This window comes from Ochotona curzoniae, unplaced genomic scaffold, assembly GCF_017591425.1.
Source record: "Ochotona curzoniae isolate NIBS_2020 unplaced genomic scaffold, NIBS_Ocur_1.0 scaffold_4505, whole genome shotgun sequence".
NCBI lineage: Eukaryota > Metazoa > Chordata > Mammalia > Lagomorpha > Ochotonidae > Ochotona > Ochotona curzoniae.
This window is the reverse complement of record NW_024467118.1, coordinates 7,310,393-7,418,962: the sequence shown is the minus strand read 5'-3', so window position 1 is coordinate 7,418,962 and position 108,570 is coordinate 7,310,393. Positions and strand designations below refer to the sequence as shown.

The window sequence follows — 108,570 nt, the reverse complement described above, 5'->3', positions numbered from 1 at the left end:
AGAAGAACTACCATACTCATCAGCACATGTATTTATTGCTTTTTTTGAAAGGGAGAAGCAGAGACACAAATACCATCCCTGGTTGACTCCCCACAATAGCTGCAACAGCCAAGTTTGGACATACTGGTTGTGGGTTCCAGGAATTTCATCCTGGTGTCCCACAAGAATGACGGGCCAAGCTAATCAGACCATCATTGACTGCATTATCAGAATCGTCTGTAAGGAAGCCAAATTGGAGGGAGAGTAGTTAAGACTCAAGCTGGCACTTTAGTGTAGGATGCTGGCATCAAAAAACAAAGTTGACCCCATTTAATTTATTTTAAAAGTTTATTTACTTGAAAAATTGATGGCCACAACCTCGGAAAGAGCCAGGCTGAAGCCAGGACCTAAGAGTTTGATCTAAGTCTCTCATGTGGGTAGCCAGGCTCAAAACATGTGGACCATCTTCTGCCAATTTTCCCAGATCATTCAGCAGGGAGCTGGATCAGAAATGGGGGAACCCAGACACAAACTAGTGTTGGTGTTGGAGGTGGTGGCTTTAATCATTAGCTACAATGCAGGTCCCTTTTAGTATCTAAGCAGGACAGTGCATGAATTTGTATTGGTTGCAGCTAGTGTAATAAAATACAATAGATTGTATGACTTAGCAAACATCTGTTCTGCTGGGAAGCTCAGGATCTGGAAGCCAGTAGGTCCCATGTCTTGTGGGGACATTGCTTCGACGTGCAGGTGGTTTTCCTCTCATTTACCCTCATAGCAAAGAGGAGGAAAAGGGGAGTGGATAAGCCCCCTTCTGTCTCTATTTTTAAGAGCATTTTTTAAATAAGGGCTTTATTCACATGATTTTCTTAACCTTCCAGGGGCCCGTCTCCAAGTACCACACTGGGGATTAGGATTTCCACCTGGGAATTTCTTCAGAGTTGTTGATGCATGGTAGCAGCAGCAGCTTTTTTCCCCTTAACTATTTTGCTTTGGATAAATGTTTATGTTCCCATTTTTAGAAAAATACTGCATTGTTACAATGTATATGCTTGCTCCATATTTCTGTAGGGTAATGACATAGTATTAAAAAATGATTCTGCAAAACCATTCCTTCTTTGCCTAGAAAGGTTGTGAGGTGCTATTTTACTGAGTCATTTGACTGACACTGCTGGATTGGTGAGGAGAGAGCAGGGAGTCCAGGCCAGTGCAAGCAGGTGGAAAGCCTGACCTGAGCGATGCATGTGTTGTGCCCTGCTGCAAGCAGTCTCAACAGAACCCAGGGTCACAGTACAGAGAGCAGCACTAATAAAATGTAATGATTTTATTTCATTATTTGCAGATAATTTATTCTCAATGTAATTATAAAAGATTCTTAGACCACAATTACAGTTTTTACATGATATAAAAAGTGTAGTGAAAAATTGGTTACCTACTGCGTATAAGAGAGGCGACATAGATCCAAACAGACAAAACGTTCTTGGGGTACGGGTGGATGTATACAGCTAAAGCAAACTCAACATTGGGAACATCAATGCTGTGTACCCCAGTGCTGTACACGGCGTCAACCAAGGGCTTCATTTCAGAGTAGGCCATGTGAAGGGGAAATCCTGAGAACTGAAGGGCAAAATGACAGTCGTCAGTGAAGTCTGCAGATTTAAGGTGTGTGTGTGTGTTTTTCCACTATGTAAATATATACAAATCTTAATATAGTATTCAATTTATGTTTTTCTGTTCACTTATAATCAATAGAGAAAGTGTAGGGGGGTTTAATTTCTTTTGCTTCCTAGTATATCCATGTGTAAAACGTGTAAGTTAATCACAGTCCTCGTTCCCTTCCTTGTACTGACAGCCGTTATTTACCCAGGTGACCGAGCATTTAGGTGAAGCTGCTCAGACCACTCCATCCACCTGGTCACACTGACCTACAGGGATGGGCATGCGAACAGAGTCTCAATGACAATCTCAGGACATTTGTTAGGGATAATAACTGGCAGATACTCTCTCCTGCTTTGGACAATATACAGATGTGAGTCACGGCCTTCTCTAGGTTTTCGCTGCCCCCCCAAGGCTGATGTCAAACATGGAGGACAGGCTTGCATGGAAAGATTTGGCTGGAAAGTGGCATGACTCTGCTGGCAACCAATAAATTACCTTGTTTAAAGTTATTTGAGTTTTGTTACAATGCCACTAGAACTGAAAACATCCTGGCTGAGAACTTGGTGAATTTTGCTCAGGGGGTAAGAGGTTTTGACCCTTGTATTGATCTTTTGAGTTATGGAACTGTTCTGGTGCGGTTTTATTGTGTACCTACGGGATGTGAACAGCGATATCAACAGACAATAGGATATGTTGTCTGCTAGTGAAGATGTTCTTATTCTAAAGCCATCTGAAACCGAATTTTAAAAACAATCTACCATGTTGGCTTTTGCTTTAATGCACAGTTGAATGTAACATGAATTAACAAGATGTTTATGTTATGATTTGTGGTGTCTTAAAATTATTTTTCATAGCACCCTTTTATTGAAAAATGGTATTTTCATTTTATAGAGACACTTAGGTTATTTGGTGAGATAGTTAATTATTGAGGTTTAATCACATTTTTAGTCAATGCCATTTCATATTTTTACTTTAGGAAACAATCTAGGCATTTTGATCCCAAAACCTCATACTGGCCAATTCCCATCTGAAACAGGAGTCCCCCAGGGTCAGTCTGGGATCCTTGTGTACTCACCCTGTAGTCTCCCAGCTGTCTCACCAGTTCTGCTCTGTGGTCGTCTTCCATGTCTTCTCCTTGGCTTCTCTCGAGCAGAGGCAGGAAGTGGCGCAGAGTGGACGTACAGTACCTGTTCCACCGGGTCAGGTGGCGTGGCCTCCAGTCCATGATTTTTTCCTTAAGTATCTTTTCAATCCTGTTTGTAAAGCAATTTCCATTTTACCTTAGTGGCTTGGTTTTATTCTATGTTAAATGTTTGTATACAGTAGGGATTCAGGTGCTTGAATGGCTACATTTTGTTTTGGTGTCATTCATCAGGCATTGGTAGCATTTACTATGCACTAATCCTGAGAGCTAAAGAATCAACACACATGACGCTTGTACTGAGGGACTGTGCATGGACTGGACTGTGAAATAGACCAGTTTTTTATATCCTAAGTGGCCTAACATGCCTAAAATATAACAGGAGAGGGAAGGGAGCCTTGGCTGGTGGCCTTAGTAAATTCTGTACATTTAATATGAGATTTCATTAGCATAAAATATTTGATCACTTTTCTCATAGGCGTAGATTAGACCCAGGCATATGCTGAAAGCCTCAATTATTTGTTGGGCTGTCAGTGCCTTACATTAATTTTTTTCCAGTGATTTTTATTCATAATAGTTTCTCCCCCCCTCAAAATGCTTGAAAATACTAAACATCACTGCAACTTCTGTTGTGTATAGACTAAGGCTCTGTGTATAGGGCTTAAACATGGTATAAGGGGAACATATCTAGGTTATCAAGCCATTATTTAGCAGAGTCTGTCCTGAATGCTTTTTATACATTTTTACTTAATCTCCCTTAACCTTAGGAGAGTAGGGAATATTGTCCTGATTTCACAGTTGACGGGGAAGTGTCAGGTAGGTGAAGTGATTGCGCAGGAAAGCAAGCAGCAACTGGAATTGCAACCTGCTGATGGTAAAAGGTTGCTGTCTGTGTGACCCCAGCACCGATGGAGAGACCCAGCCAACTCCCCATTGCGCAGCAGCCTCTGCACCCACTTCTTCCTGGGCACCTATGTGCTTTTGGTTTGAGTTTCAAGGTGGTTGGTGTACATGCATTGCCAAGCACTTCAGTAGTGAAACATGCAAGCTGAGTCTAAGCAGTAACATGTAAAAGTTACTAGAAGGAAAAAAGTGTTGTTCATGGGGAGCTCAAGGCTATATGGAAAACAGTCAAGTGGTACTATCCTAATATTATTTTTTTTTGGGAGGGGGTTACTTTGCAAATGATGATTACTGCGGTCATTACAGCTTGCTTCGAGCCTGGTCCCAAGCTGCAACCCAACTGGACAGCAGAATTCTGGCGGCTATCCTAATATTCTTAAAGGAGTCACAACGTAAGGTTAACTTAAAGGTGTGTCATGCACCTTGATACAAGTAGAATTGGCACACAGGCTTTGAAACTTGGCTGAGCTCAGGACCCGTCTTTAACACTCAACAGGTGGATAGGCCACACTGTGTTTCAGTTTCCACATTTGTGGAATTGGAGTAAGTTACAAGGACTCCTGTACTCTGTGGATAGGCGCATAAACCGGCTCATTTAGTTATGATATGATGCTAAATTTCTATCCTGAAGAAGAGTGAGGAAATACATGATGCCAAGTCCTCCCTTTGAGCTATAAAATTTTGAAATCTCACGCCTGCTTGGTATCTAAGCATTCTTGGCTGGGAGGGGGCTTGAAGCTTGGCATTCCATTGCTAGTAAGAGATTATATGGAGGTTTCTGGTTACATTACCTGTCTTGCAGTTCGGCGGCTGCTGCTTTGTCTGTGCGTTGGTAAATTAGCTCTTCAGGCTATAAAAGATAAACTAGGTCAGAAGTCCCAGAAATCACCTATGCTTAGTTTGAATAGGTACATTTGCTTTTAAAAACTAAAGTAAAATCCCAGGCGTTCAGTAAGATACAGAGAATAGCAAATGCCCGTGTACTTAGGAATCCCTCTAAGTCTCAAGTTACAGGTTGGGGTGACTTTCTGCGTGATTTCCCTTCTGTAGTCATAGAAGTGCCATGATGTGAGCTAGCACTTGTTCATTGAATGAATGCTGAGTCCCTTCTTTGTGCAAGGTACTTTTTAAATTATTTTTGGAGATTTATTTCTTGGAAAGTCAGACCTATAGAAAGAAGGAGGCAGACAGAAAAATCCTCCATCTACTGGTTCACACCTCAAGTGACTGCAAGGGCTATAACAGCACATCTGAAGCCAGGAGCCTGGGGCTTCTTCCAGGTCTCCCACAGGAGTGCAGGGTCTCAAAGGTTTGGGCTGTCCTTGACCGCTTTCCAAGCCCACAAACGGGGAGCTGAAAGGGAAGTGGAGCAGCCAGGACATGAACTGGCACCTGAGGACTTAAACCTTTAGGCTTCCGTGCCGGGCCCTGTGCAAGGTACGTTTCACAGGAAATGAGGCTAGTGAGCATGATCATGAATAAGAATCCCTGTCCCGATGGTGCTTCAGTTAGGTAAGTGAAAACAGACACATTAATACATGGGTTTCATTTTGTGACACTGTATGTTTTCCTTACATAATATTTTCCTGAACATGCAGCTTATTTCTCCCTTTACATTCTACTAAGAGGTAATAGCAACATTCTAAATGCTGATTCATTAACATTGATTGAGTTAATGCCTATAGAATCTCATCGCATAACTTTTGTTTTTCAGTTCTTTACATTCCCATGAAAAATTATGTATATGTCATCTTGTCATAAGGGAAAGTTTCTCTAGGGCAGTGTTTTCAATAGTGTCTTTTTTTTCCTTTTTTGATAGGTTTGATATTGCAGTTAAAAAAAACCCAGTGCATATATGTCTCTACTAGCTATAAAGTGAAGCAAAAGTTTACAGTGCTCCCCACTTACAATCTTCCACTGGCAAGGACTTTCGAAGTTAGTTCTGTTAAGTCTCTAGTGGCATGGACCTGAGATCTGCTCTTGTGTTTGATTAGCAATCATGAAATCAAATTAGCAAATTACAATCAGCATTTTAAAAATTAGTGATGGTTTTTATGTCAAGATTTTTTTATATCAAAACTTGAATGTGTAAAATGTGTATACTTATCCTTTAACTATTAGTTAAAGCAAAGGAGGAGCCCAGGTAGGTCTCGAAAATTGATGATGTGGACTTCACTGGCAGTGGGACTAAGAGGAAGAACAATCTGGATGCACAGTGTAATGATTTCCTATCCTTTATTTTCTTTGTCTACATTCAATAATTAGTAAAAGAATTGTACCTGAACACTGGAAAGGCCAGGATATGGAAAGTTTCTTGAAAAAAAAGGTTTCCATAGTTTGGGCTTGGTGACATCAAAATTTATCCTTAGTGGAGAATCATATTGCTGAATATTAAACCAAACCTAAAAAAGACAAGACCAAATTAGCATATATGTTAGCCAAAATACATGCATGTCAGTGCTGTGCATGTTCTGATGTACAGACTGCACACTTCAACTTGTTGATCTGTAACATTGTTTTGTGCGCTTTCTACAATCTTGTAGTTGCCTTTTCCCCACATTTTTTGTTGGAGTTACTCTTTCTGTTTTATAGGCTTGATAAAATAAGATTGTTTCTGATGATAAGACACAATAATTTTACTAGAAACCAGACAAGGCCACTTCTTCCCCAGGCTCACCTCCCCCGAAATGTTCGTCTAGTCTCCCAGATGCAGTGCCCACCTCTGCTTCGACAGCTGTCTCTAGTCTGAGGTGGCACCTGTCTTGGTGAGGCAGTGTGGATATGGGTTCAGACCACCTGGATTTGAATTTTGGTCCTAACGTTTAGTAATTGGATGATTTGTATAACTTCTTTGTTCCTCAATTTTTTCCTCTGTAATAGTGAAATAATAAAAGTAACCATTTTCTAAGGTTAAGATGATTTAATTTTTCTGTACCTCTTAGAATAATGCACAGGCCTGTTAGTAAGTGCACGATACTTATTAGCTGCTTTATCTCCATTGTTGATAACCACCTGCCTGTGTTCATCTGCATCCTGACTTAGTTAAATGTTTGCCTTGAATATAATCACCACAGGCCTGGCTTGCCAGCCAGTCTTTACCATTAGCTTAGCTAATATTGAATGCTATGGTTAGCATACTTACTGTGCATTCTTTAAAAAAAAAAAACATTTATTTATTTACTTTTATTGGAAAGTCAGATATACATAGAGGAGAGACAGAGGAAGATCTTTTGGCTGCTAGTTCACTCCCAAAATAGCTGCAACGATTAGAGCTGAGCTAATCCAAAGCTGTGAGCCAGGAGCTTCTTCCTGGCTTCCCACATGGATCCAGGGGCCCAAAACCTTGAGCTATCCTCTGCTTTTTCAGATCACAAGCAGGGAACTAGACTGGAAGTAGAATAGCTGGGACACAAATTGGTGCCATATAGGATGCTGGCATGTGCAGGCAGGTTAGTGTGCTATACCACTGTGCTTGCCCCAGTCTGTGCTTTCATCTAATGTATGCTCAGGCCCAGTTCTGCTCACTGGGTTATGCAGTGAATGAAACAGTTCTGCCCTCATGAAGTATTTAGTGCGATGATATAGTAGGGGCTGGCATTGTGGCATGGCAGGTAAAGTTGCCACCTGTAAAGGCACTATCCCATATGGGTGCCAGTTAGGGTCTAAACTGCTCTACTTCTATTCCAGCTCCCTGCTAATCCATCTGGGAAAGCAGCAGAACCCCCATTGTAGGGCCCTGGCATCCATGTGGGAGATTGTGAAGAAGCTCCTGGCTTCAGTCTGGCTCAACTTTGGCTGTTGTAACTATTGGGGAATGAACTAGCAAATGGAAGAGCGAGCTCTCTGTCTTCCTATCTATAATTATGCCTTTCAAATAAATGTCACTTTGCAGTTACTTCCCTAAACTGCACTGACATTTAGAGAATCACTTTACAGTCATATATCACTGATGATACTGATGACTTTATTTAAAAAGCATGATTAGGGGCCCAGTGGTGTGGCCTAGCATCTGAAATCCTCGCCTTGAACACGCCAGGATCCCATATGGGTGCTGGTTCTAATCCCAGCAGCTCCGCTTCCCATCCAGCTCCCTGCTTGTGGCCTGGAAAGGCAGTCGAGGACGGCCCAAGGCCTTGGGACCCTGCACCCACATGGGAGACCCAGAAGAGGCTCCTGGTTCCCAGCTTCGGATAGGCTCAGATATGGCCGTTGTGGTCACTTGGGGAGTGAATCATCAGATGGAAGATCTTCCTCTGTCTTCCTCTCTGTATATCTGACTTTGTAATAAAAAAAATAAATCTTTATTAAAAAATAAATAAAAAGCATGATTGATAGGACAGTGGTGCTCCACAATGCTGATAAATACATTTGCAATTAATACTAAGTGTTTGTACTACATCCAGGAAGACAGATACTTTCATATGTGTTGGATATATTTTTCTAATTTGAGCAGTAACTCTAAAAAATAGATCAGGGAGTGGTCTTCAAGATAGGGTACAACCTTTAATGATATGGGAAGAAAATGCCAGATTTTCTAATTTTGTCTTTTATGGTGATTTTTGGATAACACAAGTACAAACAATATATTGATCCATTTTCAAATGGATCATTATAAGCTGATTTTAATCATGATGGCCAAAATCTTTGTAAATAAAAACACACATACTGGAATGCACAAATAATTTATACTCATAAATGCATAAGGTGCAGAGTCCAATAAGGTGGCGGTGTTGAGCAAACCTTATTGCTGAATTGCTAACCATGTGTGAGGTACTTCCCACTGATCAGAGGATTCTATCAAGTAGTAACTTTTGTAAAGTAAGGACTTGATATCTGCCTCCATTTTCCCAGTGAAGTAACAGGCAGAGTTGAAGAACATCCCCAAGGTCACAGAACTAGTGCACGAAGGCGTTGGGGTTTAAACTTGCAAATTCTGACCAGACAGTTCATGTATCTAACTACTGCTTAAATAGAACCTTTTTCAGTGAACTGATATAGGCTTCCTAACTGGAACATCCAGCATCCTTAGAGAATATCTTTTCAAAACAGAAAGAAATCTCAGGTGATAAATGTGCCTCATTTAGTTTTTAGAGAAAGCTACGGATGTAGTCTAGGCACAAACTCGGTGCCTCTGAATCTAAACCCTGTATTTTTCTTTAGCTTTCTTCTTTTCTGCAGGTCAGGTGACTAATTCAACCAAAAGCTTTCATTAGGACAGTTCTGCCAATGTACTGGATACTATGTTTCTTTAACTGATGTATATACTTGCATGGGCATATGCATCTACAGTTATTTATATGTATATAGTACATAAAGTATTAAGTAAATAGGCCAACTTAAAAAAGCAAGTTAACATGTATATGAGGAAATGGTATTACTTACATTATCAGGACCTATTAAACAGCCCACACTTTTCAAGGGACAGAATGTATCAAATTGTCCATAAAAATGTCCACTGCAGGGATTCCATATTAAGTAGTGATTTTGCTCCCATGTTAGCACATAGGCAGTAGGACCCTGAAAAAAAATCAAAATCAGTTATGCAACTAAGATAGATAGTATTTTGCACAGATGATTCACTATCTTAGTTGGACCTTTAGTTTCTCAAAAATCAATTACTGGTGAAAATTACTTTCAAATTATCTGTTCTAGATTTTAAAATTAAAGCCAAATGTTTGTGTTTACAAAATTCCTGCATCTGCCATTTGCATAGGATAGTGACTAAATGGGGGCAGAAATCACCCGACCCAAATAATGTATCTTAGGATTTGCTTACTTCCAGTGGGTTTTCTAGCAATCATTGACTTTTTTTTCCTTTGGAATCAAGAAGATTACCTTTAAGTATCCGGAGGCATGATTATTATTGCTATTGTTATTACTTCCATTTAAGTATATGGAAGCATGGATACTATTTGCATTCCTGACACAGTAGCATATATGATATACATTTGTCACATGGAAGATTTGCAAATCTGTATACAAACTTAAGAATGACTATGGCTAGGGAAGGGAGTGGGATTTGGGCTGTAGCCCCAGGAGGGACATTTATGCTTTATTCAGAATGATCATGTACTGTTCAATTATTTTTTTAACCAATAAGTGTTTATCCATTGATTGCTCATGAATGATTCCAGGTGGTGCTCATAGAAGTCTTTGCAGAGTTAAGTGCATAGCTTAGGATCGCACAGCTGGTAAGTGGTGGACATAGGAACTTGAACTCATGCCTTCTGACTCTAGCCCCATGGTCTTCTCCAGGCTATCGAAAGGCAGTGATGAATGCACTTGAATACAGATAGGATCCTGCCTTATTACCTGGCTGGAAGCAACTTCTGTGATTTACAGCTCTTCCTGAAGCATCCTTTGGATAAACTACTTAAACCTTTGTCATCCAAAGCCCTTTCTATCCAAAATGGTCCATCAAAGCTAATATTTAGGGATATTTGCAGTATATCAGAGGAAAAAATCCTAATAGTTATACTTTCAGTCTAATACTAGTAATAAAATATAGCTGCCAACAATCTCTTCCACAGTGGTTATCTGGTCAATTCCATGTTGCCAGGTTATCACAGCTGCCTGTAGAAACAAAGGCGTGACAAAAGAACTCTAACTTTCCTGCATCTTTGGACTCCTTTCACTCCTTAGAATAAAGAGTCGATCAATAAGTGGATCAGAATTTTTCAGATTATAAATGGGAGAAGCTCATACTGAAAGCAGAAAACTAGCGGGGAGTAGGGTTGTAAAGCACTCGGGGTTGTCCCATGGAGGCCATGAGTGCCACTTTGTAAACCACCCCGTCTCTTACACTGCTAGTTCTCTCTGCCTGTCAGTGGTGTCTAGGCCACTGTCCTAGCAACTCAAAGGACTGATAGGAAAGTTGCTGTGATTTAGAACGTACCAGGAGCTAAGGCAACCACCCCCTGTCCCAGCCAGACTGTATGCTCTTACCTCAGGAATAGCACTGCCCATCACCAGCCAGGCCTTCTTACCCAGGGACAGGAAATAATTACACAGCAACACTGCATGTTCTTCCTCATCTCCTGCCAGGAGATCAAGAAATTGCTGACAGAAAGGAAAAACAATTAGATTGCCTCGACTGGTGGCTTCATTCTAACCTGGCCGTGCAGGATTTTAGTAAGTCATAATTGGGATTAATACTTGAAAGTATAACTCGGATCCTGTGCTGACTCCATCTTTAAGAAACACTTTCAGTGGACTCGGATTATTTTCTCTGACATTTATGATATGGGTTTCTAAAATCAACAAATGTGATTGGGCTGGGATGGAGGGGACAGATTTTGAAGTGTTACTTTTTGCATGATAGCACACTTTTAAAGGCATCTTAGGGGGAGATTCTCTTACTTTCCCATTCTGTGGCTGAGGAAGTCCAAGCCCAGACCAGTAAGGCAACACCTACAGAGCATTACGGCCGGTCTGGCCGCAGAGCACATGAGCTGTTCTTTTTAAATGTCTTTTAGATGCCTCAGAGTTGTAGGGATTTTACTTCCAAAATCGTCAACATTTATGCTGACATAATACATTGGGGAACAAAAAAATCAGAGTGCCCTAAAATTTTGTCAACTTAAGGTTATCTTTCAAAGGAAATTATGTAACAGTATAATGTATACCAGTATGATGAAAATAGTATACCATGAAGTGCAGAAGCAGACTTAATAGTGGTAATAACATGTTTGTTCCATGATGTTTACGATCCTTTTGAAAGTTTACATAGCATGCTTAGATTGTAAATTCCATGAGAACAAAGACCATCTTTATTTTGCTCATACTCAGTATTTAGTAGAATCTGGTACAGAGTAGGCGACCAAGGAATGCTGACTAATAAATGGTTTATAATGCCTTGAGAAGGCCACTGACTAAGGGTTATGGAATTTTCAATTATAGGATACAGTTCTGATTTTCTTATGAATAAAACTAAGCTATTGTTAAGGGAATATTAGGAGAGTAACATAATTAAGGCATCTGAAATGTTACCTTTTATTTTTTGTGTAATCTTTTTAAACTTCTGAACTCTGGGAGAATTGAACAAATAAGAAAAAAATACTTGAGGACTTAGCTCATCCAGCTAAACAAATGGCCAAGTAGAGTTTTTTTGTGTGTGTGTAGTGACTAATAAATGTTGCAGTTGAAAGTGACACAGCCATTTAGCTACTACTCGATCAGGTGAGCTGAGGTTGAGTGAGCCTGAGGAAGAGACACTTACATCAGATGTGGTCCACAGGTCACAGACACCCGCAAAGGAAACGGCGTCTGGCCGGAAAGGAATCAGGGACACGTAGCGAGCCACCAGTTCCTACACACAGACAAAACCAGCTTAGAACTGTGGCCCTTACCTCATTTCTTTGTAAGCTGTATTTACCACAGACATTCATGTATACGAAATGGAATGAATACTCGTTAACAGCTGAGCTAGGACTATGCTAAGATGATCTCACCCTCCCAGCATGTTCCATGGAAAGTTACTGCTCTCCACCTCTGAGAGGTCAGGAGACAAGAAACCGGCCCGTCTGAGAGGGCCTGCTCAGGTTTTGTCTGGCTTGGTTTTGAACTTCCTTAGTCTCTGATATAAGCAGACTGACTTTCCCGGCTTGTCTTGCATCCATTTCTGAAAGCAGCCATTTCTTCCCGCACACTGCTGGCTGCTATTTACTGTCAGCTTTCCACATTTTCTTTTCCTTAGATGTCATGTGGCAGCTAGGACTTTGCCGAAAGCCTTCCTTCCCTTGAAGTCGAGTACCTCTTTCAGAAATTCCTTCAGTGAGGACTCTGAGCTCGCGCTCCCATGTTCGTGTGACAGCGATTCTGTGCGGCACTTGGCCCGTCCTGCTCTTCCCACTGCGGCTGTGAGGTGCGCTGGCCTGGTGGGTTCCTCTGTAGATAATCGGTGCTTTCTCGCTAGCTGCTCTTCACATGGCTTTCCTCCTTGTGATTGTGTGTGACAAGCCTGGTTTTGGTTTCTTTTTGTTTATCTGGCTTAGGAGTCACTGGGCTTCCCGACCCAAGAGGGTGGGTGTCTTTCATGAGTCATCGTGTCTTGGAATTTGCCTCTTTTCATTTATCTACAATTTGTATCTCCTTCTTTCCTACAGCTGTATTTCAAATAATTCACCTTGCAAGTGTTCTTCCAGTTCACTAATTCTGTATTTAACTCTGCTTAATGTTTTCTTAATTACTTTATTTCTAGTTTTATCTATTACCTCTTTTGATGCTACAAATTTTAAAGCCTCAGCCTGCAGCACCAGCATCCCATATGGATGCCAGTTTGAATTTGAGTGGCTCCACTTCCCATCAGGCTCCCTCTTAGTGGCTTGGCAAGGCAGTGGAGGAGGGCCCGTGACCTTGGGCCGCTGCACCCCTGTGGGAGACACATACTACCTTGGGGCACATTATCTAGGGGCATCAACATCAGGAAACACTTTAGCTGCATTTTCACTGAAATTTTTTTGGAGTCACATGAGTGAATTCTAACACCAGCTTTCAATAAGTACAGGTTGGGGATTAGGGATTATAAGCTTGGGTGGTTTTTTGTTTTGTTTTGTTTTTCTGGTCTTTCTGTCAAAATCAAGGGTAAGGCAGCCAAGGTCCCTTACCCAGGGTACGGAGTCTTCCAGCTTAGCACTGATGTTATTACCCGCTCCTGGAGTCAGCTCTGAGCCCTAGCCTTGAATTCAGCCTTCGAGGCCGCCCAAGCCCTGTGCATCATCTCCTGTCCCATATCCCACTGACAGCAATGCCAGATCTTTCTGGAATCTTGCTTTCTTACTGTTTGTTGTCTCTGATTTCCAACTTTACAGTTCTACTTCTTTTCCATCCATGATTTAGAAATTATTTTAAATACTTTTTTTCCCTATCACTCTTCAGTATTCTGTGCTGAAATTTTCTGCACGTCTACCATGAGGGGCTGAATAGAAATCTCTATTGTAGATTTCTATAAAGATTGGTTAACTTTTAAAAGTAAGTGGGATGTAGGACACAAAAGTTGTTTCTGTGTCTGCAAATAGATGAGAAGTTTTAAAAAGTCAATGGAAAATGAATTACATGAAAAATTGCATATGAATTTCTATTTTTATGCCATAGTAAAGTCAACTTTTTTAAAAGACTTATTTGTTTTTATTGGAAAGGCAGATCAGATTTATGGAGAGAAGGAGAGACAGAGAGAAAGATCTTCCACGCACTGGTTAACTCTCCAAATGGCTGCTATGGCTAGAGCTGAGCTGACCCCAAACCAGGAGCCAGGTGCTTCTTCTAGGTCTCCACATGGTACAGGATCCCAAGGCTTTGGGTCATCATCTACTGCTTTCCCCAACTATAAGCAGGGACCTGGATGAGAAGTGGAGCACCCGGGACGTGAACTGGTGTCCATAAGGGGTCCTGGTGCTTTTAAGGCGAGGATTTAGCCATTGAGCCACTGTGCCAGACCCTAAACTCAAGTTTGATTCCATTTTCCAGACTTTTTGAAGCACTTTCATCCATCCCCAAATAAAATTTCCTGCTAATGGCTATTTTCAGTAATTACTCTCTGTAGCATCTTCCCTCCAAAGACAGTAGTTATGATGTTCATCTGAATAGTCTGCTTGACACATGGCTTCCGGCTCACACAGGTGTGTGAGGGCAGAGGCTTCGAAGCCAGAGGATGGTACATGTGTAACGGTCCTCTGTGAACGTGACTGCCTACATCTGATTAAGTGTTTGCTTAGTTTGAATTCAATGATATTTACAGCATTAAGTATAACACTGAAGAGTTAACTTTGTAAAGGAGAAAGTACCTGAATTCTCAAACTGAAGGCCGTGCTACAATCCTTAATATAGTTACTGAGAATACATGAGAACATTTTTATGAGACATTTTTAAAATATCTTCCACATGTTAATTTTCCCACGTTTCCTATAGTGCTAAGGACATAGTAGCACTCAATAATTGTTGGAAGAATAAGCGAAGGGTTATTATCTCCCTTGTTAACAAAAGCAGCTTCGTGGTAACAGAAAAGTGTTCTTAGGTTCATTGCCAGTGATCTTGATGCAGCCGCATCTTCATTCCTCCACGTTATGGTACTTAGAGCGGCAAGTGTTGGCAATCTGACAGCGTATCTCACAGCAGCCCGGACTGGCTGGAGCTACTCACCGCAGTCGCCTGTGGGTTGTTGGGATAGGCAGTCAGGAGCTCCTCAGGAGGGTTTAATGGCCTGAGATAGCGCGTGATGAAAACGGTTTTTCCACTTATGTCAGTCACTGTTGTAAGGCACTGGCGGTTTCCAAACTTCAAGGCACATTCAGCCTGAAACTTCTCTGTTGCTTGAAGCAATTTTTCATCTTCCTGAGAATCAAACTTCAAACAGAGATTCCACAGGGTTCACATGTGATTAAGGAGACAAACTCAAACCTGTTCAGGTTCCACTAAAACTAAACTATAAACATAAACCACTATAAACTAAACATGTGCTTTGGGAGGGATGATTAAGTCAAACTTTTATAAAGCCATCTCTGAAATTTCTACAGCTTTGATTACACTTATAATTTAAAAATTAGACTGATTCATTAAATACTTAAGGTCATTCATCAGGATTGAAAAAGGTAGTTAATAGGCAAGCAGGCTCGTGGAAACTACTGGCTTAATAAAACCTGTGAAAACTAGACTATGACATATGAATTCTGATTGATGAGACACTAAACAAAAGTTATATGTATCTGATGTTGATTTTAAGGATGGGGACTCAGAAATTTAACATCTCAAGTGAGACTCTTAAATGATTCCCATTAAATGGATTGCCAGGTTACAGGCATAAATAGGCAGGGTAGAAGTTTCAAACTCATAATCATTAAAATAAATAACAGCCATGGATCTGCAGAAAGAAGGAAGCAGAACTAGAAATGTCAAGTGCATAATGAGTATTTCAAGTGATTCTTTGCTCTACCATGAGCAGCTGAGAGATAATACATTTCAAATGCCTTTGGTCATGTGGCATCCTTTCCCCTAGTCAGTTGCAGAACGTACAGCATGAGAAATAAAGCAGGTAGTTATGTGTTTTTATAAGATTTTCTGTAGTTGCTTTACTTTAACAGGTTTCAAGACTAATTCAAACTTTCATTAAGAAATTTAATTTTAAATTCTAATTTAAAAGTAGAATTTAGGGCTCAGCGTGGTAGCCTAGCTGCCAAAGTCCTTGCCTTGTAAGTGCCAGGGTTCTATATGGGCGCTGATTCTAATCCCAGTGGGCCTGCTTCCCATCCAGCTCCCTGCTTGTGGCCTGGGAAAGCAGTCAAGGATGGCCCAAAGCCACCCGCGTGGGAGACCCAGAAGAGGCTCCAGGCTCCTGGCTTCAGATCAGCGCAGCTCCGGCTGTTGTGGTCACTTGGGGAGTGACTCAACAGATGGAAAATCTTCCTGTCTGTCTCTCCTTATCTCTGTATATCTGACTCTCCAATAAAAATATATAAATATTTAAAGAGTAGAATTTAGAAAAAGTCTTGCCTAGTTTTGTTTCTTTGAAAGAAGGAAATGTATCAAGCTACTCCCCTGTACTGTTTCATTTTTCTTTTAATACCTAAAGGCTCTGATTATGAATAGATCTGTCAATTTTGTCTCTACTATAGGGAATAGTAGGATTCCTGGGTCAGATTTTATGTTGACCTTATATTTTATCTCCAGTACTGAGTTGACACATAGGAAGTATTTAGCAAATAATGAATGGAAAATAGTCCATTGTTTATGACCTCAAATGGAATCTAGGTTATCCTAATTATTCTTGATTACCTTTCATAATAGGGCTGGACTGTGGTTTCCATTTCTAACCTGACTGCTAGATGCTAAGAGGCTGGGGTAGTGGTTATAGGGGCTGTTTAGGACAGTGGCATCTCTAAAGCTTCCTGTTCTCATGGGATGTCCTCCAACGTCCGCATTCTAACGTCATCCTAATCATTGTAAGCACCTGTCCCTTCGTGCATTGCCAAGAGGGCAGCTGCTCAATAGGCGTTACAATGAATAAGGAACTAAATGAACACTGTAAGCTCATAAGGGTTGTGGTGAGTATGCCAGGGAATCCTAGAATTGTCAGGCCCTAAAAATTGTAATTTTATGAAGCTGGAAAACTGAGAAACAAGGGTGCTGTGATCGCAGCCACGAGGCAGGATGGGGCGTTTGCTGTCCAGAAAAAACTGCTCACATCTCCAGTCAGTACTGGCTGTCGGCCATCACAGTTGAAAATAGCAATGTGTTCAAACCTTTCTACCATGTGGACCTGAGTGTCCTGCTGTTATCATGACTGGAACACGCACTTCCTGAGGGCAGAGCCTGGGTGTGAGTAAATGTGTTTTCCTCCTAGCACACACGTGATGTGTAAGGGGTGGACCAATAGCCATTTAACGCTGGGTTGGGCCACCTGGATGCCATTTCTTGGGGTGAGAGAGGAATCCAGGGAGTGGGAGGCTATATGGGAATCCAAAAAGTGCCAAGCAAAAACTAACACAAGATTAAATTAGCGTTGTTAATTATGAAACAAAATTAAGATGGAGCTGAAATTCACAATTTGGTTCACTTGAAATTTGGAAGATTCTTAGATGGCTTAATTCTTTGCCCTCTAGATTATAAACATTTGCAGAAAAAATAGTGGGTTTATAACACACTCCAAGCCTATATATATATAAAAAAATAAAGCCATGTTGTCTCTGTAAACCACTTGGGATCCTATGCACTTGGAAACGGAGGTAGCAGCAGGCGTTCGTGGAACATTCGACCAATGCCATCTTACATTCAAAGCAAGCAACACCTTTCTTGCAAAACGAACTGAGCCACACTCCCAAGCGGGACATTCTTCATGAACCGCCTGTACCTGCAGTTCATGGGCAGGAATCATACACACTCCAAGGGCAATAGACAGAAGCAGCTAATGAAAGCCAGCTAGCTACTGACTGATGAAGAAATGCCTGATACCTTCTTAATCATGCCATTCATCTATCAGGGGCAACAAAGACACGAGAGGAAGACATTATTAACAGAAATAATCTACTTAAAATTTGTATTTAACTAGGACTATGTAGGGAATATTATCACAAGGAAAGTTTTTGAAAGCTTTTCTATTGGATATTTTTAATAAATCATAAGAAATTGGGTCCAACATAGTAGCCTAGTGGCCAAAGTCCTTGCTTTGCACGCACCGGGATCCCATATGGGCACCAGTTCGTGTCCCAGCTACCCTACTTCCCACCCATCTCCCTGCTTGTGGCCTTGGGAAAGCAGTTGAGGACGGGCCAAAGCCTTGGGACTCTGCACCTGAGTGGGAGACCTGGAAGACGCTCCTGACTCCTGGGTTCAGATAGGCTCAGACCCAGCCACTGTGGCCACCTGGGGAGCAAATCATCGAATGGAAGATCTTTCCTCTCTGTCTCGCCTCCTCTCTGTATATCTGACTTTCAAATTAGAATGAATAAATCTTAAAAAAAAAAAAAGACAAGAAAAAGGAAATAACAGGAAATTGTCAAAGCTGCTACTCCTGCAAGTTGCTCTAAGTGGGGAAAAGTGTCCAGCTTGAAGCACCTGATATTTTAGAATGAAGCCTGCTCTTTTCTGGACAGTAAACAGATCAGTCAGGAAGTAATATTTTCTGGTTCTGCACTTTGAGGACATTTGGGTCCCGTCGCAGTGGTCAATGTGACTTCCTTATCAAAACAGCTGCCAAGTGCAGGCTTTCAAGGACTGATTGCAATTCCGCAGACAACCACTGCGGGGCACTGAAATGCCACCATCGGCAGGGCTCTGGGCCTGCTTCACCGCTGGGAGATAGGCAGGACTTGGGACCAAGCCTCAGAGCCCTGCCACCTGCATCCTGCAGGCAGAGGTCAGGCCCAGCAAGGCTGCCAAGGGCGGAGGGGTCTCAGCAGATATTTGTCCTATGTGGGCAAAGGCCACATTCACAAGCCTGAGAGCTCACCTCCAAACGGGGCACTATGTAACCACTTTTTGTTCAGTTGACAATTCACAGAAATAACACAATTGTCTTGTCTGGGAGGATTTTCTGGGTAAGCCAGCTTGTGAGCTTTCTCCTCAGTTTATACTCAATGATAAGCATCCAGAAAAATGTGTATTTCTCTCTCTGAAAATATCTTAGGATGTGTATATCCCACAGATGAAGTATTTGACATGGAGTTTCATTGGATTTGCTCTCCCAGCAACCCTGCATGACTCTGTAGATGTCTTGCTGGCTGGGGACAGTGAGAGCATTTTCCCCTGTGATCCAAGCTGTAATACTGGAAACAGAATACTCGTACTGTTCACCTCTGCACTATAATAAATAATGGATAAATGAGAACTAGCAGAATAACCTGTGCTGTATGGTTTAGTATTAAACAATTGGCCTTAGTTGTGGTCATAGCTTGACAAGTTTTTTTTTTTTTTCTTTTTCACCTGCTTTTCCAGGTTGCTGGACCTCACACTCAGTAGCCATGTCATGGATTTCTGTACACAGACCCCTAAGACCCACTTGTGTGCCCCTGGGTACACAGGGCCTCAGCTTCCTCTGCTGCAAACAGTGAAAGCAGCAGGACAGAGCTACGGGTTGTGAAGGAGAGTGCACGTGATGTCTAACAGTGATGAGGGCAGAGGAGGGATCCAAAACATGTTAGGGGTAGTAGCTGTTGAAATGATTGTATTAGCTTAAATATAAATAAGAAGTCAATAGAGCAGTAGGCATAAATGTTGCACAGATTACACGAGGAAGTTATTTTTCCAACAATGAAAATTCTAGAAACAATTGCTACCAAATAGAAGCTCTGGAAATCTACTTTTACTTTTTGTTTTTGAGATTTACAGAGAGGAGAAACACAGAGAAAGATCTTCCATCTGCTGGCTCACTGCTCAAGTGGCTGCAATAGCCAGAGATCCGAAGCCAGAGGCCAATGACTTCGTCCGGGTCTCTCATGCAGATGCAGGGTTCCAAGGGTTTTGGACCATTCTCTACTGCTTTCCCCCAGTCATAAGCTGGGAGCTGGATGGGAAATGGAGCAGCTGGGACATGAACCAGCACCCAAAGGGTTGCTGGCAGTTGCAGGCAGAGGATTATCATCCAGTTGAGCCATCGCTCTGGCTTTTTCAAAGCCTACTTTTAAGAGCTGTTTAATGGAATGCTTGGTTACAAACTTATTTGTCTGATAGAATGAATGGCAGTGACCCATTCAGATCATTTAGCTTTCAGATCCTATGAACCAGTCCAACACAGCACAGCCAGCACTGTGAGTCAGACACTGAGATATATTTCAGCATCCTTGCCAATAAAGGTCAAATAAAAGAAAAGTCTGATTTTTTTTTTTAGTATGTCATGTCTCATTTTCTTCATGTTGTGAAAATTCTTCTAAATGCAGACCAGTTTATACTTGTCTTGCTTTGCCTACAAGTTTGAGCTGCTGATGGACCTGGTAACTGGCTCCGTGAAAACACAAAAATACATGTCTGTCACCATCATTGCGTCCAAACTGAAAGAGCAATAAATGGACATTAGAAGAAAGAAGTGGAACCTCTGTGTCGTGCAAGGTTTATGAAAGCATAGCTTGGCAGAAATTGCTCGTGTCCCATCAACACCCAGACATGGGGTTCCCAGACCATGAGCAGAATTACCTTTTCTCGAATCGACTCTCCAGGCACCAGCTGTGGCTCGATGGTAATAAACAGCGTGATGTAGGAGCCCTCACTTAAACTTCGGACAGAATCAAAACCTCGCTCAATCATCATGCTTCTCTCTTTACTGTAGCCCAGGAGAACTGGGGGAATATCGATTTTAAATGTTCCATCGATCTGTGAAGAAAATGCAACACTGTTAACGGCCAGAGATTTTCCAACCAAAGTTCAAAGTCTGATGGATTACTATAAATAGGTCAGACCTTCAGCCTGTCTCCCTCAGCTCTCCCCAGAAAAGGCTCTGGATTTCCAAATCCCCCCGAGTCCAAATCCTGGCCTAACCCCCAAGCACCTCGGCCTTCGCATTTGTACAAAAGAGATGAGGACCCTCACACCCTGCGGGGGCGTGAGTACGGATGACTCAGTAGGTGTCAAAAACCATGGCAAATGCCTGGCACCTGGTGAAGTCTCTGCCAACATTCCCCTCTTCTGGAATGTTCAGCTGCTCTTCCCCACTTTTCAGAATTTTCATCGTGTTCCAAGGCTTAGGTCAAATGTTATCTTCGTCATGAATTACTGTATTGTTGCCTCCCCCAGCAGCTCCTTATAAAGTTGGTTTCTTTCACTTGCTGCATGAATACATTCTGCCTGACTCACATTCTGGGGAGTATCTCTTAGAACAGTCTGTGTTTAACTCCCCCATAATATTTTCATTTCAAAGAATGAAGACTTGTGGAAATATTAATAGGATGCACTTGATTAAATGGGCCATCAGCTGTCCTGTTTTCTTCACGTTGCTCTCTGGCACCTATCCATTCGGCTGTTGACACTTTGACACGTTCCCGCTCTGCCTCGCTACTACTCCATTGCCATGGAAGTGTTTAAAATGTTCTCAAATCTGACTTTGCATGCATTAACTACTCACTGCAAGGGACGCAGATGCTTCATGAGTCAGGCAGATGTGCAGAGGGTCTCTGGCTTTCTACCGTGGCTTTTCTTCTCAGAACTTTGGCCAGACACGTATTCACTAGATGCTGAAGGTAGCTCCCACAAAGAACATTTTAACAGGAAAAATGATGACTTTTGATGCTTACCTTTGCTTGGAAATATATCGTGCTAAAGGGAATTTTCACGCATCCCAGCCAGTGTCTCTCAGTACGAGTGTGGGTTCCACTTCCTCGTTCACGGTCATCCTAAAGGAAGGGCGGGAGGTGATAGATGCTGAGCTCCTGACACTAGCGGACAGCGGTAGAATTAGAGTTGGAACATGCACACTTAGGTCAGAAAGGCCAGCTGGAGTTCTGATTTAGATTTTAGCTTTTTCACTCTGAGTCATTTAACCTCTCTGAACCTCAGTAAAGTGGAGCCTCAACAATCTATAGAATGATTTTAGCATTAAATAAGACCACGGATGTAAATTACCTAGTAAACTCCTGAAGTAGAGCAGATACTCGGTTGAAAACAAAAAGCTAATCTTTTTCCTCTTCTGTCTCCTCGTTTATAATCGGCGAGTTTTGAAGATTTCAAACACAAACAACTTGGAAAATGTGTTTGTAATTAAACCAGTAGCAGGCAGCGGAAATGAAAACAAGTACAGATGTCTTCCTGGAAACTGAGAACATACCTCTAACACGTCATGCAGCACTTCGTCAAAAACGTTAATGAACACATCATCCCTCACAGCCTGCAAACTGGCCGTGCTGTAGTCCCCGTGAGGAGCCCTGTAAAGTCACATGACCAGGAATGTGAGCACAGGAAGTGTCAACACTTGAAAAAACCCAAACGGGAGCACAAGTGTGAGGACATACTTATTTAACACAGTGCTTCCACTGGAAAGCAAGCGAGCACCCCCTGCAGGCTTGGTCCCCCACCATGGCAAACTCTGCTAGGAGCTCACTGTCCCGGACTGAGGTCACTCCGCAGGCGGCTTCAAGGTCTCCAGCTGACCGTGGAGCTGCGTGTGGACTTCAGAAGCTTTGGACTCTAGCAGTGGCTTCAGCAAAACAGTCTGTTTCCATTGTACACCTCTTGCTCTGTGGCTGGCTGAATGGGCACCGCTTCCCACTCATTTCCCATGGATAAGCAAAGCAATTCAGGGTGAGGCATGGTGGCTGGAACAACTCTTGAGTCCAGCCAGCTCTGGCCCAGCATTCCTCTCCGTGGTGTGGTGGAGTCTAGGGTGCCATGTGTACCCCGCTCCTTGGGTAATTGTGGCTCTTTCTTTTGTTTTCGCATTACTATGTGGGCTCAGGTAAGTCACCCTACCTGTTTAGGTTTTAGTCTCTTCTCCATGAGACTAGAGGGTTGGACTAGATTAATCTCTAAGGTCCCTTCAAGCCCTAAAATTAATGTATTTTAAATATCCTAAATCTTTTGACCCGTGTTTGGAGTAGCTACTGTATTTCTCATGAACAAGAAAATATAATTGATGGGAACTAGAACGTTCTAAGTTTACTTAAGGAGAAAAGGTAAGAAAGAAAAGCAGTACAGGGACATTGTGGGAAGTAAGAGAAACTGGGCCACAGGAAGCCAGAGCCTGGAATGGAACAGGGCACCTCCAAAATGAGCCCAGATTTCAAAAGTTGGATATTTCCCCATTTTTATTAGTAGATGAAGCAGGTGTTGGAGAGGATGGAAAACCCAGGATGTGGGGTATCGGGACACCTCGATACTATCCTCACGCGTTTCAAACCTTAACTTAAGTCCTTTCTTGATGAGCCTCTGTGATCGTCACATTTCCCTGAAGTGCCCCATGTTCTTTGAAGAGAGTAACATGCTTACCTAAACGGAAGCTCAAGTTCTTCATTCCAGCTGGGGTTTGGCCCTTCCGCCGTAGTTGTGTGACAAATTGTCCGCTGAAAAGAGACCTCTACAAAAGGACGTACCAACACCTGAAAATCAACAATTGATGACTCTATATTAGTAAAATCATAAATTATTACTCTTAGCAGAGAAAGAATATACTTCCTAATAATATGTTTACAAAGAAAACAAAGCAGAAAGCAAGACATGTGAGGTTTTTAGGCAGGACTTTTCAGATTAAGGGACGGGAGCAGGCATTTGGTTTAGCAGTTAATGCCGGTTGAGATGCCTGCTTCCTATATTGGAGCACCTGGGTTTGACACCCAGCTCCACTTCCTGATTTCAGCTTCCTGCTAATGCAGACCTTGGGAAGCGGCAGTGGGGTCCTGGCCACCACCTGTGAGTCCTGAACTGAGTTCCTGCCTCTTGGCTCCAGTCCCAACCTAGCTCTGGCTTTTGCAGGCATTTGGAGACTAAGCCGGAGGATTTGAAGCTTCTATCTGCCTCTCAAATACATTAATAAAATAAAACATAAAAAAAAAAACCCAAACAACAATAAGAAAAACCATCAGGGGCAAGATTCCAAACTGAAATCCAGCACTGGGGTCTCTCACCTGGCCCAGCGGGTAGTCAGCACTGTGGGAGGGGCTGTGTGTGTTTGGGGAGGCAGCCTGTTTGTCCATGAAAGAGCGTGAAGACCTTGAAGGCTGCTGGAATTTGCTAGGAGAGAAAAATGTGTGAAAGAAATAAATGACAGGGCGAGTCTAGAGGAGATGGGTTCTCCAAAGATGAATGGTGTTGCTGGCTTTTGACATTCCATGCTCCCTAAGCTGTTGATATTTTAGAAGGGTATTAGTAGGGTCTGGCCTTCCCAGCCCCCTCATGATGACTGGTTTTCTGTCTCTGGCCTCTGTGTCTGGCTGAGAACCCCCTCCGTGGGAGGCCTGCTTTTCTTCCGTTAATGAGACAGTTACAGTTTCTGTAAGGAGTTATTCGAATATCCCACCCTGGACCTGGCGCCATTCCTTCTTCCTCACAGCTCAGTCCAGCCATTCACCAATCAGATGTAACCTGGCATTCCACCTGAGAATCCCGCCCCCAACCTTCCAGCCCCTTCCCCAACCCCGCCCACTCACCAGTCATCCCTAGGCATTCACCTGCAGTTGCCAATCTCCTGGGGCCTGCCCTCATCCCAACTTCCACCCCCACACCTGGCAGACAAAAAGGCCCCCAGGTGCGGCTCTCTTTTCTTTGCTCTCTCTCTCTTTCTCCTTCCCCTTTTCCTTCCCTGCTGGAATGAACCTCCTCAGATCCCTCGTTGTGTCTGGTGTTTTCAGCTCACGGTAAAGAACCAGGCTGTGGGAATTAGCTGCGCCTAATATTATCGTAATATCCTAAGAACTGGAACTTCAACTGTTTTAAATAACTAACAGTCTCAAACAGCAAGATGCCAGAGCTTCCCCTGTCTTCATCCACTTTCATTCTCTTCCAGTGTAATTTATTCCTATTTCTTTTAATAAAGTCCCAAAGTCAAAGTATCTTTTTAAAATAATTGACCTAGACGGCAGAGAGAGAGAGAAACAAAGGAGATTTTCTCATTCACTGGTCTACTCCCCACAACACCTAACATTGGGGGCCTTGAACTTTATCTGTGTCTCCCAGGTGAGTGGCAAAGACCCACCTACTTGAGCCATCACTCACTGCCTCCCAGTGTGTGCACTGACAGCTAGAATGGAGAGAGGAAACCCAGGAGGCATGCCAGGCATAACCACTGTGCCAAAGGCCCTCTCGGCCTGCGCTCTCTAATGATAACGAGCTGAACAGCCCAGGCCAGGTGTCTCTCTCTGCCGAGATTCACTCCAAGCGGAGGCTCAACGACCCATACCTTGAGCCAGGATCAGTGGGTTGACCCTTTGTTTCTTTTTAAGTTGCTATTCTTAAGTGAACAAGTGGAATTAATCCCCACAGAATTTCTATTAGGTCCTGTACTCTTTTCCAATAACCTATGTTCATATTTGTATTGAATTTTACAGTTTGCCAGGGTTTTGCATTCGTCATTGGGCAAAATACATATTGTCTGAATCTGCTGGAACCTTTCACAGTTCAGGTTGTGGGCAAATTAGAACATGGAACAGCTACCAGGAAAAAAAAAACAACCTTTTCTCTTTATAAGGCTGTCAATTAGATGATTAAAGGAGCACTTAATTTGAATGAATAATGTCAATGAAATGCAGAGGAGTCTGGTGCAATAGCTTAGTGGCTAAAGTCCTCGCCTTGCATGTGCCAAGATCCCATATGGGTGCAGGTTCATGTCCTGGCTGCCTTACTCTCCATCAGCTCCCTGCTTGTGGCCTAGGAAGGCAGTGGAGGATGGCACTTGGGACCCTGCACCCACATGGGACACCTGGAAGAAGCTCCTGGCTTTGAATCAGCTCAGCTCAGGCATTGCAGCCATTTGGGGAGTGAACCAGTAGATGGAAGATCTTCCTCTCTGTCTCTCCTCCTCTCTGTAAATATGACTTTCCAATAAAAACAAAGAAGTCTTTGAAAAAATAATTGCACAGAGGTAAGAATATATAAGACACAATTGTATGTTCTTTTACTAAAACAGCTTCCCATTCCAGAATTGAGCCATAAGGCAAACATGGTGAAAGGGTTGTCTAAGGACTAAGGCAGGCAATGCCCTGGCCTGGATTCTGGGACTTCAATGGGCACGTACAGGTGGCAATGCATTGGAAGTGACTGATGCTGATGGCTGCAGGAGGACAAGTGATTGGATCTATAGGCCTAGTTTACAAAGAGGTCCTTCTAGGCACGGGAGTGGGAACATTTGATGGGATACGGGGATATGTAGGCATAATCTCAAGTCAACTCCCTCGTGTTGATACGTACATTCTTCAAAGCTTCCTCCCTTAGCCTATGTGACCCTCAATGTAGAAATAAACTTTGTTTATAAACTGGCGATTGAGCATTAGTCAGTAGTCCACACGTATGATTATCAGCTGCATGCACCAAGTCCGTTGCTGCTGGACAGCGAACAGATGCCTTGCTCTGTGAAAGGTCAAATAATCATTACAGAATCCTGTGAGGGAGGGACACAGTTTATAGAAGGAAGTATCATGCTCTTAAAACTTATACAGGAAGTACATGGAATTTGTCCCCTTGTTATAAACAAACAAAAAATTAAAAGAAAGAGAAATGTAAGAAAACTAGGGGAAAATATTAGTGTGAGAGGCAGGGACGCATAAAGGGGAAGATTGTGGGGAAAAAGATGGCCCAGGGAGCACAGAACTGACTGCTCTAGGACCAGGACAAGCCCCTTGCTTCCTCTTCACTTCCTGTTCCCTGTGTAAAAGGAACGCAGCAATAGCAGTAAGACTTAAACAGTCAGTGAATGCGCCTAGCATGATGCTCAAAGCAAGCTGAATGCACGGTCAGTGCTACTTCTTCCCATTATGCGGGTAAGGACGCCAGCAAAGAGAAATCTCAATTCATGGTCCTCCTGTCTCTGCTCCCCAAGGGAATAGCAATCTCCTATGATTGAGAACTCCCTGTGTAGTCTCTTCCTTGAGCAGATAAAAGAGCACTTACATCCGTTTGCTCACAGCCCATATGTTTCAGAACCATGGACAGACACACCTCACCCCCCCTTTTTCTCTGAGTACCGTCCCACCCTCATGGCTTGTCCTTCTGATCTTGCCTTTCTGGTCTCCCTAATCCTAGGTGATTGATCATGGATCAACATCTGACCCAAGTTAGTACCTTCAGATTGTATTCTGAGACAATGCCTGCTTGTTGATACCTGGCTCCAAAGTCCACTTCCGCTACTTATGGAAAATGATGTAAACTCAGAAGAACTCAAGGGAACAGGAGCACGGGGCCTCAAGAGAACCTTCCTAATCCCTGAAGTCCATTACGTGGCTCAACACTGTCTCCTGTCCTTGCATTTCATGAGATGTTCCTGATATCTCCCCCAACCCTGTCCCTTCAGCCGGAATTGACCAAATCGCAACCTGTGGTAAACAAGAAGGCCTTGCTTTGGGCAAGAACTCACAGGCCCTGCTGGATAATAACTATTTAAGCACGAGAATAACACGCTATAAAGAATGATGCGCTTGGCTGGGACCCAGCACATTCCACCCAGGGGTGCTCCCAGGGCTCTCACCTTGGGGCTGGCTTCCTCACCGGGATGTCATAAGCCCTGATGATGTTCACAAGCAGCTTGATGTCTCCATCCGAGAGGTTTTGTGCTGTCACCTTTTTCCGTCCTTTTCTTCGTGGCCTCAGTGGTCGCTTCTGTTCTGCCAGCTTGAAAAGGCTTAGGCCCAAAATGCTGCTAGTCACAGAACAGAATTAGCACTCAAAGGAAAACTATGACATGACTTCTCAAACACTGTCTTAAAGCTTTCCCCTTGGCCCTCTTTGTCCTTTTAAGGAGAGTGAGAAATAGTCTGAAAACCTCTCACACTACAGGAAAATCTTACTGCGTGGATTCCTTAAAAGTTACGCTAGCTGCTACTTACAGAAGCAAGAAAAGCCACACTCTGGCCTTTCCTGCATTTCCTCCCTTAAACACCAACCCCTCACACCTGCCCTGTTGTCACCCTTGCCAGTGCCAGTCCCCACACAAAGAATGCATCCCTCCTTTTCTGTCTGCCAGATCCACAGCAGGTTTAGCTGTCTCTTGAGGACCAGGGTCTTCCCCCTTCTGCGAATACCAGCCATACAGTGTGAGGGGGACTCCCTCTTCTGAGCCCTTGAGCATCTTGCAGCACGCTCCATTCACATAACTGCGTTGTAAACTTCCCTCAGAGACAGATCCTGAGACCACCTGCTCTCTGAAGTGACACAGAGCTGAGAGTGAATCCTAGCTCCTTTCTATGCCATTGAGCAAATCATTTCACTTCTGCAGGGCTCCATTTCGCCATCTGAAAATGGGGATCGTAATACCGACTCCCTGTGCTTGTTGAGATGAAGTGAGGAGGTGTGTGCAGAGCATGCTGGTAGTTCTCTAGCATCTTCAAATGGTGTGAACTTAAAGCCTATAGAGGCCAGGCACTGTCAGTGCTGTGAAGACATCTGGCAGCTGCTTCCCAGGCAACCAACCTCAATCCTGACCAGGGAAACATCAGCCATGGGCAAAGGAGCTTTGCCTACCTTAAGGAGTGAATTTTCCTTCTTAGAGCCATTGTAGGACGGGTGATTAATGATGCTTGCTTGCAAGTGTCATCCCAGGTGGGAAGGGAATGCACTTGCTTAATCAATAACCAAGTCAGCTAGCTGGTACAAGGTGCTCTTCAGGTTTCAGCGAGGTATTCTTTCATTTTCAATGTGATTGATAAGCACACAGATCTGCACTGTTTCAACCTGTCTCAATGCATGAACTCACTCTATAAGCAAAGCATAAAACCTATAATCAAACTCAGGACTGTGGGTCAGTGAATTCAGCAACTAACTGATTGATTCTGGGTTAAGGTCTCAGTTTGACTTGCTAAATTGTGGCATATCAGGCTACGCCTCTGCCTGTGGCATCCCATATGGGTGCCAGTTTGAGTCCTGGTTGTTCTACTTCTAATCCAGCTGCCTGCCGGTGGCCTGAGAAAGCAGCGAATGGTGGCTTAAGTCCTTGGACTCCTGGATCAGTCACTGGGGCCATCCTGGAGAGTGAACCAGCAGATAGTGGACCTCTCTATCTCTCTTTCTCTCTCTCCTTTTTATGTCTGTAACTCTGCCTTTAAAGTAAAAATTGGTAAATCTTAAAAAAAAAACACAACTTCAATTCTTATGTCTCTCAATCAGACTGATTTTTCTAATAGTGGTAACATGCAATGAGTACAATGACTATAATGGCAGTGGTGATGCTGAAGGAAGAGTAGATAGCGTTGGGAAGCAGGAGGTGGGTAAGGAGCAGAAGGCTCTTTCTTTCATCTTTCAATCTTTCTCTGAGGTAGAATGCAACAGACTCTTCTGGGAAGGAGAAAGCAACAGAGCCAATGACGTGTGGGAGAAAGGTGTGTGGGGCAAGCACGTTCTAGTCCAGAGGCCAATGAGGAACATGGATGCGGCTCTGACTTGGCTCACGGCCATAGAGCAGCACCAGTCGTGCCGAGCCAGCCCCGGGTTCTCTGCCCAGGATCGGAGCCGGCTGTGTGGCCTCTTGGCTGGGGCTACCTTTGCTGAGGGGCAGAGCCCTGCAGCTCCTGTGTAGGCACTGCTGATAGTACCCAGAGAAATCCCAGGTTGTTGGCAGGAGCTGTCATTCCCATTTGTTCTCCAGGGGCTTACACACAAGAGCTGCCATGTGGAAGCACCCTTGAGCTATCAAAGAGTGTTGGGACTATAGGACTTTTTAGTCTTTGTTTGTGTACTAGTCACTCCACTTTTCAGATAAGGAACTGGAGGCTCTGAGGGATGCTATTGTTTGCTGAAGGCTTCTTAATAGTGGGATAAGGAGCTGGGGTCCAACCTCAAGCCACTGACTAGCAAGGACTGCTCTGAGCCGCTCTGTTGAGACAGCTACCCACTCCAAACTGGGGGCCTCAGAGATATGGCTTGGCCAGAGGTCCCAACGTGACAAACCCCTTAATCACCACTCCCTTCCTCCCTCCCCCAGCATGAGTGATGCTTTCATAGCAGTCAGCATGGTGACACCATGTTGCCTGGGACCATCACATAGAGACGCCAAGAACAAACAGAAATTAAAAGAAGGAACATACCCTGAGCCTTCAGAACTTAATGCGGAAAGTAAAGCAGAAAAAAAAAAAATAAGAAAAGAAAAGAAAAACAACGTGAAAAGTCATCATCTAGTCTACGTGTCATTTTCATGACATTTTCATTTTTGATCCAGCACTCAATGACTGGACCCTGGGCCTTGGGCTAGAGAGCCGTGGCAGGAGTTTCTGTGGTTGTGGCCTCCCTCCTGTGCATGGATGGAAGTGGGGCCAAGGAAAGGCACTGCCACAAATGGCACAACTTTTTTTTCCTTCTAAACTGGCTGTGGAGAAAGAACATGCATAGGAAATAACCCTCCTAGGACACCAAGAGATTGTCTCACACAACCAGTCTCAAATGGACCACACAAGACCATCATATGGGAAATGATCCTTCATCTTCTATGCATCCAGCCTGAGCTAAGACCATCTGAGGATCATTCTCAATAATAAAGCTAAGTCACAACTTCCATGGCAGTATCCACTGTCCCTGCTGTTCTTTGTCTTCAGCGAGCACACACTGCAGCTCTGCCTCCCAGCCTGGCACTTCAGAGGGTCAGGACTCGGCCACCACCCCCCACTGCCCCAGCGTGGATGGGAGGGTATGGAGAAGCCTTGGGATGGGAGACTAGGAAAGCAGAAGGGAATGGGAACGGGAAATGGCAGAGGCCAGTGAGGACAGGGAGCCAGCTCCCCTGGAGTGGGAGACACGGGAAGGAGACTGTTTCCAACAGCAGGGCCTCAGCTGATGTCAGCAGGGCTAGCCTGGTCTCCAGTGTGACTCTGGGCCCAAATCATACAGTGAAAGAATGTACATGACACCTTTCCTATGACAAGATAGAAATGCAAACATTTTTGTAACAAATCATTACAATGGCATTGTTTGATTACTTTTACCTGATATTGGGAACCTCCTCTTCTACAATCAAATCAGCAGGAAGGAAATGGTGCTTCGCGATTAGGAAACGATTTATCACGGATTCTCTAACCTGAAGAAAGAAGTCAGCTTTATGTAAAATGTTCTTCTTATTAACTTCATTTGTCACTCTTGTACCACCAACGCTGCCCCAGTCTCATTCCTATTTCCCGTCCAGCTGCTTTCTCTGCACAATGCAGGTCTTCTTGCCATGACCTCTTTCGCTTCCCACACACCTAAGGGTGGAGCTCTTTCTGCTTTTATCACTTCTGTTCTTAGGATCTAGAAAATTTCCTGGCACATATGGCACTAAAATTTTGCTGAATGAGTGAATGGACAATTGTAACAAAAAGGGCCAACTTCTCAGTACACAGAAGCCAGAGCTCACTCCTCCAGTCTTCCCCAATTCAAGTGATTCGCTGCTTCCTAATTTGAATAGAGGGCCTCTCAGATGTCAGAATTCTTTTTTGAAATACATGACTCAGGGGGTAGACTAGCTGGTGGGACAAATGAAGTGTAGGCACTGTTACATTTTTAAAACTTTACAGAAGACAGGCAGACAGGAAGAGAGTGAGTGAGGGAAAAGAAGAAAAACGGGAAAAAAAGACAAATGAAGGATGTCTTAAGTTTGGCTTTTAGTTTTCCAGTGCATAAGGACAGTTCCTGTGCAGTTTATAATTTCTTCCCCAGATTATGAAGGTGATGAGTGTTATGTAAGGTAACAGTCAAAAGTCAAGGCAAAAAACACAACTTAGAAACCAAGTGTGTTTTAAGTATCCCGCTGTTACCATAACTACTGATAATGAGCTGAGATGCAGCCTGGTCGTTTGCTACGTTCAGAATCTTAAAGAGCGCCGTCAATCAAGAGGAGTAAGTGGCTTGCATGAGATCACGCGGATAGGCGCCAGAGCACAGAGCTTCCCGTTTGAGGATAACAGCTTGTTTCTCCCACTGTGAAACTTGTTTTAAATGTTTTCTTACCTGCTGAAGGTACTTGGCGACCATGGCCCTATGAGTGTCTATGTGGTCCTTGGTGTCTATTATGCTCCTGTCTCGTAACCGTTTCTCATAGTCCTAAAATGAAAAAGAAGTAACCATTTTATGATTTTAAAGTATTCCTTGAGACCTTTTCTGGGATCAGAGGATGATTTTTCACATGTTATTGAGGTGCGAAATTCAAGCCCTAAGTGTCTCCTCTACCTTATTTCTACCGTGTGGTTCAGAACTGACCGTCGATTCAGTAACCAGAGCTCCGAGTTTGTGGGTTGGGCTGCCAGGTCAGCCAAGAGCATCAGCGGAGGAGAGTAACAAGTTGAACACTTCATCCAGGATGCAAGAGGCCATGGAAGTTGGCAGGGAAAGCCATTATAATTCCAAATGTTAAACTCAACGAGCAAGTTAGTCAAAACTTGCACCTATGTGCTCCTTCTTTAGCTAAAGGAATTATAAAAATGGTGTAAAGTCTTGATGAAGTATTATGGTTATCACATGATATCTGGCAGCAGCCGAATGCAGTCATCTCCCTGGAGGAGGGGCGCAGGTGATTTTGGCTTTGTCTGCTCAGACATCTCCCTTTTGTCAGGAAAACTGTGGGGATGCCCTGGAAACCCCGACCCTCTCCATGCTCTCCCTGACCCTCCTGGCCAGCTGCATATCCAGCAGTGGCACCCTATCCAGGCTCAGGAACTTTGAACTGTCTCCCTAGATTTCTGAGCTTGAGCCAAGAGGACCCGTTTTCCTCTGTTGAGTGGACCACTAGATGTAAGCATGGATGACATTGGTGATTGTGTGTCTAAGCAGAGGAAACCTCCTGCAAAAAAGAAGAATGACGTCACCACCTCAAAGAAACTGGGCAGGAAGGTCAGGCATGCAGGTCCCAAGGGACACACCTGTGCTACATTCACACGGCCTTAGATATCCAACCCTGGATTTGGAGTACATCACCCAGTTTCCCATGGTTAAAAATTGGGTTTGTATCCCTTGGGGGTCACAAGTCCAAAGCAACACAAGATGGTCCACGCAGTAAAAAACGGTCTCCAAGACTCTGCTGGGGAAGTGATACTGGCATCAGTTTCCATTAATTTCCACTTCTCTCACAGAACACCAGTTCACCCATCCAAGTTCACACTGGGCTGGCTCCCTTTCCCCAGCCCGTAACCTGCAGTTCCTTGGAGGCTCCTCCTTACCCACATCTGCTGGGATTGCCCATCTTCTGCATGGTTGCTCCTTTCTGGGGCGCATGCCCCACTGTTCCCAAGGCTGGTCAGATCCTGCCCTGTAGTGTCCTGTGGCGCTTTGCCACTGCACAGCTTACGTGGAGCTCAGCCGACGCGGCTGCTCGGTTCCCGGACCCCAGAGCATGCCACGTTCTAGTGGTGCTCAATTCCCGCTTACAAGAGACACTTACACAGAACCTCCTCACATCATGCTGCTGTATGTTTACATCATTTCCAAGCTACTTATAATACTTAATTTCTAGATACTTCCAATCCAGTAAGCTCATAGCAGTATGATGTAAATATGAATGGCACCGTATTGCTTATGGAATAATGACAAAAATGTGTACACATGCAGGACTCGTACAATTTTTAAAAAATATTTTCACCCACAACTGGATATGAAAGTCACAGGATTCTTAGCCCGGGCAGAAATAATTAACCTTTCAGATATTTTTCAATCCTACAACTATAATTGTAAGCAGGTTAACCAACTGGTCCAACCTGTTTACAGGTTAGTTTATATGTCATTATACTGAGGCAGAGAATTGTTTCAATTATTATTTAATTTGGTTGAAGGGCAGGGTTACAGTGAAAGAGAGTATCTTCCATGTGCTGGTTCATTCTGGAAATGCCTGCAGTAGCTGGGGCTGGACCAGGAGAAGGCAGGAGCCTAAGACCCAACGCAGCCCTTCTCCAAGGGTGCGGAGATGCAGCTGCTCGAGCTCTCACCTGCTGCCTGCCAGGGTGCGGAGATGGAGCAGGAAGCTGGATCTGAACCAGAGCCGGGCGTCAAACCCAGAAACTCTACTACGTGTACTCAAGTCACCAATGCCACCCCCAAGAGGTGATTTACATGTCAAATTCAAAAAAACAGACAGAAAAACCACTGTGGACATCACCATTGTGGGGTGTCCATTAAGCTGCTCCCTGCAATGCTGCCTTGTGTCTCGGCTTGCTCCGCTTCCCACCCAGTTCCCTGTTAACGGTCTGGGAAAGCAGTGGAAGATGGTCCAGACGACCCTGGCTCCTGGCTTCGCTGGCCTAGCCTTGGCTATAGTGGCCTGAACCAGTGGATGTTATAGTTACTTAGTAGCTATAAAAAGTACCACAAATAGTTTTCCACAAAGTTTTTAAAAATGGTAAAGGAAACCAATCATGCTGTTAAGAACATGCCACCACCACTAGCACCACCACCACCACATGTAATAAATGTAATAGTGTGGGTCTGGCACAAAAGCTTAGTGGCTAAAGTCCTTGCCTTGCACGTGGTGGGATCCCATAAGGGCGCCGGTTCTAATCCTGGCAGCCCCGCTTCCCATCCAGCTCCCTGCTTGTGGCCTGGGAAAGCAGTCGAGGGCAGCCCAAGGTCTTGGGACCCTGCATCCACATGGGAGACCCTGAAGAGGCTCTGGGCTCCTGGCTTTGGCTTGGCTCAGCTCTGGCTTTTGCAGCCGCTTTGGGAGTGAGTTGTCAGATGTTAAGATCTTCCTATCTGTCTCTCCTCCTCTTTGTATACCTGACTTTCTAATAAAAATAAAATAAATCTTAAATAAATAAATGCATGTAGCAGTGTTCCACATGGCAGAGCAGATAGTTCATTATTTTAAAACCCTCCAAGGTGGCATCGTACCTGGAATACCTTTTCCATAATTTCTCGGTCATATATTGGAATTTGCTTGTAATTTCGGAATTCTGGCACCTCTTGGTTTCTAAGCTGAAGAAGCCTGAACCGCTTGGATCTATTTAATTCTTCATCGGACACAAAGTTAAACTCTTGCTGAAGCTGTTCCAGTCGAAAGAAATTAGGAACGTAAGATTCACCACTGGTGGCAACCTGTGAAAAGCAGAACAGCCAAATTTTACACAGCAGACTTCATTCAAACCTTTGGGCGTCTGGGCTCTGTTGGCATCTCACACGTGGATGGCAGGACCCACCACCCACTGCTTCCCAAGGGCATTAGCAGGAAGCCACAGTGGAAGCCAGCCGAGGAATGAAGGCCACATTCCAAACCATGGCTCACCTGGTTGAGCCACGATGCCCATACCTACTGAGGAGATGCTTTGGTAATAAACATACACCTTTGTGATGTGTTTATGGACATAGTAGGTCAAGGCCCCAGAGTCAGTCCGCCAACGTCACTGAGCCCCACAGCTCTTCTTCCTCTGTCTGTACAGCCCCTCACAGCCATGCCCTCTGCGTACGAGTTAGCCAGCCAGAGGTCTAAAGCCAGCTTCCAGGGCCACTGCCCCCTGGCACAGGCAGCGAGAGCGGAGCCAGTCTGGGCTCCCTCCTGCTGCTTCTCCAGCTGTGATCTGCTCCTGGATTTACTGTACCCCTCAAGAGATTTTTACATTAGGGAAAATTCTTATCCTTATCAAGAGACCAGCCACGAGGGCAATCCTGTGCTTATTTTCTTATTTGGAAAGAAGGACAATTTAAAAGGATGGGAATGGTGACGTACATTGTCACTGAAGATCGACAGTGATAGAAAGTTGATTTCAACACTTTAGCAAAACAGACTACGTTAGAGGTGATATGGTCTGTTTTTTCTGATATTCCTTTGATTCACATTAAGAAGTGCATGTTAAAAGGAGGGTTTATAACAAAATCCATAGTGAGCCAAAGTTGCAGAAGAAGCAAACTGATTTTCTCATCCGGGTCATAATCATCCTAGTGATGAACACGAGCCCGCAGCCATGGCTGTGACCATGAGCGGGTGATGCTGCGGCCACCCTCCAGAGGGCGCTATGTGTTCGTGCAAAGCACAGCATTGGCAGTGAAACCAATTGTATTTCGTACGAGGAAAGATAACAAATAATGTTCCATTTTATTTACAAATTCACTGGAGAAAGATTTTGGACTGTGAATACAGGCAATCTATCTAGTTGACACTTAGCAGCTTCTTTGGGAGCGTTGTCAGTACTTTAACGGCTGATGGAGAGACAAGTGTTTGCAAGTATCGCCTGCCTGCCTTTGCGACCCCTGCAGAAGTGACTCCAGCCTCTGATAGCACTTTCTTCTCTAGAGAATGCAGAAAGTCTTCAGGACTTCTCAGAGGTTACATGTAGCTAAAACTTCCTGCACGTGGGCTGCGTGTCCTGCTTGCGGCTGACTGGAGTGGCACAGTCAGGCAGCGAGCTGCTCGCATTCCTGCTCCTCAGCGCTTTACACTGCTAAGCACCCTGCAAAGGCGGATGCAGGGTACAGAATGTGTGCAAAGGCGTGCTGTTTCCTTGACCACCACGCCACACTGTTACCGACACGTTACCGAGATGAGCTGCATCAGAGGGGCATTGTTAGGGTCATTGGGGTCAAGCTTGGACTCTGTTGCCCACTTGGCCAACTTCTTCATGTCCGTCAGTCCTGACGTGCCGATGGATGAGATGGCGTCTGCTCTCTTCAAAGCGCTGGAAGAGAAGCCGGATGGATCTGTCAGAACCACAGGGGATGTCCTAAACTTGCTGATTGCTATTAACCATGCCATAGGAACAAAAATGAATAGCAACAAGAGATAGCATATGCACCCACTCAGTGCCTAACAGTGCCTCATGCCACTTGAAGTCCCTGGACCGCAGCCAGTGGAGGCTGCTTGGGAAGGCCCGAAGCCCCACATCCCAGGCCGCTGGAACCCACTGGAGCTGAGGAGAAACTGAGGTGGGAAAAACATCACGGTGCTGAGCACGGTCTAACCAAGCTGGGGCTTCAGGAGTGCAGCGCTGGTCATGACCACAGTGTGTTTTACCTGCTCTCCTGAGGCCCAAAGGCTTCAACAACCAGGACTCGTGTCTAGCATCAAACTCAGATGAAATGAAATCTGTGTGAAATGCTCACAGTCTTAAGTCACAAGCATGCTCCATGAGAAGGGGCTGCAGGGCCCACCTCATTCTGGCTGCACTGCTTCAAATTTGAAGGGAAAAAGAGAGAGGGAAAGAGAAGGCGGGAAGCAAGGAGGGAAAGAGAGAGAGGGAAAGAACGAGAGAGAGAGAGATCTAGAGAGATCCTTCATTAACTGATTTATTCCCCAAATGCCTACAACAACTGGTGGTGGGTCAGCCAAAGCCACGAGGCATGCTCTCCAGCTGGATCTGTCCATGAACAGCAAGAACCAAGTACTAGGGCCCAGCGCGGTGGCGCAGTGGTTAAGGTCCTCGCCTTGCACGCCCGGGATCCCACATGGGCGCCAGTTCTAATCCCGGCAGCCCCGCTTCCTATCCAGCTCCCTGCCTGTGGTCTGAGAAAGCAGTCGAGGACGGCCCAAAGCTTTGGGACCCTGCACCCGCACGGGAGACCCGGAAGAGTCTCCTGGCTTTGGATCGGCATAGCATCGGCCATTGCGCTCACTTGGGGAGTGAATCATTGGATGGAAGATCTTCCTCTCTGTCTCTCCTCTCTGTATATCCACCTTTCCAATAAAAAAAAGAAAGAAAAAAAAAGAACCAAGCACTAGAGTTCTATTCTGCTCCTCTCAGGCACGTTAGCTGGAAGCTGGATCAGAAGTGGGTTGCTCAAACTCAAACCAGCCCTTTGAAATGGGATGCTAGCATTGTAAGCAGGGACTGAAGCTGCTGTGAGAAATAGCTACCCTATTTGTGGTTTTATCAAACGAATGTGAGTGGTTGATACATGGATAGCGTGCATCGAGGAACTTAGGAAGCTTCCCCATATTGAAAATGATAGTCTGTGACTTATAACGTGTTTTCTCGATGATTAGGAAAAAATACTTTTATTTAAGATCTTCCTCCTTCTCCCTGCCCAGAATATCTTTAATGTTAACACTGACATTGCTTCTGAATTTACCCTAAACCATGCATTACCTTCGAAAACCAATGTTCGGTTGTGACAATGGAGGAATTAAAGGAATCCCATTTTCTCCAACGGCCCATGCCACACTGTGGGACACCTTCCCTGAGGTCATCAGAGTCAGTTGATTGCTGCCATCCGCTTCAAAGGAGAACGGTACTCCTAGGAAAACACCAGATCCAGCAGGGAAGGGTTTAGAAAGAGGCAGTGGGTCCTGCCATGCCAACAAGGCTGGCATAAAGAACCTGAAGCAGGTTGGGTGATGGGGTGAAACAAATAACGCCGATGTTTAAACAAAACAAATGACTGAATAAATGATCGAGAGCACGAGGAAAGGACAAGCTGTCAGAAACGACGAGATGCACTGAAACATTCCTAGAGTTGAAAAATATAACGATTGGAAAAGGAAAACAATGAATTTGTTCGTCAGACATAGACACAGAATGATTTCATCACTTGGAGGATAGATTTAAGGAAATTACGTAGAAAATGTCAGAGAAAGAAAAATCAAATATGAGGGTTCTTCAAAAAGCTGTTAAGAAAAAAAAATAAAAACAGAACAGAACAAAAAAAGCTGTCAGGAATGCATATCATGAAAAAAAATGCATGGATTTCAAATATCTGAAAAATTCAGGTGAACATTATCTTTTAGCCCAATTATCACACAAATTTTTTAAAAAAATTATTATAGCCATTCTTTTTTTTTAAAATTTATTTTTATTATTTTTTATTGGAAAGGCGGATATACAGAGAGGAGAGACAGAGAGGAAGATCTTCCGTCCGATGATTCACTCCCCAAGTGAGCACAACGGTCGATGCTATGCCAATCCAAAGCCAGGAGACTCTTCCGGGTCTCCCACGCGGGTGCAGGGTCCCAAAGCCTTGGGCCGTCCTCGACTGCTTTCTCAGGCCACAGGCAGGGAGCTGGAAGGGAAGCGGGACTGCCGGGATTAGAACTGGCGCCCATATGGGATCCCGGGCGTGCAAGGCGAGGACCTTAACCACTTGCGCCACCACGCTGGGCCCTATTACACAAATTTTAAAAAGATTTATTTTATTTGTTTGAAAGTTTAAGAGACAAAAGGAGAGACAGACAGAAAAAGAACTTTCATATTTTGGTCACTCCCCCAATGCCCTCGGTTGCTGGGGCTGGACCAGGCCTGAGCCAGGAGCCTGGAACTCACCCAGCGCCCGCGGGTGGCAGGGAGCCGCATGCCCGTGCTGTCTGCCACCACTTTCCCAGGCGTGTTAGCAGGTAGAAGCATGGGGTGGAGCAATGCGATGGCAACACTCCATATTACATGTTCCTGTATAACAATGCTGGGCCCTATACAAGTTTTTTTTTTTTTTTTTTAACAAGCACATGTATTAAAGCAAGTTAAGAAACATGAAAAAAAAAAACATGGAGGATGAGATGAAATCTATCATGTCTTATTAAAATTATAGAAACAGATAATAACGATGGCTAATTTCCCTATTATAATTAGGCTACCCGTAGAAATATCTTTGATATACATATGTATATATATATGTGTATATATATATATAATGCATACTCTTAAATTCATAACATTTTGTCCTCATCTCAAATTACTTATTTTGGGGCCCAGCACCATAGCCTAGCAGCTAAAGTTTTCACGTTGCATGTGCCAGGATCCCAAAGGGCGCTGGTTCTAATCACGCAGCCCCACTTCCCATTCAGCTCTTTGCCTGTGGCCTGGGAAAGCAGTCGATGATAGCCCAAAGCCTTGGGACCCTGCACCCGCGTGGGAGACCCAGAAGAGGCTCCTGGCTCTTGGCTTCGGATTAGCTCAGCTCCAGTCACTGTGGCCACTTGGGGAGTGAATCAGTGGACAGAATATCTTGCTCTCTGTTTCTCCTCCTCTTTGTATATCTGATTTTTCAATAAAAAGAAATAAATCTTTAAAAATTACTTAATTCGGAAAGATACCTGGAAATGAAATTGAGGCATGAAAAGACATTATAAATGTCCTTCATTTACACTGGCAAAAACTACTTTGTATGGCTAAGAACACTATATAAAAACTATTTGGCAAAAAGATCATATTTCATTATTTTGAGATTCTGGAGGCAATTTTATAGTCATCTGCTGATCTCAGAAGTAAAACAAAAAGGTGTATTCAGCTCTGAGCGTGTAACAAGCAGGCGGCTTTCCGTACCACTTCCAACTCCCTCGTGGTCCAGGGTCACGTGCTGGTCACTGCTGAACTCTGCCTCTTCAAGAGGAGCCCTTCCAGAAACGACAGTGGTCTCCGGAATGGGCAGAAACACTTCCGCTAGCAGGGTGGCACTGCTGTGTCCAACGGTTTCATAGACCTAAGAACCGGAGAACAGAAACCGTCACTAGAACATCCAGCCCTCGGTGCTTTGTCCCCCCGGCTGGTGTGTGGGTGTCGCTGCTCCAGACCACACAGCCGCTGCAGACAGAAAAACCGAGTTGCGCTCCCGTGGTCACCATGGACATCAGGTTAGATCCTGTCTGTGGTCAAGTTGTTGACACCACACCCCGTTTTCTTGCCTGGCCCAAACTCCTGGGGTAAAGCTCACCAAGCAGCAGGTTAAAACAGTTATTTTTGTTCTGGACCAATAGGTGGGCTACTCAAGAGAATTGGCTCTGTCCTTTTCCTCTAACAGAAAGAACGGTGGTCCTGGTGGGATGGGTACAATGACATGCACCAACTCCAAGTCTGCAGGGGAGGCCCCTACCCCAAAATAGTCCTGCCTGTTGCACGTGGGTCTACTAGCTAACAAGCCTCTCAGATTCTTCCCTGAAACAACGGTGTTTGATTTGGTAGCTGCTCACACCCACCCAGGTGGCTCCCTCTCAGGACTTTTTCTAAGATGGATCTAACCAGACTACCTGCAGCTGATATTAAATCCCTTCGTGTGCGTTAGTTTGATGCCATCACCATCAAAGACCCGTTGCCAGGGTAAGGAGTCAGCAGAATATATAAACCACATCAGGTGGGCCTTCTTTCCATTTCATCAAGTTCGCCCTGTTTTCTTGACTCACCCCACTGCTGGGCTGACCCAGCCCACTGCTGCATTGACAAAATATTCCATAGTTCTACTGGCTTCTTTCCTATGGAATATTCTTTCTTCCCATGAGACCTTTGTGGCACATTTCTCTAAATGCTAACCTTACTACTACCATTTCTGCTATTTAATCTTTGCATCTTTGATACAATAGTTGCCCTCTAATAAAAATTTCTCACTTACTACCCGAATGTATAGGAATGGTGCCATGATCCCCTCTACCCACCCTCCCTTACAGGTCATAGGGCTTAAGGGAGTTTCCAAAAGTACCCAGGAGTCTTTTCTAGACACCTATCCTGGTCTCACCTCCCAGGGATGCAATATTTCCCACTTGCAGAGCGGCTGGCTGGCCTGGAGGGAAGTCCTGGCCAAGACAAAGCTGCAAACTAGAGACTGGACTCAGGACCTCAGCCTTACTGTCACAGTAAATGTTCCCAGGCTGGGTCCAGCAAGAGGCCTGTGACCGTTCAGGGCTCCCGTGGAATGGGATTGCCAAGTCTGCTCACTCACGGTCTCACAGGAAGCCGGTAAGTGGCACGTTTAAGTCACAATTTCTACATTCATCTTTACCATTTTCTAAAGACAAGGTGATTTTTGATTGATCTTTTATGGAAAATTTCAAACACACATGACACTATACTCCATGGTTATATTATGACAAACGAAGGGGGAGACAGAGGGAAAAGGATCTTCTCTCTGATTCACTCCCCGGACCCCCAGTGCCAGGGCTGGGACAGATGTTCTGTCAGACATCCAGCTGTCTATAAGCACCTGTTTGTTCAGAGCAGAGAGCTCTCTCATAAGGATGATTATGTTTTCCAAGAATGAAATCCCACTAAACTGATGGTGTAATAATCTTACTTAAACATAAAATTGTCACTTCAAGATGTTTTGCTTACTTTTAATGAATAGACTGCTAAAGATTTATAAGGGTTTCATGGTATATTTCTTACTTTTAATTAAATTAGTATGCTGGTAAAAATATTAAAGGGCAAGCTGTTCTTCATTTATATTTCTGGTGCCAAAGGCATGGAAGGAAAGATGAACTACATTCAAGCTTAATTTGTTCAAAATTTTAGGAGCTAACAAACACTGGGAAGTTGTAAGCTAACAAAATTAAGAGAATAAAAATTACATCTCTAATCCCCCCAAAATCATTTATGATGGTAAAATCTTCCAGAAAACTGCATAAATACTGTATTTCTATTTAGTTAAATGTCTTCTGGCCTGGTATCCCTTAACTACTACTCCTTGGAATAACATATCTCAAAAACATTTTTAACATCCCAGACAGCTCCCCCAGCTATAGACAGCTGCCTACGTTGCCTTGTATCCAGGCAAGTGTCACAAAGTCCCAGTCCACAGTGGCATGAGCAAGAGTCAGGAAAGAGTACAGACCAGGTAGAGTTGTACTGCAATATTTGCCAGTTCACATGAAGGCTAGGATGGGCCAGGAAGGGCTAGGCTGCTGCACCTGCCAGAGAGAGCCAGGCCGCTGCACCTGCTGGCAAATGCCATGACTGGGCTTGGGCCATCTCAGGCTGGGCCACAGCATCTGTTGGCACGCTCAAGACCTGAGGCTGGGAGCAGGGCTAGCAGGGGAACTTTGGCTACTCCTTAGCTGGGCTGATGCTCCCACCGGTGAGTGTGAGAACTGGGACTTGAGGTGGGCTGGTCTGGGCCGTATTTCAGCATCCACTAGTGTGCATGAGAGTCAGAATGCACGCGGGACAGCCAATCTAGGCTGCAGCATCAGCTGGCAACTTTCCCAACTGGGTGAAAATCATGCCAGGCTGGATTGCAGTACCACCTGGGAGGTGCAAGGGACTGAAGTAGCCCTGGTAGGGGAGCTATCCTGCTAAGATGCAGCTCCTGCTAGTAAGTGCAAGAGGCAGGGCCAGGGGTGGGCCAGGCTATTCAAGGCAGCAGCACCTGTTGGCATTTATAAGAGGGCAGCTCAGGCTGAGCTAACCTGTAGCATCAATTATTTTGCACAAGATGCAGATGGACCAGGCTAGGTCACAACACATGCTGGCACATGCAAAAACCAGGGCTGAGGGCAGGCCTGACAGGGATTATTAGGGGTCACTGTGACTAGGCTGTGGCACCTACTGGTGTGTGTAAGGATTGCATCTGTGAGAGTCTGGGCTGGGCTGGCCTAGGCTGAAGTACCTGTTAATGCACATGAGAGATGGAAGCTGCAGGTAGAGCTGATCGGGCAGTTGCATCCACCATCAAGTATACTGGCTGTTGCAGGTGATGGATCGAACCTGACCCTGTACTAGCTGATGCACATAAGAATCAAGTCTGAGGTCACCCCAGGTGAGGTTTCTTGGAGGACTTCCAAACTAGACTGGTGGACTCAAATTCTGGCTACAGAGAAAATCACAATATATGTAGTCTGACCTTGGAGTGTATGTATCGGGACAGGACCTCCTCAGCTGCTGATGCCTGTGCAGTGGACAGCTTGCTCAGATGCACATGGGGGACATGGCAGGCAGCTCATCTAGGCCAGCAGAGGATGGTAACTACCTTGCCAGAGGATGGAAAGCAGAACAGCTTGTCCAACTCTCCTGGCCAAGCTCTGCAGCGAGTGTCTGGATCCCTCAGATGCGCTGAAGCAGGCTTGGTCAGTCAATAGACCTTGGAGAGATTTCTTCAATCCTGGTGCAATGAAGTCACTGACATCTCAAAACTATCAAAACCACTCAAGCAACAATCTAGAACACTCCCACATTTGGGGTCTCTAAAGTGTCATCAAATGACGGCCCCCTATACCCAGAAGCTGATGGACAGTCTGACAGCAAGAAGTGTTCCTTTTCCGCTCAGCACCCACTGCAGATCAGGAGAATAAAAAGGCAAGAACTGAAAGAAAAAAATCCCAGACATCTAAACCAGGTGTAAAACATATTTAAAATTAAGAACCTAGATATTTTTCAAATGCTTACATCTTGCACTATATGAGAGTCAAGTGTTTGTTCACTCAGCTGTGCAGGACAAAGCGATCGCACTATCTGACTCCAGTGGTTTAATCCAACATCCCTGTTAGACTCCACGTTGGCCAAAATGCTTTCTTAATCAAGGGGTGCAGCAGTTGGCCTGGCCTTTGGGTATCATTCATTATGGGTCTGCCCTGTGCTGGTCGCCAAGCTTGGATGCTCCCTAAAGCATACAGCGACCACGTCAAGGGTCCTTCTGGTGGATGTCAGAAGGCAGGTCCTTGTCCCAGCACTGTACCCTCATTCCTGCCAGATGTGCAGAGAGGAACTAATGGAGACTATTGGTTCCAAGTCTATAAGGGGAGAAGCAATTATGGACTCCAGGGGATGGAGGTTGCACAAAGGAACCATGTTCCCAGATGGTTTTCCACTTGAAATAAGAAAAAAAATGGATTCAAAGTTCTCCCAATGTTCTCTCATCGCTGTTTTATAATAGCCCCTGTTCCATTTAATGCTGAAATAGAACACTATTTTCAGAAATGGAAAAATGGGTACTTTGAGTTTCAAATAGGCATTTATAAATGGTTTTCTATAGAATTAAGATGAATTCTCTCTAAGCCAGTGTTCTCAAGCTCAGCATTTTCTGGGCTGAACCAATTCTTGGTTGAGTGAGTTGTCCTGTATACTGCAGCTTATTCAGAACACAGGGCCTCAACTCACCAGTGATCATCAAAAACATCTCTAGACATCATCAAATCTCCTCTGGGGCAAATTAACATTGAGAATCACTGTTCTAAGCAAAATGAGTTGCATTTGGAGAAATAAGGACGAAATAATTCAGGAAATATAATTTGGTTTACATTCAGCTGTTCTAGTTTCCCAGCTATGAATTTAGAATAGCAAGTAGATCAACCGCTGCAAAATTGAAGTCATTTGTAAAATTATTACACCTCCTACATGTGGAATATTGTAAATACTAACTCCCCTTCCCACACAATCTCCTGGCTTCATTCTTCATAGCTACCCAGTATGGGAAATCAAGGCGGAGGTGGGGGCAGGAGAAGCTGGAATGTATACCAGGATTATTTTCCCCTGAATAATATCCAGTCAAGGAATCTTCAGGTCTAAGGAAAACCTAGTTTTCCACCAAATCCCCAAATACAATCCCATTTCTAATACCATCCTTAATTTACAAAAGAACAAGCTCTCACCCATATTAACAGCAAAATGATTTCTAATGATTTTTAGGTTCTAGGATATTTGGACATTATTTACATCTGAGATGGTGTCTAAAAAAATTTATGAGTGACCAGACAAAACCAAGTTCTAAAATTTCAAGAAAAAAAAATCTTTTTTAGAACCACTTTAAAAAATTGAAAGACATACGCAGACAGGGATCTTCCATCTTATGGTTCATTCCTCAGATGTGTGCAGCACCCAGTGCTGAGAAAGGCCAAAACCAGGAGCCTGAAACTCAGTCTGGGGCTCCCGTAGGCATTGCAGGCACTCTGGCACTTGAGCCATCATCTCTGCCTGCCAGCTTCTGCATTAGCAGGAAGCTGGTCTGAAGCAGAGCAGCTAAGGCTACAGCCAGGCGTTCTGATATGGCTTGCAGGTTCCCCAAGCTACACGTTAATCACTGCACCAAATGCTCACTCCCAGATAATGTTGCTAGTTGTTCAGATATCAATAACATTCATCAAAATACTAAAGGACTTGACTTGAAACATTTGATGATGTCCAGACTGAATTAGTTTGGTCCCCAAGTTCAAGAGAGGGTGCCATTATAACAAGCAATCATCAATCAATCAATCAATCACACCATCAATCAAGGTTTATGAAGGAGGCAGGGGCTGGAGCAATAGTACCACAAACCAAGGAACTGCAAGCACTACCCGAAGCCAGAAGAGGCAAGGAAGGGTTTGCCTATGAAGTGTTTGGTGGGAGCAGGGTACACTGTTACCTAGACTGAGAGTTTGGACACTCGGATCTATGAACGAGAAAATTTCTGTTGGTTCTTAGGTATGGCAGCCCTAGGAACCTGAAATGTACACCATTAAGTATCATTGCTAATGGTGGAATTTAGGCTAGTGGGAAAATTTATTAACTAGCATCTGTGTCTCCACTTTCATGATAACTACCAAGGAGTGGGGCATAACTAATGATTTGCTATATTATGTGAGAGTCATGGGAGGAGGGGTAGGGGAGCATTTTTTGAACTGTCCCCATGGTGTCTTAGAATGCCCTTCAGGACTGTGGCCAGTCATTAACAGCATTTTCCAGGAGCTGAGTGGGCTAAAAGTCTCCCTGCCCACCCAGACCTTCAGGACAGATATGCCAAGGAAGAGGCTAACCTCTTCCCTTCTAGAGGTCACCACATCACCCGCACGGCTAGTGGGTGACATAAAACCATCTCACATGGGCAATGACCAGAACACTCATGTGATGTGATTAACAATTAAAATGCATACCTGAAGTGCTAAACTCTCTGGCCAGTTGAATATCTGCAAATTGAAAATCTGTCCAAAGTGAACTCGAAAGTCAGCCGCTAGCTGCCGACTGACCGTCCTGGACACCTCCTTGCTGTTGAAGAGCACCTTCAAGTACACAGAGCGCCGCCTCACGTCCTCCCTTCGCAGGACCTCCACCCTGCGAGAAGACAGCCATTCACGGGAGATCAGCATGAGAAACGGACGTCACAGGGGACATCTGACAAACGGACACTGACTAGAACGAAACACACTGCGTATGATCAGACACATCAATCCACCAAATAGCCAGAGCTCCTGGAGAACTCATTTAATGGAATGATGCAACATGGAATGATGGGAAAAGCCATCGACAGGCCCTGTTAGGGGTGCAAGGAGTTCAGGAACTAAAGTCTAAACATCACGGTGCTATGGTCTCCTCACTTTTCTCAAACACTCCTTGCATTTGCATCCAAGACAAGATCTTAAGTAAACATATTCTTTGCTGAATGGAATTAATCTAAGCCTTAGAGAGATTAATGATTCATATCTGGGTAGGAAGTTTTATCCTAGACGGAGGATTTTGTTTTTAAGTTCATGGAATGGGTATGACCAAAAAATTATGCACATATTTCAAAACAATTTTGTTTTGGTACGAAAACCAACTTCTTTCAATTCCAGTTTTTCCCTGAACTTCCTGAAGCATCCTGGTAGCTTGGTGTGGTAGTTACATCAAATTCGCTTCCCTCAGATCCAAGCTTTTTCTCAACATTTTTGGATGGCAAATGACTGCTCAATGGACATGGAGCGTGAAAAAATGTTGCTTGTTCTTCAGCATCACTCAAGCAAAAGTATGCTGGCATCCAGACTTGAAGCCTGCCACGCTTACTCCCAGGGAGTTACGTGTCAAAATTCCAAGAGTGGTTTTTAATCTTATGGCATATGTTTGCAGAGATACCCGCCCCAAAAGCCCCTTATTGGTTAAATCAATAGCAATTTTAGCTGGCTAACTTAGAGCAGCAAATTCTATCTAAACTCAGCTCAAGTTTTCTGGCTAGTAGTCTATTAAAATTAACAGGATGCTGGACTTTCTGCCATTATCTGTACCAGCAATGTCAGGATACATGTAAATAACAGAATTGTTACTATTGTAATAATGTGGGGAAATAAGTTGTGGGGAAGGAAGATGGGAAGAAAGTAGGGGAAATCCCAGAGCCTATGGAATTGTACCATAAAAGTTAAAAAAAATGAAATAGAGGAGAAAAAAAAGTTAAAAAAGAAACAGAAGGCCCAAAAATAGAAAAAAATCATAGTGAAGTATATGTAATATAATGTAGGGTAAGGTTGTTAATGGTAGAGTTCAGTGCCACAGCACATTGGACAGTTGTCACGGCCACCTGTTTTTCTAGAATGTTTTCATCATCCAAAGCAGAAATTCTCTACTCACTGATTTGAATGGTATTTTAAATTTTTTATATATCTACCATTTTGACCTATTCCAGATGTGAAACTGTTCAAATGACTTCAGCGGGGTTTTTTTCTATAAAGGATATTTAACACTCAATTACTGGAATTATCCATAATATCTGCTGACTTAATTTACACTCAGAACTATGGTTCCAGCAGCTTTGAAAAAGCAGACCTAAAGCACTGCCTCTTCTTGCATGGGTCCCTTAGCAGACGGCTTCAGAAGAGGCGGGGTGATGGTCTTTGGTTGGGCAGTAATCTGGGCGACAGTGGCAAAGCCCAGTGGAAACTCAGAACTTATTAAGTAGAAACTTAGTAAGACTGAAGTTTATAGTCTTGGCCAAAAGGGGACTCACCACCAAAAAAAAAATGACCAAGCACAAATTTTCAACTTAAAACCATGTTCTACTGTCAAGAATTTTGAATGTTTTAGACAAAATGATATGCTACAATATTTGTAGCTAACTTAGTGTTGGGGAGCCCTGTACTGAGGGCTAGCATCTGAGTATGCTGAAGCTGAGCGAATACAAGCGAATGCGCAACAAGGTACAACTTGGAAGCCAGTAAATCACTAGGATATGAGCAGTGGTAAAACCAGGAGGCTGGGGGAAGCCTTGTAATTAGATCCTAATAAACTCAGTGGCTGATCCAATAAATTTGAGACCTCAATTTTCATGCCGAAATAGGAAAGGCTCTAATCTCTGATAATGAAAAGTCTGAATTCATTGGAAAACAAAAGCTGGGATCTTGAGGTAGGGATCGTTTTAAGGTCCCACTAAATAGATTCTCATGGGACACATCCGTGTCGCCTGGAGACCCCTGAGGACAGTTTTCTGTGCCCCACCCCAGGGCTTCAGATTCAATCACTAGCAGGTGTATTTTCAACAAGTTCTTCAGAGATGCTGGTGGTCTCGACCACGGTAGGAAAGAAATTCACAGGAGACTTAAAAGAAATTTAAAAAGTGGGTGAAGATTTAAATATGCTTATGAATTTATTATATGAGGGCACTGCAGAAAATGAAATTAGAAGATGAATTTATTTTGGAGCAAAAAATCTGAAATCTAGATTTAAAAAATGTATTTTCCATGATTTTTTTTGCAGACGCTTTCTTTTATATATATATATATATATATATATATATATATTTTATTGATTACATTGCATTATGTGACACTGTCTCATAGGCTCTAGGATTCCCCCAACCCCTCCCCATACCCTCCCCCTCATGGTAGATTCCTCCACCTTGTTGTACTATTACAGTTCAAATTCAGTCAAGATTCTTTCATTGCAAGCATAGAGTCCAGCATCTTATTGTCCAGATAAATTCAACGGTTTCTTGGGGAGACCATCTCTGGTCTGAAAGCAGAGCTGGCAGAATATCATCCTAATTAATTAAAAGCACAGCATAACATCAACATCAATTTACAACATTATGAAATTCATTGACAGGGTATTGAGTAATAAATATGTTAAAAAATTCAAGTTCTTAACCACATCCTGTGACTACTTCATTGACATTTCAATTTTAATTTATACACAGAACCAGCTGCTATACACCTTAAAATGGCTATAGGGTACTATTCAGCTGTCTCGTGTCTATTTTCATTTTAGCATTCAGCAGTTTATACTGTTGAAGCTTAATTTTGCTGAACTTGGCAGATTTGGGGACAGTCTAAACTGGATTATAACTCTAACAAGGCATATGTCAACAGTTGAAGTTGCAGACGCTTTCTAAGCACAGATGCACATAAATGGACATCTCTTAGGCATCATGCAAGGTGATCAGGAATGTATTTTTGTCGAACCCCAAGCGGATGCCTCAGCAGGCTGACTCAACCCAGGGAGTCCTCTGAGAGGCTCTGAGGCCTTTCTCAGGCACCTGAAGGTAAGGGCAAGGAGAGGCCTTTGTGCGTGGGCCAGGAAAGAGGGACACACTGTCACTGGACAAAAAAGACACATGGAAATTACAGACAAAGGACCCAAACCCAGAGCCACACCACATCCCTGTGAAGAGCAGAATGGACATGTGACTGGGATGCTCACACAGGCAGTCTTTCACACTGTGCTCCTGAGTGGCCAGTGGGATGCAACAGTGGGTGCCCAGGGTGCAGGGTGTGTCAGCTGTCAGTCTCCTGGTGCCCAGTGTGCAGGGTGTGTCAGCTGTCAGCCTCCTGGTGTCCAGTGTGCAGGGTGTGTCAGCTGTCAGCCTCCTGGTGCCCAGTGTGCAGGGTGTGTCAGCTGTCAGCCTCCTGGTGCCCAGTGTGCAGGGTGTGTCAGCTGTCAGCCTCCTGGTGCCCAGTGTGCAGGGTATGTCAGTTGTCAGCTTCCTGGTGCTCAGAACACATGCTCACCTGGGACATTGGTCGTTGGGGGTCACGCTCCCCACCAGGCTCAGTTCCGGGATGAGTGTGGGCTCCCCAGGCCTCCTCCTGCTCCGGGCCATTCTCTCCCTCACCTGCTGCTCCAACGCTGCCCTATCTGTGGGCTCTGGCGGTGTGGGCTTCACAGGTTCTTCCTCGGGCAGGGGCTCCTCGATCTCTTCATCGGGTTCTTCTGCTGTATGCTTCTTCTTCTTCTTGGCCCTCTATTGGGTGAGAGGGAACCTGACATCAAATAGGATTCTCCCTGAGCAGCGAGACTGCTCAGAACCAGACAGACCTGGGAGCGAACCTTGGCTGCTCTCAGCAGGTTACGGGTCCCTCTGGGACTCAGTTTCCCTTGAAAAGGGCACAATATAGAAAATTCTTCCTCCCCACACTTTCGAATTAAGATCATACATAGTGCCTAGAAAGGGCTTAACAATATGAGCGAGTCATGTGATCATTAATACTGACTCTTAAAGACAAGGCAGCATTTTGAGAGCCAAAGGCCACTTCAGGGCATGCTGAGATTCATTTCTGCAGGGTTGTGCGCACAAAGTCACAGAAATTTCTAAGGGAAGCCCAGAGGCATCGGTGCCTTGCATGCAAAGCACTAACAAAGGTGAAACGGACCAGTCCTTGGCGACTGCTCTGTTAAGACGTGTTTGCTTGCTCAGGCATCTGGGTGTGCTACCTTAGAATTATACATGGACAAAGCCAGATCTGGCATCTGCCAGCTGGGCAAATTTTTCTATAAAGCGTTAACCAGTCACACTCCTGCTCCCCAATAAGGGGCCAGGATCAAAGACAAAGCAGAGCTGGCCGGAGAGGTCAGCCCAGCAGCCGGCCCTGCCTGCAGGCCAAGCGCCAGGGGATGCACCTGCGCTCTCTTCCAGGCTTTCCAATGCTGGTGCGCAGCTCTGTACTGTTCCATCTTCTGTTCGTGCTCTTCCGCGTGCTCTTCCAGCAGTTCACTGATTTCTGCTTGAATTTCAGCTTCAAATGCTTCCTCATCTGCCCTTGGGTCAACTTTTTCCCTTTAAAATAATTTCGAGGACCTTGGTTATTTTCTGTCAGCAAACACTTAACTGGGCTCCCTCTGCCAGTTCCAGACATGGAAACCTGCACTTCACCTGTGATTGGCCCAGGAAAGGGAAAGGAAGACGTTGGGCAAAGCATGCACGCCTCGTAGAGCTGGGCTCCAGACCTGTGGCCACGTCAGCACCAGTTGACAATATAATTGTTGATAAGTAAACATGAAGTCAATAATTCAATATTGTGAAATACTTCACAAATGTGAAAGTTTTCCAACTTCATAAAATGAAGCATTATAAAGCTAACAAACTGCATCTATATGCTGTTCAGCAAATAAACTTAGAGACATGATGTTGAAGAGAACAAGTGATTACTTGGTGAAGAACAAATACAAAATACTTTCACTGCTGTAAAAGATAAATATCATCAATACCAATCTATTTCTGTTTAGGGATTACAAAAAGGTGGTAAAGCTTTAAAAGCAGAGAAATAATAATCACAAAATTGATATGGTCGTTACTTCTGGGATGGAACAGGATGCTGCTGGGTAGTGGGACATAGGTCTGCTTGGTACCAGCACCTGGCCATCTCTCAGCCTGGGCAGTGGGACACAGGTCCGCTTGGTACCAGCACCTGGCCATCTCTCAGCCTGGGTAGTGGGACATAGGTCTGCTTGGTACCAGCACCTAGCCATTTCTCAGCCTGGGTAGTAGATTCATGGTTACTCACTTGTCACTGTTGCTTATTTATTTGAAAGGCAGAACTACAGAGAGAAAGAGAGAGGTTTTTCCATTCACTGGTTCACTTCTCAAATGGCCGTAACGACTAGGCTAGAGCCAGGAGTCTGGGACGCCACCTGTGTCTTCCACGTGGGTGGCAGGAGCCAAACACAGGGGCCATCCGCTGCTTTCCCAGATGCATCAGCAGGGGAGTGGACTGGAGCTGGCACAGCTGGGACTCGAACAAGCACTCATATGGGATGCCAGCATTCAGGCAGCAGCTTCACCCCTGTTCCACAATGCTGGCCCCGTCACTGCTTGTTAAACAGTATCTATGCATCTTCTAAAATATATATATATATATTCATTATGTATTTTAACATATTTTAAATATATATTTAATATGCATAAATACATTTATTAAAAGAGTGGATGACAGGGAAAGACAGAAAAAGGAAGAGCAAAAGACAGAAAGTATGTGTAAGAGAGAGAGAGCAAGAGAGAAACAGAGAGAATCTTCCATCCCCAGCTCATTCCCAGTTTCAAAATAACTGTGGCTAGACCTGGGGGGCAGGATTCAGGAGCCAGGACATCCCCGGGGTCTCCCATGTGGAAGACACGAGCCCAAGTGCTTGGGCCGTGACTTCTTGCCTCCCATGTGCACTGGCAGGAAGCTGGGAGAGGAGCGCCAATGCTGCAAGCAGGCAGTCTGCTATCAGAGGCAAATCTCCCCAGCAGCAGCTTAACGCACTGCACCGCAAGGCCCATCCACGCCAGCATCTGTGATCCCTGTATTTTTCTCAATATATGATATAACCCAATAAAGCAATCTTTAAGGAAGAAAAAAAAAAGCCTACTTTCTCAAAACAAGCTTCAAAGGTGTATTTGTAAATCTCTGGAACTCGCGAAGGGATTTTATCTCTTTCCACACTTTTATGATGGTCTTGAGCAATGTTCGATCTTTTTCTTGTTCAGCATCTCGAAGTTTTCTTGTTTGCCTACAAGACAAGGCAAACGAGCATAGATTAAAAAGTGTGCGAGTTTACAAACTGGATAGGAAACTAATAATGTCATGGTGATTGCACGTCGGTTCGACAGTCATAGTGCTACTTCTAGACAAGAACTAGAAAACCAAGTACCAGTGTCAGAGACAATCGGATGTCCATTTGTTTTGAGAGGTTTATTTCAGTTTGATCTGTCTGCATGCATCTGACTTCAATTAAGCTAAATTATCTTTTGAAATCCTCATAAAAACTTGTTATTAAATAAGGGGCCCACTGAAGAAAGCTTTCATGGATGACATTTGTGGCATGCGCGGCATTCCTCCTGCCGTCCCACTTAACGACAGAACACTGGCCATCTGCACTGACACATCGCGAGCTGCGAGCTGCGGAGATGGAATCATGTTACAGCATGCCTTGGGGACTGCTCAGTGCTAACTAGATTACCAATACTTTTGGCTTGACTCAAGAGACACGGTTTGAACACACTTTCATCTTTGTTGCCATTGGTTACCATACTATGGAATGATTTAACTCCTGACTTTAAGGCCTCTTGATGAGCGAGAACCAAATCGAGATCCCTCAATACTCTCGGGCATTGCCTGACCTCCAGAAGGTGGCCTGGCTCTGAGGATATGCTTGGGACGGCTTAGCCTGTAGAGGAAGGCTGAGGCAGTCATGCATCCCAGGATGCTAAGGGCTCAACCTGTGGCTGTGGAAATGAGAGATGGCGGAGGACAGGCAGTTGGCATCTGGGAATCTAAGACTCAGGACTCAGTCTTTGGAGAGCAAGAAAGCATGAAAAGGAGAAGAAACGGGCTCCAGGTGCAGCAGCCAAGTGTCCTGTTTGAGGATGCTGCAATCAGACAGTCCGGGCTGGGGGCCCTGGCTCTGTCATCAACCATCAAGTCTTGGGCAAGCCACATCACATGTCAAAGCAGCACCCGTATGGCATGCATGCTAACAGGGCTGATTTCACAGGGCTGCTGGGGGCACTACACCTGTTAGTAGATAGAACATACTGAAGCAGCATGCTAGATGGGAAGAACAGGTTGCACGAGGCGCTCAAACACGGGATGCCAGTGTCCCAAGTAGCAGCTTATCCGGCTGTGCCACTGTGCCTGTCCCCTGCCTCCTTATTAGAAGCTGAAATATTACTTTTTTTGAGTTATAGGATATTTTCAAGCTTTCAATTTTGACTTCCTTTTATGGTATCTGACAAAATAGGTTCTCAAAAATGTGGAGAAGAACTCTTAGCCAGAAAAGAAGAAAAAAAAATGAAATATAACCTAAAGTGGAGAGTCATAGAAGAGTATTTCATTAAAATAATTGTGACTGGAGCCTTGGAGGGGACACGAAAGGCAGCTGTGACTGGGGCATTGGGAGTAGATCGAGGAGACGACAACCAGCTCCGAAATGAGACTGTGAGTCTTTGGCATTGGACGTATTCAAAAGCACCACAGGCATGGAGTCATCCGGAGGGAAAATGCAGACTTTTAAAAGTTAAAGAGAGGGCCCAGTATGATAGCCTAGTGGCTAAGGTCCTCACCTTGAACACGCCAGGATCCCATATGGGTGCTGGTTCTAATCCTGGCAGCCCTGCTTCCCATCCAGCTCCCTGCTTGTGGCCTGGGAAAGCAGGATGGCCCAAAGCCTTGGGACCCTGCACCCACGTGGGAGGCTGGGAAGCAGCTCTTGGCTCCTAGCTTCGGATTGGTTCAGCACCAGATGTTGCGCTCACTTGGGGAGTGAATCATCAGATGGAAGATCTTCCTCTTTGTCTCTCTTCCTCTCTGTATATCTGACTTTCCAATAAAAATTAATCTTTGAAAAAAAAGTTAAAGAGAAAGCAAGCCCTGAGGAGGAAGACGAGGTGAGCGATATGAGGATGTCCAGGAGAGGGCGCAGTGGGTGGCCAGGGAAGGGGGCATCTCCACGGGGCCACGCCTGGCAGAGTCAAGGTCAGGACAGAGATGACTGAAGCATACAGTAGGGGAGGGGTCCGCAAGCTGCAGCGAGGCCTGTTTTGCTTCTGGGGTACGGTGACAGCAGGAGTGTAGTAGAGTGGGTTAGAGAAGTGTTTAAACAAACAGCTGCAAAACATTCACGTGTCCTTCCTTACACATCCCGGTTCCAGTTCGGAGGACTAGTGATGGAAAGCAGAAAGGTGGAGGTGCAAGGACCAGGTGGGTTGCACCCTCAGGGCTTAGCAGATCCGTGGGGTGAGGGAGTTGGGGTGCTCCCTGGGGTGTCTGAGGAGAAGTTCCCTGGGGGATTAAGGACCTGGGTCGACTTGCAAAGGCTCCAAAGCCCTCTGCTTTACCTGGGTCATGGATGCGGAATCGCAGAAGTTTTAATTTCCAGGCACAGGAATGTGGCTATCATGGGTCTGCCATCCGGGGGGCGGGGCGGGGATTAAACCCGGACCCCTTGCAGGATACCTTTTAGTCACTTTCTTCTTATCCAAGATATGCTAAAACAAGTATTATTCTCCCAAGGAGACTGCAATAGGCTTCTAAAACATTTCTTCATAGAGTCATGACAATGTAAGCCTCACTAACGTCCACATTGCTGGAAAACTTCCCTCAAAGCAAGATCATAAGCAGAAAAGTGCAGGAATTAATCACTCCTTGTTCTAAGAAACCGTTCTGGGAGAATACCCAAATAAGCATAGAGACGTGCATGGAAGAATTACAGCACAATTTCAGTAATAAAATGCTGTAATACAAATAGTTTTCAGTTGGGACTTACACATAATAGAATGACTCAATATAATGCAAATTTAAAATGACAGACCTAGGTATGCTGTAATAGAGAAAGGTCTAAGCTGTGTCATTGTACAATGGTATACACAATGTGATTCCTTTAACAAGCAAATATCTACACAGTCACGTGTGTGTGTGTGTGTGTGTGTGTGTGTGGACTCCTCTGAGGGGCGGGATGGCAGCTGATGCCCACATTCTGCAGCCTACACTTGTCTACTGTATAATTTTAACCAGGGTTTTAGTTTTTGAATTTCAAAATTACAGACACGAGCAGAACAGTGCAGATAACAAACAACACGACCGTAGTTGACCCTTTGCCAAGAGCTCGGGCATCATGCCAATCCTTGCCCTGTTTCCCAGGAGGAAGAAACAGGCGTGGGTCTCTTCTGTCTGCATCACAACTCTGTATCCCAAACAAATGAGCACCGTTTCAGGAGTCCTTTTGGGTTCCGAGAAGCACATGGAACAGTGCCTACTGCCTTACATCCACAGTTTCCAACCAGCGTTGTGTCCCGGGTTTATCCCGTTGACACATGCAGATGTGAATCTGCGGTTCAACTGTGGTGCAAAGATCCACTGTCATCGCATCAAGCTGTGCTCCTTTAGACTCGGTTACCTCCAGTTCCTTCTACTGCGAGTGATGCTGTGCACATCTGGGCACACATGTCTATATGCACCTGCAGCAGCACATGGGTCTGGGCTGATGGGCACCTCCAGCCCTATCCCAGGCTGCAGCTGCTCCACAGAGTGGCAGCTGTAGCAATTTTCACGTGTGCTACTCGGAAGGGCAATTACTACTTTGCCACCTCCTCACTCAACCACTGGGCCAGTGTGGGAGCTGCAGCTTATTATTTCATTTAGTAGAATTTTACATGTCTTTAAGGCAGTGAGAACAACTATCTGGAAAAATAAACTCTAAACAAGCACACATCTCACAAAGAGAGCATGGGAAAGGGCAGTGGTTACCACTAGGAACTACTCACCGGATTTCAGATTTATACTCCTTGATGGCCTTCTGGGCGGTTTCAAGAGATTGATGGGGTTTTTCTGGGTTCACACCAGTCTGAACAGCGTTTCTTAGAGCATGAAGCTTGAAAAGACAGGGAGACAAGTTCGGAGTGAGAAACTCCATTCTCTACCCCCGGTGAGATGACCAGAGCACCACTTCTGCCGGACAAAAGGCTGTTGAGTTTTCTGCGAGTGGTGCTTGAGCATCCAGCGGTCTCCACTCCACCTTCCCCCAAATGAACTGTTTGAACAGAGACCTGCTGGCATCTGTTCTCAAGGAATGTAAGGATAATAAGCAGAAATAGGCTGCAGGCTTCACTGTTTTGTGGCCTTATCCTGTGGGCTCCTTAGAAGAACTAACCCCACCACAAGGAGCACGGACAGCTCACGTGTACCTTATCGCTAAGAAACTTGGCCTTGTTTCTCTGCTGTCTTGCAAGGTACTGGTCATACAGCTGGGCCAACTTGGCTGCCAAAACGTGCTCTCGGCTGAAACAGGGATGATGAGTGAAGATGAGCCCGGAAATGTCAATGTCCACTTGGAAATTTCCAGGAGGGTCTCCAGATACAACCATGTGCTGACCACTGTGGACATACTTCACGGCCTGCCAAGGAGAGCGCAGTGTGGGTGGAACACACAGAAAGGACTTTCTAGATCATGATGTTTAATTCACAGTGGAAAAGCTGATATACATATCTATGTAAAATAGAAGGAAACATTAAAAAAAAAAGAAACATTCATCGATACTTGTCTGTAATAACAATATTTTACAGAAATGTATAACCTAAACAAAGGGTGCCCTCATGTCTCACCTCAACTCTCAGAACGAGCCTATGAGGAGGGTAAAAGAAGCGTGCCCTTCTTCGGGGGGGGGATATCAGGTCCAGGGATATCCCGGGCACACACTAGTTGGCAGGACAGCCCGACAGCTCTCATGTTCTCATCCATTGTTCATCATCCCTCTTTATACAAGGACCAGCATGCCCCGCTTCTGCTTCCTTGCGTCAGTGTAAAATGTGTCCCATTTAACTGAGGGTGGTTTCTGAAGTCAGCTGTGCTAGGACAGCCAGAGCAGGCTAAATAACTGTGAGAGCCAAATATTCGTCTGCTTAACACTGGCCAGTGCTTACTGAGCTGTTTCACACACACAGATGCATGGCCCCACAACACCTGCACAGAAATCCTAGAAGGTGGGTACTGTTTGATGCCAGTTGCACAGGTGAAGAAATGGAGGCACAGATATGTAGGGGGCTAGGTTCACCAGGAAGGGCTTAAATGAGGGCTCAAGTCGGGCAGCTTGGTGCCAGAGCTTAGGAAAATCCACCTAAGAGGGTTTGCAAAAGCAGCACATCTCTAGTGGTGTCACCAACAGATAACAGGAGGGAGACAGTCTCGCAGCGCCTGTGAGATGACCAAAGGGAAAAGGGCAAACGAAGGATATGGAGCAGGAGGAAGAACAGGGAGTGGGGATGGAGGAGCAGCTTCTGGAGGTGCAAATGAGAGCCATGCTTGTCCAGCAAACGCTCCTCATTTAAGAAAGGCTGAGGTGAGCAGGTTAGACCCACTCTACATGACACCTGCTGCTTGCTCTGTATGTATCAGAGAGTGAATCAGTTTAAGAGAAAAAGTAGAAAGTTACAAGTTCAGCATCCCAAGCAATGCATTGCAAAACGTCCTTTCATTTTCACATGTTAGGGATGGAGGGAGCAGAACGGCTACCTTCTTATACAGCGTTTCCAGCTCTGCTGTTGAGTCCTGCCCCAGCGGTAACACTGGTGGCCTTGAAGGAAATGGCTTGATGGGGTTTGGCAATGCCAGGATCCTGCCATCATCCCCAAACCATCCTCTTTCCTGTGGACCAAGCAGAAAGAAGGAGATAACTAGTCTTAATTGAACAGAGGATGGCTTTACAAAGGAAATGACATTTGTAGGAAAAGTCTGCATCCACATTACATGTAAAAAGGTCTGTTTCCTTTAGAAATGAAGTTTTCCTTACCATGCCCCACAATCACTTTAACATACAATTCCTGATGCCCACTTCTCCTTCGCCCCAGGAAATTTTAAGAAAAAGCTAAAGTGAATGCTTAAGAACACATCTATTGTATAAAAAAGCCACAAAGGAGAAACTTCAAATTGTGAATATTCTATGTAGGGAGAACTAAGACGTTCTGTGAAAGACAGGTATTGCATTGTTGTCACTCATTTGTGGACGCTACAAACATAGATTTCACAGGAGACCATGGAACGGCGGGGCGGGGGCAGAGGGAGGGATTAGAGCAGGGGCAGCAACAGAGTTCAGGTGGTCTTGTGTTCAGAGAAACCATGGCTCTTACCGGCTCCTGCACCAGCAGTCTGTTCTCCATGATGTTCTCCGTGGCGCGGGCCACCTGCGGTCTGGCCCCGATGTAGAGCCCTTCGTCCTCCGGGAATCGGGGCTGCACATTCTCCGGGAGTTTCTTATAGGTCGGCACTAGAAGGTTCAGAAGCAAATAAGTGCCAACATGACTATTCTAACTACAGACTGGCAAGTTAAAATAATTGCCTAAGGTTTTTCTTCACTTTTCTTGGAAACTGCATTTTTTTAAAGATTAATTTCAAGAAAAGGAAGTGAAGCCACGTTCGCCAGCGGAAGAAAGGCCGGCGTGAGTCTGTGAGTCTTCCACACTCTCAGACTCCAGATCAGGCCACTTCTACAGCACCTGCTGCTCCTTTCCTAGCCCATCGGCATTAGTGGTAGGACTGTTTTCCATGTTCTCTATCTTTGGTCTGAACATATTCCCTGATTATTACTTCAGATCACAAACTGGAGCCAGTGTTGAAAACAGGGCATCCTTAGCAGCCTCACGTCATTGGCAGGGGAGCCCAGGCGTTCGCCCTGAGCAGGAAAATGAAAAGAAAGGTACCCGCTGTCCGACGGGGCATGAAGAGAGCTTCTTTCTCCCTCTGCTCCCTGTGCTGGGCGCTCTCACACTCTGCAGCTCTGATGGCCACCAAATCAGCAGCCGGGTGATCCAGGCCCAGCAGGAAGTCGTGGGCCTCCTCTCCATCGCACAGCTCTTGCTCATCCTGTACAAGGTCACAGGAAGAAAGCAATCACGTGAGAGTCTCCGTTTAGCATGGAACATAATTAATCCTATTACCTCTTCAAAGTTGATGCATCCTACAATGAAGTCCAATGCTCTGTTTTCAATAAATATAGAGAAAGCACACAACTGTTCACACTTAGTAAGAGAGCTTAGGTTGTTTATTTTTTTTCCTGTGCTGCATTCCTGGGAGTTGCTGAAATCAGGGAGGGTTGAACCAGAAGAGATGTGGTGAGCGAAGTGGCTGGAATCCCATTAAGTCTGCTATTCCCTGATGAAGGGTTCCCCCCCCCGCCCCCACTAATTGAAAGAACTTGGGTTTTATTTGTCACGTAGGCCTAATTTCCGCCAGGCTCCACTTGGCGGCAGGAGCACTGTGCGGACAGGAGCGCAGGCTGCACCGCTCAGGCCGCCTGGCTGTGAATCCCTGCTCCGGCTCATGCAGCCTGGTGACCTGGCTGGAAACCAGCTAACCTCCCGATCCGCAGTGTTCCCAACTGTCAGACGTGGATATTAACTGAGCTTATCTCTTAGAACTTTGCCAGCAGGTTCACATTCTAACTCCACAGTTTGGAATCACAGGTGTCAGCTCAAGTATGCTATCTGTGAGTACTTTCAAACGTCTTCCCTCCTCCTCCTCTGCTTCTTTTTGTCTTTGTCTTTCTGCTTTCCTTTCTTTCCCCCATTAAAGATTTACAGCTACTATCCTTTGATGATGCACATCTTTGAAAATCCTGCAAACTTGCCTGGGATTGTAGACCAGGGCAATGGCCCCGCTGCCTGTCTGACATTTCCTCCATCAACACACAGGCCAACGGAGGGAGAAGTGAATCTACACAGAAAGGAGATTTGGAGCAGAGTGTGAATGCAGAGGATGTGAAAACATCGGAGCGGTGGAAGAGCAAAGACTGCCAAGGTTTACAGTCATGTGCCTTCTTCCTCGTGAGCCGCCAAGACAGACGGTGAAAAGCTGTTCGTAACCGCAGGAAAGGGAAGGCAGTGGAGGCGCTTCTGGGGAACCCAAGACTCAGTCAGAAACACTAGATCCACCTTGAGTATGGAACTGTTTAAAAAGTGTCTGGGCGGCCCAAAGCTTTGGGACCCTGCACCCGCGTGGGAGACCCGGAAGAGGCTCCTGGCTTCGGATCGGCATAGCATCGACCGTTGCACTCACTTGGGGAGTGAATCATTGGACGGAAGATCTTCCTCTCTGTCTCTCCTCTCTGTATATCCACCTTTCCAATGAAAAAATAATAAAAATAAAATCTTTAAAAAAAAAAAGTGTCTGGGCACACTAGAGCCTGGACTAGGGAAAGGGAACTAGCTTCAGTGTGCATGATTTAAAACAGTTTCAGAAATTCATTTTTCTGGAGAAGTGATGATTTTATGGCAGAAGATTATAAACTAAGTATAGAAATATGCCAATAGGATGTGATGTCTCAACAGGTTAATCCTCCCCTTGCAAGCTCTGGGATCCCATATAAGCACTGGTTCATGCCCTGACTGCTCCACTTCCCATCCACTCCCTGCTTATGGCCTGGGAAAGCAGTAGAGGACAACCCAAATCGTTGGGCTCCTGCATTCACGTGGCCGACCAAGGACACTCCTGGCTCCTGGGCTTTGAATGGGCTCAGCTCCAGGCATTGCAGCCATTTGGGAGTGAACCAGTGGATGGAAGATCTTTCTCTCTGTATTTCCTTGTCTCCATAAATCTGCCTTTCAAATATCAATAAATAAAAAATTCTTAAAAAAAAAAAAAGAAATATGCTAACTGTACACATTCTGGAAGGTTCTGGTATGTCTTTCTTTTTTCTTTAAGGTGACTGAATATACACAAAATTTGTCACGGTAATTATGTTTAAGTGCATAGTTCAATGACATTAAACACAGACATTAATTATCGTGCTGCTGCTGGCACTATCCAACTCAGGTGTTCTCTGTCTTCTGCAAGCGCCATCCTATCTCATTCACCAGTCACTTTCCCTGTCTCCCTGAGTGTGACTCCTCTTGCTTCCCTTTAGAAGTGAAATCACAGACTCACTACCCTGTGGTTGGCTTATTTCATTCACAGTGCCCTCCAAGTACATCTCCGTGCACTGCCGTCTGGCACAGCCTCCGTCTTCGTGGGGCTGAACAGACACATCACATTTTGTTGGTTCAGTCATCTGCCAGACTGTCAGGTCGTGCCTGCCGCTGGGCACAGCGGGTAGTGCTGTGAACCCTGGCTCACTGCTATCTTCTCACTTCCTTTAGTTAGGTACCCAGGGGAGTGCTGCTGGACCACAGGGCAGGCATGACCCACCCAACCCTCTCTTACAGCAGCTCGGGGCATTTTATAAGTCCACCGGCAACGTACAGAAATACGATTTCTCTACATCGTCCTCAACACTTGCTATTGTTTTTAACATTAGGACATGAAGTAGCATTGTGGCTTTTATTTTCATTTCCCTAGTAACGTATGACATAAGTATCTTATCCTGTGCTTATTGGACATTTTATTTATATTTTCTTTAGAGAAATGTCTCTGTAAAACCATTGCTTATTTCATTTTTTGTTTAAAGATTTATTTTATTTTTATTGGAAAATCAGATATACAGAGAGGAGGAGAAACAGAGAGGAAGATCTTCCATCTGATGATTTATTCCCTAAGCGGCTGCACTGTTCGGAGCTGAGCTGATCCAAAGCTAGGAGCCAGGAGACTCTTCCGGGTCTCCCACATGGGTGTAGGGTCCCAAGGCCTTGGGTCATCCTTGACTGCTTTTCCAGGCCACAAGCAGGGAGCTGGATGGAAAGCGAGGCTGCTGGGATTAGAACCAGCGCCCATATGGGATCAAGATGAGTGCAAGATGAGGGTTTTAGCTGCTAGGCCACCGCTCCAGGCCCCATTGCATATTTTTTTTAATGTATCGTGTATTTTCCTTTAATATCACATATGCTACCTATAACTATAGAATCTGAGAGAGAGATTTCATTGGCTTTGTTGAAGTAACTTCTTGCCTTGAAAGGTGAACACTAATCATTGTATGGAATCTAGCAAGAAAAATCTTAGAAGCCATATTATTCTACATTTTATCCCCACAGGGGTGTGAGGGGTAAATTTAACCCAGGCCTTTGCACTCGTAACTGAAGGCTGTAGTCGAGACAACACAAAGTGATGTGAAGGCAATGCTGCCCAGTCGGGAAGGCCCTGGCAGTGGGCGCGTTCTCCGCTCCCTCCTCCCTCTCCAGCGTAGCAGCACCATGGTTTCCCTCAGTCCTGCCCCTCGCCCGGCCCTCACCTTAACCACCGCTTCGTGCCCCGGATGCTCAGCTGCCTCTTCTCCTGCCGCTCCCTCTTGATTCGTTCCATCTCTGCTTTTCAGTTGTGGGTTTTCCTCTGGTTCTTCTGGTTCCGGGTCGAAGTTGAAGGTAAAGAAGTTGTATGCTTCCTCGGCAGAAGGGAAGCCAGGCGGGACCTGAGGAGGAAGCGCAAGGGCAGTGTCAGGTGATGGGGACCAGGACGAGCTCAGCGCAAGCATCACAGTCTCGGTGCTGCGGGCGGCGCACGCGCGCGCCACGCCTCCTCAGCATCCCGCCTGCTGAAGGTAGATGATGGGCAAGGAACGAGTGCCACACAGCTGGAGGCCTTTAATAACCAACGTCTGATCAGTTACGTCCATCTGAGTAAGCACACACACGCATTCCTTACAGCAGTGAAAGCTTTAGCAAAGATGATTACGATGCCATCAAGTGGCCTCACTGTTTTGTAGGTCAATGCTGAGAGTTGTTTTATTTTTTTTAAGAAATATAAGATTTATTCATCGTTTTTAAAATGACTTTCTGTTTTCGTTGCTCTTGAGTCAGTACCCTCTTTTCTTCTGTAATGAAAGTTGGTGTAGTCACCTGGCTGATCCATGGGCCAAGTCGCTGAGATTCCTGCCCTACTGTGCACCCCTCTCCCGCGTCACCAAATCAGGCAGAGACATATTCTAACCTCTCAGAGAGATTCCAAGATTCTGAAAGTAACAATCAATTTTCACGCTTTTTTTGTATATTTCATGGCAATAGGAGTCAGTATCTATATGATTATCTCTTTCTGGATATTTCTGAAAAACGCACACAGACAACCATGATTTTAAAAGTTTCCCACCTGAGGTTTAGACTTGATTTTTCGCACGGACTCACGGAACTTGACTCTTGAATAATGATGGGAATCTTCTTGCTGACTCCTTTGTTCATCTTTACCCAGCTGTACGAGCAGGAACGTGACAGGCAAACAGTTTAGTTCAAGAAACTAACGATATTCTAGAACAAGGGGTGATACTCTCCGCCCTGACCCCCGCTTTACCTTCTGAGGACTCATCTCTTCCTTCCTAAAAAGTGAAATACTAACAAATCTCAAGTATACTTGAAGGTTAAGGTCGCTGAGTCTTTATCTGTCTACACTGGCTTGATGTGGCCAGTCTCTTGCGGATGTCCCCTTTCTCCTCTGAGAATCAATTCTGTCCCATCTGTCCTTGTCCTCTATCCCCTGGAGACCCCAGCTAGCTGTTTCCCCTTTTCCACTAGGCATGATGCCAAGCTTGCTTTTGAGCAACTTCAAGCCATCCCGGTAGTAGATACTCAAAATGAGCATGGACACTCTATTGGCTGTCACTGTGTGGATCCAGGCTTATCTGACAGCTTGGTGTAATTTCCAGCTATGCCTTCACTGAGGCCCATCAACAAGGCATCCCAAGGGCCACCACTTCTTCTACCAGGCAACGCCTTTCTCAACGTCGCTTCAGATAATTCCCTGCTGGAATCCTATCGTCTTGGGCGTATCAGGCAGTGATGAACAAAGCTTAGTACAAGAAACCAGGGTCTATGGAAACTCAACTTGATTTGAACATCAAATAAGGCCATGCACATGAAATAACAGGACGCTCAGGCTCATCGACGGTTTAGGTTTTTCTTGAATGTCTGTCTTTTATCTTGTTAGTTTGCACGCATGCACATACGATGGCCTTACATGCTTTCGGTCTTTCAAAACCTGGAGACAAAAGTGTTCTTGTGTTTGTGGTTGATTTTGACAAGTGTTACCAAAGAGTAGCAGTTAGGGATTGAAGAGAATTGAATCAGGTATCTTATTCAATTTGATAGGATTCTGTTGAATTTAATCCACTAAGTGAGAGAATTTAATCCACTAGAAATCCTTTGAGAGACATGAGTAGAAGATCTCTCTCTCTCTTTCTGTAAACCTGACTTTCCAATAAACACAAATAAATCTTAAAAAAAAGAGAGAGAGAATAGGGGTCCAGCACAGTAGCCTAGCAGCTAAAGTCATTGCCTTGCATTCACCAGGATCCCATACAGGTGCTGGTTCTAATCCTGGCAGCCCCGTTTCCCATCCAATTTTCTGCTTGTGGCCTGGGAAAGCAGTCGAGGATGGCCCAAGGCCTTGGAACCCTGCATCCACATGGGATACCTGGAAGAGTCTCCTGGCTCCTGGCTTTGGATCAGCTCAGCTCTGACCGTTGCGGCCACTTGGGGAGTGAATCAGAGGACGGAAGATCTTCCTCTCTGTCTCTCCTCCTCTCTGTATATCTGACTTTCCAATAAAAAAATAAAATAAATCTTTATATAAAAAAAGCAATTGATACTTTAAAAAAGAGAATAGATAACATCCTCATTTATGTAAAACCCCACACTTTCCTGGTTTTCTCACTTGCGCTGTCATGGCTGCCTGCCAACTCATCGGTATGAGAGTTGAAGCTGTGTTAATTAGTCATTCAACGATGCGATGTAACATCGGAAGTCATTGTTTCTCCTCTCCAGATAGTCCCTCTGGGTTTGAGCTTCACCCAATGCGTATGATGCGTCATTGTGAGATGAGAGAAGATCTGCCGCAGGTCTGCAGGAGTGAGCTCAGACGACCTGGGATGTAACGCAGTGTGAGCCAAGGTCCTGATGACGAGGGGGCAATGAGCACCTGTTGTCCAAGGAGTCCGTTTTTATTTGTAGGCCTTGCAGGCTTAGGTGAGACAGCATGGCTCACGGGCAATGTTAACCACATGATTCTTTGAAGTGATTATCAATAAAAAGATGTGGAAATAAAGACTAGAATCTCTTGCCATTTAACCAACTGGACCCCAATGGGAATCCCGCACATCTGCACAATCTGCCAAAGTTTTCTTGTTTCAAGGCGATATTTTTCTTTCCATCCTTTCCTCTGCCTTCCTCTGCAGCCCTTCAGATACATCCCTGCCTTACCTCTCCCTGACTCCCTCTCCTCAGACAGGAGAGACAGAGACAGACAGGAAGACCTTCCATCCAATGATTCACTCCCTAAGTGACCACAACGGCCGGTGCTGTGTCAATCCGAAGCCAGGAGCCAGGAACTTCTTCCAGGTCTCCCACACAGATGAAGGGTCCCAAGGCTTTGAGTTGTCCGACTGCTTTCCCAGGCCATAAGCAGGGAGCTGGATGGGAAGTGGGGCTGTCGGACAGGAACTGGTGCCCAAATGGGATCCCAGCTCGTGCAAGGTGAGGACTTTAGCTGCTAGGCTGCCGCGTTGGGCCCAGAAATACTTTCTTAATGTGTCTCCAGGTCTGGTCCTTTCCTTTGTGTGTGTGTGTAACTGGACAAGCACACACTTACATTCCCTACCAGCACCTCCATCCCAGTGCCTCTAATCACCTCCGCACTGGTCAACAATAGCTTTTCATCAACGATCAAGGCCTCCACCACCACACCGGGTTCCTACTGTCCTTTTGTCTCTTGTCTTTTATTTGCTGTTTCCCTGCTGTGCAGCGACCTGGACTCAGCGAGACAGCCTGGGATGAAATCCTCACCTCTCCACACAGCTGGGATTGGTTGTACAGCCACACAGCGCCTGTTTCCCAGTCTGTCCAATGGGAATGACCACAAAGGCACCTGCTCTGTAGGTGCATTGTGATAATAAAATGTGGTAAGACTTGGCTCAGAGGAACACCTTATAAACACCTAGAGGTATATTGAGCAAACATTTAACACTTCCTTTGCGCACAGAGAAACAATCTGAGAAACTTTGTCCTGGACGTTCTGCATCGGTGTCTGATTACAAAACAGAGACGGCCCCACACTCACCTCTGTGCCAAATTCCGTCTCAGATTCTCTCCCCCTGGGACTGCGCAAGCGCCGGGGCCGCGGGGTGGGGATCTCCTGCAGCAGCGCGCTCTCTGCCTTGGACTGGAGAGTTGAACAGAACATTACCGATTCATAGTACCAAAGGCTCATGAAAACCTCCGCCACCATCTCTGGAGAGAGTAATCAGCCCACAGCAACAACATAGCAAGCTGCGACTCTTATGAAGCAGAGGAAATGATTTCAAAAATAAAAATGCATTTTCAAGCACATGTATTAACTGCGCCAATGCAGAGGGCTGCATTAACATTTACAACATGAAGGACAGATGAGTCAGGATTGGAAGGTGTGAGTGTGGAGCGCACACAGCAGGCGAGGCAAGCCTGGAAAGCTACAACAGGCAAGGGACAGAAAACCCACACAGCTGCTCTCACCCTTGCGGCTTGCAATTTCTCTCTCATTCGTTCCCTCATGGAAAATTCAGCAAAGCCTGTTCTGGAAGCTGAAGGAATTGGAGGTAAGCCTTAAAAAATACACACACACAAACAACACAATTACTTTAAAATATGTTGTTCCAACAGGAAGATGAAATAAAAATAAATGAGGTAACTTTCAGAATTTTGCCAATCGAGAACGCCCATCAGTAATCATGAGATAATGCCGACAGCTGTCATGACGTCAGAGTGCGTGTCTTGGCTTCTTTGAGATGGCGCAAAAGCCTTGGTCCTTCCAAGGACTGTCACCTCGACTTAGCAAAGAATGAAACGGACAACACCTTACCACTTGAGGCACACAAACATACCAGTTCGATTACCATTGGAAGAACCTCCCACTATGTTGAGAAATAGACTCCTGAACGGAATGGACTGTGAATCAGTCTGAAGTGTCAGAGTTTAACAGTGCTCATAACTTTGAGCAGGCCGTAGTCCTGGGCTGTATTTCAATTCTGGACATGTGATTGAGTATCTGAGGGTCAAGATCATGAACTATTGGGGGCGGCCGTTGTGTCAGGCCTCATATCCATGTGTCAAAAGCATTTCCTTCTCAATCTTCATGCTGCCCCTGCTAGGAGGACCCAGGGGTCTCATCAGCAGGTGTCACCAAGTTGAAGGCTCTGACAGATAAATGTCACCACCATGACACACTTGGGGTGTGGATTGCTTGGGAAAGCATTCTGGATCTACATTCCTGAGTGCTGCACTCCCATTGCAAAAGGGGTGGAGAGACAAGAGAGACTTTGGGGAACTGGGCGTTAATATGTTTAAGCAGAGGACCTTTCCAGAAAAAGATGAGACCACGGGAGTTCACAGAGCACTGATGGCCCGTGGAGGAGCAGAGCCTGTTCTCCAAGCACTGTGAGGGTCAGAGGATCATGCAAGACAAGAGGCGGATGCGAGCAGCATGCCTGGAAGCTCACCTGGGGTCACGGAGAGGGAGCAGCTATCGGTAGTGCGGATGCACAGTGACCCCAGCTAGGATGTCCTGGTGCCAGATAATAAGGAAAGGGAACTGGCAGGAGCCAGAGAGGCCCCAGGAGGGAACTGCAGCAAGGTGCCGGGGTGGGGGACAGCATCTTCTGGACATCTGTCAGTTACCCTCTAATACACCGAACCAGATTTGGAAAGTTTTTAAATGAATTTAACGTCAGTTTCTCCCCCCACTACTTATCATTCTTATGATTGCAGATGGAGCCTGCTCTCTCGATGCTGGGAATGAGCCCCGAGCAGCCAGGCTTGGGCAGAGTGCAATCTCAGTCCCATAAAAAGACAGAGTCAGAAACGACTCTCACACACTTGAGAAAAATCCAACCTGAATAAAATTTCTGCATCATCAAAGGTGAAACAGGGGTGATGAAAATAATTTTAAATGATTGAAGATTCAATTTGGCAGCATTCAAGAACTAATGAATAATAGCAGAATTTTAGGACATTCCATAAAAATATGCACATAAATTCAGTGCACAACATAATACATAAAAATCCTTGATAGAATCTTGTTTTTCCATCGGAGGTGGGAGATTACCATTCGGCAATATACTTATCTGTTGGGAAACTTAGTACCCCCAAGATCACGTCAACCCAGATGTGCAAATGGCTTCCAGATCTCTGCACCCTCCCTTCCCTTTAGCCCAATTTCCCCAACCCTTACAGGATTAGGGAGATGGCGGACACTGTTGGTTTTTACTTAACCACTTTCAGCTTTTCTGACTCCACGGACAACCTTTGGAAGAGCCCCTCAGCTCCGTTCTCACGTCCTCACATCGCTATGACTCCGAACCCTGAGGCCTCCCCTACCTTTTTCATTAAGAACTTCATTGAGACACATTGCAAGCTTCACACTTTTAGAATGTACAATTCAGCATTCTATCTTTCCCCATTCACCAGCTGATAGATGTTCGGGTGGTTTCTCCTCTTGGGCTAATATGAGTTATGTTGCTATGAGCCTTTGTGTACAAGTAATTGTGTGACATATGTTTTCAATCCGTTGGGATGTAGATGTAGTTGTTGAATTCTTAGGTCTCATGTTAGCTCTATGTTTAACTTTTTGAGGAACTACCAAATGTTTTGCCAAGGAGCTACATCATTTGTACATTCTTACACACACAAGTTCCAATTTCTCCACATCTTTGCCAATCCTTGTGATTGTTGGTTTTTAATATGAGCAATCCCAGTGGCTGGCAGGGGATGAAGTGGTATCCAGTTGTGGTTTCCATTCCTATTCCCCTAAAGACTAATCAGATTGAGTAACTTTCCATATCTGTCTTGCCCAGTTGTGTATCTTTTTTTGGAGAAGGCCTATTCCAGCCTTTTGCCCATTTTAACTCTGGTTATTGGTCATTCCGTGTTCTGATGCTACACCCTTATCAGATCTATGATTTGTAAATATTCCTCCCACATGTGGGTTGCACAGCACAACAGTGTCATCAGGATGGAGGGCTTGAGGGCTTCTTGATCTTTCCTGCGCATGCAGGGACTGTTCTGGAGCTTTTGAAAGCTGTGTGTGGACAGCTTACCGTCAGCCCTGAACGCTCATTTCAGCAGTTATTGCAATCGTTTTCTCTAAGTGTCCTGTGCATGGATGTTTATTATCGTAGAAGTACCAGCCCTCAGAACAGACAGCCTGACTGAGCTGTAACACATGGGACAAAGAGTGCTAACTCCTGGTGAACAGGACTTTGGGAAGCCCTAAATACTGCTTTCCCATCCCAGTAGTTACCAGGCTGTGGGTGCACGGCTGCTACAGGTGAGAGACTGCTGGCTCCAGGACCACTGGAGCGCATTGAGATTAGGGCAAAGGACCAGGCTCTGGTTTGCTGTTTCCATTGAAATTCAGCTACTTCACTTGAAAAAAAAATCCTGAGTTTCAAGCTTTTAATTAATCACTTTATTATTATTTTAAAAATTGATTTATTTTTATTGCAAAGTCATATATATAGAGAGAGAAGAGAGACAGAGAGGAAGGTCTTCCATCCGATGATTCACTCCCCAAGTGACAGCAACGGCTGGTGCTGTGCCGATCTGAAGCCAGGAGCCAGGAACTTCTTCCAGGTCTCCCACACGGATGAAGTGTACCAAGGCTTTGGGCCATCCTCGACTGCCTTCCCAGGCACAAGCAGGGAGCTGGATGGGAAGTGGGGCTGCCAGGATATAAATCGGTGCCCATATGGGATCCCGGCCCATGCAATGTGAGGACTTTAGCTGCTAGGCAGCTGCGCTGGGTCCTAATTCATCACTTTAAAGAAAAGCTTGATTTAGAAAATTATGATAGCGCCTAGCACAATAGCCTAGCAGCTAAAGTCCTCGCTTTGCATGTGCTGGGGTTCCATATGGGCACCAGTTCCTGTCCTGGCAGCCTTGCTTCCCATCCAGCTCCCTGCTTGTGGCCTGGGAAAGCAGTAGAGGACGACCCAAAGCCTTGGGACCCTGAATGCACCTGCATGAGAGACCCAGAAGAAGCTCCTGGCTCCTGGCTTCGGATCGGCTCAGCTCTGGCCGTTGCAGTCACTTGGGGAGTGAATCATCGAACAGAAGCTCTTCCTCTCTGTCTCTCCTCCTCTCTGTATATCTGACTTTCTAATAAAAATAAATGTTTTTTTTTTTTAAAGAAAATTGTACTACTATTTTCATGCTTATACAGATTTAAAAATGGTGTTTCTAAGGGCCTTCTTCCCACTTTTCTCCTTTCTCCATAGCAATCGCTGTTCTTTTCACTGAGCCCCTTGTTCTGGAACTTTCACTGCCTCCACAGGTCTTGTACACCTTGGAGGACAGGGGATTTTCCAAAGACTCAGCAATCAGACATGGGGCACTGGGGCCTGAACTGGTGTTATGTAAATGTACACAGGCCACCGAGTAGGCTAGCACGACAGTTTTCTGTGAAACTATCTCTTTCCATCTTCCTATTTAGCAGGCACTCACACATGTTTTACTTATTTTAATTTTCGGCATCAAAAAATACTTACCCTATTTCACAATATCTCTGTTTTCATCAATCTTGACTTATAGACAACTACAATACAACTCAGAGATTCAGCTTATGAGCAGGAAGAACAATAAAAAAAAGTTTAAGCATAAAACATATCAAATCCAAAGTTGAAGTGGAAGGAAGGAGTTCTGGCATCACTAAGAGGGAAGGGTCTAACATCTCCCACTGCTGTGGAGCTTGTTATCCACACGACAGGTGCTGTGAGCACATCCCTGCGGCATGTACGCGCTGTGGACGACGCTAAAACGATACAACAGTCTTATTTTCAAATACGACTAGCAGGGACACAGGGGAGTCTAGTGTTTCCTCGCTATTTGTTGGGGTTGGGGACAGAAGGGGTGGGAGAACACTGGCCGGAAGTGCCTTTGGTTCTTTTCCCTGAAGATGACACTCCACCCCATCCCCAGGAGTCAGAAAACCAACTGACCTGACCCCCTTCTCTCCCCACATCCCTGGCTGTTACTCCTTGGATGGAGTGTCGGCACGGAGAGGGGAAGAGGGTGGGACTGAAGCCAGGTGAGGGGCAAGCAGGTGCTTGTCAAGCCAGGCAACACTCTGCAAACACGAGACTGGCCTCTGTTGTCAGGCAGGAAAAGCTCAGCGCAAGGAAAGGGCCAAAGCTCAACCGACACAAACGAGTCTCTTCTCTATTTCTTTCTAATGATCTTATTTATATGAAGTGAGCTAGTGTCACTTGCGAATCTTTCGTATGTAGGAAGCAAGTTAGAGGAGGTGACAGCAGGTCTGCTGCCTGTGGAAGGGGGCGGGAACCTTCACACTGACGGCGGGAACCTGCAGGGACCTCTCCGACTTCTCCCGGATTTTTCTTTCAAAGTCTCAATACCATTTTTGTTTTAAATTAGTTCAAAACTTGAGCGCCCTAATTCTGGCACATATTTCATGACCTGGGGTCCTCAGATCTTGGGGTTCTGTCTCTTCCTTTTCATGGCACTTTAGACTTTGAGGTTTCGGGACCACTCTCCAAGAAAAGGGGTGGTATTCCCGTGCCACTGACACAGCAACAGTGCTGCCAGGCGCCTTAAAGAGGCTTCAGAAACAGAGTGGCAACAATCATCGCGGGTCTGTTTTAATGGGAAAATTGTGCCTAGGGTGGAGTGTTCTGGTGTGTTTTCCGCGGAGTGTATGCAAACATTGAAAAGGCATTTGGGAGGCTCGAGAACTGTGGGAAAAACACCAAGTTAAGTGTGAGTGGTCTTAGTTAAGTGTGAGTGGTCTTAGCACAATTTTGTGAATTTCCAAGAGTTTCAGTGGTAGGAAAAACTTCTCAGCTTCTGGAATATGTTGGCAAGGAGCCAGCCTCTGACAGGAAGCAGTATTCGTTTGTTTTTTTTTTTAAGATTTATTTTTATTGGGCCCGGCGCGGTGGCGCAAGTGGTTAAGGTCCTCGCCTTGCACGCCCAGGATCCCATATGAGCGCCGGTTCTACCCCAGCAGCCCCGCTTCCCTTCCAGCTCCCTGCCTGTGGCCCAGGAAAGCAGTCGAGGACAGCCCAAAGCTTTGGGACCCTGCACCCGCGTGGGAGACCCGGAAGAGGCTCCTGGCTTCGGATCGGCATAGCATGGGCTGTTGAGCTCACTTGGGGAGTGAATCATTGGATGGAAGATCTTCCTCTCTGTCTCTCCTCTCTGTATATCCGCCTTTCCAATAAAAACATAATAAAAATAAATCTTTAAATAAAAAAGATTTATTTTTATTGAAAAGGCAGATTTACAAAGAGAAGGAGAAATAAAGAAAAAGATCTTCCATCCACTGATTCATTCCTCAAGTGGCTGCAACAGCTGGAGCTGAGCCAATCTGGAGCCAGGAGCCAGGATTCTCCTCCAGGTCTCCCACACGAGTGCCAGGTCCCAAGGCTTTGAGCCAGTTTCCATTGCTTTCCCAGGCTACGAGCAGGGAGCTGAATGGGAACTGGAGCAGCCAAGTCACAAATCGATGCCCATATGGGTTCCTGGAAGTTGCAAGGCGAAGATTAAGCTGCTAGGCTATTGTGCTGGGCCCCACAATACCAATATTCTAATGTTTCCCAGTTGTGGAAACACTGCAGACAAATGAGGCAGGATCTAGGATAAACAGAGCTGGGAAGATCAATCAGTTTCCAACAGAGTGATCGAAAAAAGGCCTCAGGTTGACATTGGCATTGGTAAAAAAGACAGCGGCATTGCTCACTCAGTCGTATCTGAGGGCTAGCATTTCCAAGGACTGTGGTACAAAGACTCTCCGATGGGGCCAAGTCTGATGGGAGACCAGGGCACAAAGGAGAAGCTTCAGTGCGGGGGAAAAATACTGGAGCATCAGATCCCAAGGCTAAGGATTCAACAGCTGGGCAGGCCACGCTATGGCTGCAGTCAGAGAGTTGGCACCTAGGAGTGACCATGAAGGAATTTGCTTGACATCACTCTGATTGTTGGGCTGGAAATGAGAGGCGAGAAGGAAGTAAGAAGCTTGATTAGGAGGCTACTGCAATATTCCACAAGGGAGATGAAGGGAATTGAATCAGGATGGTGGCTAGCGGTAGAGGTTGTAGGAAATGGTTATAATACAATAGTGGCACAGGCCTTCAACAGCAGTCCGAAGTCCGTCATTGTGCTATCCAAGTGCATCGGGACGCTGCAGGTACACAATCGTGGAGAATCCAGCAGTCTGTCGTCAAGGGGTATTTAACAGCTTCATTGAGACTTCATGTTTTATTTGGGAGTAGAGATGCATACTGCACTGTATCCTCCCTTCTCGGTATGCCAGCCTCCGTTACACAGTTCTTGGTGGGGAGGTGGGGTGGGAACGGTGGAGGGGAAATCCCTGAGCCTATGGAGCCATTTCATGAAAAATTACAATTTTAAAAGAGAAACAAAAAGGGCCCAGCACAACAGCCTAGTGGTGAAAGTTTTCATCTTGCATGCTCCAGGATCCCATATGGGCACCGGTTCTAACCCCAGGTGTTCCACTTCCCTACCAGCTCCCTGCTTGTGGCCTGGGAAAGCAGTAGAGGACACCCAAAGCCTTGGGACTCTACTCCCACATGGAAGACCTGGAAGAAGCTTCTGGCTTCAGATGAGATCAGCTCCAACTGTTGCAGCCATTTGTGGAGTGAACCAGTGGCTGGAAGATCTTTCTGTCTCTCCTTTCTGTGAATGTGTCTTTCCAGTAAAAGAAATAAACCTTTAAAAAAAATGAAAGGGAAAAGAAAGAAAGAATTACAGCTGAAATTCACTCTGAAGACAGAGCAGACAGGACTTGGTGTCAGATGGGGTGCAAGCAGAACCAAAGACAGGAGTCAACAATGACCCCAAGCTATGACTCAGCCGATGACGTTGGAAGCTTCCACTTGGTGAGCTAAGACTGCAGGAAAACCAGATTTGAGTTAGAAGAAAGAGATCAGAAGCTTGGCTCAGAACAATCAAGTCTGATTTGTCTGAAAACAGACCACAGACTCAACTAAATTAACAGTTTAAACTACAAAACTTCCAGGAGAAAATCTGCATGATCTTGAGTGGGAAGAGAACTTTTAGAAACAACCCTCAAAGCATAATTCATAATCAGTTTAGTTTGAATTCACCCAATTAAAGTCTGTTGTGTTTCAGGGACTCTCCTGAAAGTGAGAAGAAAATATTTGTAGATTACTTGATACAGTACATGTATCCAGAATGTACAAAGAATTTGCAACTCATTTGTAAGACAAAAGGCCCAATTCATGAATGAGACAATGTTTAATATACATTTTACTAAGAAGGATATACAAAAGGCTGAGAATATGAAAACACTCAAACTCACCTGATTTTAGGGAAATGCAAGCCAAAAGCACAGTGTGGTTACCACTTTGTGGCTACCAGGAAGGCTATAATTTCAGACAAATAATAGGAAATGTTGGAAAGAACACAGAAAAGCTGGAACTCTCATGCACTCTCGGTGGGAAAGCTGACACGGCCACTTCGGGAAACCAAGAGGCAGCTGCTTGCAAAGATGGATGCAAGCTCGTGATCTGACTCAGAGATTTTATCTCTAGGAATTTTCCAGGCATGAAAGGCAAAACCTATAGAAAAGACATGTTGGAACTGTTCAACTACAGCACCATTTATAACAATACTAAATCTAACAATCCAAATTTGCATCACAAGGTGAATGCATAACAGTATGTCCATATGGTGGTGCATAATTAATTAAAGAAAAACGAACGCTGTTACATGGAACAGTTTTATGAATCTCAAAAAAAATGTGAACTGGAAGAAGACAGATGGACATAACTATATATTGTGTGATTTTCATTTACAGAAGATATCCAGAAGGACTAATTTATAGGGATGGGAAATAGACCTGTGCTTGTCTGTGCTGGAGACAGAGTAGAGATAAGCGAGGCCAATGGAACTTTCTGGACTGATGCAAATATTCTAAAAATGGTTTAGGATGATACTACATAAGCCTATATATTTATTAAAAAGTATCTAATTGTATACTTACAGTGGGTTAATTTGGGCTATGTTAATTACACCTGAATAAGGCTACTAAAATACAAGAGGTTTGTGAGATACACAAAAACGCATATCTAGGAGGCAGTATCCTATTTAGTTTGGAAGAGATCAAGGCTGGATGTGAAAATTAGGCCTGGTCAGTGTAGAGACATTCAAGTTTGAGACGACAGCAAGAACAAGTGTTGATGACAGCGAGGGGAAGAAGCCGCAAGCCTGGTGCTCCCACACCGAGTGGTTGGGATGTGAGAAGAAGTTAGCAAAGGACTGAGGGAGGAGCATTGGGTGAGTGGGGCCTTGGGAGAGAAGTGGAAAAGAGAAAGAGAGCCCTGCATGAGTGGCTGCTGAAGGTGAAGTGTTGACAGTCCAAGCAGTTGCTGTTGCATTTAGGAAACATGAGGTTCCTCGGTGATGTGAACAGCTGAGGGTGTGAGTTACATTGGTTATAAGTTCGAGAGGACTGGAGGACAAAAAAATGGCTATACATGAGCTAGAGTACTTTTGCCATGTGAGAAGAGGCAGTTGGGCCTGTGGCTCTGAGGAGAATGGGGCGTTGCCTTTCTAGGGTCAATCTTGCTACTTACTTGTTTATTTCTCAGTGTCTCTTGAGGCAGTGAGCTGCAGCAAGGGGAGCTTGCTGGTATTTCCTACGTTCGCAGCTGCGGATCCTCTGGCCGGAGCATTTATCTTACTCTCCAGCTGTTGGGCTCTAAGGTAACTCCCACCCACTCCTGCAGGCAGCTGGCTGCGTCCCGCCTTAGCCGTAGACCCCGAGGGACACCGCACTAGCTTCAGGACTTTCTTGGGTCAGTTTCTACAGATCTCGATGGCTTTCCAAAAGTATGCTGAAAACTAATTATTCTCTGCGTTCCCAACTTTCTTTTCAACTGATACTGAGAAATTGGCCCCGAAATGATGCTTTAATCAGAGAAACTAGCATAAATGAATGGAAAACAGATGTCAGTAATGAAGAAATTCATGTTCATAAGAAACTACTTAACATTTGATTGTTACTCCCTTAAGAGACAGCGTAAGATGGAATCATGGGGGAATGTGTGTACTTTTCAACTAGATGTTTATTTGGTTTGGAACTGATGTGTGTTCACCGAAATGCTTACTTTATTTGCAATGTCATGACTATATATACATATGTATGATTAGAAAGTTAGAAGCCAAATATTTTACTGCACCAATTCGTATTGCTGTTCATCAGGAGGTGGCGGCTGTGGGGACATGCCTGGTGTGATGCCACATGGTCAGGGTGTCTGAATGCAGTCTGACCTTGACCACACTTGGAGACTGAATGGGGGAGTCGGTGTGGCAGGAAGGCAGAGGTTCCAGGGGAGGGCTGGGCTGAAGCTCTGCAGGGCACTGCAGACCCATGAGAGGGCTGGGACATGGAAGGTGACAGTGACTGACCGACTGGAACCAGATGGACAGACTCAGTTTGAAGGATGGGGTGAACGTGGATTCAGAGAGACAGGCAAGTACGCCTGAGCTACAGCAGGGCCTGCAGGGAAAGGCAGAGGTCAAGAGAAGCCGGGTCACCCAGTAGCCAGCCCTGCGCAGTGCCATCTGCAAATCAGAGCCGTGCTAAGCACAGCTGCAGGCCACTCTGACTTCAAGGACTTCTCATCTGGAGGAGGAGGGGCAGTGGGTGAGGAAACAAGGTGATTTCAGCCCATGGGAGCATGGAACAGCCACTCAGTCCACACTGGGCCATACAAGATGCTTCCTAAAGGGGGTGATGTATCTATTCAGGGTTTTGAGAGATAAGCAGTGTGAATATGATCAACGAATACACAATAAACAGATTGCCGACACTGTGCTGACTGGCTTCTATCATGACATTCACCTGTTGAGGTCACCTGCAAACCACTAGCCCCAGGGACCCATCAGCTAACTCTGGGTTTCAGGTATATAACGAGGCTAGGCTACAGCAATGAGCAACCAGGGCTCTGAAGGTCAGCAGGTTAGAGTTTGGATTTTGGCTCCATCATGTTGAGCTGTTGGCTCTCTCAGATCATCAGCCTCCTAGTCTATAAAACAATGCTTGACAATACGACTGTTCTGAGAATTAAATAATTGAATGCACATGAAGACCTCAGCATGGTGCCTGCCAGCTTTCTGCCCGCCCAGAAAGCTATTAAGTCCTCAGAGTTCATGGTTGTTAGATTTATCACCCCTGTAAGTATGTATGTAAGTCTGTATGTATGTACGTATCTGTTTATTTCTCTGAGTAAAAACCTCAAGTGCTTAGGGAAGAACAATAACGTGGAATCACAGGAGCTTAACAAGTTCCACAGCCTTCTCAGTACCAATCCACGAGCATGTATTTTCTTGTGAGGTTTTGGATGATCATGGAATCTCAGATTTCACCTGGGAAGATGTAGGTAAGCAATGTTTGTAAATGTATTAAGTGGGCATGCCTTACGACCCATTTACACAGAGTATGAGGGGGTTGCAAAAAGTTGATAAAAAATGAAATTAAAAGATACATTTTTGTTGGTGCAAATTTTTTTTTTTAAAATCCAAGCACAGCGTTTTCATCATATACACACCCCGTGAGCTTTTTGGCAGATATTTTGTATTAGTGTTAGCTCCAGCCCAAGTTAATGAGCCTCTCCTGGAAGACTCACTTGGAGCACCCAGTTATCTTCTTCACATTCAAAAAAGACGATCCAACACGTAAACTCAATCAAGCCTTGTAACAGAAAACATGAGCAGAATGAAAAACAAAAGTAACATGGTCACCCCAACTGAAACAGTAACACAAAATTCAGCACTCTTTTCTGATAAAAAAAATTCTAATAAATGGGAAGTAGTAGGCAACTTCCCCAACAAAATGAGGGCAACGTGAAAATCTCACCGCTGACACACAACGGTGGAGAATGGACAATTTCTTATTTGCCTTTGTAGTTTTGTTCAGCATTACTAGTAGATTCTCACCAAGAGCAGTTAGACAAATAATAATAATAATAATAAATGGCATGAAAACTGGAGAAGAAAAGGCATCTCTTTACAGCTGATAAGCTTCTATGCAGAAAATTTCCAAGGTTCTATCAGAAAATAAATATTACAGGCAACGACTTTAATAAAGTTGTAGGATACAGAAGAACACAAAAAAATAGTTGAGTTTGTACATACTGACAAGGAGTCATCCAAAACTAAAAAACAATTCCATCTATAACATTGTAAAGAATAAAACACTACGAATTAATCTAGCCAAGAAGGCAAAAGACTTGTACATCAAAAACTATAAACCATTCTTGAAAGAAATTGAAGAAGACACAAATGGAAAGGCACCCTGTGTTCAGGGACTCGATGACTTCTTATTACTAAAATGCTCCAAGAAATCATGCAAAAACAATCAAGTAGGTTCCATACCTCACATCATATGCAAAAGCTAACCCCAAATAGATTAGAGACCTAAACAAATGACTTACAACTGCAAACGTACGTAAAGAAGACACAAGGGAAAAGCTTTATCATATTGAACTTGACAGTGATTTCTTAGAAATCACCAAAGAGCGAAACTGGACAAATGGGGCTGCATCAAATTTAAATACTTCTCTGCCGTAAAGTACAAAACAATCAACAGAGTGAAAAGACAGTCTGTAGAATGAGAGGAAACATTTGCAAATCATGTTTGATAAGAGATTATTATTCTGGACACCCAAGGAATCCCCACAATTTGACAAGAGTTAAGAATGAGGAAAGGAATTAGCAGACATTGTTTCAGAGATCGTATACCGGCAGCCAGCAAACCTATAAAGACGCTGACATTGCTACTCTCCAGAGAAATGCAAATAAAGACTTCAGTGAGATCATTTCATACCCATCAGAGTGGCTAGTATAAGAAAATGGAAAGTAACAGGTATTGGTAAGGAGGAAGTGGAACTAGAATCTTGTACACCATTGGTAGCAAAATGGTGCAACTGCTGTGGAAAATAGAATGTGGCTTAATAAAACAGAAGTGTCGTATGATCCAGAGATTCCAGTTCTGAATATATACCCAAAAGTTTTGAGGATAGGGACTTGAAAATCTACAAAGGTACTCCAAAAGTTCATTGAAAATAGAAAATTAAAAGACATTTTAGTGCACGAGCTGGTTTCTCATAGCATGCGTCTCTATGAGCTTCTCAAAGACCTCTCCCGTGAGCGCTCATGCTCACAGCAACGTTATTCGCAGAGAGGGAACTCAATGTGGACGGATGAGCGGATAAACAGAAAGCAGTATATGGGCACAGAGGCTATTTAGCCTAAAAGAGGAGAAAAATCCCAGCACAAGCTAAGCTACAATACGTATGAACGTGAGGACATCATGCTAAGAGGAATTAGCTGATCACAAAAGACAGACACTGGGTGACTCCACTTCTACAAGGCATCTACAAAGTCACCTCATCCATAGACAAAGAAAGCAGAATGGTGGATGCCACAGGCTACAGGGAGAAGGCAGGACGGGGAGCTGACGTCAGCTTCAGTTTTACAAGATGAGAAAGTTTGGGATGTCAGTTGCACAATAACGTGAACCTAGCTAATTCCATTGAGTTGTGCGATTAAAAGCGATAAAGATAGTAAAATTTTTAAAAAAAGAAAATTTTATTCTATTTGTTCTCTACTCACAATTAAGAGTTTTAAAAATGGCGAAGAAAAAGAGAAAAAGGATACAGGAAACAAATAAGAACAAATTTTGCTAACTGTTGAGTGTGGTGAGTTGGGAAGATGACTGGGCTCAAGTATACTTCTGTGCACTTCTGTGTTTTTGTAAGTAAAGCAATAGGTCCTCAAGGGGCCCCATTAGGATCTCATCTATGGGTGGCAGGGGCCCAAGCTCTGTGTCATCATCCACTGCATCCCAGGTGCATCAACAGGGAGCTGATTTGGGAATAAAACAGCTGGGACTCAAGTCAGAGCTCCCTTGAGGAAAGCCAGCATTGTGAGTGGCAGCTTAACCACTGCACCACGATGCTAGTGCCACATATCATTTTTATAAAAAGAAGCACTTCTTCACACTCGCCCCAAAGTCCCGTCCAGTTTACTCCTCTTTCTCTGCAGCACCTTTTACCAGTTTTATGACACATGGTTTTTAACTTCATCTGCCTTCTGTTTTTCTCTATCACTGAGACACAAACTTTTTTGGAAGTATTAAAGTGTTCTTAAGGCCTCCATTTTAAGATAATGAAACTGAAGTTGAGGGAGGTTCAGGAATTTGCCCACATGAGCAAGACAGGCAGAATGTGGTATCCACATTTTTCTGATGCCAAAGACCTTGATCATTGTACATTTGCTTGTTTATTTATATTTGGACCTGAAGGGGAACAACTCAGATCCAGAGTGAGAGATGTCCTGTCTGCTGCTCCCTGCCTGCGTGCCCACACTAGCTGGGACTGGACTAAGTTAAAGTTAGGAGGCAGGAGTTCCATTTGGTCCTCCCACTCAGGTGACAGGGGCCCAAGTACTTGGGACATCACCCGCCTCTTCCCAAGGTGCATGTTAGTGGACAGCTGGAATTGGTTCTGGGATCATTACCTGAACCCAGGTACTTCGGTATGGGCTGCAGGTATCCCACGTGCATCTTAACTGCTATGCCCAATGCCCGCCAAAGGTCCACTGATGTAACTGCTATAACTCAGCGGCCTTCCAGTCACAAGCAAAACAGAGAAACAGCTGGAAAGCTCCCTTCCAGCGGGCACCAGGGCCAGGGACGTGTGAATGGTCATGGGGCATTTGTAAGGGATCAACCAGCATAAGGCAGACTGAAGGAGAGTGACAAGAATGTCAAGGTCCTAAGGGAATCAGTGCTCAGAACTCACAAAAAGTATGAATTTTACATGATGCTATTATAGGTTTCTGAGTAGAAACTTAAGACAGAGTTTTAAAGATAGACTAATGAGATGGTTTCAAAATACATCCATAAATTCTGACATGCCTCCCCTTAAAAGGTGGAGCCTGACTCTCTCCCCTTGCGTGTGTGTAGTCTACACTTATGGGCACAATACTGAGCAACAGCACCGAGTCACGCTTTATGCGGTGAGGTCATAAAGGACCTTCCTGCTTCCCCTTTGTCCTCCCTCAATAGAGTGTTATCCACACACAGGTTTGTGGGTTTCCAGCTGTATGTGCGAAATCATCTCCACCCGACACTCCAGAGCTCAGACTCCCTCCGCGCCACTCCCCACTGCCTGCTGCACAGCGCTTCTCTCAGCACTCGTCCTTCCCCGTGTCTTGTCTCCTCTCCCTCCAGAGTGAGCTGATTGTTCTGTTATCTTCATGGATGAACACACAGCAGGATGGTGGCCACCTGCAAGCCAGGAATAGCCTGTTCCTAGACTTCCAGCCTCCAGAAGGCGAGAATGTAAATGCCCGTTGTTTAAGCCAGACTATTTCTGTGGGGCAGCCTGATTTAGCTAAGAAAAGTGGTAATCCAAATAATTTTAAGCATTTATGTGGAATAAATCTTGGTTCTATTTTTACCAAGTCATAACAGCTCTGTGTCATAGCTATTCCACTGGAAGCACGTTTTTTCTTAGGGATGCACTGCAGGCTGCCGAGGGCTTTTGGGGAAGTAGACCAAATTTTAGCTCTCAGTCTCTCTCTCTCTCTCTCTCTCTCTCTCTGCTTTTCTTGTAGATACAAGTAAGTAAACATTTTTTAGGAGGCACCCTCTAATATCAATGTTACTTAATTGCCTAGCCTTGCCACAGAGAAATAGTGTAACAATCGTGTAACAACAGGAAAAATGTATGGGGCCTGGTATCACTATGGCATCCCAAGTGAGCACTGGTTTGGCTCCCTGCTGTTTCATTTCTAATCTGGTTCCCTACTTATGTATCTCTGTGGGCCCTTGCACCCATGTGGGAGATCCAAATGGAGTTACAAGCTGCCGGCTTCAGCCTGGCCAAGCCTTAGCCATTGATGCTACTTGTTGAATGAACCAGTAGATGGAAGACATGTCTATTCTCTTACTCTGCCATTCAAATACATAAAGAATGTGTGCAACACTTCAATTGTATTTTTCATGCAAAGAGAAAGGAGATAACCCTGTGCTGTACAATGAACAGATAACTAGCAATGTTGATTTGAATGATGGGAGGGAGGAGGTGCTAGAAATGCAGGCCAGGGTCCTTGGCAGTGGGGAGAACAAGTGGCAGCTTGGATTTCACTTCCACCATCTGATTCAAGTGCCGTTTAATTGACACACAGTCCTCTATACTGACAGGTTCCGCACTCACAGCTCAACCAAAGCAAAAATAGATAAATAAAATAAACAGTGTATGGACACTGAATGCACACACTTCCTGTGTTCTGACATCCTAGCGAGCATGACGATCTGTATAGTGTTTGCCTTGAACAACGTGCTGCAGATACTACAGAGATGAGCTCACAGGTCATGTGCATCAGATGGATTATGCACAAACACTACCCCACTTTGCATGAGGAACTTGAATCACCAAATGCCGGTATTCAGAGAGTCCTGGGACTACTCCCCATGAAGACAGAGACAGCCATGTGACATCTTCCTGAACTCTGTCACCTTTCTGTGAATTTCTGCTTCCTTGACTATCTGTGTCATTTCTCCTTTAGCTGTCACATCCTAACATCTGGGACAATAGAAACATGTGCCTGGGTCCAATGTGATGGCTCAATTGGCTAAATGCTCCCCTTGCTAGCACCTGGATCCCATACGGGCACTGGTTCATGTTCAGGTTGCTTCTCTTCCCATCCCTCTCCCTGCTAATGGCTGGGAAATCACTAGAAGATGACCCAAGTGCTTGGGACCCTGCACCCATGTGGGAGACTGAGAAGTAGCTCTTGTCTCCTAGGCTTCGGATCCGCTCAGCTCCTGCCATTGCAGCCATGTGGGGAGTGAACCAGCAGATGGAAGATTTTTGACTCTCTTCTCTGCAAATCAGCCTTTCCGATGAAAATAGACAAATCTTTAAACAACAAAAACATGTCCCTAAACTAAATATCCTCTAATGTAGAGAATTATCCAGAGGGCTGCGGTGAAGGATTCAAGTTTAACAAAATGGCACTGAATCAGTCTGTGTTGAGCTGACAGTAGGCAGCAAACAGCAACCAGCTGAAGGTAACCAAGACACACTTACTGCGCGGGCCCTGCCGGGCAGGTGCACTCAGGAGGTGAGTCTCGGGCTCTTCCGGCCTGGACTCCTGCAGGGGTCCGGGCTGGAGTTCCTCGGACACCATGTCTTCTGGGCCAGCAGGCAGGGGCTGTGGGCAGAAGGCCAGAAATTCAGAGACTTCTAGAGCTTCTGGTCTGTGGAGTGAGGCGGGGCACCAGAGAGGGGTGACCTGGCTAAGCCTGGTCTCTCTCACCTGAGTCACCGCTGGTGCCTCTGAGCAGGCAGGACCAATGCTTGGTGTCTCCAGGAGGTTTTTCCAGAAATTCCTGAGACACCTCTAAATGGTTTACCATTGCTGCGTATAATGAAGAAGGCCAGAGGAAAAGGGCAGCAGGAATAATGCACCCAAATAATTCACTCCCAAGTGCAGAAAGCATGGGAACAACCGCCAGCGTGTGCCTGGGCAATATGAGGGAACCACGGGGTCCTCCCTGTCCTTGCATCAGCCCCTAGCTTGAGGCCTAGCTCTCAGGTCAGTGGACTAGCCAGGCTGGGGGTTGCTGGTGCAGGAGGGACAGGCTTGTGGCCACCCCTGGGCTGACTGTGAGACTCGGGGCCTCTTGAGTCTCTGGCCAAAGCTTCTCATCTGTGAAAGAAGGCAAATGCAGGGAGCCGGTTGTGGTGAGGCTGTGGGGGTGCCCTCGGGTGAAGCCCAAGCCCTCTGACTTAAAACAGGTGATGATGAGGGTGCACCTGAGGGTTCCTGGGAAGAAGAAATGACTGTAAGATGGCTGTTTGTTGCAGCTGGGCTCAAGGGCTATGGGAGCAGGTGTGTGGCCCATTATCAGGGCTCTGGTGGGGGACTGGGTATGAGCTAGAATCTTGGCACCTAAGTGCCCAGTGCCCGGAGCTGTTAAAGTCTGCTCCCTCCCCACTTCTTCCCCCCAGGCTCCAGGGCGGGCAGCAGCAGGAACCTCAGTCATCCAGGCTCATTGTGCCAGAGTTTCTAGAGCCCAGAGCTGGAATTCTTCTCAGCCACTGCCTGCCTCCCATGGAGCCACAGACCCGACCAACCCAGGTGTCAGGGTGCAAGCCTCCGGGCTGCCTCTCCTGCAGGTCCCCGCAGGTTCACCAGGCTGAGCAGCTCCTGCCCGCCGCCTGGGCCGGCAGGAGATGCCAGGCTGCAGCAAAGGACTTTGCTTCTTAGACTGGGCTCCCCTGATGTCCTCCCCTCCTCCCAGGCCCGTCTCTCAGGACAATCCCATCACGTGACTGCGGGCTCAAAATGGCGCTCCCCCATCTCTCCCCACCTCCCTTGCCTGGTAAGTGGCTTCACAGCAAACCTTCCATTCACGGCAGCCCTTTCCCTCTCTCTTCAGAGGACAACTCCTTACCAGGGAAACTGCGGCACCAGGGAGCGGCTGAGCAGCCGGGCAGGGCCTCCCGCCCAGGAGTGGGACTCCGGTGGAGAGGTGGGGGAGAACAGCCAACCGGGAGTTGCCAGGAAGGAATTTGGGCTTGGCGGGCGCGGGAGACGGGGAGTTGCCAGCGTCTGTGATCCTGCACTGCCCTCTACTGCCTGTCTCAGTTTAGGGCCTTCGCTCAGGGCACCGGCAGCGGCTCTGCCTATATTTGCAAACTTGTCTCTCGGAGAAAGTGAGAGAAAACTTTTAGGGAGAAATGCTCCAAGTCTGGATCATAGCCTTACAGTGAAGACATGGAAACTCCTACCCGGGAGTCCTATACCAGGGAGCGTCCGTCTGCATCCCACCGCACGAGGCCCCAGAGCATGCTGAGTCCCAAGGGGTGAGGCTCCCAGGGGTGGTCCCCGGGCCAGGCAGGTTGACAATGCAGACAAACACAGTTTCTTATCTCTTCTCACCTTCTTCTGTTTCTTCTTCTGTTGCCTTTGACCTTTCTTCTTCCTCCTTCCCACGTCTGCATCCCCTTCATTTTCAGTGAACTCCTTGATCAAAATGCAAACAAAAGAGGGGTGTGATTTTAAACACTACTGTGCAATCATCCTCCAGACCTTGCGTGGAGACAGAAGGGACAGCTAACATTATTTAAGCAGTCAGCATCCTCCACGCCTCTCAAAGTAGACATGTTCTTCCAACACCAGACCAAATTGTGAGGTCCTATGCGTGCACACAGCATGTATTGAGCACCTACTGTGTTTCAAAACCAAGGGGTACAGATGTGACAACTATATGCTCTCTCCCTTTGGAAGTGATGGCACAAAAAGGACGACTAGCTGGCTTTTCTGCCTCCCAGCCTTATCAGCATGGAGGACATAAAAAGCTAACAAAAACCGAGCGAAAACATGAGAGGAGCTTCCACTTAAAGGAAATTGTGGCAGTGCACCTTAAAAAGTGAAACTCCCTTAACTGTGCAAACTTCACTGCTGTTCCCCACATTGTCATCCTGAATCTGAGCGCTCTCAAGCGTTCACACTAGACAGTATTCAAACCCTAGAGGTGTACAGAGAAGCAGGCACGTCTGGGTGATGGAGAAGCAGTGAGGCAGACGCAACGCCTCTCCCTGGCATGCTGCATTTGGGAAATGTTTTGTTTCTGTGCTGAAACAAGATTGTAAAGCAAAGCACAGGTTTTAATTATGTAAGATTTCAGAGAAGGAAATCTGCAGATTGCTGGGCAGCTCTGTTCTCCCCGTGGCCACTGGGTTTAAGCAAGAGATGAAGGTCAGTCCCAGAGGAAGGAGCTCTTTGGGGTTTTCTTCAGTCTCCATCACATGATCTGAGCATGGCACAGCCTCCCTCGGTCCTCTCGCTGCTTCAGGCACAGCGAGGTGGGGTGTGGGCTCAGGTTAGGAACTCACCAATGTGAAGCACATGGTAGTGGCAATCCTGAGCATGCAAGTATGGTTCTTTATTCACCTCTGAGGGCGTGGAGGTGGTTTTGATTTGGAATGGATGCAGGATAATATTTTGTTCTTTGGCCAATGGGAAAAGGCCAGGAGAACTTGAGGTAAGACAGAATGCACATTCCATGAGGGTTCATGGTTTGCTCATTGCTGCTCACCCAGGAACTAGAGACACAAAGCATGTTATATGAATGAATAAGCAAATATGAGTTCATGTGTTTTTTCAGTACTTCCTGTCTTGCCTCAGTTGATCCTCATGGTTTGGAAATGCATTCCTTCAGGCTTTCTGAAGCACGCATTCTCTCTGCTTTTGTCTTTGGGACCTCCAGCTAGTGACTGTTGAGTCAAGGGAGAAACTGGAGTGTGGTGGAACCGTCTCTCCTCGCCGTGATCTGCCATCTCCAGTTTGGAGGTGACTTCCTCTTCTGCCTGTGGAGTGCTTCCTCAGCTTCTGCACACAGGGGGGACAGAAACTGCAGGCCTCCAAACCCAGGGAACATCTTAGCAGTTACAAGGCACAGTTGTTAGCTTCCAGATTTCTTTAGAAATCTGGCCAAGTGCCTGATGCTGGGTCACAAACTCATGTCACATGCACTTGTCCCCACAAACACATCCTGAAGGAACACAGAAGCAGCCCCTCACCTCTGAGATGATCTTCACCTTTTCTTCTTTGGAGTTCATGCTGGCAGAGATGGAACCCTGTCAGATAAAGAGTAAAGAAGTCAGGTATTCGGGAATCCACGGAATTTAACTCTTTGTTGCTAAGGAGGAAGCAGGTCTTGACGGCAAGTGATGCTTGTGTAGCCTTTCTGTGCCCCAGGGACACTCACAGACCCCAGGCCTGGTGGAAACAAACATGGAGGAAGAAGCAGGGTACCAGACAACTCTTTCCCCCGGAGCCTGGCTTTCAGTGCCCTTGGAGCCCGATGATCCCAGTGGGCTGAGGGGATGCTCCACAGTGACTCCTCTCTTCTACTGGTACCTTCTGACCCCAGCGTACTCTCTGTGGGTCTCACTTACTGAGCAAAGAGATGAGACCAGAGAGGACCTACATCCCCACCACCCATGCAGCACCTTGCTGAATCATGTCACCCCACTGCCTCCACTTGGAACCTTGGAGCTCCTGTGTAGTCATCTGGTCAACCTCCCTACCTGGCCCTAGGCCCCAGGCCCCATCATGTCCCTCTCTCCCAGAGGACCTGGCTCCTCATGATGCCCTCCTCTCACTTGGATGATCATGTCTACCTGCAGCATAGAAAGTGCCACAATTTGTCCCATTCTTTATGCAAAACTTTCTAGCTGTTGCTCAGTTTTTCAACTTTCATGGGAAAATCCCTAAAAATGCTCCTTCTGTTTCTAGTCTTTCTTTGGGCAGTGGGGTGGGAGGGGAGGGGGTGAGTGTGTCTAGCGCATCTTGAAACTGCCCTTTCCAGAGTTCCAGACGCTGCACCACTGCATCTGCTCTGAGTTGGCACATGACTGGCTACAGCAAAATCTCAGAGTGGTGTGAGACACCCATAGCCTCCTTGAGAAACAGTCTGTTCCCTTGGTGTTGAGACGAATCAGAAGAGTTCTCTCTTGGGTTTCCTCCCTCTGATGCTCTCTGCAAACTCCTCTGTTGCTGTCTCCTCAGCTTCCCACAAGCCAACAACTGGGGGTAGTGTTCAAGGGCTCGTTCCTATGCTAGGGCGTCCTGTCTGTTGGCTTCAAACATATCCTCTAGCTCATGCTTGCGAAGTGACATCTCCAGTCCAAACTCAAGTACATAACCTCCTACTGGGCACTTCCCTCTCCCTGCCGCATCCCAGATGGAGCTCTCGGCGTTCACCTCTGAACCTGCTTGTGCTGTGGTCTCTGTCAGCAGAAAGTGAACTTCATTCTGCTCATGTCACAAACCTCAGGATCATTCTTGCATCCTCTCTTGCTCTGAATGGTGATTCACAAGCAATCTGTCTGAAATTTTGCCATCTTTGCCTTCAACCTGTATCCAGTGTCCAGCCACTCCCACGCACCTCCATACAGCTTTAGTTTCCCTGCCCCTGCCCTCTTTTCCAGGCCCTGGGGGTATGGCAAATAATAGACATTGAATGTGTGTTTGTCAAATGCATGAATAAGTCCATAGCCACATTCTGGAACCTTTTAAAATACCATTGTCCTCTCTAAGCTGTCATGATTATTGGGAGACTATGGAGAGAAACATCATGTCCAGAGCTGACCAATCATAACCCTTCCTCATATCCATGCAAGCCCAATCTTCTCCAGGATTTGGTCACTTACGCAGCAAATTTGAGATGTTCAAAGTTTAGCTGACCCCCCTGGGAACCTAGAATATTAAAGACAAGTGAAACATTTGGAATTCTACTGTCCATCACACTAAAAAAATAAAAACCAAAAACCAAAAAACCAAACCCAAATAAACTAGGAAATCATCAGTTAAGAGGTCAGAGGGCCAAAGCTGTGGTTTAGTGGATTAAAACACGATGTTGTCAGGGCCCAGCGGCTGAAGTCCTCGCCTTGCACGCCCGGGATCCCATATGGGCGCCGGTTCTAATCCCAGCAGCTCCACTTCCCATCCAGCTCCCTGCTTGTGGCCTGGGAAAGCAGTTGAGGACAGCCCAAAGCTTTGGGACCTTGCACCCATGTGGGAGACCCAGAAGAAGTTCCTGGATCCTGGCTTTGGATCAGCGCAGCATTGGCTGTTGCGCTCACTTGGGGAGTGAATCATTGGACGCAAGATCTTCCTCTCTGTCTCTCCTCCTCTCTGTATATCTGGCTTTCCAATGAATAAATAAATCTTAAAAAAAAAAAAACCACGATGTTGTCTACAACACAGGTATCCTATATGGGTGCCAGTTCAATTCCCCGCCTTTCCACTTCCAATGCAGCTCTCTGATACTGCACCTGGGAAAGCAGTGGAAGATGGCCCAAGTCCTTGAATCCCTACACCCACGTGGGAAACCCAGATGAAACACCTGGTTCTCGACAATTTGGGGGGTGAGCTAGTGGAGGAAAGATCTCCCACTCTCTCTCTCCTCCCTCTGTCTTTCAAATAAATATATTTTTAAAAAAAACTGACGTGGTAACCTAGAGCTAACAGGGGATCCACACTGACAACGCAGTGCTAAAGGACACGGGAGTTCTCTCGTAAATGATTCTGGTCCTTATAGAAAAAAGGGGGGGCATGAAATACTTCAGCCACTAAAACATGGAAATAAAAAATAATCACAAAGAAACAGTAGAAGTAGAAAATGAAAAATGCAGTGGAGTTATTTTTTCCCTTTCATTGTTTCCTGATCATTAACTTTGAATGAGATTCTAAGGAAATCAAATGACACTAAAATTTATTTGTGTTGTGAGCAACGTTGCTAAGAGAAGATAAATCAGTTGCGCCCAGTGTTCATATAAGCTTGTCTTCCTCGCATGTGTGGGTACTTATTAGCATATCCTAGTGAAAATACGAAAAAAGAGCTATGATTAAACTGCATGGCTTGTTGTGGGATCGCCTGATAAGCAGTCCTTGTAGTTCTCACAGTAGCCCTCCTGGCTTGGCAGTGCCTGCCTTATAACTGACTAAAATATATGAGGAAACTGAGGTCCTGACAGGCTCTGCAATTTCCCTATGGTTATTGTTATTAAATGTCACAAGCACAGTAGCCTAATGGTTAAATCCTTGCCTTGCCAACTCATGTCCCAGCTGCTCTACTTCCCATCCAGCTCCCTGCTTGTGGCCTGGGAAAGCAGTAGAGGATGGCCCAACGCCTTGGGACCCTGCACCCGCGTGAGAGACCTGCAGGAGGCTCCTGGCCTCACATCAGCTTAGCTCTAGCTATTGTTGCCACTTGAAGAGTGAACCAGCAGACGAAAGATCTTGTTCTCTATATCTCCTCTCTGTGTATCTGCTTTTCCAATATAAATAAATAAGTAAATAAATAAATAAATCTTTTAAAAATGTCACATTCAGAATGTAGCCCCAATTCTCTGAATCTGAATTCCCTCTACCACACCACCTCCCCGTACCTTCACTTGGTGTTGCCTTTATTTACACCGGCAGCAGAAAATAACCACGCTAGCCCACTCCTCGGCCCAGAGATACTGGTCAAAGTATGTGAAACATCATGCTAGTGAGAAAGGGCTCAGGGTCTACCAATCTATTTTAAACCTAACCTAGTTTTCAAGTAAAGTTCTAACACCTTCATCTGAACAACACAACTAGCTCTACATGTCATCAGAGACAGTCATACCCGGAGGCGGCAGTGATGGATGCTACAGGGGTGGAGAGCAAGAACAAAAGCAGGGGATGGGAGAAACACTGTGCCATGCACCTGGACCTGACCGCTATGCCTGCTTCTCCAGAACGGATTGCAGTGGGCTCCTGTAGAAGGATGTGCTGTCTGAGACACGCTCCTTTCCTGGCGGGCCCTTCACCGCCCCCATCATAGGCAATGTCTTTCCCAGCCCATCCCACAGCAGTCAGTTCGCTCTTTCCACTTAGGCGGCTCCTGATACCTCCTGGATATTTGCTCCCTGGTGCCCTGAGAACAGGTGTCTTATCCTGCCCCAGCTGGAGCTTGGGAACCTGGGAAGTGCCACAGGCACCTTTTTTCAAATTCATTTTCCAACCTGTTGAGGCATTCCAGCCACTACTTTTGTTTGTATAACATGATGACAGCTTTATTGGATCATTCGATCCACTTGATATGTATGTTGCCCTCAAAGAGCACATGTAAATGCCATGTTTATGTTGCTCTGCAGTGCATGCCTAATGCCTTGATACGTTGTATTAAGGGTTGGCATGCCCCCCACCCCCGCAGGAATCCCCTTTGTAAGTCTGATGGTATGTGGTGTTATCATCTGTTTATAGGGCTGTTTTTGCAGCAAGCTAGACTTCTAACTTGGTCTCATTGATTTTTGTACACTCTAAACTGAATGGGGTCGGTGCTTTGTTAACGCTCAGTAAAGTGCGAGTGAATGACCCTGGAAATGAGCTTTAGGACCTATCTCCATCTCAACACTGAAAGACAGATTTCATGTTGGTATTGAATTTCTTCACCGAAAAGGTTTGCGAAATGCAACAGCAGACATCTATTTCCTGCTAGACCTCCCTAGCTTTTCGCTGTCTCTTTTTGAAGGGAAGGGACCAGTTTCAATTGGAGCCAGTGGATTTTCTTGAGGTCCTTTGGAACGCAAGGAGCAATCGGCAGCTCTGGGGTTAACTGCCCTGTCTAAAGCCAAGGGAAGTGAGGTTTGCACCAACAAGTGCTTTTCCCCGTGACCCACTTGGAACTGAAGCGCCCAGAAATGCAACAAGCAGCGCAGGATTTACGGAGTGTTGGTCTGGGGGTGCTGTCGTCAGTCCGACCTATGCTTCCTGCAAAGCAGACGCCAGACGGCAGCACAAGGCAATGCGATCCCTCTCCCCCAGCAATGAAAACCCAGGAAGTGAAAACCTAACCCAGGATGAGATCTCCCCAGCCCAGTTCTTCAGAGCGCCGGGGAGTGGCTGAATGCAGAGCAGCGACAGGAACACATCACCCTCACCGCTGCTCTGCTCCTGTCCAGCACCGCTTTACCTTCAGTCTACAAAAGGCACTTGGCACAGTCCGCTTTCCGGAAGGGCAGGAAGGTGCAGGGAGCCATCTGCGCTGTTAAATCCTCTGAGAAGTCCGAAGGAGAGGCAGTGAGCTGGGGAGGGCCTGCCAGCCACTTCCCAGGGCAATAACACCAGCTTAGCAACCGGTTCCTAGGGAAGGTCACTGGAGGCTTTTTTTTCCTTTTAAAGTGACAGCTTATTTCCAGCGGAGGAAGACGAGCAGTGGCACACAGCCACAGAAGGATGAAGAGAGTGGGGGGCTGGGCAAAACGAGTGTACAAATTTAATCTCTGCTTTTTCTCCTACTGCAGTTACTGAAGGAAAATTGCATGTTACAGCTCGAAAAAGCAAAGGAAATGGGAGATGAGGCAAAGCAGAACGCAGGGTAATAGACTGAACAGGCCAAGGAAAGCCGCATTCCAAACGTACTGTGTGTGTTCGCTAGACGGCCTTGCTTTCTGTAATCTGAATGCTCTGTTAGTTGGGGCCTTCATCCTGGAGAGATGGACTCTTCAGGGCTGGAGTCAGACCTCCTTCACCACAGCCTCACCCTGTCCTAAATCTCCTCGAGCCACAGAGCAGACCCCCCAGGACACTTCCTGCAGTCCCAACCAATCCCATCAACGGGATCCAGCTCTATTAATCCTAGCTCCTGGGGCACCCTTGCCACGGTTCACCATTCCTTCCTGGGAAAAACCCCATAAAGGCAGTGGCCCATCCTCTGCCCTTTCCCCTCTGAACTGACTCTGATGTTTCCTTAGGCAACCTTGTAGATCATGCTATGGGTTAGGTGTGTTGGAAACCGAATCCCCCATGCAATGGTGTGGGAGTGGAACCTGATGATACATGATTAGCTGGAGGGGGCATGGCTCCTTACTGCAAGTGGATTCCTTCTGAAAGGATGGGTTCAGATCCTCTGTCTTCCCCCACGGGATGACACATGCAGGCCATTGCCCACGTGGGCTGCTCGGTCTTGGTTTTCCCAGCCTCCAGCATTGTGGGAGGAACAAACCTCCTTATAAATGCACCGGTCCCAGGTGTTCCGTGTCAGCAGACTGAGACACTGCTCCTGTTCCCACGAATCTTGGTGGGACTTCTTTTTCATGACAATCATTGCCATGTCTGCCTGATTTGCCACATCTGATTCGATTGACCCAGGATACATTTTTAAAAATTATTTCAATGTTTAAAGATTTATTTGTTTGGAAAACAGAGGGAGGGAAGAAGGGAGACAGAGAGGCAGAGGCAGAGGGAGAGAGAGAGAGACGTGTCAGCTGATTGACTCCCCAGATGTCCGCAATGGCCAAGGCTGAGCTAGGCTAAAAGCAGAGGCCAGGAGCTTCTTCCAGGTCTCCCACACGGATGTCAGGGGCCCAAACACTTGGAGCATTCTCTGCAGTTTTCCCAGGCACATGAACAGAGAGCTGAATTGGAAGCAGAACAGCCAGAACATGAGCTAGCACTTGTATATGAAGCAAAGCCGGCGCAGCAGGCAGTGGCTTAATTTGTTGTTGCACCACAATGCTGCACCCAGAGTCTGTTTTAGCATGGTATGCGCGTGTGTGTGTGTGTGTGTGTGTGTGAGTGTTTCCTGGTTGCTGTTGTGTCTCTGTCTGCATGCCTTTGTATCTGCATCTTTCTTTGTGTGGTGTAGTATCTGTGTGATGTGTCTCTGCCATGTGTGTGTATGTGCTGTGGGAGGTGCAGGCAGGCCTGAGAATGCGGAAAAGTGCAGATCCACTCTGCAGAGCTTCAGGGCTCCAAGGTTGCAACTAGAGCATTACTGACTGAACGGGGGTCCCTACCAACAAAGATGTGTTGAGTTCTAACTAAGCCTTTGTCCTGTGAATGCTAGTGGGAACTAGTGTCTTACAGAGGTAGCGGAGTGAACAGGAGGCCAGCAGAGAGGGGGCATTTCCAAGATGACTGTGTCCTCTGGCAGGGGCAATCTGGACACAGAGACAGGAGTGTAGAGGAAGATGAAGCCAAGCTTTGGCAACAGCACTGTCTGATTCTTGTGTGGACCACCGGAGGCTGCCAGGGGCTGGAGAGGTCTAGCTCCTTGCCACCTTCAGAGGCAGCAAGCTAGGCCAGTCTCCAGATCATATGACAAACGCTGTTGTTTTAAGCCATTGAGAGAGTGGTGCTTTGTTACCTTAGTTTCAGGAAACTAATAGCACCAGGTGTCACAGAAGGTGGAAGGCATGGGGCTCATGACGTGACGTAGTGGGTTAAGCCATCATCCTCTGCCTCCTGACGTATGTAGTAGCTTGAGGTTCTAAATGGGCATGGGACCAGGACTTGAACTATAGCACCTTCCTGTGGCCGTGGGCTACCCAAGGGTCATCCTAACCACTATGCCATGCTCCCACCCCCTGGTTCTGCTTAAAAAAATTTATTTAAAAATTCTTTTGGCTATATACTTAGGAGTAGAATTGTTAGATAATATGAGAAATCATTATTTAATTTTCTCAGAATCAATTTCTCACAATGATGACGGCATTTTACATTCCTGAGACTTGTACACAAGGGCCCTACGTTTTCACATCTCAGCAGCACTTGTTATTTAGATTTTTTATGATGGCCGTCCTAGTAGATATGAGGCAATATCTCACTGTGTTTTTGACTTGCATTTCCCTGATGAATACTCGTGAGTAATATCTTGCTCCATCATGTCTACTGGTCATTTGTGTGTCTTTGGAAATCTGTGTGTGGGCGGGGAGTGTTGGTTGTAACAATCTTTCTGACAACTGATTTGCTTTCTATAAGGTTTAGACACCTATTCAGGTTTTTACAAAAATTTATTTATTTTCATGTAAAAAAGATAGAGGGAGGAAGAGAGACAGCATGTACGGATGTCAGAGAGAACTCTTTCATCTGTTGGTTACTCCAGAAACGCCCACAACGGTCAGTGCCACACCAGGCTCAAGCCAGCAGCCCAGGGCTCAGTCTGGACCTCCCATGTGCTGGCAGGGCCTCACATACTTGAACCATCATCTGTTTTGTTCCAGCAGGTGGAAGCTGAGGACCTGGGACATGCTCCAGCTACTCTGATGAAGGATGTAAGGAACGTAACCACCATACCGAATGCCTGTTGCTTATTTAGGATGTACCTTTCTCCTTATGCCCATTTTAGTACATCTAATATATATGATACATCAACTACATATACACAGTTCTTTCTGAGCCATCAAGTTGGTTGGTATATGGTTTTTCAAAATATTCCTTATTTTAAAACTTGCAGATCTGTAGTTATTTTCCTTTTATTATTGCTGAGGATAAATATCCGTGCTTCTCCTGGTTAGTGTCTTTCTAGGGTGATTTTGCTTCTTTATATTTGCATATATTTTAAAAAAGACTCATTTTCATTTATTTGAAAGATAGGGTGACAGAGAGAGAGGAGAGACAGAGAAAGAGACACAGAGAGAGCTTCTGTCTGCTGGTTCACTCCCCAGTTGGCTGCTGCATTTGGCACTGGGCCAGGTCAGAGTTAGGAGTGGGGAGTTTCTTATGGGTCTCCCACAAGAGTGCAGGGACCCACGCACGTGGATCATCTGCTGCTTTCCAGGTGCTTTAGCAGGGAGCTGGCTTGAAAGTGGATCAGCTGGGACAGGAACCATTGCCACCATGGGCTGCCTGTATGGCAGGCAGAGACTTAACTCATTTATGCCAGCACTCTAGAGGGGTTTTCAAGCAAAACCTCCAAATTCTTGATGTCTCTTACCCCAAGAAGTGGGTTTAGTTTTCATTCTCTTATATTGCTGTGTTATTTGCTAAAACTGTGCTGATAGCCTTGTGTTGATAAGGGATGCCCATGCCCAAGTACAGGTTCTATTCTCAGTTCCAGTGTGAGTTACCCCAGATAAGGCTCCAGACACACAGGCAGTGATTCCAGGCCAAGGGTATTAGAGTCTTCTTAGCAGAGGTTTCAGACCTGGTGGAAAAGAGATCAGCCAAACAGGTGCGCTCTGCTCATACTCTTGACTCTCAGAATAGAATTAGCTTGTGCTGCTTTATCTGAGGTCATTTGTTATATACAGTAACAGCCACAGCGGTCACAATTTTATCTCAACGAACAGATGAGTGAATGGAGGAATACGCAGCCATGTTTTTCCATGTCTCAGTCAGCTCAGGCTGCCGTATGCCATGGGCAGGGGAGCTTAAGCAGCAGACTCATTTTCCTGCTCTTGACGGGTGGACGTGTGAGAGCAGAGTGCAGCACGCCCAGGTTCTGGAGACAGCTCTCTTCTTGGCCTGTGATTGCCAACTTTTAGATGTGTCCTCAGACACCAGAAAGTGAGTGCACTCAGCGCCTTTCTCTTCATCTCGGAACCTGAACCCACCATGAGAGCCCACCTCTTGGCCCAATCTGGGCTTAGTTATCTCTCAAAGTCTCAGCCAACGAAGTGCCCATCTTACACAGGGCATAACTTCATATACGAAGTTTTAAAAGAGATGACACACTCTTTGGGGATACAGCATGTGCTTACCTTGGGCAAATGCATTCATTGTCTCCAAGATAATGTACAGTCAGATGCGTTTGTGGTCTCTTTGGAAGACTAAGGCACTGGAGCCAAGAAAAAACAATTAAGGAGCCCAAGATGAGGCTCCCATGACCCCGAGGGAAGCCGCCATGTACCTTAGGTAGGTCATAAATGACTAATCTATGTTTTCTACACCTGAACCTGTGGAATCCAGTTTCAACCTTTGATGAGTGTCATTCTTACTCAGTCCTTTGAATTTCATACTTTTGAGTGTAGCGGATTCATGGTCCACGAAAGAAAAATGTATCACAAGGGAAAACATCACTGAAGTAAGTGGGAAATGGAAACATCATCTCTGAATCATAAATTTTATCAAAGCACACTCCCCAACTTTGGGTTTATATTTTCCAATTTGCTGATTTATGCACATCTCTCCCTGGAATATAACTTGAATCTCAGCACATGGGAACCCCTCATTTCTGTAATAAATGGAGAGAAACACTTTTTGGCTCAGATAGATTGGCTGTGTAGTCTACTTTTATTTGGTAGATATTAAAGCATTTCATTTTCTCCCTCCAGCGCTGTGATTTTCAAATCACAACACTTTCTTGTCGCTTGCTTCCTTTCACAACATGCTCACTGCCAAAGAGAACTGTCAAGCCATTGAGAATGGAATGCTGTTAAGATTCATTTTATTTAGAGACTTGTGTCATAATTTGAGACAACTGGAGATACCCTTTCACATCCATGAAAACTGCTGCTTCAGTGTGAGCAGCGAGTTCTCTTGGCTTTCTTGTTGAACAGGTTATGTTTCTACAAATTCCATGTCTTTGACCCTCCAGCTATTTTCCTTAAGTGTATCCCACTGGCAGCACCCACTTCACCAGCTTAACATGCAAATGACACCACCACCCTCATTTTTCTCAGTAGTTGTTTGAAAACAGGCTTGCTCTTTCTAGCATGACATTCAGTGTCTCCTTCTCGAAGCTTCATTTCCTCCTGAACTGGTTCATAGGTCTTGACGGGGTTTACTTGTTGCAAAGGGCAATCCTTCCTCCAAATGCCACGAGTAAGAGAACTGCTAGAGACATTTTCTAAGCCATCTAAACACTTTCCTCCATCACTAGTGCAGATATTCATGCCACAGGCCTCGCACCGGGAGAGTCTAGGGTTAGACTCTCTCAGTTTTTACAGCACATCTACGACTGGGCACACATCCCCACCCTGGGGTATTTGGCAGCATTTGGGGACATTTTTGGTTTTCACAGCTGGGAAACAGTGAATGCTACTGCTGTCAGGTGCTTAGAAGTAGTGATGCTGCTAAATGCAGGCATCGCGTAGGAATCTTCTCACCACAGCTCCAACACAGAAAATGGCCCCAAATGCCAATAGTACCAAGATGAGAAGCCCCGATTTCTCCAGCAGTTTCCACCCATCTAATCAACTATTTCTGTGCCATCTTGTGGGACTCAGACCTTAGTCACAGGCTATACCTTGGCCATCAACTGTGTCCACCATCTCTCCAGCCTCCATGTCAGATAGTTTACCCTAATTCACGCTTAGTCTTTTTCTTAAGATAGACTCCCCTCCAAGATACCAAATATCCTTTTTGGTTTATTGATTTCTGTTTGAGCTACCCAAGTTTCACACTGAGATTTTACTATTGTTGAAGGTCGTTAGCTGAGGCATGCATCAAAGCCCATTCCCACCTCCATGCCCCTTCCTCTTTCTCCTGATCCCCTTTGTACATCTGTTCAAGGTGTGTCAAAGGCCAAGAGGGGCATCTGAATATCAGCCATGTCCAAAACAATTTCATCATATCACCACTGCCCAGAGGAGTGTGTCCCTTTGGCTTATATTTCACAATCCAGATTAATTGATCAAAGGATCCTTTTTGGAACACAGTCATATCCATGGAGACTCACTGGGCTCAGTAGGGAGAGAAACAGCTGACAATCAACCTTGATTAAGAAATACGTTCTGCCTCACTAGACTCTCTGATCCAATGGTCATTTTTCTCCCTTCATTTGATGCCTTGCATTGCACCATGTTTCCTCCCAGTGTATGGAGTATTAAAAGTATTTTCGCAACAGGGAATTTACTAGATTTGACTTAGGAATGACCTCTACTGATCCCAGGACAAAAAAATTCTGTATCTTTGCTTCTGTAGCCACAGCTCCTTGTAGTAACAACATCATTTTGTTCACCTGATATGAAATCAAAGATCCATAGTAGTCTGAGTCCTTACGTTGGCACAAGGGATATGGATCCAAACACCAACCAGGGATGAGAACAGAGAATATTGTTTCAAAAACTAAACTTACTTATTTGAGTTAACTTGAGAAACTGTGTTTCTGGCCACTGTGTATGGACTATCAGCAGATCAACAGCTGTCATGATTTTCCCTCCAATCAACCAATGACGGTTTTGGATATACATGACAGATTCTAGTGAACTGGATAGCATATTGTGACCATTTATTAATTGGTGATTGCCTCTGTTTTCAGTATCAGAGATGGGAGTTGGAGGAGAAGGTAACAGGATTCAATACTACACACCATTCTGCTCTCTTGGGCTTGAACCCTTGAGGGAAAGATGGATATTGCCACATGTTGTCCAGCCAGGAACGAGCAGGGAAGCAGAAGGACCTGTGCCCAGCATGAGACTGGACCGTCGTCTTGAGAATGGGCCTCCCAAGGGCTGTCATCTCTTAATGCCAGATTGTGGTATCACTCTGTTATAAATTCTCACTCAGGAGTTCAGTAAAATTTTACAGTTGTTCTAATATCAACTCATCTTTGTTGCCAGAAAATTACAGAGAGATTTATTTTCGTGTGTGTGAGATGGAAGGCTGAAGAGAAAAATATACAGGAGCCAGAACGATGATATCAGTGGAGATTGCTAAACTTTTCAAAAGACAAGTGACTTCTAGGAACAGTGATTTGAGGTAGTGTTGGATGTGAGGGGTACCTCTTCCCATATGGAGATTCCTTTTCAAATCTCATATGTTTTAGTTTTATTTGAAAGTGGCAGGGTAGAGAGAAGCAGAGGAAGAGGAGTAGGGGATGAGTGAAGGAGAGAGAAAGTTACTTATTCCAGCCTGTGTTGGTTTACTCTCCACATGCTTACAACATTCAGGCTGGGCCAAGCTGAAGCCAGGAACCTGGGACTCAGTCTGCCTGGCACATCAATGGCAGAGACCCAACTATTTGAGCCGTCTGTTACAGCCAGGGAGCTGGATTGGAATCAGAGGAGCCAGGACTCGAACCAGAAGTTCCTGTAAGCAGTTACTTAGCCCAGTGTGCCAGGCACCCAATCTCTTATGAAGAGTCTGTTCACAGCCACTGTGGTTTATTTTGCAAGGGGAGCTGAGGCTTAGTCATACTTTCTCCAAGATACTGATACCTGTTGGACAACTTCAGGGTTCCCTCCTGACTTGAGTCTGCACTAACTCTAGAGAGGAATCCATCATCATTAATGTGGCTTCCTTCCATCTTCATTTCCCCAGCACACATCACTAGCATAGCAGTTGACACATCATTCGGTCTTTCCTACCGAGTGCTCATTACTCAGGCAGTTCCTGGCACAGCATAGACACCCAGTAAATATGTTGAATGATTGAGGAAATGACCTCACATAGGATGGGAAGTCTTCATGGGGTCGTATTTGAGGGCACTGTGTGGTGATGGACGGTCTGAAAACCACAGCCTGCTCGCCTGAATCAGCTGTATTGATCCAGAGAGTGGGAAAGATGCTTCTGTAAAGTGTGGGGAAACCTCCATTAGCAGGCAGCCCTAGGGCAGATATTGGGGTCTGAGTGACTGTGCCGAGTGTCAGACTAAGCTTCTAACCTTGGATATTAGTTCTGTCATTTGCTACTGGTATAATAAGACAAGGAGCCTTTGGTTTTAGTTGATGCCTCATTTCAAGTTAAAGTTTATCTTTCCACCCATTGGATATTGATTAAGAACCTTCCATGTGACAGGCATGCTGCCAAGTGTTAGAGATCAAAAGTGATTATAACAAGATCCTCACTGTCTTGCTGTTTATCGTGGAGTGGGAGGTGAAATTTTGATCTACGGCCATCCAGTATGGTTGTTCCATAAATCACAGAAGGCTTGTCTACAATGAGTGCTGTCATTTGTACCCTGTTTATTGGTTGCAGTCAATTCAGGACAGGAAGTTCTCAATGTGTGTTGGGCAGTGGGCGGGAGGTGAACTGCTGGACAGGTAGTAGAATGCTTATCTCTGTTGGCCACTAGAGGTCAGCACCTTAAAAAGTATACAGCCCATTTGTCCAACTGAGCTTGCAGTCTGGGCCTGAAGCTTGTTTCCAACACTCAGTCCTGGAAAACAGACTCTGGGGAGCTGCCCACGAGCTGCCCACGAGCTGCCCACGGGCTCTCGGGAGCTTGTGCTTACACACTGCAGTCCCCACCGCCAGGGTGGCGCCTCTTCGGGATTACCTCCTGTCGCCTTTTGTGGCATTTTGCTGAGTTACACGGACTTGGTGGTTTTCTTTCCTGCCTTCTACCACTTCCTCCCCACCGGACCTGTGTTTCCCGGAAGTCCCAAAGAAGCTTAACATACACTCGGATCCTTGCCTGGGGCTCTGCTTTTGGGGAAAATCAGGAGAGAGGGAATGGTGGAGACACAAGCACACCGAGAGAAAAAGAGAAAGAGAAAGAGAGAGAGAGAGAACATCTAAGGTTCACTTGTGAAATGCCGATGACCAGCTAGAGCTGGGCCGAAGTGAAGCCAGGCCTCAGGAATTCCATCCAGGTTTCCCACATGGGTGGCAGCTATCTGGGTAACTGAGCCATTCCCTGCTGTCCTCCAGGGTGTCCATTAGCAGGCAGGTGGACTGAAAGCAGAGGTGAGACTTAAGTCCTGGGCTGTGGGCGTGACCAGGAGCCGTGTAACTGGAGGCCCACAACATCCTCTCTACAGCGCATTTTGGGAACAGAGTAAAACAACAACAAAATAAAACTCTGGCAATGCCTCCTGCCTCGGGCTGTGCCCATGCAGTTTCCTTGTGTACCTGGTACTGACTGCTCTTAGCTGGGGCAAAGGATAGATAGCCCTGATTGGGCAGCAGCTAATTCTCAGAGCACCCCAAGGCAAACAGGGCCCATCCAGTCATGATAGCCCTATTTCGGGGGATTTGAATTGAGAGATAAAAAGAAAAAATCAGACAGGGTTTGAGCAATAGAAATAAAGCATAAAAGACCTTCTGACCCGAAACTGGGCTGACAGGACAGGAATTGGAAGAGACAACACAATCCACAGATAGAAGAAAACATACAAAGAGGGTAAGCTAGCCAGGAGGCAGTGTGAGACGCTCACAGAGAAAGAAAGAATGAAATCATGGGCTGCATGGAGTCCCCAGAGTCACGAGGGGCTCGAGGCGGGTTTGCAGTGTCCTCCACTCTGTTTGGGAATGTTGGAGCTACTGGTTCCCAAGACCCAGTGGAATCAGGTCTCCAGGCCCGTCATGGTGCTCTACAATTGGGGAAAAAAGTGTTTGTCAAGTTGTCAAGTTTTGTTTTTAAAGGAGGATATAAAACTGGATGTGACCTTACCTTACAGGGCTGAATTAGAATACAAGGAATTCCCGATGTTCCTAGTTGTTGGTGCTGCGTAGGGAGGAACTCCAGGATCACTGAATTCAGGGAAGGTAAGTTGATTTGATCTCCAGGGTAGTCCCTTCTTGTGGGACGGGCTTTGTGGAGGTTTGGTTGAGAGTTCTGGGCCTAAGGTACATTGAAAGGGAACTCTGGGATCAACTGTAATGTTTACCGTGAATTCAGAGAGATGAAGGCAGCCACACCCACTTCTCCATCCCCGTCTAGCATGGAAACAGGGACTTACGGGTGACTTTGGATGCCTTGTGCACACGGGCCGCTGATGACTGGTTTCTGGGTCTGCCTTTTATCTGGCTGCCTTTAGTTCTTTCAGTCATGTCTTGGGAAGCTGAGACTCCCCTTCCCATAAGAAAAGCTGTTTCTTCCTACTGTGGGTGAGGCAGCAGGTGCTCAGGCCTCCTGCAGCTTTCTGGGACTCACATTCTGTCTTTGCAGTAAGAGAGGAGTTGAATTGTGAGACAACCCAAAAGGATCAGGACACTCAGTTAAATTTAGTAGTAAATCATTGTTGTGTCATCTGGAATTCAAAATAAATTCCTCCGAATTTTACCTGGCCATCCTAAGTGGGGGCCAAGTGGGTACCTATTGGTCTCTGTCTCATCAAGTACAGAGATGTGTATCCTGGGATCCAGACCATCTCACAGTTTAGTCATTTAGTTATAATCTGCAAATATTTTGACCAAAAGGAGTACCTTCGGCAACTGTGCTTGGTTTTAGTTCCTAATGTGGAAAGTCCTGGGTGCTTTTGGTAGACCATCTGCACTCTTTTGGTAGCCTCTCCCTCGTCATCTCTGGCGACGACAGTGACGAGCAGTGGTGCTGCCTTTGTAAACTGAAGCTGTGGGACGGATGGGTCCCAGGCATCGCCTGAACTTGTTTGTTCCAGCTGGCAGGATTTCATGTGCAATCCTGCAAAAGTGCCCTTTTGTGACAGAAAAGCATGTATACCGCGTTGGTGACTTTTCTGCTTCTAGTACTTTCTGTTTCTTGGAACTATGATTAGATCGGGCAAGTCTGTGCTCCAGGAAATTCTGCCCCTCCATGATGGCACTGGAGCTTAGCCATGCGTAAGTTGTCTTTGTGTCGCTGCTCATAAACACCTTTGCCATCTGACAAATGCGTTGGTTCTAAGTGACTTCATGCTGTGGCTAACCCACTGCATTTATTGTTCTGGACTAATAAAAAGAGTCAATAAAATGATGTCAACTCCATACTCATTTCCTTCTCTGCTCAAATTCAGAGAGCATAATTAAAAAGTATTTGCACTAGGATGATTTTGACTGACTCTTGCTTTAACATTCAGGTCTGCTACCAGGATGATGTCATTTCACACTTCAACCTACATTTTTAGGGAGTTTATTTTTAATCATACTCCTTATGGTTTTTCTCTACAATTCTTTGGAAGTAAAATAGTGTGCAATTATACCAACTCTGCCAGAGGTCATGTAAAAGCGTTATGTGCAAAAAAAAAAAAAGGTAAAATGTGTTATTGTGAAAATTAAAAAAAAATATTTTAAGCATAGGAACTTACAAATCTCTGTGAATAATTTTATCCAGAGCTTTCTGGATGCACATATGCAAACACTCTTTAAAAATGGGGTAATTACTGAAAATGTGGTCTGATACAATCTGTTCTCAGTTAATGTTTTATGATCACCCTTCATGCTAATGCATTTGCAGCCTCATGATGTTTAATAACTATAGTGTATACCACAGCTTATTTAATCTACCTTCTACCCTTAGACACTTGGGCTATCTCTCAATTTTCCATGTTGTTGTTGTTCTTAAAGGTTGATTTTATTTTGAGAAGGTAAAGTTAGAGAAAAAGAGAAATATCTTCCACCTATGGATTCACTCTTCAGATGACCACATTGACTAGGAGTCAGGACCGTCATCTGGGTCTCCCCCATGAGTGGTGGTGGTCCAAGTACTTGGGCCTCATCTGCTGCTTCTCCAGGCAGATTAACAGGGAGCTGGATCAGAAGCAGGACAAGAACTCAAACTAGAGCTTCTATGTGGGACAATGGCATCTCATGTTTCAAGAGATGGCTTACCTAGCACACCACAACACTGGTCCCTCCATTTTCCATATTCTAAACTTTACTGCAAGATTTTTTTTCTAGAATTAAACCTTTCTATACAGTATCAATTATTTTCTCAGAGTAAGTTTTTATTTATTGATTTATCAAACTGGAGACTTCAATTTTTTTGCATCTTAGATAAAACAGAGGAATATTTTGGCTATAGTATAAATTGGGATGAGAGCATAATTTCTTATTACTTCTTTTTGGACCCTGCAGGATGGGAATTCTCACATGAACAGATATATTTCTGGAAATGGTGACCAACCATGTAGGTATGTCTTAAGAAAGAAAACTCAGTTAGAAAACAGTGAAGTACAATACTGTGTAACTTGGATCAGCATCTGCTCCTTTCCCAGGCACGTGAGCAGGGAGTTGACTCAGACACAGAAGCCAAGGGAATGAGTAAACTTTGTCTCCACAACAAGATAGTAAAGAATTGATTCTCAGCTGAGGGGCAGTTTTGCTTTCCAGAAGACAGTGTTGTGGAGACACTGCTGGTTGTCGTGCGCAAGGAGAGTTGCTGTTGATGACTGGCGGGGAGAGGCCAAGAATGCTGCAGTGTCCCAGGGCACACAGGATCTGGCCTGATAGCAAAGACTATGTGATCCTATGTAGCAACAATTCTGAGAGAGAGAGAGAGAGAGAGAGAGAGAGAGAGACAGAGAGACAGAGAGAGACAGAGAGACAGAGAGAGAGAGACAGAGAGAGAGTCCTGTGCAATTTTCTTGTAAGAGGAGCTAGATGACTTTGGCGATGCAAAGACATCAATCACTGGCAATGCTGGCAGCTGTGTGTTTTGGTCCTTCTGTCCTTTTCCAGACAGGTCACCAGCTGCACTGATTACATTGTAAGAAATTTTAGAGACTCTTCAGTGGGCAAGACATCTAAGAGGAAAGGCCTGTGTTGGTTAATTTTCACTTAATCTCATCCTCTCTGTCTCCCTGCCCTTCTGTTATTCTTTGCTGTGATTTTACTGTTTACCCTGATGCATTCATACTCCCTCACCCCAGAAGTCGTTGGGTTTTACCAGTGGGAATTACTAGTGGGAGACTAGCAGGTAGGAGTTGAACAAGGCCGAGGATTTCTCAGCCTTGGCTTTGTCTTTGCTGTTGTGTGGTCTGGCGGTGGCTGGGCTTTTCTCAAGGCGTAGTTCCCATAGCACAGGTTCTCGTTGAAGATCTCCACCAAATGGGCCAACACCAGTCCCTCCTCCTGAGCTTCAGGTTAGGGGATAGCACTGGGTTCCTCTGATGCTAGTCCTTAGGTCTTTCCACATTTTTGTTGGTTCTTTTAACTCTACCTATACCTGCGGATGCAGCCCTTCCACTTAACTCTTCATAGCGAAATCCATGCTACTTCTGAGTGGAATATTCCCAAGAGAGAAGACCTAGAGACCTCGGTGTATGACCTTAATGGACTTTGACCCTCTCCATTCTCACACTTAAGAAACATCTTGGCACCTGGGCCCTTTGACATGTCCAACCATGCTCCTGCTTCAGGTTGGGGAGGGAAGAGGGAATAGCACTGCATTCTTGCTAGAAGACAATGTCCCACTAACTCAGCATGGTGCTGTTTACCAATGTCAACCGAGATCATCAGAGTTCAGAAGGGAAATGGAAATTGAGGTCAAAGTGAAGATTTACACCCAGGAACAACCCCCAGTAGGCTGTTCTGCAAGCCTGAGTTATACTTTTCTTACGTGCGTAAATGCATTGAAATGTGTTTAAGGAATCAGATTTATGTGTGGTTATCAATCAAACTGAAAGTTGAAGAACACCTGGTAATAGCTAACAGATTTGATTATTGATTAAGGAGATATGAGGAGAGGGAAAACATGGGCTCATTAATCACTCTTCCTGCAATGTGGTGAAGATATAAAACCTCTTCCTTCTTAAGAAAGTAAGTGTTCCCTTGGAAGCACTGAGGTTTGTTAAAATGTCAAGTTACCTGGGAACCAGTTGCAAGGCATCCTCTCAGTGCAGACAGCAGTCCAGCTGATATGGGGCTCTGCTGCCACATTTTCACTCTTAAAGCCACACAGGCCAGGGTAGCTGCTGATGTCCTTAGGCATGGCCTTGTAAACTCTGGAAACATGAAGCCCTACGGGCGACAGCACTGCTCTGTGGCCTCTGATGGCTTTGCCGTCTCATTGTTGGTGCTGTTATTAGGTTGACCAAGAGATGAACTGAATTTATGGACTTATTTTTTGAGTCCATAAGGAGACTGATCTCAAAAGATGCCTCTTCCCTCCATTTATAGCTATTAAACATAGGTTCATATTTTGCTGCATGTTCTAAGGCATAGCTGTAACCGTTGCGGAAGGACGGAGGGGATCAAAGCTCTTGAATTGAGAATAATGAATTCTTTCTTAGAAAGTGTTGATTGGGACCAGCATTCTCACAGCCTAGGACATGAGATCATCACAGATGCCAGGCTCAGAGAGTGCAAGCTGTTTAGTCAATTTTGACCAGTTATCGTCAAATATCAGATTATCTCAGAGAACAGCAATTCTAGAAACACATTGATTTAATATCAGCTAGATAAAATAAATGTGGTTTGGTTTTCGACAGAAAGAGCCCAAAGAGGTCACCTTCTGTTTTTTTTTTAAAGATTTTTATTTTTAAATTTTTTATTGGAAAGACAGATATACAGAGAGAAAAATCTTTCAACCACTGGTTCACTCCTCAAGTGGCTGCAACAGCCGGAGCTGAGATAATCTGAGGCCAGGAGCCAAGAGTTTCTTCTGAGTCTCCCACATGGGCACAGGGTCCCAAGGCTTTGGGCCATCCTTTACTGCTTTCCCAGGTCACAAGCAGGGAGCTGGATGGGAAGTGGAGCAGCCAGGACATGAACCAGTGCCCATATGGGATCCCATTGCATGCAAGACAAGGATTTAGCCACCAGGCTAACGTGCCCTGCCCTACTTTTTTATTTTTTACTGCTAAGTAACCAGTGTTTCTTTTGTTGGCTCTTGCATCTTTCCTTTCTTTTGGAAAATGATCTCTCACCTACCCTGACTTCATCAGATTTAGGTAGACTGGAATGATTTCTGCTATAGTGGCAGCCACAGTGCTGTGAGCCTGGCCGGTGGGAATAGCACATTTCTAGGTCATGTCATTGTTCGAGGCATAGGTCCAGACCTCAAGCCAACTCAATCACAGCCACAGGCTCCCATTGTTAGGCCTGTGGTTTGACATATAGAGAATGAGATTTTGGTGGGCAAGGTGTCATGCTGGAGCTGAAAAGTGCATACCTGTTGTTGCTGGGGACCATCTTTGCCACAAAGACACAAAACTGACTGAAATTGAGGTCAGCACTGTGAAGAACTGTTCTGTGAGATGGTGGAAAGGGTACAGAAAATCCTGCTGCCAATGATGGAGTGCAGTATCTGGCTCTAGAATTTTCTATTATTCCTTGAGCTGACTTGCAATGAATTCTGGAAACTGTCTTGGAAAGAACATTAATCAATACATAGGATGATTATATGACTTTATTTTTATGGTATTCAGATGAGAAAATTGGTTCAAAAGAACTTGCCACTGTTAATATATCATAGCTTTGCTGTACATGTTTTAAGTCAAGTATCATGTAGAGTCCTGTATATAAAGATGAACGGGCCAAAATCTCCATCAGATAGACAAATGTGAGAGCATAGGAGCAGTGCAGGAATGACTGTAATGGGAAAGGAGTGTGGAGACAGTGCAGTGTTAAAGGAATGGGCTGTGTGGTTTTCCTGGCTCTGCTATGCCATTCACTATTGACCTCACACATTCTTCTTCCTTCTCCTTGTCCCCTTCTTCTTTTCTTTCTCTTCTTCCTTCTACTTGTTTGAAATTTATTTGTTTTTAAATGGACAGTTACAAGTGTATGTGTTTCGTGTTTGCGACATGACGTATTGAAGAACTAGATACACACAAACATCAGGAAAAAAACTACTGTGGATAACATACATGTATGTTGCCCCCACATATTTGTTTTGGTGTAGAACTTTCAGGAACATAATATCTGTCAGCAGGTATAGTCGCTGTGTTGTATATTTCTTGAAGACACCTCCTGACTGAAATTTTGTCCCTCTTTTGGCCAATATCTTTTCCCA

The 108,570-nt window shown here is 45.4% G+C and overlaps 1 protein-coding gene across 1 annotated transcript; it reads right to left on the bottom strand.

The window, feature by feature from the left end:
- Window positions 1-1,296: 1,296 nt before the first annotated feature.
- On the bottom strand, window positions 1,297-92,286 carry CC2D2A (coiled-coil and C2 domain containing 2A). Its single transcript, XM_040966071.1, has 39 exons — window positions 92,242-92,286; window positions 87,314-87,370; window positions 85,671-85,754; window positions 83,813-83,936; window positions 67,170-67,258; window positions 66,739-66,840; window positions 63,781-63,879; window positions 62,939-63,106; window positions 59,472-59,634; window positions 58,902-59,038; window positions 58,288-58,419; window positions 56,963-57,172; window positions 56,543-56,649; window positions 52,651-52,791; window positions 50,920-51,076; window positions 50,031-50,263; window positions 46,215-46,392; window positions 39,928-40,084; window positions 37,762-37,909; window positions 36,216-36,354; window positions 34,577-34,780; window positions 31,709-31,801; window positions 30,709-30,800; window positions 29,818-29,832; window positions 27,267-27,434; window positions 23,716-23,821; window positions 23,081-23,190; window positions 21,924-22,020; window positions 21,394-21,492; window positions 20,300-20,476; window positions 17,624-17,644; window positions 14,819-15,022; window positions 11,901-11,990; window positions 10,628-10,741; window positions 9,065-9,199; window positions 5,962-6,084; window positions 4,474-4,532; window positions 2,714-2,891; window positions 1,297-1,596 (listed from the first exon to the last, which is right to left on the bottom strand). The coding sequence occupies exons 2-39, from the start codon at window positions 87,350-87,352 to the stop codon at window positions 1,408-1,410; spliced, it is 4,881 nt and encodes a 1,626-aa protein (XP_040822005.1). The 5' UTR covers window positions 87,353-87,370; window positions 92,242-92,286; the 3' UTR covers window positions 1,297-1,407.
- Between the last annotated feature and the right edge of the window lie 16,284 nt (window positions 92,287-108,570).

What these genes read in the sequence shown, in the direction of transcription:
- CC2D2A (XM_040966071.1), bottom strand. Translation starts at nt 87,352, where the DNA reads ATGAACTCCAAAGAAGAAAAGGTGAAGATCATCTCAGAG. An exon ending in CCAAGTTTCTTAGCGATAAG is followed by an intron (nt 56,650 to 56,962) that starts GTACACGTGAGC and finishes TGTCTTTTCAAG; the next exon opens with CTTCATGCTCTAAGAAACGC. An exon ending in CCCAACGACCAATGTCCCAG is followed by an intron (nt 46,393 to 50,030) that starts GTGAGCATGTGT and finishes GTCTTCTCGCAG; the next exon opens with GGTGGAGGTCCTGCGAAGGG.